Source organism: Triturus cristatus, chromosome 10, assembly GCF_964204655.1.
Source record: "Triturus cristatus chromosome 10, aTriCri1.1, whole genome shotgun sequence".
NCBI classification, from domain to species: Eukaryota; Metazoa; Chordata; class Amphibia; order Caudata; family Salamandridae; genus Triturus; species Triturus cristatus.
In genome coordinates this window covers 186,549,285-186,671,180 of record NC_140593.1, presented here as the reverse complement: position 1 = coordinate 186,671,180, position 121,896 = coordinate 186,549,285, and the positions used below count along the sequence as shown (strand labels likewise).

Here is a 121,896-nt window from a genome sequence, read left to right as displayed (position 1 = left end):
CCACTATCTTTCTGCCAGGCCCTGCGTCCGACCCCCCACAGGCAACAAACCCCTGATGTGGAGCATGGCCCCCTTCACAAGCCTTTAGGGACCCATGAACCCCATCACTGGGGCTATTTTATTTAATTATGGGGAGGGGGGCTGCAGCTCCACTCCCTGAGCCCTGGGGAGCCCATCCTCCTTGGCCTAAATTCTTAATGTTAGGGAAGGAGGGCACAAAACCCTCTGAGGCTCTTTCGGCCAGAGGACCCCATTCCCTGGGGTCTTCTTTTTTAATAAAGGATAAGGATGCACATGCACCCCTCCCCAAGCTCTATTAGCCCCGGAAACCCCATCCATAGGGCTTTTTCTCCTGAAAAAGGAAAGAGGGTAATGCACAGCTCCCCCCTCGAAGCCACTATTGGCCCCGGGCACTCCATCCCCTGGAGATTTTTCATTTTAAAAAGGGTAGGGGTGCACAGTCACCCGCCCCAAGACACTATTGGCCCTGAGGATCCCATGCCGCAGGGAATTTAGTTTTTTAAAAAGGGGAGGGAGGCATGTGGCCCCCTCTCCAAGTCATTATTGGCCTGAGGCTCTATCCACCTTAAGCCCAAAAAATATATTTTATCAGAAGGGGGATAGTTGGCCCCCCGCCTCGGACCTGTAGAAGCTCTGGGGACCCCATTCACAGAGACCAAAAACATTAATATTAGGGGTTGGGGCACTCAGTAGCCCTCCCTGAGCCCAAATGGGCACAGAACCCAGCCCCAAGGGCCATAGAGTAATTATAGGAAGGAGGGGTTTGGACCCCTCTTCCCAGAGTTTTGGGTCTAAGACATTTATTTTTCAAGGGAGAGGCTGTGTGGCTCTCCTCCTGGAACCCAAATGGGCCCTGGTCACCTCATCGCCAGAGCAAAAAGAAATTATGGGGCACGTGGCCCCCCTCCCTGAACCTTCATCCCCGGAGTCTTATCCATTATAAGTGGGTGCCCTGGTGCCCACCTGGTGCATGCACATCACTTAATGTTAGGGACCACCTGGCATAAACAGCTATATATGCCTGCTCCTGCAGGGAGGGAGTAATCACAGTTTACCTGCCTGCAAGAGCAGGGGGCAGGTAAACAGAAGTGTTCTTGAATCTGGCGGCACTCTTCTTTCCATGCCTGTGGTCCTCCCGCAGGGAAAAATACTGTGCCCCAAGGGTGGGCTCCCTGGGACACAGGGATGCAAGCCCCCTCTTCTCTAGTTAATGTTTGGTCCGGTAGAAGGGGGTCTTTGGAGCCCATTTGGGCTCAGAAAGTGGAGCTGCACACCCCCTCTACTATTATGATATATTTCAGCCCCGGGGATGGGGTTCCCTGGGCCCCTTTAGGTTTGGGGAGGAGGTTTGGCCCTGGGAGATTGGGTCCCCAGGGCCCATCTGTGACTCGGGAAGATGCCCTGTCCCCAAAATATTATAAAAATAAAGAATGCAGGTGGGTGTTACATTATTTTGTTTAAAAGAAAGTTGCAGGGCAGGGTCCCTCTGGAGGCAGGGTATCCATACCCTGCCCCCCATATTAATTTTTGAAACTACACTCGGGACATGGGACTAAGTCCCCGAGTCTGGTAATGACTGATTGCGACATTTGCAAGCAGCCAATCAGAACTGTGCTCCTGCAGGAGCAAGATGGTCCAAGGGTACAAAAAGCCACCTGAGCCAATCAGAAGGCTCTATTTTTTTAAAATTTGGTTCAAGAGATTCTCGCAAGAGTCCTTTGAACCCAATCATCCAAATATATAAATATTTTTGGAGTTTAACATCTTCAAAACTACTGATCAGATTTGACCCAAATAACAAAGAAGCACACTTTATCTGCCAAGATCTAGCTTCCTGCCAAATTTGTTGTAATTCGGTTCTGTAGTTTTGCAATATTTCTTTCCAAAAAAGTCTATTGACAAGGCATTTTCAGTTTTGGGACCCTCTTTTTTTCTCGGCCTCGGTTTGATGGATCAACCCAAAACTTTCCAGCAAGGAACTGAGGTGGATGAACTTTTTTTGGAAGGTTTTGTGAAGATTTGTGAAATGGCAGCAAAGTAAAAAGTGCTAGGTCTATAGAAAAGCAGTCCTAACTAAAACTACCCAGCGGTCACTGCCGACATCATGGAGCAGTGGTCCAGCCCACTGCAGCCATTGGCTAAATTTTCGCTGAGTGTTGGCAATTTGCACTTCTTACAAGGAGCCCATTCACACACGAAGCACATCCCTGCAGTCATAGGAACTGCTGTAACGATGTGTGCTTACTGAGACTAAACATATTTTTCCGTTTTGCTTTTAGCCAGTGTTTATTTTTTAGGTTGGTGGCAGCACCACAGATTCCCCAGCAATAATGTATCACAAATACCATGGCAAAATAAAACAAACATTGGCAAAGGGCAGAGGCTGGCTGATGAACCCAGACTTATTCAGTGTTTATGATTACAGAAACAATATTCAATCATTTTGGATAAGTCGAATGAAAAAAAAGTTGCATGCTCCGTTTAGATTTTTAAACTTAACAATACTTGCATCCAAAGGTCTGAGTTAGAGTTTGGAGGACAGGTTAATCCATCACAAATGTGACTGATAACCCGCCTGATGTTTTACAAGTGTATTATACAAAATGGTACTTCTAATATGGCAAATGGAATGTCCATTATGTTTGTGATGGAGTAACCTGCCCACCGATCTCTAAATCAGACCCCACGTCATGAAAGTCCTTTTTATTAAGTCATGCAAGTCATTTTAATTTCTATGTTTTGGTTAGTAAATGCCTGTGATATATTCTAATTCCTTATAATTAGGAAGATTTAAGAGGTCCTTTTTGACCATGTATATTTTATGTGGGTATGTAGTTTGGCAAACCTCTGTTTTTTTTATTATGTATGATCATATATTAATTTGCATTAAACTAAGCATCAACCTAATTTTTGTGAGCCTTTTTCAATCTGAGCTCTAAATTATGTTGCAAGGTAATCTCCACTGCTGGTCACAGTATCATCCAGTCAGGAACAGTGAAATACGCCATGAGGAAAATGAGCAGGTTTAATATTTGTTAAATATCATATTTTGTAATCCGTGCCACCACAACAGAACAAAAGTCTCCAAAATAATTCTCAGGTAGGTCAGCCATTGTGTGGGATAACCTACCCTACACTCCACACATACATATTTACAAAGTGGGTGTTGCGACTATGTAGTTATCATTAGGTCAGGGTTAGGAAGAGGGCTTTTTGTTTTGCTTATTAACTTTGGTGCCATTAGACAAATCTTCATGACATTTTCCCAAAAAGGTTAATCACCCTCAGCTCCTTCCAGGAAAGATTCACACAAACTGTCTTAATTTAATGATTTCCCTATTGTATACCCCGAGCATAAAATGTACAAGATGACAAAAAAAGAGTTGAAAAACAATAGTAGTTCTATCCATGAGTATTTCTATATGTAGACCATATATTCAATGTGAACTAAGTGTTGACATAAATTATTCCTTAGCATTATACATTTTACATTAGCATCACTTCTACAGCATTATCACTCACTAAGCACAGAGGTTAGGTTTTTATTCAAACACACCATTTCCCATGTGTTCGCTATAATATAAATCTGCAACATCTTGAACAATTTATTTTTTAAATGTATTTATTTATTTTATTGAGGCGGATATACTTTGAACTGGTGTATGCTTTGTTTCGCAGAGCTAAGAGTTTAGTTCTCTTTCGGTAGTATTCTAGGTCGTCTTGGGATGCAAGGTGGAGCTCTCCACCAGACAGGATAGACACTAGAATGGTGGACTACCAAAATGAGATGTATAGCCCTGTAACAGGAAAATGGACATATCGAATCACATCCCAAATTCAATACTCGCACCAGACATGGAGCTGTGGCATCAAAACTTCATATTTACCATGGAGGTAGGGGAACGCATTACCTTAGAGCATTATGATCTGATTTTCCCTACTGGGACAGATAATTATCTATACAAGTAGCAAGTATAAGTCCTTGATCAGCCTTCGAACAGCTGTGGGATAAATGTATGAGGGCTTGCAGAATGTTTCACAATATTGTGGAAACCGTATATCAGCATGTTGTATCATTAGTAGTTCAATCATATTAGTCATCTGATAGACTTGCTTTGAAATTGGCATAGTGGATTCATGAGTTTAATATGGCCATGCTTACAACTGTGGAGTGTTGGCGGGCACAAATGGCAGGCTGGGTTGTAAAAAGTGATGGAGAATATAGGTGGCCTAAGCACTTTTGAGATTAAAAACCTGGGCTCAAATTCCTTTTATACAAATTGAGAATGAACATTATAAGCCAGTACGAATAATTAATAATCCAGTGTGAAAATGCGACTTTTACAATTAAGCGAAGTATGGACGATATCAATGTATGGAATGTTTTGTGTACGTCTATGGGTTTTGGTATCTAAAAGTTCACCTCTGCTTTAAAATAGCATCAAAAATAGTAAACAAGTATGCTCAATTAGACTCTTCCAGAGATGCTTTTCAAAGTGCACACATGTGTAAGGCCATTATTGCGAGGAGCATGGCTGAGATCTTTCCATGGGAAATAATGGTCAACAGTCTTAGTAAATGTAGCAAATTAAGGTCACGTTTTAAAAGGATCTCCCAGAATATGCAATGACGCCAAAACCAGAACAATCAAAATTCAAAAATATGTTTATTGGTAAATATTTTGACATATATAGTACTCGAAAGAAGTCAAATTACTGTTGTAGAATACAAGAAAGACAGAAAAAAAGAACACCCTGGCAGGTGTACATAATTCAGAAATACGCTAGGAGGGCAGTGGAAGCCCTCTCAAGGCTTCCATTTCTTTGTGCACTGCAGACCAGAATATGGTGCTCGGCATCTACATACATCTGGAGAAATGCACTTCCCTCCATGTTGACAAGGTAATCTGCAAATAGCTGAAATAACACAAAAAAAATATTAGTTGGACTACAGGGGAAGAGTTACAGTTAAATCTTTTTAAATATTCTGTGACATACAATGCATTACTGTTTACTTAATGGCAAATAGCATCATGGCTTTTAGAGAATGGCCCTTAATTAAAATGTATATTTAATTTCCTCTTTGCAATAAATCAAACTAATCTTTTGATACAGTTTATCTTTATTAAAGATGTCACAGTGATGTGACAAGTATTTATTTTGTATTTAAAACATTTGTAAAATATCACTATTTCTGTTTTTATATTATTGTAGTTTAAATTCGAAAACACAAATGTGTGTGTTTTTTTTTTAATCAGAACCGGCAGACCCCCATTTCGGACTGCATAGCATTGCGTTACACAGTGCATTAATTTCCAGTGTTTTCCCTGATCTGTTATGTTTTACTATGTTAGGCAGTTTATAAAGCGCAACAAGTATCTGCATGAGGGGCCAATTTACTAAAATACCATGATATGGTATATGTATTTCAAAACATTTACAGCTTTGTATATGTTCTGTACCATATGGCACATATGAAAAGTTTGTGGTAAAAAAACTTACCTCCAACACCTGTCTCAAGGGGGCATATATTTATAGGCCAAAATGTATATGCAAATGTGAGTATGTAAGGCTTAGTATAAAAAACCATGCATATTCACGTAGCAACATCTATCTACCACACTTATGACACCCCCTTGACACATAGTACCATGTTCCATAAAGCTAGCAGAAAAAAAGCAACTGCACCATCTTTGTAATCTACATTTTGCTCATGGTTTCTTGAAGATCAACTAGGTGTCAGACGTATAATTATAAATCTCATTCTACGTTTCTTAAGAAAAGATGTCAACAGGGTGTAAATGCAGATTAAATAATCGAGACTAAAGTGTTGAACCTTGCAAAACTACATAACAAAACTCTAGCAAATGTACTGTATGAGACATATAAAAGAAACAATCTGAACTAGTCGAAGGCTGCTGCTGCTAGACACGTGATCACAAGGGAGTGGCCAGTGGTGTTGAAGGCTGTGTAATGTCCTATTACTTACCGGTAATGTTCATTACTCCAGGTTCCGTTGTCCTCGTCCCCTTCATCTTAACAATTGAGAGTATCCAAGCGGAAACTGGCCATCACCCCTCAACAAACCACCAGGACATGGAACAAACAGCAAACACAGTGATGTAAACACGGAACAGAAAAGAGGGAAATCAGGAGCATACAGCCTGAAGAACCCCCAAACCAAAAAAATTAGCATCATCCTCCAGAACATTCGGAATGCGATAATGCCTAACAAAGGTATTAGCAGAAGCCCAGGTGGCCGCCCGACAGATCTCAGACAGGGACACCCCACGGACCGCAGCTCAAGAGGCTGCCATCCCACGAGTAGAACGCCCCTGAACCACCGCCGGAGGAGGGGAGCCATAAAGGGAGTAGGCCAACATGATAACCTGCTTCAGCCAGCGACCAGAGGAAGAAGCCATGCACCCCTGAGAGGAAACACTAAAAGAAACAAACAGCGAGTCAGACTTCCGAAAAGGACGAGTACGGTCCACATATATCTGCAAAGACCGGCAAACATCCAACAAAGCCCAAGGAAGATCGTCACCACCCACCTGCTCTGCACACAAAGCAGGCAGGCCCAGTTCCTGGGAGCGATGGAATTGGGATGGAACTTTGGGAACAAATGAAGAAACCAACAGCAGGACCACCCCATCGTCAGAAAAGGACAGAAAATGCTCCCTAACCATCAGAGGTCCCAGCTCCCAGCGGCGCCTGGCCGCAGTAATGGCCACCAAAAAAACAACTTTGAAAGTAACAAACTTCAGATCAAAGTCCACCAAAGTCTCAAAAGGAGAAGCCACCAAAGCTCGCAACACCAAAGGGAGGTCCCAAAGAGGAAAAGAAGGTTGCACCACAGGGCAGGAAAAACTGTGCAGCAACCCAGAAACCACGTCGTCCATATCAGACAAATTCCCCCAAGGGAATCGGAAAGCCCTGATAGCAGCCCACTGAGCTCTCAAAGGGGAGCTAGACAACCCTTTTTCAAACTCCTCCCAGAGAAATTGAAGGACATCAGGCAAGGGACAAACCAGAGGAGACCATGTCAGACCCTGACAACAACGCTGGAAATTACCCCAATGACGACCGTAGGACTTGAAAGTAGAAGGTTTCCTGGACTGCTGAATGACCAAAGCTAAATGCTCAGGGATACCCCTATTCCACCACCCTTGACTCTCAACCTCCAGACCGACAGACTAAGCCGCTGGAGGGACAACGTCAGAGAAGTCCAGACGGGAGACAGAGGGAATGGGAAGAACCAAAGACCCTGAACAGCCAACAGCCGCAGAGTGGGAAATCAAGACCGCGGGCCAGAAGGGCACCAACACCACTACTTCCCGATCCTCCACCACCAGATTATACAGAAACTGGGTGATCAGTGCAAGGGGCGGAAAGGCATACAGCAGCCGAGATGGCCAAGGAATGGTCTGAGAATCCACCCCCCAAGCCCCCACCTGATTGATCCGGGAGCAGAAGCGGGGAAGCTGAGCATTGAGCCGGGAAGCAAAGAAGTCGAGATAAGGAAGACCAAACCTCTTGCACACCAGACAAAAGGCCACAGGAGTCAAAGTCAATTCCTGGGAGGCAGGGAAATGCCAACTGAGGACATCTGCCACCCCATTGTCCACCCCCAGATTATGAACAGCTGACAGAGACAAGAGGTGCCCCTTCACCCAGCAAAACAACGGGAACACCACTGCATTCAGTGACTTGGACCTGTTGCCCCCCTGGTGATTTAGGTAGGCCACCATAACACAGTGTTGTCCGAGCCAACCACCACATTGCAATTCATCAATTTATCTCGGAACCCCATGACAGCCCCGAATACGGGCGATAACTTGCGCCAATTCGAAGACCTCCGACCCTCTACAAGGAACCAATGACCTTGAAGGGAAGCTGTCCTCAACATCGCCCCCCACCCCATCCCACAGCACTGGCATCCGTAGTGAGGAAAACCGTAGGAGAGGGCTGCAGAGGCAGACCCTGGGATAATTTGTCCAACACCGACCACCAACGTAGAGCAGGGAGGACAAACAGCAACACTGGAACCAAGAAGGACAAATTGCGGGACAACGGATCCCACTGAGACAATAGGTATGACCAAAAAGTACGCAGATGAAACCGCGTCCAAGGCGCCATGTACACAGTCACAGCCATGAGACCCAAATGCTGCAACCAGAGATAGACAGGGAAGGAACACTCCTCCAGAAAATGATGCGCTAGGGAACACAAGGTCACCACCCAAGAAACAGGCAAAAAAGCTGATTCAGATTGGTGTGAAAATGAGCCCCTATGAATGTCAAGTTCTGGGAAGGCACCAGCTGACACTTCGGGAGATTCAGCAGAAACCCATGGTTCCTCAACACTGAACACACCAACTCCTGATCCCGCAACAACAGATCCCTGGAAGGGGCATGGATCAGCCAATCGTCCAAGTAAGGATAAACCAGAAAATAGAATGAAGGACCAACGGCACCACAACCTTGGTGAGCACCCTTGGGGCCAACCTCAGGCCGAAGGGTAGAACCAGAAACTGATAATGGCGGGCCTGAAGACAAAACCTCAGGAACTGCCGAGAACTCAGGTGAACAGGGACATGATAATAAGCAGCCTGAAGATCCAGGGTTCACATGAAATGACCTGGGAGAACTAGGGGAATCACCCGTTGGAGAGTCTCCATCTTGAAAGGCAGATATAAAACAAATTTGTTCAGGGCCTTCAAATCCAGGACAAGACAGAACCCACCTGTCACTTTGGCACCAGGAAAATCACGGAGTAAAACCCCCTTCCTTTCTCCAACAGAGGAATCTCCTGAACAGCCCCTTTCTCCAATAGAGCCTGTAGCCCCAGACACAGTTCCAATCTCTTGGTCAGACAAGATGGCCAGGGAGTCAGACGGACCCCTGAGTCCAGAGGAGGCTCCCAAAATTCGATGACATACCCCAATCTCACAATGTCCAGGACCCACAAATCTGAACAAGATTGCATCGAGGCAGGGAGAAAGTACGGAAGCCAAACTCCGACCAAGAATCTGGCACCGGCCGCCAGATAGTCAGGAACGAGGCTTTGCAGGCGGAGAATTGGCCTTCTTGTCCCAACCTTTACCATAGGAAAACCTTCCACGGCCACAAGAAAACTGCCTCCTAGAGGGGGGATGGAAGAAGGACTTGGGCTTAGAAGAGACTGCCACAGAGGAGGAATGCTCAAACAAGGAGGAATGTTTCTTTTACTTTAAAAAGTCTATGCAGTTTGCCCTCCAACTCCTCCCGAAACATCATGATACCTTGAAAGGGCAACCGAAGGGCCGAGGTTTTTTGGGCCGAATCTGTCTTCCAGACCTTCAGAACCAGATTGTGGCGGGCCGCCACACAAGCCCCCCCAGAAAGGGCTGACTCTCTCACCACGTCAAATGAAACATCAGGCAGGAACTCCACCTGCCTTTCAATATGCTCCAGAAGTCCCAAACAGTCTGAAGAATCATCCGTAGACCCATAAAGAGCCTTGATATCTGAGACTAGCGACTGGGCTACATGAGTCCCATAAATGCCCGCCCTGAGAGCCAAATGGGAACCAGAATAAACTTTCCAAAGGGAAGCATCCACCTTCTTATCCACTGGATCCCTGACCATAGCCTCTTCAGCCAATAACGTACGACCCACCAGAGTGGCAACAAAAGAATCAATAGGAATGGAGTCAGGCAAGTCCTTGGCCATATCCTGAAGTGGGTAGAGTTTGGCCATGAATGGGGGAAGCATAATGCAATCCCTGTCCTTCCACTCCAGTTTAAGAACCTCATTGATATAGGGATGGACCGGAACCTCAACTGCAGCAGAGCTTTGAAACTGGCGAAGCAAGGAACCCCCAGAAGTGCTGGGGGCATCATCGCAAGGAAACCCCATATTGGACTTGACATGCTTCAACAGGTCCGGCAGCATATCCTTGTCAATGTACTTGCCCTTATGTTTCTCACTCCCCATCCACTTGCCCTCCGAGTCAGAAGAATAAGAAACAGGAGCCCGACCAGTGCTCTTGGACCGTGGAGCGCCACCCATCTCCAGCAAGGTCTCCTTTATCAAACGTTGAATTCTGGCATCACCACCCTCCTTACGCACCTGGAGCACGCAGGAGAGGGTGAGGAAGAAGACACAGATGAAGAAGAGATGGAATGCTCCACATCCCTGCTCTTCCTTGGATGTTTGCCCATGTTCACAGGGCCTGGAAGCAGGAAAGACCAAGAGGACACCACACCCTTTCCAGCAATACACCAGAAAGAATCTGAAACAGTCGACAGCCAAACACAGGAGAACCTCCGCAAGGACAGCAAGGAAACAGGAAAATCCCAGCAGACGCTAGTACAGAGGAATCCCACAGGCAACTTCACTGACAAAGCACAGAATACTGATACTGCAGGCAGACCAAAGTCAATCCCCGAGTCCAGGAAAACACAATAGGAATCAGAAACCATGAGACCGATACTGAAAATGAAAAGAAAACCGCTGTGCGGTACTTACAAGCTGGCCGGCAACAACCAGTTCCACAGCCGTCAGCCGCACAGCACTGTAATGCCTGACTTCCTTCATCAACAACCCGGAAATCGGGCAACGCCATCTCCAGGAAGTGCCCGAGGGACGCCCCAGAAGCAGAGCCGGACCTGCCACACCCCACCACGTGTCCGGCAACCCGGGAGGCGCGGGGCCGACACCTTAGCCAGAGAATCAGAAAATACGAGAATCAGTCATCCAGCAGGAAAAAGATGCGCCGAACTGAGTTACCCTTTGGAAATGAGGACAAAGGAGGGCACAGGAGCCATCATGACACCCCTCAAGTCCGGCAGGGAGGGAGTCAAAGAGACTAGCGACGTACCCACCATCCAGCAGCAGGTGAGTACCAGGAGCCTCCTAGGCTCCAGAACATCCTTTACAGTGTCGATTGACAGAAAAAAGAACAGGAGGAATGCTGGGATGTGTACGGTTATGTACTCCCAGAAGGAGGGGGAGGGGTGGTACCAGCATTCCTTTGTTCTTTTTTCTGTTGGTGAGTTAGGATTAACTCCATTGTTAAGATGAAGGTGACAAGGACTGGAGGGACCTGGGTGTAATGAAGATAACCAGTAATTAATAGGACATTACACAGCCTTCAACACTATTGGCCACTCCATTCTGATCACGTGTCTAGCAGGAGCAACCTTCGATTGTCTAGTAATATCAGATCATAGACACTGGCTTCCTTTAATTTCATTATAGGGTCATAGTATATTGAATAAGTACGTACAGACTATGCTCTGCTGAAAACCCAGCTTGCTGTTTTCTAATGTCATTTGTAGCTACACTAGCACTACTTTCTCCAACAGTTTTGTTCGGAAGGACAGGTTACACACTGTTCAGCCTGAATGTTCCCAACAGGGGCTGACCAAGTCAGTCTTCCTTCTAAGGGTCGGACAGCTATTTGTAAGCTTACCCTATAGTATACTGCCTATGGTTTGCTCTAATGCTATGTAGAGTTGGTCAGTAATATGTCAGAATTACACCTAGATGTCTTGTTCACAATCCCAAATCTTCAAAATGGGATGCTGATAGAAGTTGGAAATCTATGAACTCAAGTGAGCTAGATAAAACAAATTCCAGAAAATAACAGACAGTGGGTATCCCAGCCATGAACAAAGAGTTAATTTTAATCTTACTTAAAAAAACTGAATACCCCCTAATAACACAAGCACTGGAAATAGATCTGGCTTTAAAGCGCCACAGCATGCAAACAGAGGCATTCAATAATGGTGTTTGAATGTACAAATGCTGTTTACTGGGTTAAATCCAGACCTATTGGCTTTGCAAATGAAACAAGGAAAAAAGTAGCAAAAAGGTTTGATTTCTCTGTAAAATGCATATAGGAGATAAAGGATTCAATGTGACAAACAGGTGTGAAGATTCAGTGCACTTTTCAGATATAAAATTGAGGCTTCCCGCGGCATACAGAGTGCGCCCTCCTAAAAGGGCATCGCTTTAGTGCAGTAATCAACACTAGCACCCGCGCTCCACCCTTTTGGTTCCGGTGGGAGCCCTTCCTTCCAGCCTCTCTCACGTATCTGCAGCTCCTGGGGGCCTGGTGCCTGGTATTATTTATAAAAAAAAAACACAGGCTTCATTTTGGTGCTCTGCTGGACGCGCTGTCAGGGCAGGCTGGCTCAGTGTCTGAGTTCTTCTTCTTCTTGTCTTTGTTGGGAGGTGGCAGCAAGCCCCCTTTCTTCAACAGAAGGTGAGCACATTTGTCTTGCTTTCGGTTTTCTGCCTCCCAGGGAACAGCAACATTGGTAGTTTGTCTTGGAGCAGGGAGTGGAAGGAGCAGATCCTGCATAGGGTGTTTTTGCAGAGGCAACAGCAGATCCCTTTGTTGGTGGTTCAGCATGTTTCCTTTCCAGGAGCTGTAGCACCAAGGCTAGGTTTCCTTCATTAGAGGAAAGGGTGTCACACTTGCAGAGCGGCGTGTTGTTAGTTGTTTGTACAATACAAGTGTTTGACAAACATAGTGCCTGGACTATATTTCCAGATATTTAAAGGGAACCATGTGTACAATTTTGGTTAATGTGGTGTTTAATAAATATAAGACACACCTTATCTGCCTTGTCCTCCTTTGGAGATATTAAATACATTTCCACAGTGGCAAACGTGATTACTTTGCTGTGTGTATGAGTCTGACCCCCTGCAGCTGGGAAGTGGCACCGTTATTGGAGTGCAGTGGGGTTCAACACTGCTAGTGGCATAGGGCAACAACACTGCACACGCTTTGCCTCACATCCCATAGATCCCACAATCTTAAATATAAATGGTAGGTAAACATGGGAAGAAATAACTCCTAAGGATTGCGGACAGCGTCTCCATATGTGGGGTATCATGGCGGAGTGGTTAAGTTGATGGACTAGAAATCAATTGGGGTCTCCCCTCGCAGGTTCAGGTCCTACCTCCTAAGCGGCATTTTTCATAAAAACGTTCCTTACTCATGCCAAACTGTGATGTATATAAAAACCTCAGTTCCAACCTCTTCCCAAATGTCATGAAGAAAAGACAAATTAACAGTTGGCACGAGTTGGCTAGTATTCCTTCCATACAGGGAGAAACCATTGGACAAGGTTTATGGAGCCAACAATAGCATCAGAGACCCTTCCCCACAGCATCTACTACAATTGCTCCCGTGGGCACAGTGAGGTGTAATATAGAAATAGATAAGTGGGCTTGGCTCTATTGTTAACCAACCACAGAATAACTATACTGTGGAAGGCTATCGGTTCCCCATAACGGGTCTTGAGGGCTGTGTTTTGCATTACTGCTCACCACGAGACTTTGGCTTGGAATGCGCATTTTTTCCTTCTAAATTTAGGGCAATGGCTTTGCCAGGCCTGACTGTAGCATGTAAGTTATGAGAGTAGGACACAGGAGCCAGTTGTCTGATGCGTGTGGCCTGGCTGATGGCAATCGGGTCAATTAGCACGTGCAGTGCTGGTACTGGATATACTGATTCTGAGGAATGGGCTAAGATGGAAGAGTGCGCACACGCTTTGCCTATCATGCAGTGTTGCTGGGGCCTTCATTGCAGCATAGTCATAGCAGTTCAGATCACACCACTGTGTCAACCAAGCACATTCCCCCCCTTGTGTTACAATGCTTGCGGACTGGTAAGATAGGGTTAACGAAGCAACCTGCCTTGAAGGGGGCAGTGGAGCTAATGCAACCCATGGATACACCATGCAAAAGTCCGGCAGCTAGTGCCCTAGAACCGGTCCCTGTTGCAGTACCATGTACATTCTAGAAACCAAAACAGTTGGCTTTAGGCCAAAGAAGCATAATATAGTTTGTGCTCCATTGACATGTGACATTCTCTGGCTCAGGCGAACAGTGCCACAAACAAAAGGCACATAGGTTCACGATTTTCCCCCTGCAGACGGAAGGTACAGGCTCGCCAGCCTGTCCTCATACAGAGCAGGGTGCTCCAATTTTCTGTGATAAGAGCTACTCCAGTTAAAGGTAAAACACCTGGGGCTACTAATAATTATCACTGTACAAATCGCAAACATCCCTCTAGTTCAACTTGACTTGCAACTCAGCTGTGATCTTTAAATATCTTCAATACGCAACCATTGTGTCTTTATCAGCATATCAGTTTCTGGATATTAAAATTTTCAGTCAAATACCCTGCCATTCTGTTCCACACTTTAAATGACTGTGCCCTGACCCCAGCTCTTGGGTTGACCGACAGAGTAAAGCCTCAAAACATGTGTAATCTCTTTGGGGATTCAGAGGTTCACTGTACTGGCCAGGTAGAGTTCATGCCTTAGCATGTGGGCCTTCCATTGTTTTGTTTGGCTTACACATTAAGGGTCCCTGGTATGAACGGTACTGTCACCTTTAATGTATTGAAACCCTCCGAATGATGAGCAAGGCTGAGATTCAATTGGGAGAGCCATGCCATGGGCATTCACGAACTACCAGTAGCTCACACATTACTGTTTGAGACTTGTGATCTCGAATGATATGCACTTCGCAGAAAGCAAAGGACACGAGGTAGATATGAGGGAAGTTTGAATATCTGGAACAGTAACTTGCTTGGGGTCAACTGAAGGCAAGTTATATGCAGGTTGCCTCTCCACGCATTAGGATTGATTTAAAATAATATTTACAGCCTCAATAGGTAGGTGTTAGAAATGAGGGTCTCTCGTTGGCAATGGTTTGCACCTTTGTCCAAGTAGGGACCCTTGCTTCTAGACAGGGTAAGGGAGTTATGGCCTTAGACAACCCCTGTTCACCCCCTTGTTAGCTTGGCACAAGCAGACAGGCTTATCTCAGAGGTAGTGTGTAAAGCATTTGTGCACACATCCAGTAATACAGTGAAAACACTACAAACGGACACCACACCAGTTTAGATAAATAAGTAATCTTTATCTAAACCAAACAAGACCAAAACGACAAAAGACAGTTATCAAGATATACCTTTTAAAAGGTAAAAACAGTGCTGTCTATAGCAAAATATAGATGCAACACTTTTGAAACAAAGCATATTGGATACGTCAAAATCATAAGCAAAAACAGCAGCAGGCAAGGTGATCTGTTGGTTCCTTACACTCAGGGAAGTTAATGCATCAGTTCCTTGATCCAGGGGAGGTGATGCATTGGTTCCTTACTGCCACAGAGAGAAGGTGATGCGTTGGTTCCTTACTGAAGAGGAGGTGATGCGTCAGTTTCTTACTGTGTGGGGAGTTGATGCGTCGGTTTCTTACTGAAGCCCCGGCATTGCTATAGACTTGGCGCGATGCATGGGGATTCAGGAGGCATCGGCTCTCGATGTGGCGGCAACGGCGTTGCATTGATCTCTCTAGCTGTGGCCCCCAATTAAGCTGTTCTTGCAGTTGCACAGCAGGGCCTGCGTTGGAGTCGGTGTGGTGATCTCAGACTTCAGAGATTGGTGCACGTGACTCGGCATGCAGTGGTTTCTCCAGTCGCGGGCAGCCGCTGCATCGGTTTCTTCAGCAGCACGACGGCGAGGCGTGGAAATTCTTCCCACACTGCAGTGGTGCATCAGAAACTGGTGTAGATGCATCAGACTTCTTTAGTTGCTTCTCTTTTCTCAGCTCCCAACAGCAGAAACAACCACCAAAGGCCCAACAAAGAAACAGGCACCTCTTGGCAGGTCAGAACTCCCAGCAAAGGAGTTCAGGGGAGCTGGTGGTGAATTCTTTGTGTCCCTGATACTTCAGAACAGGAGGCAAGTTCTACTTCAAGACTTTGGAGATCTTCTTCAAGCAGGATACACAGCAAAGTCTTTGTCCTCTCCTTGGCAGAAATAACCACAGACAGCACACCGCAAAGGGGCAGTACTTCTCCTTCAGCTTTCCCAGCTCTTCTCCTTGGCTGAGGTTCCCCTTGAGTTCAGAAGTGTTTTAAAGTTCTGGGGTTTGTGTCACAATATTTATACTGAAGTTATTGTTGTTCTCTTGTGGCAGAGAGGCTCTGTGCTCAGTCAAAACCAGTTCTGTTCTCTCTGGTACAGCTTCCTGGCGGGAGATGGAGACAGCATTGTGTGAGGCAGACCAGGCCTATTCAGGTGCAAGGAAATCTCCTCCCCCCTACTCTAAATGCAGCCCTGGTCTATTAAGACCAGCCCTGACTCATCCAGGAAAGGCAGGACACACCTCAAACTCCCCAGTGGATGTCTGAAGCAAATGCACATTCTCAGTCCCTGTCACTCCAAAGCCAGAGAGTCAGCCCTCGCTCCTGGTAGGTGCCGCCGACGCCACCACCTCCTTTTCGCGCCATTTTCCGCCGCTGCCCCTGGTCCGCTCCTCCTTCCCGCCGACGCTGACCCCAGGCCCGCCTCCCCCTGCAGCCCATTGGTCCCCCCGCCTCCCGCCTCCTGGCTGACCCTCCCTCCCGGCTCCTTACTTATGACGCCCCCTCAGCGACCGCGTAGCGGACGCGCGCAGCGGGCGCGCCGACTGAGCGCCGAAGGTGCGCCAAAGGTAAGCCCGTCTGCGCCCGTCCGCGCCTGGTCCGCGCCCAGCGTCAGATCCCCTGGCCCCCGCGTCCGCCACCCCCCCCGCAGAACCTACGCTGCCGCAACACTCATCGCACTCAACGCCGGCCGAACCCCCGGATGCTATCAAGCATCACCGCGACGCACCCATGGACCCTTCGTCTGCCGAGCCTGCAACTTCTCCTGCCTACGAACCCGCACCGCACCCTTCAAGACGGACATCAGCGACCACCTCAAGTGCATCCTGATCAACACCCGCTCCGTCCACCGACACGCCGTGGAACTCTGGAACCTCATCGACACCGCTGCTCCTGACGTAGCCTTCCTAACGGAAACCTGGATGAACGCCTCCTCAGCCCCCGACATCGCCATAGCCATCCCAGACGGCTACAAGATCATCAGGAGGGATCGCGTCAACCAGACCGGAGGAGGGATCGCCATCGTACACAAAGACACCATTCGCATCTCGACTGACTCCATCGACGCATTCAACGCCGCCGAGTACCTGCACTACCAGATCCACACCGACCCAAAGACCACCCTCAGAGGCACCCTCATCTACAGACCCCCGGGACCGCGCACACAGTTCTGCGATGACATCACGGACTTCATCAGCCCACACGCCCTCCCCTCCACCGACTACATCCTCCTCGGGGACCTCAACTTCCACCTGGAGAACAACAACGACCGCAACACCACCGCCCTGCTGGACAACCTCGCTAACCTCGGACTGAAGCAACTGGTCAACACCCCCACGCACTACGCCGGCCACACGCTCGACCCGATCTTCTCGTCCAGCACACACATCTCCTTCAGCCACTCCACCGGACTTCACTGGACCGACCACAGCTGTGTCCACTTCAGCTTCAGGAAGAACACGACCCACCACCACCCGAAGCAGGTCCCCCACAGAAACTGGAGCAAGATCACGGCCGACCAGCTTACCTCCTCCCTCAGCCAGAACCCACCTGTCAGCACAACGGACCCCAACACAGCAGCCCGCAACTTCTTGCAGTGGCTGACCACCTGTGCCGACGACCTCGCCCCACTCAAGAACCCACCCACCAAGCCCAGAAGCAAGAAGGCCCCCTGGTTCACCGACGACCTCAAGGTCTCCAAGAAGGCCAGCCGCACACTCTTGAAGGCCTGGCTCCTCGACAAGACCGCCGACAACATGACCGCCCTCAAAATCGCAACTCGCAGACATCACCAGCTCATCCGCATCACCAAGAAGAAATCCCTGAAGGAACGACTGGACAACAACGCCCATGACAGCAAGGAGCTCTTCAGCATCGTCAAGGAGTTCTCCAACCCCAGCACCGGAAGGAACGACATCGCCCCTTCACAGGACCTCTGCGACTCCCTCGCCTTGTACTTCCACCGCAAGATTGCCGATATCCACGAGAGCTTCGGGACTCCGCCCCCGCACCCATCGGTAGAACCTCCGCACACCACCGTCGCTCTCCAGACTTGGACCAAGGTGACTCCCGAGGACACTGCCCGCATGATGAACACCATCCACTCCGGCTCTCCAACGGACCCGTGCCCCCACCAGGTCTTCAACAAAGCAGCCTCCACCATCGCACCCCACCTCAGAGACATCATCAACATCTCCTTCGACACAGCCACCTTCCCAGAGAGCTGGAAGCACGCCGAGCTCAGCGCACTGCTGAAGAAACCAACAGCGGACGCAACCGACCTCAAGAATTTCCGCCCAATCTCGCTCCTTCCTTTCCCTGCCAAAGTCGCCGAGAAGATCGTCAACAAGCAACTGTCCACCTTCCTCGAGACGAACAGATCCCTCGACCCATCTCAATCCGGCTTCAGAGCCAACCACAGCACTGAGACCGCCCTCATCGCAGCCACCGACGACATCCGGGCTCTACTCGACAACGGGGAAACTACGGCCCTCATCCTCCTGGACCTCTCCGCAGCATTTGACACTGTCTGCCACCGCACCCTAGTCCAACGCCTCAACAACACAGGTATCCAAGGGAAGGCCCTGGAATGGATCACCTCGTACCTCGCCGGCAGAACACAGAGAGTACGCCTCCCTCCGTTCCGATCTGAGGCCACCGAAGTCATCTGCGGCGTCCCGCAAGGATCGTCACTCAGCCCCACCCTCTTCAACGTCTACATGAAACCCCTCGCGGCCATCGCACGCCAACACAACCTCAACATCATCTCCTACGCCGATGACACCCAGCTGATCCTCTCCCTCACCAGAGACCCTGACAACGCCAGGACTAACCTGCACGAAGGGATGAAAGACGTCGCCGAGTGGATGAACTTGAGCCGCCTGAAACTGAACACGGACAAGACAGAAGTCCTCATCCTTGGACCATCACCCTCCGCATGGGACGACTCCTGGTGGCCCCCAGCCCTAGGCACCGCACCAAAGCCAACGGACCACGCACGCAACCTGGGCTTCATCCTGGACTCTTCCCTATCGATGACCAGACAAGTCAACGCCGTCTCCTCATCCTGCTTCCACACCCTCCGCATGCTCCGCAAGATCTTCCGATGGATCCCGACCGAGACCAGGAAGACGGTCACCCAGGCCCTAGTCACCAGCAGACTAGACTACGGAAACACCCTCTACGCCGGAACAACAGCCAAGCTTCAGAAAAGACTTCAGCGCATCCAGAACGCCTCCGCCCGACTCATCCTAGACGTCCCCCGACGCAGCCACATCTCGAGCCACCTGAGAGACCTCCACTGGCTCCCTGTCAACAAGAGGATCACGTTCCGACTCCTCACCCACGCACACATCTCTCCACGTCCTGGGCCCAAGATACCTCAACAACCGCCTCGCCTTCTACGCGCCCACTCGCCAGCTACGATCCGCGCGCCTCGCCCTCGCCGCCGTCCCTCGCATCCAGAGAGCCACCTCCGGAGGAAGATCCTTCTCCTAGCTGGCGGCTAAGACATGGAACTCTCTGCCCATCCACCTTCGGCTGACCCAGGACCACCTCGCCTTCAGGAAACAGCTCAAGACCTGGCTGTTCGAGCAGTAGCAGACCCCCTTCCCCAAGCGCCTTGAGACCCTTCCGGGTGAGTAGTGCGCAATATAAATGCCTTGATTGATTGATTGATTGATTCCACAAACCAGCATAGGCACACAGGATGGCTAAGCAAGAAAATACCCACTTTCTAAAAGTGGTATTTTTGAACACACAATATAAAAATCATCTTTACTAAAAAATGCATTTTTATATTCTGAGTTCAAGCATTTTAAACTCCATCTTTCTATCGTGTTCCCATGGGAAGTTATGCTTGTAAGGTGTTACAAAGCATTCCCCATTCTATCCCATGGGACCATAGTGAACAATCTAATACACTGTATTTCAATATCAGGACATGTCACACACATCAGTACATGCCCTACACTGCACCCTGCACACAGGGATACCTTGGACCCACCTTAGGGGTGACTCACATGTAATAAAAGGGACGGTTAGGGTCTGGCAAGTGGGTGCACTTGCCAGTTCCACATGAGAGTAGAAACTGCATGCAGACACTGCAGTTTTAGGTCTGAGACCCTTTCAAAAGGCTGCTTGTGTGGGTGGCATAATCCGTGCTGCAGGCCCACTAAAAGCATTTGACTTATAGGCCCTGGGAACACACAGTGCACTGTACTAGGGATTTATTAGTAAGTCAAACAAGCCAATCATGGAAACGCAATCCATATTCACAATTCACAGAGGGAGCACTTGATCACCAGTGGCAAAGTGCCCAAAGCATCTAGACAAGCAAAAACGAAGTCCAGCACACAGCAAAAATATAGGAGGCAGAGGCAAAAAGATAGAGGAAACCCACACCAAGGATTCCAGGTATAACAGTAGGTTAATAAAAGGCTAGTAAACAAATAGTCGTGAATAGGCAACCTAGAGAGGTTGAGGCTCAGAGATTTGGAGATGACCTCTGACTAGCGGAAAGCAGGGCTATCTGCAACAAGTTCCAAGGGACACAAATAGAGTACTGCCAGGAATTAATTTAGCAGGGTGTGACCAGAGGGAATTGCCCACTAAACCAGTAAGGGCAGATGATACAATGCATGTCCTGGGCACACCTAAATGTTAGTGGATGCGGGGTCAACACCCCTTCTGGTAAAATGATCAGTATGGTTAGTGTAAGCTCAAGTTAAATAATGATGAATTTGACTTGTCATGTTGACTGCGCTCAAAGACAGAGGCCGAAGGGAGGGGGGGGGGGGCCTAAGTTTCATAAACATTTCTGCCTGTTGTATTTATCAATTTTAACCAGTGACTTGAGAGTCAGGTAGCAAAAACACATTTAACAGGGTATAAACGAATCAAGGCACTGTACTTGTTGATGCACAAAGACAAACATTCCTGAAACAGGAATTTCTGACGCATTATTTGGACAATTAAGGGTAGCAGTAAAATTGTATGTCTGTGAAAATTAAGTGCCCTTTTCAATAGAAATGGGTCCTCAGGAAATGAGGGTGGTTTACAGAATACGAAGGGAACCTTTACGGGGGAACCTGGGCCATGTCATCTGTGTTAGACCCACCCATGTCTTAGTTTAGTGTGACAGGCACACCTGGTACTCATTAAAGGGCTTGACGTAGCTGCAATTCTTGGAGATAGGTCATCTTTAATTCCTCCAAGAGCAGTACCAATAAAATGAGTAACGGTAACACTTGGTGTTTACAGCTATACAATTTGACAAAATCACTTGGAACTATGTTAATGCTTCGGACAATTTTATTCTTCATTCCCGCTCATGTGCCTCCCACTGAGGTAGTCATATAATTAATATTTAACTATCACTCTGTGAAGGGAGCCTGCTTTTGTAACAAGAAATAAGGTGTCCAGAAGTCCAATATAAAAACAGGATAAACCTCACACCAACTTACTGAGGGCTCTGTGGACCAGAGCGGGACTATAGAAATGCAAAATATGCAGGTTTCAGTGCCTTATTTCTAAACGGCATGCTCATTTTGAAAGCTGTTTTGTTTATTTTACTGTCAACATTAGTAAGATATGCTGCAGTATCAGAGTGCTATGCTTACAAGACCACAATGAAGGGATGGAGCCTCACTTGGTTGGGGAGGGCTGTGCCAGCTCAAGCTAGGGTCTGGTGCTAGCTGTGGTTTCCAATAGTGGCATGCCATAGAGCCAGGCTGGGGACACCATCAAACAATTCCGCAGGAGGGCAAATGACACCAGGCAGAAGCATACAGATTAGAGGGGCTTTGGTCATATGGCAGGGCCTCATCAATGTAAGTACCACTGGGTACTTCAGTAGGGATGGGGTCCACCTATCAGATGTTGAAATGGACCAAATTGTAAATTGCCCAGGGTTATCGCACTGTTATAGCAGAGCAATGTTCCCCCGGCATGCACCAATGCAGTTAGATCACAAAGCTGCAGCAGCAACTAGCGGGCGTGGGTCCCCATGGGTCCCCACCCCACAGTTTAGAAATTCACCTGGGTGGCAATGACCTTAGTTTACTTATCAAGCCAGTGAAATCTGGGAGAAACCAGCAATTCATGGGGCAAGGTATCGTGGTCCCTTAATGCTATTTGGTAAAATAATCCCGCACAGGATATGGCATGAAGCCAGGCCCAGGGAGACCATCGAACATTCCCGCAGAATGCGAATTAGAGCCATGCGCAAGCTCATCGAGCAGAGGGGATTTGGTTAAATAGGGCCTGGCCTCATTAGTGCAAACACCACAGTGTACTCCGATCGGGATGTGCACACTTTGTTTGAAGTGAACGTTTTCAGGCACTAAGGAAGAGGCATACCATTCTTGTTTTCAAGCACTGTGAACCCCTATAACTTTGTAAGTGCACTTCCATGAGGCAAAACCAAAAAACACCATAGATAAAGTTTGAAATATTTAGGATATTTAAGTGCTGGAAGTTAGAAGCACAATGGAGAGAACTACAAAGATAAAAGAAACGGGGGATTGCCTAAAATGGGGCAGCTACCAGTTGTTGAAGAAGAAGGAAGAGCAACAGAAGATAGTCATTGATTGCCCCACAATGACACTAGACATTATTCTGCAGGCTATAGCTGCTTCAAGAGAAACATTCGAGAGGAAGACAGATCAGAGTCTGTTAAGAGAAGACCACTGTCTTCTGGGGGAGAGGGTCACAAGTACAGAAAGCTCTCTAAGTGAAATAGGCGATAAGCAAAAGCAACAAAAGTTACTGGAACAGAAAGTGAAGATACTGGAAGTACGGACAGAGGATGCAGAAAATAGGACCAGAAGAAATAATATTCACATTATAGGACTGCCAGAACAGATAGAGGAGGTCGGTAGAGGCAGTGGGGGTATTACTTCTTTTATAGGGACATGGTTGAGGGAGGTTGTGGAAACAGTAGCGCATCTAGTCTAGGATGAATCTGCCACATGTCAAATCAGGCAATTCTGATGATATATTTTTTTTAACGAAATAGCCACAATGTAAATTCAAGAAGTGTTGTGAAAGGATTTTGAGAATATTGGAAAATATCATAATCTTAGAAAATGGCGTGGGCAACTATATTCTGAATATGAGGTGGCTGGTGTGAAGGGTGGTGTGGAGGTGAGTGTATTGGCGTAACCCCTTATATATAGTATGGAAAGTGGGAGTTTTTTAAATTTGGATGGGGAGTGAGTTCCTTCTTGTCCTGGGGTTGGGGAGTTGGTTGATTCGGGGTAGGTAGGTTAGGAAGCCCAATGGTCTGTTATGAAAAAGAGGGGAAAAAAGATAAGAAATCTACCATGATGTACAATTGTATTAGTTGGCATGTGTGGGGAATTAACAACATGACGAAATGCGATACAGTCCTTGCACATTTAAAAAGACGTGGAGCACATGTTGCATTACTACAGGAGACCCATATCTCTAGATCAGAAAGGGAAGCATTATGTAAGAGATTGCGGGCTAGTTGTATGCCACAGCATATTCTGCTTTCACAAGGAGGGTTTTGATATGGGTTCGGCATGGTGTGCCCTTTCAGAAAACCGGTGAATTAATTGATACAAAAGGAAGGTATGTGGTGGTGTTGGGGTGCTTGCCTGGGCGAGACTTGACTATAGTGGGGATCTATACTCCTAACTCAAATCATGATGGGTTTCTTCAGGGATTGTCAAGGATACTGGCACCATAAATGACACAGAATATCCTCATAGGACCAGATTTTAATTGTATTGCTTACCCAGATTGAGATAGATTATATCCAGCCCTGATGGGTTTATCAGTGCATTGGGTGGCTAGGCAATTTAGAAATTGGCAACAAAGATGAGGGTTAGTGGACTCGTGGAGGTGTATGAACCCAGAAAATAGAGATTATTCATACTTTTCGGGGCTGCATGATCTGCATGTGCAATTGGGTACATTTTGGTGTCATCCTGCAGTGCATTGTAAGGTCAGAAATGTGGAGTATTTATGCAGAACAATCTCTGACCATAATCCTGTTTTACTATCAGTGGGGTGGAATAGAGAATGGACATGAATACCAGACTGGCATTTGCACTTAGAGGCTTTTGAAGATCCAGTGTTCCGTGATGTTATTGAAAAGGCAATGGTGAACTATTTTAAGGAAAATGAGGTTACTATTGTGTCCCCTCTGACAGAGTGGTTTGTGTTTAATACGTGCTGTATAGCGGATATAGTGGGATTAGATGTACCCTTGTGAAAGAAATTAATAAACTTGAGAAAGAGCTGCGAGTGCTAGAGTTGGCAAGACCAGGTAAACCGGAGTTGAAACAACGTCTTTTGAATGCCAGGGAACAGGTAGCGGAAGATATAAATTGTGTTGTTTTTATTATAGAGATTATATGAAAAGGATGCATGTGGAACTTGATGAGGTGGGCACTTTGTTGGCCTGGCCCACAAACCCTAAGAGTAAAGGCGCACAGATATTGGAAATAGATTCTGAGGAGGGTACACGCATCTATACTCAGAAAGCAATCAATAGAATATTTTGTAAATTTTATGCAGGATTTTATATGCTATGCCATTGGAGCTTCCACAACGTTTTGTTAATAAGTTTTTGAAGCCAGTTGAATTGCCTAAGATTACAGTGGAGGAGAAAAAAAGGCCTGGGAAAGGAAGTAACAATTCAAGAGGTGAAGGCTGCCATAAAGCATGTGGAAAGAGGGAAAGTCCCTGGAAAGGATGGGTTCCCTATGGAATTTTATTTGACATATATGGAAGAATTGGCACCAAGTCTAGTTAAACTTTACTTGGCAGCCTGTAAGGTGGGTTGATTGCCCCACACAACTGCAGAAGCAATAGTGATCCCATTGTTATAACCAGGAAGGGCCTCTAAGGATATGCGGCTTATAGTCCAATTACTAAACTAAATCTGGATTACAAGATATTGAGTAGAGTATTGGCAATGCACCTATCTCCATTATTGTCTAAGGTAATACATATAGAACAGTCTGGGTTTATTCAAGGAAGGAATATGGATCATAATATAAGGAGGATATTGGCAATCATGGAATCTGATTTTGCAGAGAAGGAAAAAGGGGTGACTGCAGCAATTGTGCCCGCTCTCACCATTAATATTTGCAATTGCTTTGAAGCAACCTGCTAGTTGAGTGAGGACAGGAGGGATTTACAGGGGTCTGGAGGTATGGGGTGTACAAAATTATTCAGCATTATATGCAGATATTATGTTGGTATTTTGCAAAGATGCTAAGGCTGTTTGCCGCATGCCATTAACCTATTAGATCGGTTTTGGGCAAGCCTCAGTGTTATGCAGCAACTGAAATAAATCATATGTGTTACCATTACAGAAGCATGTGCCAAAGCCAGTGGATCTGAGGGTGCTTAATTGGGAGGGAACGTATCTAAAATATCTGAGGGTAAGATTATACCATGATCCCATTCATTTATTGGAGGGTAACAGTGGTGTGGCGATTAGAAGTTTACAGAAAAGTGAATATCTTTGGAGAATGCTGCAGCTTTCAGTTTCAGGATGAATAGCAGTAGCAAAAATGGGGGCGTTGCTCTGATTACTTTACATCTTCAAAACATTGCCCATTGTGATACCATGTTGAGTATTTAGGGAAATGTGTTCTTTGTTGGTTTCTCTTATATGGATAACAGGTAGGCGCAGAGTGGCATTGGCAAAGTTGCAATTTCCCACTAGTAAGGGAAGACTAGCTGCTGCAGATATGGAAAGCTTTCACCTAGCTGTACAGTTGCAATGGTTTACATAATGGATTCATTCACAAAGATTTCAAGGGGAGGTGAATTTGGAGAGAAAACCACATTTGGATGTTTTGTATAGACTATTCATGGCCCCTGTCAGAAGACCAGTGTGGGGAATGCCCACTACATTGAAGGATGTGTGGCACTGTTGGCGTTCTGCACTTCAATGAACTCATACTTGAGGCCCTATGCCCCAGGCATTTAGTTGAGCAGATTGGAAAAAATTATTCAGGTGAGAAGATTATGGGGCTTAGAAGAGTGGGCAAACCATCGAATGGATACATTAGATTTGTATAGTGACGGCGATATTATCATTTGATGTATTCTCAGCCACTTCTTAGATCCAGAGAGGGCAATTTCTGTTGCAACAAGCAGTGATCGCTAGATTGTGCAGCCATTGGGGTATGGGTTTAGTAGAGCAGCAAGTACATAGTGCTTGTCATATATTGTGCACCATGACGGGTCGCATGAAGGCGGTGATGTGTATCAGGCAATAAGAAGTGATATGATAACGCCTCTTGTTGGTCTAAGAGAAAAGTGGGAGGAGGATTTGGCAAATCCTTATTTTAATTGCGGGGTCAATCCTACCTGTTTGCACATTGCTTTTCACTTTGTGGCTGTTACGAGCGGGTGGCCATCTTGGGTGTCAGCAGGGTTAGCGGTCCAGTCTTCACACGTTACCTATGTAAGTGGCACACAGAGGCGCGCAGCGAGTGTGCCTAAGGCAAGCCCGTCTGCACCCGTCCGTGCTTGGACGGGGCTCAGGGCCAGTCACCCTGGCTGTATGACTCCAGAAACTACAACTTATACAAATCAGGAGCTTCTGGGACTAAGGCCAGGAGGGGGATCATTAAGATGCCCAAGTCTCGCCTTGGAGTCAGTGCGTAAATGCTCCCCAGGGGTCTGTTCTAACTGTGGCTCTCAGCTGCCCATTATACTTGATCAACCTGCATGTGGCTCTCACAAAAAGTCTGACAGAGGAAAAATAAAAGATGACAGACCTCCACTTAAGTGTATACTTATGAATGCCAGGTGTTTAATCAAACACAGCACAAAATGTGCGCCACTCATAGAGCAACAAAACATTAAAGTAGCCTTCATAACGGAGTCCTGGGCAGACCAAGCCTCAGGACATGATTTGGTGAAAGCCACTCCCCAGGATTCTTCTGCCATACTTTGGACAGACCTCTTAGAAGAGGAGGTGGATTAGTGGTCATTTATCATGACTTACTGAAGCCTATTTTTCACTCCGCCTCCAATGCTTCCTACGAGACTCTCTCCTTTAGCATCAACATGGAGCATTACAATATCTTCAAAGGGATACTACTCTATTGCCCTCCAGGTCCTAGATGTGGCTCCTTAGAGTCGTTAGGTACCCTGCTTGAAGATGGACTTTGCTCAGAATCATTTACGGTACTGGGGGACTTTAACTTTTATCTTGAGGCCCCCGCTGATCCAGATACTATTACTCTGGATAGAATAATGGAGGCTGGGAACTCAAGCAGTTGGTGGCAGGTCCAACTCATCTCAAAGAGCATACTCTAGATGGGATATACTCTAACAATCCCAATCTGTCCTGTATGGCTATACTCCCCTTGGTTTGGTTAGATCATAGCGCCATTATATTTGAGTTGAAGGAGTCAACAGCCCTCAAATCCAAACCTGAGCCCATAAGGATATTGGAAAAATGAGCCTGGAAGGACTTAGATGGTTTAAAACTAGATGAGGAACTGAAGAGAACCCTACACCCTCTCTCCCTTGGGGTGGACGAGGCCGCTATGGCCTATACAGACTGGATGGATGCAACCTGTAAGAAATTGGTTCCGATAAATAAATGGACCCCCAAGCATGCCAAACCCTCAGCCCCTTGGTATTCAGACAAGCTAAAAATCAGAAACTGGCTTCTAAAAGATTAGAACGGGCATGGAGGAAAGGGCATAAAAGCAATGATGGAGAAAGCTATAAGTCTTAGACTCTATAAGGAACTATTGCTGGAAACTAAAAAGAATTTTTTCTCAAAAACTTGCCTCACCAATGACTCCCGAGAGTGCAAGTAGCCCAGAATTGTGTGAAAATGTGGCGATTTTCTTCCAACAAAAAGTGGAATGCATCTTTTCTACATTTACCTCAGTTCAGAAGGGTGAAGGGATACAGCCACAGAAAAATGTTCCGTTCGGATCCAACCCTGCACCAGTCCTAGACAAATTTGCACTGTTAGAAACATCAGAAACAACAAAACGTTTGAATTCCATGCGATCAGAATCCCCTACAGATCCAAGTCCAGTTTAGGTTCTGAAATCCATTCTGGAAGTCTTAGGATCCATCTTAAACCCCCTGATTAAGAAAATGTTCACCACTGGGATATTTCCCAAGGATTGGAAGAAGGGCACTATCCTCCCCCTATTAAAAAATAAACTTTGGATCCCACAGACCCTAGTAGCTATCGGCCAATCTTGCGGCTTCCCTGGACCGGAATCAAGCATCCTAGGACCGGTTTCGGGGTTTCACCCCTCTTCAGCCAGTTTAGCTTGACTCCCGTGGCGTAGTGAGCACGGAACCCACGTCTGGGCATACATTTCCCACATAGGGTGAACAGCAAAACACACAAGATGATCGACGGAATGTTGCACATTGGCAAAACATTCACCCCCAGTCACAGATCTGGGTTTAATCCATCGTTATTTTGTTCACCACGCCACCCCAGTTCAGACATGGCCATATGCAAATCAGTCTTGACCCTGTGCATCATGGGAACAGGCCAGCCCGAACTGCCAAGCCATTTCTTCCCTGGATCGGAATCAAGCATCCTAGGACCGGTTTCAGGGTTTCATCCATCTTCAGGCAGGATAGCTTGACTCCAGTGGCGTAGTGAGCACGGGACCCACGTCTGGGCATACCCTTCCCACATAGGGTGAACAGCAAAACACAAGATGATGAACGAAATGTTGCAAATTGGCAAAACATTCACCCCCAGTCACAGATCTGGGTTTAATCCATTGTTATTTTGCTCACCATTCCACCCCAGTTCAGACATGGCCATATGCAAATCAATCTTGACCCTGTGCCTCATGGGAACAGTCCAGCCCGAACTGCCAAGAAATGTCTTCCCTGGACCGGAATCAAGCATCCTAGTACCGGTTTCGGGGTTTCATCCCTCTTCAGCCAGGATAGCTTGACTCCAGTGGTGTAGTGAGCACGGGACCCACATCTGGGCATACCCTTCCCACATAGGGTGAACAGCAAAACACACAAGATGATGCACGGAATGTTGCACATTGGCAAAACATTCACCCCCAGTCACAGATCTGAGTTTAATCCATCGTTATTTTGCTCACCATGCCACCATGCCACCCCAGTTCAGACATGCAAATCAGTCTTGACCCTGTGCCTCATGGGAACAGTCCAGCCTGAACTGCCAAGCCATGTCTTCCCTGGACGGGAATCAAGCATCCTAGGACCGGTTTCGGGGTTTCACCCATCTTCAGCCAGGATAGCTTGACTCCAGTGGCGTAGTGAGCACGGGACCCACATCTGGACATACCCTTCCCACATAGGGCGAACAGCAAAACACACAAGATGATGGACGGAATGTTGCACATTGGCAAAACATACACCCCAGTCACAGATCTGGGTTTAATCCATTGTTATTTTGCTCACCACGCCACCCCAGTTCAGACATGGCCATATGCAAATCAGTCTTGACCCTGTGCCTCATGGGAACAGTCCAGCCCGAACTGCCAAGCCATGTCTTCCCTGGACAGGAATCAAGCATCCAAGGACCGGTTTTGGGGTTTCATCCCTCTTCAGCCAGGATAGCTTGACTCCAGTGGCGTAGTGAGCACGGGACCCACGTCTGGGCATACCCTTCCCACATAGGGCGAACAGCAAAACACTCAAGATGATGGACGGAATGTTGCACATTGGCAAAACATTTACCCCCAGTCACAGATCTGGGTATAATCCATCATTATTTTGCTCACCACGCCACCCCAGTTCAGACATGGCCATATGCAAATCAGTCTTGACCTTGTGCCTCATGGGAACAGTCCCGCCCGAACTGCCAAGCCATGTCTTCCCTGGACCGGAATCAAGCATCCTAGGACCGGTTTCGGGGTTTCATCCCTCTTCAGCCAGGTTAGCTTGACTCCAGTGGCGTAGTGAGCACGGGACCCACGTCTGGGCATACCCTTCCCACATAGGGCGAACAGCAAAACACACAAGATGATGGACAGAATGTTGCACATTGGCAAAACATTCACCCCCAGTCACAGATCTGGGTTTAATCCATTGTTATTTTGCTCACCAGGCCACCCCAGTTCAGACATGGCCATATGCAAATCAGTCTTGACCCTGTGCCTCATGGGAACAGTCCAGCCCGAACTGCCAAGCCATGTCTTCCCTGGACCGGAATCAAGCATCCTAGGACCGATTTCGGGGTTTCACCCCTCTTCAGCCAGGATAGCTTGACTCCCGTGGCGTAGTGAGCACGGGACCCATGTCTGGGCATACCCTTCCCACATAGGGCGAACAGCAAAACACACAAGATGATGGACGGAATGTTGCACATTGGCAAAACATTCACGCCCAGTCACAGATCTGAGTTTAATCCATCGTTATTTTGCTCACCACGCCACCCCAGTTCAGACATGGCCATATGCAAATCAGTCTTGACCCTGTGCCTCATGGGAACAGTCCAGCCCGAACTGCCAAGCCATGTCTTCCCTGGACCGGAATCAAGCATCCTAGGACCGGTTTTGGGGTTTCACCCCTCTTCAGCCAGGATAGCTAGATTTTGCATTTGTCACCCCGAGTGGGACGGGTATGCTCAGACGTGAGTCCCGTGCTCTCCATGCCACTGGAATCAAGCTATCCTGGCTGATGAGGGGTGAAACCCCGAAACCGGTCCTAGGATGCTTGGTTCCAGTCCAGGGAGGACCTGGCTTGGCTGGACTGTTAACATGAGGCACAGGGTCAAGACTGATTTGCAAATGGCTGGGTTCAAACTGGAATGGCATGGTGAGCAAAAAAACGATGGATTTAGGCCCAGATCTCTGTACTGGGGTGAATGTATGACATTGTTCTGCATTCTGTCCATCAACTGTTGTGTTTGTAGAAGGAAATCTCAGGACTGTGGTCACGGTTCTTGTCGTGGAACGTCTGGACTACTGCAACAGTCTCTATCTTGAATGCCCAAAAACAGTACATCCATAGGCTTCAGATAGCACAAAATGCAGCAGCGAGGCTGTTGTCAGGGACACCTAAATTTGTCTCTGTTAAAAAAGAATTCAGCTACACTGGCGTCCTGTGAAACAAAGGGAATGTTTTAAGGCCCTTTGCACGGCCTTCAAAGCCCTTAACGGAATAGGCCCTGACCATTTGAGGCAAAGGTTAAAATGGTATGTTCCTTGTAGGACTCTTCGGTCCACAGGAGCTAAAAATGTCCAAATCCCTACATTTAAAAAAGCCAGTTGGGGAGGTAGGAGTTTCATCATATGCACATCCAAGGCCTGGAACGACTTGCCGTTCCACCTGAGGAATGCTGCAGATCTTCTTTCCTTTCGAAAGGGACTGAAGACTTGGCTGTTCACTCAATGACCATATCTCTCCGCTAACTTACAGGCAGTGCATAGCGCAAGGACACCTCAGGGTAACAGCTGCGCTCTATAAATTCAAATAACATAACATAACATCCAATACCAGAGGAGGAATGGTCTAAAATTTTGGGAAATTCATACATTGTATCTAGAAATGTGAGATTTAAAATGATAAATGTTTTCTTCTTGAACAGAGCATATCTAACTCTGAGAAAAATAGCTTGAATTCATCAGACAAATGTGGCATCTCGGAGATGTGCTGAACATGGTGGAGATATGTTGCACATGGTATGGTCATGTGCATTATTTGTGGAATACTGGAGGGAAGTAATATTCTGTATAAATGAGGCAACAAAGAGATCAATTGAGTGTACTCCTATGGTCTGTCTGCTGGGGGGGATTTCCAAGATGTACAAAGTGTCATAATGCTACAAGATTTATTGATTTAGCTTTGGTGCTTGCAAGACGTGAAATAACTATGAACCGAAAGTGCCCAGGGCCCCTAGGGTAGCAAATTGGAAAGTGGAGTTGGCTTGTTGGGTGCGTTATGAGAGTGCAGGATAGTATAGTGATGTGAGGAAAGGAAGAGGATCAATTGAAAGAGTTTGTGCATGGGATCATTTATCAGATTCCCTTAAAGATTAAGAAATAGTGATGATTCTGGGGAAGAAAATGGGTAAAAAATATAATTTGGAAAATAAATATGTGTTTAATACATACTGTAATGGGGACTGGACTTGATGGAGGGTGGTGGTAGTGGGGTAAGTTGTTTAATATTGTTATGCATGTCTTATTATAAATGCTAATAAAAATGTGTTTACAAAAAATAGGGGACCATCTGATGGAGCACAGTAGGGGTGCTTGATGCAAAACCCCATGAGTCTTTACGGCACGACACTGGGATGTAAGCGACGGCACCCCGTTAGTCGTTCGGGTGGTTGCAAGCATGGACAAACAGGGGCTTACCCTAAAAAGGTGTGAGTATTAATCTGGGACTTGCGGTCACATATTTTAAAATGGTACCGCCGAATGGAATGGCCCGTGGCGCTGTTTGGCTCCTCCGGCGGGTGGGCAGCTTAAGTTACTCACCGCTGCAAGCCCTTGGATCGCCCGTAAGTTATTCCACCACACTGGCATATTTCACTTATGAAAAAAACCTGCAGCAAGCTGTTTTCCACCAAATAATGTGTGGTATGAGTTATGCCATTTCTTGTGTGCTAAGTAGATATTAACCAGGTGTGCGTGGGAGGGTTGCCGATATTGGCGCTAAGTTCCTTGTCCATTAATTGAAAGCACTTGAAACAGCTATCAGCATGAGGTAAGAGAAACATACTGTCCTGGATAGACCCAAAACCCATTCTGTGTTAACAATAGGTCTTGCAGCCTCTTCTTCCTTTCTTACAGCTGACTCCCAGCCCCCCTATTTGTGGCGTGCCTTTACAGTTTGGCATGCCTGAATCCACCTGCCCTGGAGCCTGATGAATGCAAACATCCAAGGTCAATCAGAATCCTTCTTTTCACATTGACTGTAATTACCAGAGTCAGACCATCACCTTCCAAAGACACCAAAATGTCACTGCAGAGGATCAAACTGAGTACCACTACTGTAAACACAAAACTATTCAAAAGACGGCCTCAGCTAAATTGTACACATGTTAAGCAAGGTTTGTGAATGTAGGTGATTACTTGCAGAAAAAACCTTTCAGATTGTTCCCCACATCTTACTCATTTAAAAGTGAACTGATGGTACCTTAAGTCTAACACTACTGTGAAATTAAACTTACCTTTAAAAAAAGCCTTTTCTACCAAACATATAACACTGACTCAGCACTATATTTATTGTACATTATTCCAGTGCTAACTGCACCCAGTGTCCTGCCAACATCGCCTACCAACAGTAAACCTTGACTGCTTGACCTCAATACCTATTAATGGCAAACACCTGGAAAAGGAGGTGCTCCTCATATTAGTGATCTCAGAGTAATGTCTGTTTCTGTGGAGAACGTACAATACTTGCAACAAATATTGTCAAGTTGTTCCTCATTCTCATAGTCCTCAGAGCACTGACCTGATATTCATGCAGAATCTAATAGTACTGAACCTACCTTCGAGCCATACCAACCTCATTAGCCAATCACGGTGTGCAATCACCCAGCTCATCAATCCCAAACACAGATGTTTTGACAAAATCGGTTTCATTTACTTTTGTCTTCTTCCTTTGGAATCCCAGATTCATTAATCTTTTTTCTTTAATGCAAGTACACCATTTTTCTATTTTCGACTTTTCTGTAATATGTTATGTTAAATCCTGCTGGGCATTATGCTAAATACATTTTTTTATTTGATTTCACTTTTGGCAGGATGTGATACCCTCTTCCGTACATCCATATGTTTTGATAATTGTCTACCACCGTAAGTATTCTGCTGTTACTACCAGTGGTCCAGGAGTTTCCAGTATGTAATTTGTGCTTTTATGCATAATTATGCTAAAATGCATTAAAATAAAAAGGTACTAAGCAAAAAGTAACAATTGAATAACTAGTGAACTAAACATACACCAGTTCTCCTCGTTAATTGCATGTAGTGTTCAGACTGCCTCAGCCAATGCGAATGGTTCTAATACTGGGGCTTCTTGCTGTTGTTTGCCTGTTTTCTAGGTTCATGGTATGTGAAGCAGACATTTGTCTATGCAGATTGAGAGGTGGAATACGCTAAAAGCCTGAATTCCCACTTGCTGGTTGTCTTTAGCATCTGTTCATTGACCTTCCGCTAATAATGCACCTTTGCATTCATCTCAAGTCCACAATTCTGGGGTGAGTGAAATGAAATGAAAATAGAATTTCTAAAGCGCTACAATCACCCGGGGGTATCGAGGCGCTAAGCAGGCACAGACAGTTAAGAAAGATCTATGAGATGCCAAAGTTCTTTGCTAAAAAGTCAGGTTTTTAGATTGTTTCTGAATTCCAGTAGATTTGTCCTCCATTTTAGTTCTGTTGGGAGTGAGTTCCACACCCTCAATGTACATGAAATACATCCTCTCCCACCACAGTTAGATTTCTTAAATATGGGGAATACTAGATTTCCACTAGTGGATGAGCGCGGGGAGCGGGCTGGGATGTAGCGTTAAAAGCGTTGTATCAAATATTCAGGGCCAACACCTTGGTGTGCTCTGAAGGCAATGCAGAGTGCCTTATACTGAATGTTTAGGGAGCCAGTGTAATTGAATCAGTGCTTGAGATGTGGATTCATATTTCGGAATACTTAGTAACTGTGCTGCAGCATTCTGAAGTGTTTGTAACTTATGTAAAAAACGTTTTTGAATATTAACAAAAATCGCGTTATAGTAGTCTACTTTGGATGACATGAGAGTCGTAACTACCATTTCTGCAGGCTTGGTGGAATAAAAGGCAACACTTTCGTTAGAGTTTTCAAAATAAAATAACATGATGACATGATGCGATTTATTTGTCCTTCAAAAGATAACTTGGTATCAATAATTACTCCAAGGTGAGTGGTATTAACAGTGCTTAACAACCTCTGTAGAGGACATTAAAGGTTTCTAATTCCCTCAGCAGAGAGCAATAAAGCTCAATAAAAAAAACATAACATGAAAAATGTCCTTCTAGATAGCCCCATATTGAGCTTGAGCGCACACATAGTTTGATGACATAAGTAACACTCAGTGGCGGCCACCACAAACAAAGGGTGGTTGGCAGGGAGGGGGAACCCACGGGGGAGTGAGGGGGGGTGTTAGAATATATGAAAGTAAACTGACCTTACCTGAAGCCGCTGGCTGCCTCCCGCATCACACTTCTTCTACTCTTCCTGGTCCCGGCATCCCCTGGAACAGACTCCCATCCAATCCCGGCGCCCCCTCCTGGTAGGAGAGCAGTGCTGGGATTGGCCTGAGCATGCTTAAGAGACGCTCCGCTCAGGCCAGGGAGTCTGCGGGGGTTGAAACCTAAGTGCGCATGTGTATTTTGGTCTGCCTGGGACGGCTGGCCAAACACATATCAGCGAGTAAGCATCGCACTCCTCCTCCCGTGCCCCGGCCCTCTCTGCAGAAGCTGGCTCAGAGCCGGCAAATGAAAAATTAAAGGATGTTAGAACATTGTTTTATTTTTCATTTGCTGGCTCTTAGCCAAGCAGTGGGGTGACGCTCCTCCACCATTGCTGAGGAGCCGCCACTGGTAACACTGTCGGATTACCTTAAAGTTTAAAATAGTGTGTTTGATTCGCCAACAAAAACATAAATAGACTGTCAGACTTGTACATACAAAAAAAAGCAAAGAAATTCTACAGCGAGAAACGTTTGCATTTTACCTAAATGGCATGCTCCTCCGACCCATCCTGCTGGGCAACTGCAGACACCAGGGGCCACACAAACCCCTTCATTTCGACACACCTGAGGACAGATTGCTAGAAGAAAATAATATATTATAGGGACTGTTCACAGATTTGATAAAATATGCAGTACACATAGAACCAGTTTTGCTATTTGTTCTTCATATAAGAGTATCCTTACACCTTTCTTCATGTTTTGACTGTTTTGCATTGGCTACTCATTCCGAGAGGAGCAACTAAATTTAAGCTTCTCTGAGTTGTTACAAGCCGCCAGCCATCAACACCTCTTTGCAGCTTTGCTTTTAGTCTTATGTCCTAGATACATGATTCTGCAACCATCCATCTCAGTTTAGCTCTCATTCTAACTCTGAGAGAACCTTCGCCCACAAAGCATATTATATTTGATTAATACCTACTTGAGTCATTGAAATCATCATCATAAGAACTTTATTTTGGCACGTTTGGCCATTAAAGGACAGTTTAAAATAGCAATGTTAAATACAATATAATACAAGGAGTTAAAAAAGAGAATAAAAAGATCTACATTCCACACTCTGGAGCAACATTTCCAGGGATCAGCCATCTTGAAAAACGGGACATAAACTGCTTATGCAATGTACATTTGAAGGCTATTTCCAAGCAATATTTTTGTTCCATTATGTGTTACAATTTAAAATTGCGATACACATAGAGCTGATGGTAAAAAAACAGAATAGCAATGCATTTACTCAGCCTGCATATTTGCCCCCAGTTATCAACATGGTGGTTAGGTAAAACCAAAAACATTGGGGGGCAATGATCTATATACATTCAGTGCCAGCGAGTATTGGTCATTAAGAATAATTCAATCATCTCTACAATAACCAAATAAATACAGTATGTGCGAAAATCATCAATTAGAACATATGTCATAGGCAATTATCATTCCTATTTGCAGACTTATTTAAGATGACTCTGCATGTGCACCACATGGTAAATAAAAAGCGTGAAATAGAAAAGACAATGGGAATGCGCGTGTCAGATTTTAGTATCATATACACGTCGCGACAATGTCCAGACCCCAAATTCCTACAGAGTTGAAGTAGCCATCGTGACCTTGGCTTCCTGTACCCCTGACAGAAAAATACCACCTGGAGTTCGGTCTCATCTGTGTTGTTACACGCAGGGCACTCTGCGTTTGTGTTGCCCTCCCATTTTTTTTATAAATGAACGCAGCGGAATGACTCCATATTTAAATTGCAAATAGAGCTTCTTAGCCAAAAGCGGCTGTATGTCGTCCAACACTGGTTCTAAGATATGTGTTTTTTACTTCCAGAAACTCAGCAGTCAGTCGCCCCACTGAGGGTCTCCTCTCAAGTTGGGTCAAATCAAAAAGTTACTCTACGCATTCATCTTAGTCATAATGTATTTGTGAGAAGTCTCCTGACACCAGTCTTTGCTGCTCATCTTAGCATGAGCTTCCCCTTGTGTCATTGTTTCTTTTCTGTGTTATAGCAAAGATGTTGTTGTATATTTACTTAGTTGGTCTTGTGGTTTTTTTCTCTTCTCCATATTTTCGTTTTTCACATATTCTTGTGTTTTTTCCTTTTTCCAGAACTAGAAACTTTTTTTAATGTAATAGCCTTGAAAAAGCTGCTTTCAGCGATCTAAACAATTATTAGCCATTTCGCTGAACACACAAATTGATTATGTGAAAAAGATCAACTATTGCACTGAGACAAAGGAGAAATCCAACACAGATCCCAAAGTGTCGTTTAGTTAAATTTGACATCCTGATAGACTATTTGTTTATGACTCAGCATCAGCTGTCCAAATAATTTTAAAAAAAGTGGGTCTGCCATTTTCGGTAGGGGAGGCTGTATCCGCATAGCAGGTATGCCAAAAAAACACCAACCTCAACCTTGTCGTTCCAAGCTGCCTATTTTATTGGACTCTTATTCAACTGAGTTATCAACTGCAGGGTACAAACAGTCTCATCTTAATGACCATTGTGTGAAAGTATGGGGACTAATATAGCCTGAACCTAGCTACAAAGCAACAGAGATCGTGAGAGCAAAAGTTTAGCTAGAGGGTGCATGTTTGTTTTCGTGCATGTGAGTGCGCATTTGTGGGCATAATGAGGGTCGAAGTATCCAAGATGCTGATCACAAGGCTATAAGTGGTAGTATTAGGTTTTGTTTGAAGCTGGTGGCATGCAGGTCATGGTTGCATTTTGATCCACCTTTGTCTTTCATGGCCATTGAAGCTCTTGGGACTGACTTGGAGTGACCAGTCTCTGTGTGTTGGTGGTGTTGGCTTTGTCTGAATAAAGATACGTTGAGTTGGGTACAGTGTCAGTCTAATGATGATGGCTGAGGAAGAGCGTGAGGATGGCTGTTGAGTGTCGGGTAGTGAGATGGGGCTAATAGTCTGAGACAAGTGACTTGCGCTAAAAAATAAGAAGTTGGTTAAAGCCTGAGATGGTCTTTGAAGAGGGTGGTCTTTTCTGTCGCTCGCTGTGTTGAGGCGAGGTGCTGTGTGAGCAGAGTGTCTGATGTCAGATTAAGTGTATTCTGAGGGAAGGTATTCACCATGTCATTGAGGTACCTTGGTACTTTCTCTGTAGAAGTCGGCCGCATGCTAGTAATGGGCAGGGCGAATATACCTCATTAAATGTTAAGGTATTTTTGTCCACTTTACTGTAGGATGTAGTATTGTATATAGGTGCTTTTTATTCGATAAGGGCTTTAGGAATTTTGCAGTATGGAATCTGATAGGCAGAACTTTAATCCTATCTTTATGTGGTAATACCAAGCTTCCCTTGACTAGCCAATGTCCGAGGTGAAAGAAACATCATTGGCCATTTCACTGCACTCCAAACGAGAGGCTTCATAAAAAAGTTTTGAATTAGGCAGAATCGACAGGGATTAGGCAAAGCGGAGTAACATTTAATGAATCATTTTCAAATGACTGTGTCTTCATCTGGAAAACTTTGGAACTTCATTCGATGATGAAATTATGCAGAAAGATAATATTGAAAGGAAACGCGTAATGAAGGGCAAGCTACACAACCAGGGCACATAAGCAAAGAGATCAGTGCATACAGAGACTGATTTAGCAGACATATTACCCCTTATGACCTTAACAATCAAGAATATATTTGACATCTACCTGATTTCAGTACAAAATGCTTTGAACTGATGGACACACATTTGAGGGAAGCCTAATGCTCTGATTACTACCAAAAATAACATAAACCAATACATTTGCATGCTAGAAAACAAAGAATTTGGAATCTTCTGTTGTGCACACATATGCCTGTGCATTGCATCAATTTGCCGATTCACAGAACTATCCCAGATACCTGTAAACTCTTTTGGAGTTTTGAAATTTAACACTGATAGATGCTGTACGCGTACACGCCTGTCAAGTTTCCAAAGCCCACATGGGAATATTCTCCACATTGTACAATGTTTGCTGCAGAAGGTTTGAAAATGATGGAAATTTGAAAGCATTTCGGCCCAGGTCACAAAGTCATGAATCTCCGGATTCATAAGTGGAGGTCTGCACACTAAACAGATTTACAGCTGTTCACTTGGCTCACAGAATTCCCTGCTCAGAGGTTTTTGCTTTTAGCTTAAGTCCTTCATATTGCATTTCATGGAAAGTGATTTACCGTGAAATGGCTTTGCTTTCTTCAAAGCCCACTAATAAATGGGGGGCATTGTTGTGCACGGTAATCAGTTTTGCATGCAGATATTAAGACCTTTTCCATGACCCTAAAACTAATACAGTTATGTATTTTACTATGATAAAACTGGAGCCATCAATTTTCTATTAGAGGCAAACACATCATAATAATAAAGTATGAAGGGTACTCAGAATATATTAGGGCTAAACAAAACCCACCTCAAACAAATCTCCAAACATCTGCAAGTAGTGGCTCCCAGAATATAAAACAAACAATCCTCAAGTGGCCTCGGTAAACTCCCTCCAAGAATAGAAGACAGGCAAACACATACACTGGCATGTTGAAGACCGAGGATGACACCTAATAACTAAAAGTGTGGTGCATTCCCAAAGGAACTCCTTAATGGAGACATGCTCTCCTCCCAACATCAACCATACGTGTCCATTCACCAATAGGAATGCCATAAGCAACCCTGATAATCTGGACAGGACTCAAGGAATAATAAGAGAACAAATACACACACCTTTCACCACCCTTTGCAAATGTTTATTAGCTATCACTGACTGTGAAGAGAGAGATGTAATGAATCACTCAACAATCAAAGAAACTGATAGTGGCCTAGAAAATTATCAAGACAGAGGAGCCATCATTCATATGATGCTTACCCAGTGTTGGACCTGGCCCTTGCTGCAGTGTGACCCCCAAAGTTTTGCCTTCCTCCGCCTACTTTTTGCCAAAAAAATGTTGTTGGCCACAGGACTCTGTCCAATTTACCACTGCTAACAAGTCCAGTGCCAAAGCAAAATTTCGAGTAATAACTAAAGCCTACCATCAGTCAATTTGGAAGGAAAAAAAAGCATACTTTGAGCGACGAATTGATGAGGCTGAAAATGGCTGTAAGGAAATTTTTAAAGTTGTTTTGGATTGTATGTCCCCTGCTATTTGCACTCCATCTCATACTCCTTCTGAAGAATGGTTAAAACAGCTTGCAACTTTCTTTACGACCAAAATTACAACTATTCAAGCCTCTCTTCTCTACCCTAGCTCACACTTGGCCGCAGGTTTTTCATCCCTCCCTGTATTTAGGGAGAGTACAGGCCCTTCTCTTTCACTTTTTCCTCATCTTTGTCTTGACACCTCCCTGGAGCTTCTGTCTGGTTTGAAATCAGGTTCTCCACTTGATCCGTGCCCAGCTAAACATCTGGGGAAGGTGGCACCTGCTTTAAATGCTTTACTGAATCCACTCTTGAATTCTTCATTGCTAACAGGAGTGGTCCCACAAGCATGGAAACATGCCTTGATCCTGCCATTGATCAAGAAGCCTACCTTGGACCCCCTCATCCATGCCAACTATAGACCTATCTCCCTTCTCCCCGCCCTAGCGAAAGTGGCCGAGAAATTTGTACATCGGACGATTTCTAATTTCATTGAGGAGCACGATCTGTTGCACGACACGCAATCTGGGTTCCGTGCAAATTTCAGCACAGAGTCGGCCCTCTTAGAGGTCACGGATGCCATCAGGGAAGTACTCGACTCTGGAAGAAGGGCTATGTTGGTAATGTTAGATCTATCGGCGGCGTTCGACACCGTCCCTCATGATCGCCTCCTTGAAAGACTCTGGGAGTGCGGTATTCAGGGAACGGTGTGGAGTTGGCTTAAATCTTTTCTAGCCGGCCGCCGACAAACGATCTGGGCGCCTCCTTTCTCCGTGGATATGTCTCCATTAGAGGTAGGGGTACCGCAGGGTTCCATCCTTAGCCCCACGCTATTTAATATCTTTATGGCCCCTCTGGCGGCAGTCGCGGAGTCTTTTGGCGCCCAGGTCATATCTTACGCCGATGATACCCAGCTCCTGTTCACTTGTGACAGGGGCGGGACTTTCGATGGCGTACAGATCAAGGACTGTTTGGGGGCGGTTTTCGAGTGGTTTAGGTGTAATGGGTTAAAGTGTAAGGCCACTCGCAAAGAGATTCTGTTTATTCTGAGCCCGACCGGAGCAGCTCTTAGCTACAGGAGTAGCTCTACAAGACTTACCAGCACCGCTGCCCGGCTAGGAAGCCCCAGCACACCCCGTGGCCGCAGAGGAGGGAGAGGCGCTGGCCCCGGGACTGCGAGGACCAGCACACAACAGCTCCAGCTGGTCCTCTTCCCGTGCGAGCCGCGCCCCCTCCCAGTGCCACGCCCCCAACTGAGCGCAATAACTTCTCGCGGCACCCGCTTCGCGGGTGCCACTCGCAAAGAGATTCTGTTTATTCTGAGCCCGACCGGAGCAGCTCTTAGCTACAGGAGTAGCTCTACAAGACTTACCAGCACCGCTGCCCGGCTAGGAAGCCCCAGCACACCCCGTGGCCGCAGAGGAGGGAGAGGCGCTGGCCCCGGGACTGCGAGGACCAGCACACAACAGCTCCAGCTGGTCCTCTTCCCGTGCGAGCCGCGCCCCCTCCCAGTACCACGCCCCTACAACCAATCACAGCGTAAAGACGGCCCCCGTAACGCGCATCGCGGGACGCGCGCGGGGCGTATTCCGGGGCGAAGACCGGGCAAAGAGCGGGCCGTTTGAGGCCCGGAGAGACCGAGCGACTGGACTGGGCCCCACCCTCTGTAAGTTATTACTCGCCCTTTTTATATACTTATTGTCCAACTAATACTTATTCCAGTTACAGGAAATATCACGTACTACATCGCCTTATAACATCACAAGATGGTAGTCACAAGAGGGACAAAAACACTAGCTCCAGGAAGCGTTAGAAAGTTACTGGGCCCTATGGACGACTTCCTTGTAAAAGCAAATTCCCTCATTGACCAAAGTATTACCCTTATGGAAAAAAGAGTTTCATTGGACTTAGACTTTGCCAAACGATCCTCCCTGGGTAACCTCGCAGAAGCTAGAACCCCCGTCCTGGCAAATAAAAAAGCACCAGGAGCTGCGAACGAAGGTAGAAGCAGCCTCCCAAATAATGTAGATCTATCCGTATCTGACCTTGCAGATTCGCCCTCATCTTCAGAACTAGAAAAAACCCCTGAGCTACCCCCCCGATCCCCCACCCAGATATCACCCTCGGAAGATACCCAAGTTAGAGGAAGGAGAGAAGGAGCAATTAGCAAAAATAAGCTTACCCGAAAAATTCCAACCATACCTAGAACTGCTCCCCCTCCGAATACTTCCGTGGCTTCACCAATTCTTCTACCAGTTTCTTCACCACCACTACACCCAGAACTTGCTACTGCAACTGTCCTTCACGGTCAACTGGAAGGTACCACTCCTATTCTACTGGACTCACCAACCCAACTACCCACGAAAAAGCCCCCGGAAGATCACGAAAATTTAATTTCCATAAATAAGATAACAGAAATCTTCAAACAACTCCTAAGACCTGTAGAACAAAAGCTCACAAAGATAGAAATACAGATCTCAAAGCTTATTTCGCCCCCACAACACATCCAGGGCCTTCCCCCAAAGAAGAAAGCGAGCGCAAATTCTCCCCATAACGCCCTCTTAAATCCTTTGGGTGTTAGCGCAAAATTTTCCATTCCCCCAACAGTCACACATCAGACAGTAGTACCCACCGTACCGCTTCTTATCCCAACTTCCCCAGTTACCACGACCCAAAACACATTAAACACTACGACTGTAGGTTCAACCATCTCAAAACAAAGCAAAAATAGACCACCCACAACCACTCGGCCACAATCAGCCCCAAGAAAAACTGTTCCCTTAACGACCTCGGCACATAACCTCTCTCCTCAACCAACCCAAAGAAATACCCAAAGAGGGAGGGGAGAAGATAGAGCCCATACTGACCTTCCTCCTGAGGCCGCCCCTTACGTAGCGGTTATGATTGGAGTAACTGAACTACCTCCTAACACGACGGAACCGCCATGGTCCCTAAAAAATAAAGTACATCATTGGTTGCAGACAAATCGCCCCATGCCACCAAACTGCCATGGTAGGATTTCCTCTCTTTGCAGGACCCCGTGGGTGGGGAAAGGCACCAAACAATATCTAGGGGACTGCATCATCATCACCTTTGAGGACCCATGGGTGGCAGACTATGTCACCTCTTGGGAACAACTGAATTTACACGGAACCATTAGAATTTAACCCCTCTCATTTTTTAATCCTTTCATTCGAACCTCAAATAATAACTTCTTTGAGGACCCCGCTTTCCCTTGGGTGGAACCATCCCAGCGCCAACCAACTTTCCGCGACAACAGACGATATGGCGCCTCCCGCTTCCGGGAGCAGGAAAACCCTTGGCAAACAGTCAATCCTCGTGAGATAATGCAAGTAAAGGACTCTTGCTACGGAGCAACCTTCCCTGGGTGCAAATGCTAGTTTTAAATCAGTTTACCCTAATATATTCAATCTTTTTTGTTGTAACTAATAATTTTCAAAAACAGTTTCATTTCACAAACAGTGTTTTTAGCAACAAGATAAGTTTTCAAAACGACATTTAATTATTGTTCAAATCACAATAATGCTTTGTTCGTTACATTTTATACATGAGTCAAAACTTTGATAATATTCATGCTCGCCCAATGCATTTCGGGCCGTATGGTGGCCCTTCTTCAGGGGAAAATCTAAAAACAAGATAAAATTTAAACAATAAATCCAGTCATTTCGAATTCATAAGTGCAGACAACAGCTACAACATATCAGAAAAAGCGTGCTAGATACAACAGTCCATGACATCTCTTCGTAATTTCGAATTAAGACTGATTTTACAAATAAATGATTACATTCAGAACAAACTGATTCTTAAAGAATACCCTTATAGAGCCCAGTCACCCAAGTGATAGAATAATACACGCAACCGTGTATGAGTGTGAGAAAAAAAAAAAACCTGAGACTAAGCGTACCTGATGACCATGTATTAGACGCACTCTGTGAGCAGGAGAGAAATAGACACACCAATCCTTATTTTAAAAAAAACAACTCTATGGATTCTAAACAAGCTAAACTTAAAATGAACAAAACTTCTTGTGCACTGACCTTGGTTCCTGACAACCTTTTGAAAAAAATACCCCCACTCGGTCAATCGAGCTCAGACGGGATTTCTAAAAGAAAGATCCAATAAACCCATTACCATCCGCGGATTACATATCAATACCGCTATGCTTTCTCCATATGACAAAGAGAGCGTCCGCTCACCTTTACAAAACTTCTCCAACGTAGACGTTACCAATAACCAGACGGAAACCCTGCTCATCTACCGATACAGTTCTTAACATCCGCGTCTACCATATATGGAACGGCAATCACTAACAACGAAAGAGGACTAAACCTATCTACTTCATGAGTCTTAGCGCGCGCCATCTTAGAATGGCATTTCATGCCTAGCGCTTGTAAAAACGATGTCAACCTTGTATAATCTAAATCGCTATCGTAAATAGCCCACTTGCTCGTACCTATCAAAATAAATACATCCTATAACCGAAAGCCTAATTCAATATGGAAACACCTAGGTAATGAACTACAAGGGGAAAGAAGTGAATGATAGGACAGTGAGGAATAGTTAAGAAGGACGTTCTGATGTCAACAACAATTATAAGCATAAAATCAGTCTGCATGTCTCCAATGGTGTACAATACATATGTTTTAAAGAAAACATCCTAGATCTACTTTCTCGTTGATCCCATGGGGATCTTGAGTATTCAACTTTTTGATCCAAAAAATCTCCCTTTGTAAAAGTGTTTTTGTGAGATTTTTACCCGGGGTTGGGACCATTCTCTCTATCACTTGGAATTTGAGTTGTGATATGGAGTGTTTACACAAGTTCCAATGAATTGCGAGACTACTTTTAGGGTTGGCGTTTCTGATTGTGCTTTTGTGCTCTGAGATTCTTGTCTTAATTTTTCTCTCAGCGCCGGTGTCACATAAAATCTTAGATGCCTTTGAGAACTTGGTAAAAAATGATCTTTCCAAGATAAACGTCAAACGTAACACCAAAACCAATCTCACAAAACACGAACGATTCACCCTGAAAACTCTTGCCAATGATGTAAGCATTAACATAAAAAAAGCTGACAAGGGAGGAGCCATTGTCATCATGGACCAATCGTTTTACAGTAAAAAAGTATTGGAACATGTTTCGGAGACCTCGACATATCTTCTTCTAGATGGTGACCCCATCAACGAATTGACCGCTACCTTGAACATCATTCTTACTAAAGCCACAGATATGGGATGGATCACTGAAAACACGAGTTTATTTCTAACTAAAGAAAATCCCAACAAACCTGGATTATACATGCTACCCAAGATCCATAAAGATCTTTTAGATCCACCTTTTAGACCTATTGTTACGGGGTGTGGAACCATTTTCGAACCTATTGGACAGTATATTGACCATTTTTTGCAACCAATCGTCCAGGAATGGACATCCTACATAAAAGACACTACTCATTTTTTGCAGAAACTACAGAAAGTACAGATGACCAACAATATTGTACTTTGCACGCTGGATGTAAAATCTTTATACACTTCCATCCCCTACTTTGGAGGGATGCAAGCAGTAGAATGGGCCTTGTTGAGACAAACAATTTTGAAGACGGACAAAGTTTTTTTGTTGGAAATGTTACACTTTTGTTTGCACCATAGTTATTTTGAGTGGAACAACCAGTATTACTTACAACTCAAAGGTACATCTATGGGTTTTGCAGGAGCACCTGCATATGCTAATACCTACATGGCCTATTTTGAAGATCAATACATTTACAGTGATCCGGAATGGATGGACAATCTCTTGTTGTATGTAAGATACATAGATGATATTTTCATTATGTGGAAAAACAACACAGAACAACTGGAGACAAAGATATCGCAATTGAATACTAAGGATGACCACATACAATTCACAAGTAACATCAGCAAGAATTCACTCCCATTCCTGGACGTATTGGTCAAGATAACGGATGATGTCATTCATACGGAAATTTTCCATAAACCAACAGATAAAAACAATGCGCTGTTATACTCGAGTTTTCATCCACAAAATCTGATGTACAATCTCCCCTACTCACAATTCTTGAGAGCCAAAAGGATTTGCTCTACAGAACAAACGCTCCAAAAAAACATTGAATGCATGAAGAAAAGGTATTCATCTAAAAGGTACCCGGAAAACATTCTACGAGAAGCCATCACCAAAACTGAGCTTAAGACCAGAGAAAATTTATTGCAGACCAAACCCAGAGCACAATTAACTCGACAAGTTTTTGTGTCTACATATTCCACAGTATCCAGACAAATCAAAAAAAATGTAATGAATCGTTGGGATGTGTTACAAAATGAGGAAGATTTCAAAGATCTCTTTCGTGAAAAACCTTTATTTGCCTTCAGAAGGTCGAGAAACATCAAAGAAATTCTTTCAACTACACCCAATACTGATGGAATTGAATATAAAGGGACGCAACGATGTTTGAACTGTGTGCACTGTAATAACGTCATCATAGGAGATGAAGTACATCATCCCTTCACAGGGGAAACCATTAAATTGCGACATAACTCTACTTGTGACTCGATGAACTTGATCTACGCCATAAAATGTCCCTGTGGACTGTTATACATTGGCAAAACTGAGAGAAAAATTAAGACAAGAATCTCAGAGCACAAAAGCACAATCAGAAACGCCAACCCTAAAAGTAGTCTCGCAATTCATTGGAACTTGTGTAAACACTCCATATCACAACTCAAATTCCAAGTGATAGAGAGAATGGTCCCAACCCCGGGTAAAAATCTCACAAAAACACTTTTACAAAGGGAGATTTTTTGGATCAAAAAGTTGAATACTCAAGATCCCCATGGGATCAACGAGAAAGTAGATCTAGGATGTTTTCTTTAAAACATATGTATTGTACACCATTGGAGACATGCAGACTGATTTTATGCTTATAATTGTTGTTGACATCAGAACGTCCTTCTTAACTATTCCTCACTGTCCTATCATTCACTTCTTTCCCCTTGTAGTTCATTACCTAGGTGTTTCCATATTGAATTAGGCTTTCGGTTATAGGATGTATTTATTTTGATAGGTACGAGCAAGTGGGCTATTTACGATAGCGATTTAGATTATACAAGGTTGACATCGTTTTTACAAGCGCTAGGCATGAAATGCCATTCTAAGATGGCGCGCGCTAAGACTCATGAAGTAGATAGGTTTAGTCCTCTTTCGTTGTTAGTGATTGCCGTTCCATATATGGTAGACGCGGATGTTAAGAACTGTATCGGTAGATGAGCAGGGTTTCCGTCTGGTTATTGGTAACGTCTACGTTGGAGAAGTTTTGTAAAGGTGAGCGGAGGCTCTCTTTGTCATATGGAGAAAGCATATCGGTATTGATATGTAATCCGCGGATGGTAATGGGTTTATTGGATCTTTCTTTTAGAAATCCCGTCTGAGCTCGATTGACCGAGTGGGGGTATTTTTTTCAAAAGGTTGTCAGGAACCAAGGTCAGTGCACAAGAAGTTTTGTTCATTTTAAGTTTAGCTTGTTTAGAATCCATAGAGTTGTTTTTTTTTAAATAAGGATTGGTGTGTCTTTTTCTCTCCTGCTCACAGAGTGCGTCTAATACATGGTCATCAGGTACGCTTAGTCTCAGGTTTTTTTTCTCACACTCATACACGGTTGCGTGTATTATTCTATCACTTGGGTGACTGGGCTCTATAAGGGTATTCTTTAAGAATCAGTTCGTTCTGAATGTAATCATTTATTTGTAAAATCAGTCTTAATTCGAAATTACGAAGAGATGTCATGGACTGTTGTATCTAGCACGCTTTTTCTGATATGTTGTAGCTGTTGTCTGCACTTATGAATTCGAAATGACTGGATTTATTGTTTAAATTTTATCTTGTTTTTAGATTTTCCCCTGAAGAAGGGCCACCATACGGCCCGAAATGCATTGGGCGAGCATGAATATTATCAAAGTTTTGACTCATGTATAAAATGTAACGAACAAAGCATTATTGTGATTTGAACAATAATTAAATGTCGTTTTGAAAACTTATCTTGTTGCTAAAAACACTGTTTGTGAAATGAAACTGTTTTTGAAAATTATTAGTTACAACAAAAAAGATTGAATATATTAGGGTAAACTGATTTAAAACTAGCATTTGCACCCAGGGAAGGTTGCTCCGTAGCAAGAGTCCTTTACTTGCATTATCTCACATTTATCTCAGGGTCTGTTGAGACAGTCAGCCCCTTCACGGAAGCACCCCTAAAAAATTGCACGGAATTTTTTTTTTATCGTATTGAGTGCCTTTCATACATTTACATTAATAAACAGTCAATCCTCGCCATCAGGGGGTAAACTGGGGAGATTGGGGATACCAACAGCAGAGGATGACCCGTAGAGAACCGCCCAGATGGGTTCCTTGGCACAACATTTTAACAACAAATAGATATAGTCCTCTAGAAATGGTGGATTGACCACCAAGGGACCTAGAACATATCACCCAAAACTTGCCATACTCCCCTTCCTTAAGCAACAATATTGTCACGACCCCACCAATTCTAGCCCCGAAAGCGAACTCCCACATAATACCTTTTTTATTTTGGAACGTGGCGGGCCTACGAACAAAGATCGAAGACCCCGTTGCCATTAAATTCTTAGAGCAAGGCAAAATAATTTGCCTTCAAGAGACCTGGGCAACCTCAGAGCTTCACCTATTGGGGTACAAAACTTACTCCTCATTTGCTACTCAAAGAGAAACAGGTAGACCCAAAGGAGGTTTAATAACCTATATCGCTAACACTCTATCACATCTAAAAGTGTCCAATCTTTTCACCGACTCTAGCTGCCAGATACTCTCCCTCTCCTTTGCAAACAAAGACACTATTATCCTTGTCAATTCATATAACAACTTAATGGAAAACGATTTCATGACTTTTGTCCAAGATATGCAGGAGAGACTAAGATCCTTCCAACACAAGGAGGACAACTCTAAAATGATCCATCTTATCTGGGGAGGTGATTTCAATATTCATCCCTGCCCAATGGCAGCTACCCAATGCTGTGGATTTGTCGACGACAATGACGTTCCCTTAGCCCACTTTGTCCACAATAAATCTGGCAACGCCCTGAACAACACCCTGTCAGAGTTTGACTTATTTATCGCTAATTCTCTGAAGGCGGAGAAAAACCAGTTTAATCCAACTTACGTGGCTAGAGGTCACCAGACAACAGTGGACTACATCCTGCTGTCCCATGGTCTCGCTACAAAAGTCAAAGACCATCAAGTAATTGGCAACACACTAAGTGATCACTACGCACGGAAGATTGAATTCCATCCATCTGAACATAAATCCAAGGTCATTGATATAGCAACTGCCCTCGCTCAAGACAGCCTGCAATTGCGTAAACATAACGGTTATTCCATAAAATGGGAAAAGATCGACCCCCAAAACCTCATAAAGAAATTAGTCACCCATGCGTACTCACATATTTTTATTGTTTGGACCCAGCCCTAAACCATACGGAAGTCTTACTGAACTTTGCAGAAATTCTGACAGTAGCCAAGAGACTACTCACGGGGAATACAACTAATAAACTTACAGAAAGGAAAGGCTGGTTTCACCACAACTGTACGAGAGCCCTAACTGATCTAAAATCTGCCCTCCACAAAAAACCAAGAGACGTGGGCCTTATCCAATCTCTAAGAAGAAAATACAAACTGGAACGCAAACTAAAATTACAACAAATGAAAGAGAAACTCTGGAATGACCTAGACAAGAGCTCCCAATCAAAAAACAGCAAGGATTTCTAGAGAACGATTAGATCCCCATTCCTCTCAGACAACAACTCTCCCAAAATAGAGGTCGCTATAGACGAGGGAACTTGGATTGCCCACTTTGAAAATATATTCAAAGACCAAGGAACCACACACCATCCACTTCATCTACAAAATGAAGTACAATATCCAATCCCAATATCCTTTGACATCTCCGAAGTCCTTGCGGCTCTGGAAAAAAGTAAATCAGGGAAAGCCCCGGGGCCTGATGGCGTCCCTGTGGACCTTTTTAAATTTAACCAGGAGCTCTGGGCACCTATCCTGACGAGAGTATGCACAGCAGCAGCCAGTGAGGGTATTTTGGATTCCTGGACCAGATCAATCATGGTCCCCATCTTTAAGAAAGGGGACCGACAGGATCCAAAATGTTATCGTCCCATATCCCTTCTGGACTCCCTTGGCAAAGTGATGGGGCGGGTCATTTTGGAGAGACTACATCAGTGGAGCGAGGAAAAGGGTATCATCTCGGACCTACAATTCGGCTTTAGAGAAGGCCTTGGGACAGTAGAGCAGGCACTCAACCTTAGCCTTATAATGGCCAAATACATGCATGCAAAGAAATCGACGGTATACATGGTCTATGTGGACCTGTCTGCCGCTTTTGACTGCGTTGCACACTCCAAACTATGGTCAGTCCTAAGAGAAATGAAAGTGGACCCCTCACTGCTGGACCTTCTTAGAGAGCTCTACTCTGGGGCCTCGGCTAGAGTTCGGTTTGGAAAGAACGGTGTGCTGACGGCATCATTTGGCGTGGAGCGAGGAGTTAGGCAGGGTTGCGTCCTGGCCCCCATCCTTTTCTCGCTCTACACAAATGGCCTGGAGGAGGAGATGCTGAGGGGGGCTCAGGACCTCCCAAAAATGAAACAGAGATCGATTCCAGCGCTCCTCTACGCGGATGACGCTGTCATCCTGGCCCGAACGCCACGCGAACTCCAGCTCTCACTAGACAGATATACTACCTTTATGAACGCCTTGGATCTAAAGGTTAACGTTAAAAAAACGTTCGTCATGATCACGGGGGGGGTGAAGAAAGGAAAAAAAAAAGTATCTTTCTCGATAGCCAACCATTGGAGGTCGCCACACAATACCCTTACCTCGGGATCATGATTGACGATAAGCTAACCTGGAAACCAGCAGTGGAAGCGAGATGCCACCTTTTTAAGCGCTCAATAGCAGCCCTGCAGTCCTTCTCGAGGAAATTGGGAAGGAGGCGGCCAGCAGAACTCCTAAAAATCTACAACGCAAAATGCCAAGCGATTGCTCTCTATGGAGCAGGGGTCTGGGGCCATAGAGATGTTGGAGCCTTACAAAAAATCGAAAATCAATTTATAAGATTCCTTCTTGCTACCCCAAAAGGCTCATCAACCTACGCCTCCCATATGGAACTGGGAATTCCGTACCTCCAGGATCTCCTTAAAATCCAGCCATTGCTTCTATGGAGGCGTATATGGACTTCGGATGCTAACACACTATCACAGTCGATAGTGGCGGACACAATGTCACTCGATCACGCCTTTAGATTAAAATGGCTCCGCTACATCAGAAACTTTTTTACAGACATGGGCCTTGAAAAATATTATCTCCACCCAGAATAGCTTGCTGCCCTCCCAAAAAAGGAGCTCAAGGAACTTACACTACGGCACCTGGAAACACTAAGGTTGTCAACCGATGCCGCAAAACCCTCAGTGGTTCAGGCGAACATAGTCCAGCTAACTTTTGGCATTCAACCATACCTCACTCTACATACTAAATCTTACGAGAGGATGCTGCTTACTAGGCTCAGACTGAACCTCTTTTTCAGACTGGTTGCTTTTCCTTTAAATAAGGCCTGGGATACAAACCTGCCTCCATGCCCCTGTGATGCGATATCAACTCAATCAAATATTCACGTCATTATCTTCTGTAAATTTTATCAACCCCACAGAAAACTATGGATACTCCCGCTATGCAGGCGATGGGGCCTAAGACAATGTCGACCGGCCTTCCTTAGACTGCAAACCTTAGAGTCTGAAGAAGTCTGTTACCTGGTCCTAAACTTTTTAAAATGTATTATGAACCATAGAAAAAACCTCTAACAAACTGCATTAGGAACAAACATTGACTGCTAGAAACAAAAAAAGTTCCTTTTTTTCTTAAACAAAATGACAGCTGTTTTTTCTTTTTTATTGTACCTGATTGTTCTCTTTTATGGTTTTCTCTGTGATAAACCGAATAAAGAATTATTATTATTATTATTAAAGTGTAATCCCGACAAGTCGGAGTTGCTCTTTTTTGGTTGCACCTCTGAACCAGACTGGAAAGCCTGGTGGCCTCAAGATTTGTTTCCACCTGACAGTGTGTCACTCAAGGCAAAAAACCTGGGAGTGATTGTGGACAGTGAACTGTCTTTTGGGCCACATATTTCGTGCCTCTCAGGTAAATGCTTCGGCATTTTACGGATGCTGAGAAAGTTCCTTCCTCTTTTGTCTGTTCAGCATAGGAAGACTATTGTTCAGGCTTTTAATTGGATCGCGACTGGACTACGCAAACGCCCTTTTTTTGGGCCTACCAAAATATCTTCTGACCCGTCTGCAAGTGGTCCAGAATTCGGCAGCCCGTGCTATTTACGGGCTCCCAAGAAGAGCCGGCGCCACGGCCCTTTTGAGAGACTTACACTGGCTGCCGATCACTAAAAGAATTCTTTTTAAGTGCCTGACTTTTGCCTTTAAGGCTCTACAAGGCTCCGGCCCCAAGTACATAAGGAAACGTCTTTCCCGATATGTACCGGGCAGGGCCCTGAGATCATCTTTGCTATCTAAAATGACAGTCCCGGTCATTAAGCGTGCAAGGATGGGTGGTCGATCCTTCCGCTACCTAGTCCCGAAGGAGTGGAATGAATTACCACTCTCTCTTAAACAGGCCGCGAGTCTCCTTGCCTTTAGAAAGGAGCTTAAAACGTGGCTTTTCACTAATTAAGTTTTTCTAGATAACTTGAGTCTCTTTTCTGTCTCTTTTTTGCAGTCGCTATGTTCTGTTTTGTCTGCCAATGTTCTTCAGCAAAGCGCCGGGACGCTCCTGGGAGTAGCCGTGCGCTATAGAAGAAATAAATTAACATAACATAACATAACAAAGTGCTTGTGCGCTCTACTCTTAACATGGTGGAATTGTCTTATATCATATTGGCATATTTAATTTACTTGTAAGTTCCTAGTAAAGTAGCACTGCATGTGCCCAGGGCCTGTAAATTTAATGCCACTGGTGGGCCTGCAGCACTGATTGTGCCACCCACTTAGGAAGCCCTTTAAGCATGTCTCAGGCCTGTCTGCAGAGCCTGTGTGCGCAGTTTAGACTGCCACTTTGACCTGGCAGAGTAAATCTTTTGCCAGGCCCAAACCTTCACCAAGGGCAGGGTGCCGTATGTTTAACAAGTTGGACAAGTACTTTTAAGTTTGACATGTGCTGGTAATGAAATACTCTTACATTTGTTTTCCACTACTGCAAGGCTTATCTATCCTAGGATAAAATTGAAGTCACCTTATTAAATTTTCAAATGGGAAGCGATAACTGGTTCATGTTTGGTGTCTCTAGAATCCTAATTCACATTCCTAATTTATGGTGAAGTGGGATTTTAAATTACAATTTTGAATATGCCACTTTTAGAAAGTATGCATTTTCTTGCCTTAGCCATTTGGTGCCTGTAGTCTGTCTCTGGTCATATGACTGGGTGTACTTCAAAGAAGGGCTTTGTGTATTCATCCCAGAAAGCCACATAGTATGGCTGTGCAGGTGTGACTGGATGGAACATCACTGGCAGAAAGGGAGGGAGGAGCTGGGCCCAACCTCTCTTGCACCTGAATAGGCTTTGTCCTGTCTGGAACCAGGGCTTGGAAGGCAGGGCATCCATGCATTTAAAAGGCATGCCTCTAAAAGCTTCTCCCCACTTCAAAGGCACAACTGTATATAAAAGAAGAACCTCAGAGATCAACTCTTCAGTACACTTCTGGACTTGTTGATACTCTTCCAGGAAGAAGCACTGCTGTGCTTGTACAAGGATTGCCAGTCTGCTGGACTGCTGCTGCCCTGCTGTGCGGACCTGGTGCCTGCTGCCCTCATGCCTGGGGAAGAAGAACTGAACCTGCAACTCTATCTTGAACCTAGGACCTCAGAGTGACTCAAAGGGCTAGTCTGCTGGCTTCATGATCTGTGTCTCAAGGACATAAAAGGCTCCCAAAAAGCTCCTGGGCCCGTCTTCAGTTAGTTCCTGACCCACAAGGGGAGCCTTTCAGGTCCTGGACCCTTGGTGTGGCTCAGTGGGCCCTTAAATGAAGCTTTTGGGCTCTTTAAGAACAGGCCTGTTCGCAGCGGTACTGCGGCCCTCGCAACGAAAACCAACGTGAGCTGTTCCAGCCCGCCACGTTGCACAGCAAGCATCGATCACCACGGAGGACCTCCAACACAAGACTCCCGCCCACCCATCCACGATGCCCGGCCTGCTCCTCATGTCCCACCAACAACGCTTTCCTTGCTTTCCATGTCCCTCTCCAACACGAGTGGGATTCGTGGCACAAAACCTGAGAAAGTAAAACTTTAGTGGGACTAATCTGGGACTGTATCTGACCGGCGTGCCATTGCAGTCGGCCTGATCTTATGATTTTGACCTGGTTCAGCATGATCAACTATCCCTGGTTGGCGCTTTCTGCTTTGAGGTGCTATATTGCAGTCCATTGTTACAGCTCTATTTCTTCTAACCTGATGCAGAATCTTTGTATGTGGTGTTTTCACTTTTTTACTCTTTGCAGTATTGCAAAAATAATTTACACATTGCATCTAGGTTAAGCTTGAGAGCTCTGTGCCACGCTACCAGGAGGTTGAGCATAGGTCAATTTGGGGTTTGCTTGTGCCTTACCCTGACTATGGTTTGGGATTGTTGCTTAACCAGGGCTCACACCCAAATCAACACGTAACCCAATTTTTAACACTTAGGAATACTAATCGACACAACTAGCCTTCTTCAAGGCTAAAAAAATAAAGATCTAATTGTACTAGGAATCTGATTATGGTTAGCTAAACTTGCACAGCCTTTGAAGTAACCACTTCGCTGTTCATTATTTTGTACTTTTACTTCCCTTATTGACCAAGTTGAAAATGCAAAAGGTCTTATAATCAGAACATGACAGCTGCTTCTCCTGAAACAATGAAATACACTGTTACCAAATTGCATTACCCCATTGTTATGGATTTGAAAACATCAATTCAATCATTCATGAAATGCAATGAATGCATAATACATACTTGGAATTCGTTTTGAAGGTATATTGTGATAACAACAAAAAATGTCAATATAGCATTCACAATACTCTGCTGACGTTTGAATATGTGTGAAGTGACACAACTGAAGACTGACTTCCATTGTGCAACAAATACATTCCAGTTCAAGGGAGCTTCACTGCGCAGTCTTGTACCACCCCTCCCCCTCCAATTGCTGAGACTATATGAACCTACCCATCCACAAGAGACTCATCAGGATGATCCCACAAGACATCTGACATTGAAAACAACCCTATCAATGCCACCGCCCGATAACAATTAATAAATGGTAGTGTAATAAGTTTCATTTAGGGCCATGAACACACACTTGATACCCAAAAATCTTATTGCTAATAAGCATTGGCAATGCCAATAGGTCTGGCTTATGAATGCACTGTCAAGCCAGGCCTAAAAATCATTTTACGCTAATGCCTGTCCTCCCCCAATCTGTGCTCCTGAAAGAGAGAAACACCATACATTATCTAATTATCTAAGACATTCTAATAGCATTGCAATAGCATGTGTGTGCCCTTAAAAGTTCAAGCTCGGGCAACTGAATAAATAAACAAAATGACCACAGCTGTGTGCAGGGCAAGCACTTTTTTGTGGAAGACCACAACTTCTTCCCAATCAAAACATGTACCCCTGGCTCGCAACTTGTGGGCTGAACCAAAGCCCCTCTTCTGGTGGTACTCACATAATTGTCTGGCCATAGGTGACAGTCAAGCAGACAATAGAAATGGACCCCTGGAAACATGGTTTACTGATAATTTAGGCTTTGTTCTCAGTGAGATGCCTCAATATAACTGCAAAAATAATCATAAAATAGAGAATCCAGCTGCAACCTGTGTCCAAGAAAATTCAGTAAAAGGAAGACTTCAACTTATGATTGTGGAAAAGAGACCATAAACCACAAGCGAAGCTAGCGGAGAACAAGAATACCCTGAACCTATGTCAAGTACTACAGTCAGCCCCTTCACATCTGTCCCGCACTCATCATAGCTGTCATTCATGTTACATACTCAATACTGTTAATGGAAGTGTCAATAGGTCCAGGTGAAATTTAAATTAGGCAGGATTTTTCGCATTATTTCGGGAATTTTCCATTAAACTTGTTTGGCAAAATTCAAGTAATCTCGCCATTTCACCATATCGCACAATTAGGCTTCTGTTTGTGGCTAAATTATATTGCAAGAGCACAGGAGTAAGGTGTACAACCAGAACGCGAATGGCTGGTGTCCACAGCACGTGTGGTTTCTGGAGCTTTTTTTTGGCCCAAAATGTGTCTTTGCATTAAATATTGCTGAAAGAACGAATCTCACTCCATGATATAGCTCTAAATGTTGGTGTTACATTTGTGTGATTACATGCCATTTCTCATAATTGTCTCAGTTATTTGAAAGCACAAATTATGCAGAGCCCTATAAATTGGCCACCCTTAAAGTGAGGAAAATTAAACCTTTAAACAAAACCTTTAACAAATTGTAAAACTCAGAGTTTACCAGGCTGTAATCTGAAACAGCAGTGTATACTTCACATTGAGACCATGTACAGGTGTTGAGGAATATATACATCATAAGAGAATAATATAAATACGTTAAAAGGGCAAAAAGGTTAATCTATTCTAATAATTTCCCAAAAATACACCAATCAGTGACCGATAACATTCAGACATGCATGAAATTGACTAATCTAGAAGCTCAACTGCACTACGTGGACCTACCGTGATCTTTCTTTGCTAAAACAATGAAAGTCTTTATAGCTGTTGCGTATGCACCTCGCCTATCTCGGCCCTTGTTTGCTCCATTTCCATAGAGTCATAATTATTATTATAAAATGCCAAGGATGAGTACAAAGTAGAGAGTCCAGTGTGCAGGAACAACGCATCTGTCTTGCTGGTTGAGTGTGGACATTTCATGCATTAGAGATGTTCTCCTGGTATCCGCCCTACATCATGATGCATGCAAATGTGTTCATTCTCAAGGACTTGGGGCCGAATTTAGATCAGGGTAGATGGAGGTTATAGACATCCTTTGCCAAAGTATTGCCACCACTCTCAGCCTCCAATTACAAGAGGGGTCTGAAACAAATATCAGCAAATCAGAAGTAATATCCTGACCTCTGTCCCCACCAGTGGTCAGCCTAGCATCCAGCTAGGGTTTGGGTGGTGTTACTCGCCACCATATTTCACGTAGCTTTGTAAGGAGGAAGAACAGCAGTGGAGACGGATAGAATCTATTAACTCAGAGCTGACAGCAAATCCCATGCCCCCACTCCCCAGGTTTCAGGCCCTGCCATGGAATAGGACGCTGCTTGCCCACAGACAAGTGCTGTAACAGTGAGGGAACTCCTTTTTTGGGGTTTGCTTGTACAGCACAGGGATGGCAATCCAAGCGATTCGTTTGGCGCCTTGGTAGTGCCATGCCCAATGCTTAAAACAGAACAGGACCATCAGCATGGTCGTACTTGCATGATAGTGCATCCATGACTAAATTGATATCGACTACGCTCAACAAAGGTTTTACCCAGAACCTGCTCACTGCTGTAATGAAGGGAAATTATTGCTGGTGGCTGCTGTATGGGAATAGTGAGGTAGTGGGGGAATCAAATCTATAAATGCTTACCTTTGTGTATATTAAAACAGTGCAATCACCTGTCCTCCACAGACACTCAATCTCACAGGATTCAATCCCACCGAAACATGTCAACAAAGTATTGAGACATGATCTACTAACACTGGACCTTTCCGAATGATATTAGTTAAAATGCACGGATGTTCAGTGATATATGCAGTAGATGTGTATATGCTGAAAGCCAGTTTGATTTGTATTAGGGTTTTAGGAAACCTTCCTTTTTCTTTGTGATGATGTGTATGTTTGTGATATTTATATGAATGCGTGTGATATTATTTTCGAAAAATAAAGATATTATTTTTATCAGATTAAATTCATATATATTGTTCTAGTACTTTGGGTTTCAAGTTTGCTATTTATAGTTAGGGGGTTATGTCTTTGAGTTCTAATACTTTGCTTCTCTGTGGAGTACAGGTGATTGATACACCAGAATGTCCAGGCCCACTTCAGGCTCATAACAGGAAGAATAAATGCAGTTGTAAATATCAGTGGGGACTTCCTCTCTTCACTTCCCACAAGAAGCCTACTTGAGCCTCAATACTCTGCAGAGTATTACCTGGTGGCCAATGCAAGTAAAAGGCAGAGAGACCACATGGGAATTTCAGAAACTGCCCATGAGTGGATACAATCATTCCTCCACAGCTGCGGTTAGAAAATACGAATTATTTTGTTTAAAACCTTCAGAGTTTTTACATAAGCGCTTCAATTGGCTCAAAGATTCACTATCATTGATGTCAGATTATCAGACAGTAGCAGCACAATTCCAGATGCATGCTGGGTATACCAAAATCCACCACTGCATAAAAATGAATCAGGGAAACAAACCAACATTAGTAATTAACTGAATTGTATACACTACTGAAAGACAAATCTTACCGGCCCACACTACTAAAAAGTTAAGGAAATGCAAAGGAGTTCAAAGTAGTCAGCCGAGGGAATACTACTGCAGTGAGGGTCCAGAGCTTGCTTGATGCTGGCACAAGGCCACTTACAAACTATTTGAATGAAAGATGATCTTACAGGTGGTTTATAACTTGAATATGTTTTAAGAGATAATCAGAGATATAAAATTCAACTCTGTTCAATTTAATGTCTCCTCTGGTGGGCACTGCCCATACATCAGCATTAAAAATCATCTTACTGCTACATAAAGTACTTTCTGATTCATAAAGCTAAAATGTGACAGTGCTGAAGTGAAATAGAATTCTGCTCCACATACAATGCACCACTACATACTGTATTTTGTGAACATTGTTCTTTTAAAGACAATTATTGTTTCCTTTCTAGTTCTCAACTGGAAGGTGTTTATTATGAGACCCTGACAGACATACTCTGAGGAAGGCCCACGCGGGCCCGCAGTGACAGACGGTGAGTCTCAGCCTCTATGGATGTGTCATTGCAGAGCAGCATGGGCTGTTACCAGGGGGCCCTCTAAAAGTAAAGTGTTTCCACTGAACTATCCACAATCTCTAAACTCCAAAGACAGGGACTTTAAATATGGAGTTTGATGCCCCTAGTGTGATACATGCTCTGAGATTCCGGATTCGTGGAGAAACCACTGCGGCTGCTATGGGAACGCTCCAGGACATTTGGATGGGGGCCAGGAAAGGATTTGGTTTTAAATCTTATGAATTACACTGCCATCGATTATTCTGAGCTCCAGATCCACATTGACAAAGAAGGGGTTATGTGGGGTTTAGTTGTGTGAGCAGCTGCTTCCTGAAATTCTCCATCTAAGCCCATAATGAAGGAATGCTTGGGGCTCTGCTGTATTTGGGATTATGGCTGTACATCCTTTGTAATGCTGTGGTGCATTTTACGGCAGCCACTTGCATTACAACATTCCCTTAGAGCTCATAAAGCAAAGGAATGAACATACATTTATATCCACAACCGATCTTTACCCCATACATTGAATACTAGACTGCGGCCCATAAAAATAGATATTCCTGTTTTAGGAGCTCAATCTACAAAGGGCAGGGCGAAAACCAATCAGGGCCAGACTTAACACTTATTCATGCAGCGCAGTGCAGCAGTCGCAAATGCTGTGCTGCATGAAAAGGAGAGAGGAGGAGAGCGATCTATTTACAGAAATATGGCTCTCTCCTCCCCTTTCTCTAGCGCCCGCGCTGAAATCGGCCATAGTGCAAGGTGTCTCCATGAGTCTAGCACAGGTTTTGTACTGGAAGGCTATCCTAGCATGCTTAGACTAACGTTACACCTTTTCCCTCTTTGTATGTGTGCTGTAAAGTGCAGCACTCGTACAAAGTCGGAAAAAGAAGGAGAAATGAAATAGATTCTCCTTCTTTGCGCCTACTTCAAAAGGGCACACTTTTCTGACGTTAAACCCTGTCTACTTTATTTAGTAAATAGGTTTTACCGTTGGAAACTTTGGGTGGTTGCATGGGAACGCCCATGCACCACCCATGGTACGCCTCCTTGGCACTAAGTAAGCAGGCGCTTGAAAGTAAATGGGAAAAAAAGATTTTGCGCCGAATTGCGTTACTTTTGTGATGCAAACACAGAGTCAAATCTTAGTAAATTCCCCCTCAGTGTTTTCTTTTTTTGCACACAGACCAGTTTGCAACTTGCATTCATTTTGCGATATAACTGATGTACTGGCCAGTTGCATTAGTAAATACACATTCTAAACTGCTTGCAAATGTTTGTGACTAATTTTTATTTATGAGGGGGATGGAATTTTGTAACCCTGTGAGAATAGCTGTAAATCTTGGGTTGGACGTGGGTACCTCCATCTCTGTATTTGCATTTCCTGTGTGTCACCATTGTAAAGGCAGCCCGTGGCCCAAGGGACAGGGATACTTTGAAAAACAAATGTCGGCATGCAGAAAATTACATCGAGGGACCAGGCTTCCTCCTCTCTGCAATTTGTAATGAGCCACAAAATGCCCTGTGCAAGATGAAAAATCACCAAGTACCTTTTGTTCATTGCGAATTAAGCTTTAACATTTGCAAGGCCTGCGACTTTGCATGCCGCATACTTTGTGAACAAAAAAGCACTTTGTACATCGGACATATATTCTTAGAATTTTGGAGGAAGGGGTTTAGGATTTACGCAGAGGTCGTCTATGCAAACTGCGATTCCCATTTGTAAAAGTTCTTTAACAAACCGAGATTATGGTTCGAAGGCCCTCCTTAAGAATTGGGGCATTTTATCTGGATCCCTAATGACCATTTCGAGTGTATCGGGGCCTGGAATTATTCGGTCTGAAAGTGAAAACCACACCAGATAATTCCTATCATGGAAGCATAAGGCCTGTCATTAATGCTGCAGCACAGGGTCTCTGGATAATAGTAAGTCCGAGCAGTGAACTCAACTACGTTCGCGGAGTTTACAGAGTTTTTCGGACTATGCGTTCTGCAGAGCACATGGAGTTCCCAAAAACTTCGATCCCCATAGCGGAGCTGAGGTTTTTTTTCCTCGCTCTTGCACCCCAACGTCAAGTTGGCGAGCGCAAGTGAGGAAAATCCACCTCCCGGGGAGATTTTTCTTCGCTTGCGCACCCCAAAGTCAAGTTGGCAAGCAAGAAAGATTCACTTCCTGGTGAGATTTCTCAACACGGATGGTTGGATTTCTCAATGCGGGTGGTCGCGACCACTCGCATTGAGAATCCTTCCGTTAACGTTGCGAAAGTTGCCGCTCGAGTAGAAAATCTACTCGAGTGGCAGAAAAGAAGCAGCGCACTCTTGAGCAGCTCATGGTGCAGTTCGTGTTGATTTTCCAGCACAGGACAAACACCTAGTGCTGAAAACCAAAGCGAACAGGTGTGACCAAGCGCACTCCGCTGTTTGCAGAACTCCTCATAGCACGGTGGAGTTTTTTGATCACTTTGCGGAGGTCTGCATAGCGGATCTCCACGAACTCCGCCCAGGCTTAGACAATAGCACTGCCTGGCCAAGGCTCCACCGTTCAGCAGTCCAAGGGAACAGAGAATGCTCCCCTAGACAGGCACAGACTCCCATGGACCTCTACCGCTTCATCTCACCGGCATTCGTGCAATTTTCATCAGCTCACAATAGGCAGAAAGTCACAGCAGCTTGTCACCAAAATTGGGAAAAACTTCCGGCAAAGCACCAGGCAACTTCTGGTGGAAAAAGTCATAATGGCTGGAGTTTGGTTTAGAAATACCGGCTGGTAATTTAAGGTTCGACTCACCCGGTATCTCCGAACCAAAGTCTGACCAACTTTTAATGATGACCTAAAAGAAAGTAAGGTAACATGTCCTTTTAATGAGCGTGCGCCTCTCCTTTTGTTAAAATAGTGCAGGTCCAGTGAACGAAAGATCTAAACGACGACCATCTGGTTGTATTTACACTCAGAAATGTCTCACATTTGACTTTCTGCAGGTGCCACTGAAATGTAAGCAGTTTTCCTCACCTTCTTGGCATCTTGATCCAGTCCAGCCAGAGGCACAGATGCACTTCACCACGCCATTGACAGAGATGCATTCCCCGCCGTTCTGACAGCCGCCCTCACAGCTCACTGTAAAAGGGAGGCACAAGTGCTCAGCATTGCCGGACGACCGTGTCATGTATTTGTCATCAGGTCGTTAGCGTGAACTCTTACAGATGTAGGCATTATTGTTTTAGCAGTCAGAGCAAATACTTAGGTGGAAATGAGTGCAGCACATTTATTTATTGATTGCTGAAACAGCTGACTGATGAATTATTCCTTTTCGCAACCACATGGGCAAAAAAACAACCTAGATTAGGGCCAGACATGTTCAATCATTTGTAATGCAGCAAAGAGCTTTGCAGAGAACATTTTTACTAAAACAAGCATCTCAAACAAAGTACTGTACATGGTCAAATGGTCATAAAATCTCGGATGTGATGGCAGTGAGGCCGACTCTCCCTCTCTTGGAACTCGACTACACAGTATCACGTACATTTAATTAATACATTACTTTATGATTGTTAACCTTGCCTTACGGAATTACATTTTGAGGCAGAGGAAAAAAAGTAGTTTGCACAAAATTGCTCATTACCTTGTTGTAGTGGGGGATTGGAACCCTTAATGTCCTAATACATACAGCATTAGCACATTAGCACGAGGCACATAGGAGGGAGCCATCGGGAGCAGGTACAGAGCGCTATAGTGATGGGTGAACCTACTTTGCTTTCTTCTATTGACCATCAGTATCCTATTCCACAGACTTGGTCCATGCATTGAAAGTAAGTTTCACCAGAAACACTAATGACCCTATATTGTTGCCCTTCTATTTAGACCATACAAAATCATAGTCTATACAATAAGAAATGGATGAGTAGTTGGCAATGAAGGCACACTGTAGTTGTAATAATCTTATTATAATGTTTAGTTAAATGCAGTTTGGAAAACTTGTGCCTATTTGGTACAGCATCATCCCACTGCCCAGCTTTACAATCCTGGATTAGTATTTTGATAAACTGCACATCCAGGATTTAAGAATCCTGCCCTCTAGAAGGCAACCCATTAAGAAGACCGATTTTTTACTGTATCATCCCTTGTTAATTTTGAAAAGAACTTTAATGGACAGACTCTGTTACCGCAGTGCCTGGTCACCCACTTTACTGGATTCTACGTGTAGCAGAGTAATATAAATGGATTACAAGCACATGTCTTTGATTATGCCTCTTCTTCGTCAAAGAACGCTCAATCTATTGATGTGAAGCATGCGGGTGTTGTCTAAATTCCTCTTTGCTGAATAAGCCAAAAGGGGCAGACAGAAAATGGAACTTTGTCAAATAAGTTTCCTGAAGAGCAAAGTTATGATGGCGCACTTGGTGTTCCATAAAAGGGCTCCAACAAGCTCTGTGGCTCTACTATAAATTGTATTTGCCTAAAATTATAAGGCTTGTGAACTTGTTACATTGCCGTAGAAGAGAACTATAGTCATAACTGACAAATGTTTTAGATCGTAACTCTTATGTTAAAGCCCTTTCCACCTTCTCCTGTACAAATGATGCACACATATGTATTTTCCATAAACTTAGATAAATAGACATTTAACTGGCTTTGCATGCAGAGGGCTTTCTCAAAAGTATATCTACCTTTCTTTTTGACGCTTTACCGTCTGTCATTCCCATGCTCTAATGGGCTTGGAAAAGGGCCCTGATGCTCTATCAGTCAGTGACATTGTTGTATTATTATCCTTCCATATTTAACATGCATTTGGTCAAGAAGAACTATGATTTTTAGCCCATGCATTGGGTTTAGGTGTTACCCTCGTTTCACACAGCCTGTTCTGCGCTGTTAGAAGTTCCTTATAAATTAGCTATCTACTAAGAGCGTGGTTTCAATTTGTCCAGTGGCAATGTCCTTTTTGGATGCAATGTCAACTGGAAAAAATGTTTGTGAGTTGGCACTATTTGGAATTCTTTCTTCTGTTTGATGGCATTGGTATTATTACAACAAAAGGGAGTAAGCTCAGAAGCATGGTCAGATGTACCATGTCCCCACTCTCTTCCTTGGAAGAATAACCTCCATCATATCTATCCTTTTCCCCACACACATGTTGTGCACTTTAATAAACTAGTTTTCCTTTCATTTGTGTTAAAATCACCTGAACTAACCTTTGCTAACGTCATATTTGGTGACGTTTGATGACCGCAGACCACAGAAGTCAAAGGCAGGAACATGAAGGACAAAACCGTGGTCCTCGCCTTTTGTGGTCCCGGTGCAGACATCTCATCTCTCAGTAATTAGAAATCTCCATTTTGAAAGCATTCTCTCCCACCTCCTCCATAAAATGTGTCTGAAAAACTATATTTTTAACTTATGACTAGAGTGGAATTAGTGATGATTTTTATCCAAAGCCTGGTGGTACTGTGTACTGTGATCTTCATTGGTTATACAAATGTTCATCTCCCAAGGCAAAGCTACATGGAGAAGAGATGTGGTATTCAGGCTAGATGGCTTATTTTAGAAGTTGGAAATCTGGATTTTAATCCCAGGCTTGGCTCTTGAGGGAAGAATTGTAAACTTCTGGGCTAATCACTTTCGACTGATTCGGAGAAGTTTACAGGATTATACTGTGAAAGACAATGGTAACTGATTAACGTCATAGGAGTAGTTAACATGCATGTGTCGGAAAGTTCTTTACCATTGTTTTACAGAAGTTTAGATGCAGGGCTATTGTTATTACTTGATTCTAAGGTTGTGCTTTTATCTATGTCAGTATGGATGTGCTTCGTTTGCCATTTAGTACAGCATCAGCTGCACCATTTGAACATTTTAAATATGTTGTAGATGGGGTGCAACATCATGTATTACAGCTGGTGTTGACTTCCGTACTTAGACTCTTTTTGGCAGTGATGTAAGAAATTTTAAAATATGATTTCTCACCATTGTTTCTAAAGTTCATCTTTTTCTTGCCGATATGTTTCAATATTTTCAGATATTTGGGGTGCTTCTGGCTATGTCCTAAAATCTCTATAGCAATGAAATAGTGGCATTCAAGGGCAGGAGATTCTAATACTTTATGTACCAGCTAAAACAATGAATCCTGAGCTTTGATACTCAAACAGCAATTAATGCGTGGATTAACTCTGTGCTATTGAACTCAGCACCAACTAGCGGTCCCTGCTGTCCTCTGGTTATCTCTGTGGCATAAAAACGAAGAGGAGCTCATGATTGAAGGTAACGCTGAGACATTGCATCTAGGCCAGTGCTGGAATGGCATGGGAGCCCACCAGATTCCTGTTCCGGCAGGTATTATTGACCCTCACCAATCTGAGCTGCTTCTCCCGCCTTTCTACCGGCACAGTGACACAGACTGTCCTGGACCAAGGCAGCAGTCTCTCACACACACTGAGTGGATCTTTTTAGAGCAGCTGCCTGCAGGATGTTGATGGGGCCTTTTTCCTCCTCTTGATTGCTGTGTGCACCATTCAGGCCTTGATCCAGTGTTGGCCAATATTTTTTTTTTAGTAAAGAACTTAATCAACTTGATCGGCCATCTTGAGAGATAATAACTTTTTTTTCAGAGTCCTACATTGCTAAAGTATGGACTAGGTCATTCGCGGGCTCCCCAAATTTGCCTATTTTACAAACTATATTAGTTCTCTTTTTAATAGGTTGTCCTTGAGAATGGTGCAGGAGCCAAATTTCACATCACACATCCCGATGGAGCAGATAATTAGAGGAACAATGAGGCAGTTTATCAGTTAATCTGCAAAGGGTAAACTTGTATTAAAATATGTGTTCACTGAAAAAAAACAAAGGTTACAAGGACCTTTTAGTTTGGTTCAGATTTTACACACACAAAACCATAGAAATTCAGCAGGTATAGTTATTACAAGTAACTATAACTCGTGACCCAAGGTAACTATAACTCACACCCCCACCATGCACAGTTTTCTCATCAATAATTTCACTGCAAATGTTGCAGTGATATTATCAATGATGTCATAGAAGATGTCATGAGTAATGTAATATGTGGGGTAATTAGCAGTGCATGGTGAGGGTGTGAGTTATAGTTACCTTAGGGCACAAGATATAGTTAGTTGAGATAACTATAACTGTTGAATTTCTATGGCTTTATGTGTGTGAAATCTGAACCTTTCTATAACATCCCTGTAACCTTTGATTTTTTCAGTGAATTTATATGGTTTTTAAAAATGTATTTCCTACATATAATGTCCCTTAAACCTGGGTGTGTGAGTGGTTGTGTGAGTGTGTGGTGGATGTGTGAGTGCATGAGTGACAGGCTGTGTGGGTGTGTGAGTGGCTGTGTGGGTGAAGAGGTGTGTGAGTGGCTGTGCGGGTGTGTGCATTGTTTTGAGTGTCTGTGAGTGGGTGTGTGAGTGGCTGCATGGATGGGTAAGTGGGTGTGGGAGTGGTTGTGTGGGTGTGTGAGTTGCTGCATGAGGGTGAGAGTGGTTGTGTGGGTGTGTAAGTGGTTGTGTGAGTGCGTGAGTGAGTGTTTGAGTAGGTGTGAGGCTCTATGTTTTTTTTAAATTTGCGTCTGGATCCGATTTCAATATTCCCATTAGTCTCATGGGATCAGGGTACCTCTACTCTGACCCCTTCTATCACTTTTTAACTTTATTTTACCCGCTAGGAACCAAGTCCCGATGAAGATAATGGTGGCTGCAACTTTCCTCGCAAGTTGCTGCCAGCCAATCACGGCATAGCTGTTGGCACGTGGATTCAGGAATCCAAGGAGGATTCGCTGAATGGATGTACATCAAATCACAAAAAGGTCACTTTCTGGCCCAAGACCTACCTTTCTACCAAATTTGGTGTAATTCCGTTCAGGGGTTCAGGCTGTTCTCGTGTCTAAAATCCCCATGGAAAATTGCATAGGGAAAATGCGTTTTGGGACACCCTGTATTACTCAGCCCCCACTTGACGAATCACTCCAAAACTTTCACGAGAGCATCTGAACTGAGCGCTGTACTAATTTTGAAGATTCGTCAAACAGAGCCAAAAACATTGGCAAAAAAATGCTTTTCCTATGGAAACTTATTCCTAACTATAACTACCTACTGGCGACCGCCAGTAGGTAATATATAAATTAGTTTCATTGTTTGTATCTGTATTTACATGTATTTATCTTCTGTGTGAGAGTCAGGTGTCAGTGTAATCTGAATGGTAGCTGCAATAGTAACCATTTCTGCAGCACATGACAGTACAGTAATGAAGGTTTTACTAAAGATTTTAGGTTAAGTATTGTAATCTAGCATAATGTAATTTATTTTATTTAGAAATCTGTTTATTGAGTTTTAAATTTTGCAGCAAAAAAATCATACAATGTAGTTCAAAATGGCAAAGAGCATAATTACAACTAATGCACAGTGGAGAAGTGTGGCTCAATGATTAGAGCGGCAGACCCTGATGCAGAGGTCTAGCCCGGGACCAGGGTTCAATTCCCTGCCTCGGCGGGTCTTGGGCTCAAAAATTCCACGGACCTGATAATTCTCACCTTGGTGCCATTCCAATCATGGAGTCCCACTCTGCAACTCTGGGCAATAGCTTGCTTAATCTCCTCAACGGCCCCCACAATGCTAAGGATGCCTGGCCTCCACCTTGGGGGTGCCCAGGAGTGGACGCCTCACAGGGAAAGCCAGGATGGGTTCCACAGCGGTATTCGTACCTTGAGACCCTTGCGGGTGAGTAGTGCGCTATACAAGTATCAATTTACATTTAAGGACTCAGAGCATATCACATATAAGCATAACACTTTACACCAATTAAGGGGCATTCAGTATGGACTAAAGTTGTAACCCGTGAGTCTGTAAGGACAACTACCATCACGCGTGATGTTGCAGTCACTGTGTGAGCTGAGAGTAGCAAGTCACCGTCTTATTCGCCAAAGACGTATGTTGCCCAGTGTACCCCCTGATCAATAATCAAACAGCTTTGTGCACCCGCACTGCAACTGGGGAACTGTCCTTCTTGCCACAGAACAACGAAAACAACATCTAACAGCAGCTCTCCTGTTTTAATTCTAGGCGCCCTTCTCCCTCACACCCCCCTCCTGTCGAGTCCCTCCTCCGGCCCCCACCCCAGGAATGTCATGTGTATTAACATCCGGGCTGCGACACTAGCATAATGTAATTTATATAGTGTTTTTACTATGCCCTACCTGATTTCGCCCCCTTACTGCCTTGCTCCCTTGACCACCCCCTTTGACCGCATCTTCCAGTTCAGTTTCCCTACTAAAGGGTTACCGGAGTTGTTGTTTTCCAATTCCAGCACTGATCTTGGCAAAGTAGTTTATTGAGACAGAGAAAGTGACCATAAGATAGGTACAAATAATGATGAAGATATTTAAATGAATTTTAACCGCTACTAATTCTTTATAAAACGTAAACGATTTTACTACTTGTTTGCTCTGTGGACATTTTTCTATGAATAATGAACACATGTATATGCTGAATAATAAACCCGATATTACGTACCTACAAAATACTTATTTAAGAAAGAATTCATTTTTGGTGAGAGTTCCGCATATGCGTCATAGCCAACCACCACACCTTCACTCTTTTCTGTTTAAAGAAAAACTTAAGATAAACATTTAAAAAACACACAAGAAACTTTCTTTTGTAATTCCGCCCTCATACGATTCTGCATTGCCTTCCAACATCTCTGGCTGCTACCTATGTGACCAGGACACTCAAGTGGGGCACAGCTCCATATCTCTCCTACACGCCAACCCCTGATTTACATGAATTTACCTTTGTGGCAGTATCTCCCTCCATAGCCAGGGGGGCATCGGCATTTGCCTGGTCGTAGGCACTCCCCGCCGTTTTTGCATTTTGGATAACAGGTTGCTGTGAAGCAAATGAGAAAAAAGAATACGTTAAAAAAGACTCATGATCCTGTAGGCACAGATTTTGTCTCAATACCACATCTTTTGATACTCATCCAAAGAAAGATTGAATTCAAGTCAGGAGCCACACAATGACAAAAAGAGCATATTTTTCTTTGATATTTTGTATTGTTTGCAAAATGTTTTGCTTTGTGGACCACAGAAGCTATGGAGCTCTGTTTCGCTGCACATTGCTGTCAGATTTATGTAATTTAATTATTGTGGTTTTATATAGAGCAATCTAGACGCATACGGGTAGCAGAATGCTTTACAGAGAATACCAAATGCACCATGTAGGACAAGTTTAGAATGACAAGAACACCAGGCTACACGATAACCATGACCATACATATTTACAGGGGAATATATGCAGGAGGAGCATAATGAAAAATGAAACAAAGGATAACATACTATGCACACCTGCACCTATGTAGCACTCTGTGGTGGATAGATACTGGCCAAATACAGATATGATCAGTTTGGAGGAGTAACAATGTAGTGGTAAACAAACATAAATTCATTATTTAGGAGGATAGACGTCTGACAGACTTGAGTGTATCAAATTTTAATGGATGTGACCATGAAGTAGAAGACATACAAGACCTGTCGAGGTGGATGCACGAATAGTAACAGTTGTTTTTTGCCAATGGCACCTTGTGATGTATATGGATGTTGTCTAAACATTGATGGAGAGGGATATTTTGTTTTGTAGCAGTGAACCTATGTGTTTCATGACGGGACCGTACAGTACAGGAGCATAGTAGACCTGTGGAAGAGCCTGGAGGTGATCAGGCTGGAAGGGCTCTCTATATGTAAGGGTAGCTGAGGTCTGGAGAAGAATGACAAATTAAGTACAATCTGGAAAATGCCCATATAGTCAAAAGGGTATTCTGTCTTGCCTATCCAAAAGGACAAGCATACAAAAGTCCCCAAAATCATATATTCACAGGATTTAGTTTGGAATAGCATTGCAGATAAGAGACAGTTGGGGCATATGTGCAAGCCCCTATCTCCACCGGAGCATCACTTGTTTTAACACTCAGGTGGCGGAGTGCCTTTTCCCATATTTACAAGGTGGGGCTAAGCCACTTAACCTGTCTTCACGTCACCTTGTAAATATCCCCCTTTCCGTCGCAGTCCTCTGCGGCAAATGGGCCTTCAATTGGTGTTTCAGTGGATTTTCAACCACAACACCTTTGCTTTTTGACGCAGCTCCAGATTTTCAAGGCTAAGATAGCATCGAAAACTGATGCTAGGGAATACCTACGATACGAGGAGGAATCATTAATTTTTCCTCATTTTTGCTCTTTCCATGTGTGCTGCACTCTGCAGCACACATAGAAAGAGCAGATCACCATTTTTGATTGATTATGTGGAGGAAGGTGTCCTTTCCTGCACATAAAAAAATTGCCCCTGCAGTGCAGGCACCCTTGATACATGGCGGCAGTGTGCCTGCACTGCTGCTTAGCTTTTTTTGCGCTAGAGGAAACACAAGGGTGTGCCGTATACTTGTGAATACGGCTCATCCTAGCATTAAAAAAAATTCTGAGCGCGGCAATGCCAAATTTGGCATAGCACCGCGCTCCATGGCTATTGGCCCCTTTACTCCTGACACTATTTTCTTTTAGGTCTCGCCTAGCAGTGCAGCGCGAATGCGCTGCCATCGTTTTGTTTGGCATGCAGTATATACTGTAGTGTGGAAGTTTCATGGAAGCTCCGTCCACTCTCTGCCCATTGGCTTTTGTCTTAAATGCTGCCTTCCAAATGGATTGAGGAATGCTAGTCCCTCCTCATTCATCATTTGTATCCTTCCACGGCTATTGGCCCCTCTACTCCTAACACTATTTTCTTCCCTGTCACCCCACCGCCCCCTCCCACAGTCTGTGACTTCTCACCCTTCCCCACCCCCGTTCGTGTTTTCTTGCCTGCCGGCACTTCCGTTTTCATCTTTATTATTGCCACCTTGAAATATGCGAGTTCGAGATGCGTGCTGTACAAAAACCTCTCGTGTTTAATTAACTAGATTTTAATGTTACTCTAAATATAATAAGACTCTAGGCAACATTTGGGGTATGCATGGTAACTGACGCCTCTTAGTTCACAAATGGCTTTGTTGTCAGGCGGGAGGATTGGCAGTGTTTTAACTCATCCTTAAAACAAGCACTTTTAATAATTTCCTCTAAATTCAGTTCTATAATCTTGTGTACTGAGGTAACGCGCTAAAGAAATGCACTTTTTTGAATTCTGAAGAGACATTATCACACATTTACATCATGTTTACTGTATGATTAACATGTCGATCGTTTTCATGGCTCGCCTATTGGCTCGTATACGCTTGGCTCGTCTCCTGCTGGCTCTACCTGTTAATTAATATATTTGCTCGCGCACCTCTAATAAAGAGAGATGAATGGATACATGACAGTGAGCACAGGTAGATGGTAGAGAAATAGACTGGTGCAGACAAACAGACAAAGTCAGTCTCCGTTGCCTCACATCAGAATCAACACTTTCAATAACCTGGAAATCTGCTGGCAACTCCCTCATGCCCCAACCTCATCCCCTCACCTGTTCTTAGCACAAGCGGCAGATTCTTAGCTGTGCCCTGTTGGTGCATAGGAGCACGGCAGAGTCTGTAGAAGCGCTGGGATCCCTAGCCTCTCCGGGCGGGCACCTAGGCCTCCGGGTGCCTTCACACTCAGGATAAATGAATACATTTTGTTCTGTGCTTTAGTCTCCCCTCTGTGAGCACTGTCTAGTAGATGAAGCTCTGTGTTAATAAATACATTCAGAGAGGTGGTTGTGTACAAACAAACAACAGCCACAATACAGTACGTTTTGAGCCTGTAGTTAAATACCTGTTCATCGAGTACGCCATTGGCCGATCATTCCATGGCACTACCAAAATTACATTTGGACACATATGCTCAACTGTAAAACACTCCCTTCTATGGGTCATTTAACAACTCACGGCTTTGGGGTTAGGTAACCTACTTTGGATGCTGTGTAAAAGAGTAAATACAAAAATTAATGCAATGAAACTAAGCAACCAGTACTGTTTAAAACACTGTGAAAACTGACACGCATTCTGCCATTTTGTTTAGTTAATGTCGATTTTCTCATAGATGCGAGGAAAGTACTCTTAATATCTTAATGAAATCTGCACACTTTTAACTAATAGCACCGGGTGGCCTTTGACAACTAGGCAATGATTTCATTTTCATGTACTCCCGATGCCCCCACCCCTTGGCAAACTTCATTGCCTCCCAGTGTTTGAGGGATAACCAAGTGCAGGAGAGTGAGTCAAATAGTCTAGAAAATGAAAGAGAAGCCGGGATTCGGATTCACATGCTCTGATCCCAATTGCGTTGGTTAGTCTGTAAGCACTACTTTTATTAATGAGTTTTGCATTTGTAAAGCACCATGGTGTGCATGTGTGGCGACACTTCACCCATGAGGTACGTGCCAAGCAATTGTTGACACAATCCACACTTTGCATCTTTTTCAATATATTTATTACGAAGTGCAGGACCTTTCCAAGGGATTTTGCACACTACATACATTCACTCCAAAAATAAAAGGTGTAGGTAAAAAACATTGCCATTTACAATGTCAATAGCTCTAACTCACAAATGCGAGACCTATTTGCATTGCAAATGCTTGTTTGCTTTTGTCTCCTCTGTGTTTGCCGGTGTTAGATGCTCTGGGCGCTGTGCCACTGCCATTCAGTGCCAAAGCGCGAATGCTCCCTAATGTAAATTGACTGTATGGATTGGTATAATCCTAATTGACCCAAGGAACATGATAGGAACGTCGAATTTAGTATGCCTGAGCTCCAAATATTAAAGTGCATCTTTTAGTGACGATTATTTCTATATTCTGTGTTTAAAATTACCACTTTTGGGAAGTAGGTATTTTATTGCCTAAACCTTCCAGTGTGCTCTGCTGTTATGTGTATTGGCTGTCTGGTTTTGGAGGGTCAGGGCAGACTGAGACCGACCTGGATTAAATAGAGAGATCTGCAGTTGGAGTATGGGGAGGGGTGACCCTTTGATCTGAGTAGGGCTGTGCCTGGCAAGGTGAATGATGGCTCCATCTCCCACTGTGCGTCTGATGGCAGACCCCCTCTTCCTGAAAGGCAGGATGTAGCCTTGTAAATAAAGTGCTCCAGGACGACACAAAACTGGTTCTGGCTGGGTTCAGTGATTTATGACTTTTTGAGAACAAAGACTTTTGGGGTATAAACATCTGTGCTAAAACCCCTTCAGGGTGTCTTACTTCTGGATGTCAAGACGAACCTCTGTCTGTGTAACGAGAGGGAAAGGACTTTGAAACTGTTATCCATCTTGCTGAAGCAACTACCCAAGGGCCTGATTTGAGCTTGCCACCTGCTGAAGTCTCAGGGACATTAGACTTCACCCATCAGCCGTCCGGATTCCTATTTGAGAGGGATTCTACTCGCAGGTGAGGCCTCTGTTGAGAATTCCAGAGCCTCAGGTTCTACTGCAGGGAACGCATGCTGAAAGTCATCGCATTGCTATTGTGGGCCACCGCAGCTGAGGAGCTGTCGCCGCTGAGAGCTCGCATTTGTCTGTGTTACCAAAGTCATCGTGATCGCTATTGTGGGTCGCCGCAGCTGAAGAGCTGTTGCCGCTGAGAGCCCGCATTTGCCTGTGTTACCAAAGTCATTGTGATCGCTATTGTGGGCCGCTGTAGCTGAGGAGCTGTTGCTGCTGAGAGCCCGCATTTGCCTGTGTTTCCAAAGTCATTGTGATCGCTATTGTGGGCCACCGCAGCTGAGGAGCTGTTGCCGCTGAGAGCCCGCATTTGCCTGTGTTACCAAAGTTATCGTGATCGCTATTGTGGGCCGCTGCAGCTGAGGAGCTGTGCCGCTGAGTACCTGCATTTGCCGTCCTACGGGAATCATCGCTATCGCTGTTGTGGGCTGCTGCAGCTGAGGAGCTGTGCTGCTGAGTGCCTGCATTTGCCGTCCTACAAGAATAATCGCTATCGCTATTGTGGGCCGCTGCAGCTAAGGAGCTGTGCCGCTGAGTGCCCGCACTAGTCACCACTTCGAGGAACTTGCTATCATCTGTGGGTGCAGCTGGGTGCCCGCCTTTAAGCCCCGTCCCAGGATTATCGTGAGTGCACGCTGCGGACCGCTACAGCGGGGAGCTGTGGCCGCTGCGACTCCGCCTGTCATCACCGCGGCTTCCTTGTGAGGCTGCGTGCCGTGCCCCTTTAACTCTCAGGTACATTGTGCATCACCTGGTCGCGTGAACCCCGGCCTCGAACTAAGTTCGTTCCACACGCTTTTCGAGTGCCTCTATTGCTTTGAAGTGAATCTGTAATTATGTGCATTGTGGTTTCTTGATCGCTTTTGAGCCTTGTGTTAAGCCTATATAAAGATACTTATTTTTCTATAGCTACTTGTGTGGTGCCCCTTTGTAGTGCCTTTACTGTGTTGTTGTGTATGGTCATAAATGCTTCACACACTGCCTCTGAGATAGGCCTGTCTGCTCGTGCTATGTTACCACAGGGTTGAGCAGGGGTTGTCAAAGGGTGTAGCCCCTTACACTGACTTAGGAAGAAGGATCCCTATTTTGACATCGGCGCCAGCCGCTGCCAACTAGAGATCCCCATTTCTAACATGGCCCAGTGTCTACAAACAGTAAGACGTGTGTCTTGTTACAATCTCTATTCTGTGTTACTGCTTATTTGATTGAAGCTTGCACCTTTTTAAACCTGCATCAGCTGGAATCTGGTTCTAGGAACCTTAGTGAACGTATTTAGGTCACATTATCTCTGGTAAAACTCAAGTGATGATTTCAACAATCACTTTACTCCTTGGTCTGATTGTGGCCTTATCTCTTTCCATCTTATGGTTAGGCCTACTTTTAAATGTGGTTGTGCAAGCTTTCTCCTCTCCTCACTAGCAAGAAAACCAAAATGAGAAGGAAGAGGAAAGAATAGTGTTTAGATACTGTAGTCAATGAGACAGGGAAACAAAATGTTATAATGTGACCACCTAGCTATGATACACATGGCCCTCTGTTTCCTGGCTGTTTGTGACTGAAAAGCTGGATAACTGAACAGATGGAAGTACAAGTTGTGAAGTTTCCATCAACAAAATCAGATTTGAAAGTCTCTGAACCCAAAAGGCACCCACCCTCTCAACATGATTCAACCAATGAATGCAATGGTAACATTCAATGTTCCTTCAGAGTTTCACTGAGCAAGGCAATAGTTATCAGGAAATCCAGTGGCAGTGTCTGGGTAGTGTACTTTGCATATTTTTGGAGACTAGTTAGGGCTGAATCAGGCATTTGGTGGATAGATATATTAGTGAATCAGCATCTACAAAGAAACCTCCCAGGCATACCTACTGTAGAACCCTGAATGTCAGAAACTACTGGTTACAGCTGAAATTTTCTGATAGTGGAGGAAACCCCAAGGCTTTATTAGTAAACATTGGAAACTGGGTCAAAGGACTAGGGATCAACTGTAGCCATAAATGTTATTATCTCCACAACTGTAAGGTCTGGTGAAATGGTTCAACTGGTCCTGCAAAAAGGACGGCCTCCCCATTTAATTTAACTGGCCTTCTTGAGAGTGGTGTGAAGGCTTAACCTCATGGTCCCTCAGGACTGGAGCAGAGGTTGTTAGGAGCACTCTAAGAGAAGGCAGAATAATTTTCGTTCTGAAGATAAGACGTTCAATTTCCAATACTCAAAAATTATTTGCCCTTGTCTTTACTTCAACTGATCAGTCAGGCTGTTTAGATCGCCTGGCGTTGTGGTGGTATCATTTTCTTAATGTATCCTACATGGAAATTCTCCAGTAGGCTGGGCCTTCTGCACATCTCCATACTATCGGGCCAGCTGGACTCCTTACAGGGACAAGGGCAAGTCTGGTCCGTTCCTTTTTTCTCCATAGGTCACAACAGCATGACTTCTTCAAATAGTATATATGTCCTCAGTCTAAATATAACTCTGCAATGGTAACAGCAGAAGTGAAGCACAGAGTCTCATGGTGTTCCAAATGAGGTTTAGCACATAAAGCCTAAGGGGCCAGTAGGCATTCCATTTGGGGGTCATAGGCTGAAATCTCTGTTTGAAGTTTGAGCACTTTGGCCAGTCCAGAGGAAATGTATCTTATTTTCTTCTCATCTTGCTTCTGTGGGCATCCAAATCCGAGTGCCCCAGATCAGATCAGTTTGGATTAGACAGATTGTGATGTGAAGTGGCTACAGAGTCCAACAGACATCCTGTAGTGTAGTTCCTATTTCCCTTAAAGGCTCTGCGCATTGGAATAACATACACTAAAGTTGTGGCATAGGACTGAGGTCAGTATGCCTCTATCGAGTACATTAAACTTAATTACTTTGTGTGCCAGCTAACTCAGAGGCCACTGGAAACTCCTTGAATAAACTAGAAGGGAGTAGTTTCTGGCAACTGCATAAACATGACAACTTTGTTTCCCTTAGAATCGGAACATGTCTCAGAATCGTGGAAACAACAGATAACTGTTTCACTCGGTCAATCCTGCATGCTTAGTTTCTTCAGAGTTACAAAGAAATAGATAGACAGGCGTTTCAATAAAAGGATTTATTGAACAGTCTTGTTTCTCGTGTAAGAGATATGAGATGTTACAATCGCAAGACAGTATGCGAGATATAATACATACAGTGTAAGCAGTAAGAAGAAATAATACTGGAACAGCATTGTCTTCTAGCTATGACATATATTCATATACACATATATAAATAACATAGGCTAAAAAGTGGATACTCGTTTAATGCTTCTAAATAGTTCTACCCCAGTGTACCTAACCTAAGTGTAGCACAAGGTAAAAAGTAGGTGCCGTATTCTATAGTATGGTAAGCTATAGTTTTGCATATGCCAAGAGTCCCTCTAGGTTCTAGTCAGCTCCATACGTTAGAATGAGAGAGGTGGGAATCTCTTTCCGGGTCTCAAACTCTAACAACCCGCGAAGGGAGTCAGAACACTGGAAGCTGGATTCTCTGCAGGCAGGGATGACAGCGTCTGGTCAGTGCCTCAGGCGGGGACTCAAATTCTTCCGAACTTGCCGCGGCGAGCCGTATCAAGCTATTTATACCTGGAAGGTGCTTAGGAATGTTAGCATTGACATAAAGTCGGGCAGAGGAGGACGTCATGAATGAACCCCTAATGAATAGTAGTTCATGCATAATAGATGAGTTCTTGCAGAAATCAATAATCCTAGCTAGGGAAAGTCCCAATGTCTTAAGGGTCTGGTTTCTAAGAACTCGTTGTGATGTGAGGATGGACAGATGTAGGTGACCATGCCTGTATTTGAGTAGCATGGCTAATGCCTAAATGAGGACTGGGATTCTATGCCTAAATAAGCGCAAAGCGAATTGTGCCTATATAAGGACTTGATTTAGGAAAACCTATGTACGGACATCTAAATTGAAACACAACAATCCTCCATTGCTAGGTGACAGCCAGCAGCAAACAAAAGGTAAAATGGTAGGAGAGGGATTGACTAGAGCATGGGAAACCTACTCTTGGCAAAGGAAGAAGATCAGCAGTCTTCCCCAGCAGCAGATATGAGTAATTCCTAGGAGGAAGCCTGTGCACAGGATCATGCAGTCTGTCTTATCCATTATGGACAAAGGGCAGCCTGGAAGGTGACAAATCTTTCTTCTGCACTTCTGCATTCCTGCATAGAGATGCCAATGAGCAGAGTGCAGTTAAATATATATATATATATATATATATATATATATATATATATATATATATATATATATATATATATATATATATATATATATATATATATATAAATATATACACACACACACACACACACACACACACCACACACCACACACCACACACACCACACACACATTCCACACACAAAGATAGGTGATGGACCCATAATACAGATGAAAAGTTGGACATTTAAAGGAGAGATCTTGTAGACAGCCTCCTTTTTGGAATAAAATGATTCTGCTACCACTGCCAGTCTCAACATAGGCTGTGGTTACTGTGAGAGTAGTAACCGTCACACAGGTTGTGGTTTCACTTTGGGTAACCCATTCACACCTGAGTTAAGCACTACTGACAAAGAGTACAGCAATGGGAAAGCACTGACAGAAATATGAACATTCATGGAACTCTGGCGTAGAGGAAGGTTGAAAGTGGGAAGGCCCTTTTGCAGCCATCAATTGCTGAGTTCAGATACTTCCAGGTCAAGAGCTTTAGTGGGCAGGATTAAGTGTAGTGCTTCAAGGTTAGACAGGAAGACCATGTTAGGCAACAGCTATTCTTAGTATGTCCTACTTCATCTTAGTTTACCTTGAATTGCATCCATGCACAGTTATAGGTTGATTCCTTCCTCGGTTCCTTAGAGACCCGGCTTACCACTTTCCTCGGTTACACTTGGGGGAAAAGAGAGTGCTGAATAATATCCTAGTCTGAGTTATCTCACAGAAGCTTCCGGTGCACTTTCAACAGATACCAAGCTGCATATTCCTTATCCAGGATTAGGATATTGAACCTACTATAGTCCATAGCACAGGGTATTAATAGGATCTAGGAAGAAATATCTACTAAGAGTTAAGAATGGGCTTACATCTACGCCTGGAGAGACCGCACTCAGCACAAAATAGAGGCATTCCCGGGGTAGGTGCCAGTCTCTGTCTTGTATAAAGTGAACAGGGCTGCTCTAGAAGCAGACTTGTCAATAGACAAGATAAGAGAGGCACTGACTAGCATGTAATTGGGAAAGACTCTGGTTGTCAATGGTCTCCCAATGGAGTTCCACAAACTGCTGCCCCCCCTTCAACCCCCTCTCCCCACTGAACCTGTTCTGTGCAGTCAGAGATAGAGGGGACCTGCAGCAAGACCTCAACCAGTCCGTCATTGTTGTAATCCTGAAAAAAGTAAAACCAGGGAACTACTGTTCCTCACATAGGCCTATCTCATTGCTAAAAACTAAGAGCAAGATCCTAGCCTAGGTCCTAGTGAAGAGGGTGGCCAAGATGATAAACTCTGTGATCCACGATGACCAAATAAGACTCATGCCAGGTAGAACGATGTGATACAACCTTAGAAGACTGCACCTATGGCTGGCTGACCTCAAGACTGAGAGAGACCTTAGAGCCAAAATGCCACTTGATGCCAAAAGAGATTTCTACTCCATAGACTTGGGGCCCGAGATGGTTTGACATTGGGCCCATGTTTTGCGCATTGATAATCCTTCTATATAAGGCACCCACAGCAGCGGTGAGGGTTAATGGAGAAACCACTGAGACATTTGCTTTGAGGAGAGGCACGAGATAGAGATGCAGACTGTCACCCCTCTTATTAGCACTGTACCTGGAACCATTGGCATATTGGGTGTGCAACAGAACTAACATAGTGGGCTTCTCAGAGATAAAAAATGACCAAGATATCGCTATCTGCAGACAATGCACTTGTATACCGTACAAACCCAGAGATGTCAATCCCGGAGGTGCTGTTTGGGTTCCATAGCATTGAAACCTTCTTGGGCTAACGTATCAATTGGGAGGAATCTGTTGTCTACCAGATGGGAGACTGGGAGGGCCTGGATGGGTTGAAGGGTGACTTCAGTGTAGCAAGAGTCTGCTTTAAGCATCTCCCGAATCGAGATAACGACTGACAAGGAACGGTTCCTAGAGCAGAACCTGGGTCGGGTCCTGGGCGACTTCCGTGAGGATGCAGAGAGATGGTGCAAATTCCCACTATTGCTCCCGGGCAGGGCCACCCTCTTTAAAATGATTGACCTACCTAAAATGCTCTATATAACGCAAAACACACCATTCCTAATATGTACTTTGATAGACTAGAAAAAATACTATGAACACTATTCCGGGAGAGTGGTACTCTGAGAATAGCCTTATGTACATTATACAGGTTGGTCTATTGTGGGTGCCTGGCACTCCCAGACATGAAAGCATACTACAGAGCCACATAACTACAGGACTTTAATGAATGGGTACACATGCCACAAAAGAGTGGGCGACCAGGATTGAGAGGGCCGCAATTATGGTAGTAACTCTCATACTCTGAATATAGGGGAATTGAGATAGGAGACATTTGCCCATGCTGAACCAGGCTACCTTGAAAGCATGGGATGACACAACAAAAGCCATGGGTTGGCAAGGGAGACTCACTCAGGCCACATCCTTATGGAAGGGATCAATATTGAAAGAAGATAGAAAACTCACCGTCTTTCACCACTGGGAGCAGATTGAGATATAAGCACTGGGTGCTGTAGTAGATTGGGGATGGTTAAATCATGTGAGGCACTACTGCAGGAATATATGTAGGCATTGACCCAGAGGTTTAAACACCTATAATTGACACAAGGTCAGCATGTTAAACAGTTCAGATTATGGACACTTTTACTACAGCTCCTATTCTCAGACATTCCAAGCCACCGTGCTATTCATAGTAGAGACTGACACTTTAGTCCTTCTTGCTGAAACATGCTCTCAGTAATGAACCACATCAATTGGCTTATCTGTTCCATACTCTAAATCCTGATAAAAGAAATTATACAATTTGTGACCAAGAGTTGCTTGTTATACATGACACATTTGGTCACTGGAGACATTGTTCGGAGGGAGTCTCTTTTCCCATTATGATCTATATGAGTCATAAGAACCTAGGACACTTCAAATCTATGGAATGGATGAAACCATTGACATGTCCATGGGTCTATGGTTTCTCTCACTTTCAGTATAATAAGACCTATCTTAAAGGGAATATGCATGGAAGGAAAAGACCTTTGGTAGAACCATCTGCCATTCTAGATCAGTCCATAAAGCGAGATGAAGTTACATCTCTGTCATAGCTGAATCAAAGTCAACAACAAACTATTACCATAGCATAAAACCCCAAGCTGAAAGAGAATAATTCTTGTTTTATAAGAACTAAATATTCGTAGGTGTGCACACAGCTTTTGCAATTTGCTTTCACATAATTATGTGAAGTTTTAGCACAATTATGCCAAAAGTATGTGTAATTATGCAAAATGCAACTCCATCATTTCACACTATATTTTTGCGCTAAATGCATCCTCACGGCACATTTAAACAAAGCACTGTGAACAACAGCTCAAGTTATGTTGTTTTCATGCATGCACGGTCAATTTTTTCTGTGCATCGCGCTGTTCACTCTAACTTTTTCTAATGAATAGCACATAGGTATGCAAAGTGGAATAATGGCGTCATTTTGGGAATTTACCATAATAAGGCTAATGCGCAATTACACAAATTATGCCAGCTTAATTTAAATTTCAACCAGGCCCAACCCAAAAATTTATACCTGAGAATACATCTTAACAACTTATTATACAAGATGCTAGGATACCCCAACTACAGGCCATGCAGCTGTGTTACAGCATTACTTTTGGTGGCCTTGCATGTCTCAGCATATTAAGAAGTGTATCACTCAATGTGCAAAAGTAAAAGACTTTCATACACAGCCAGGAGGGATTGCCGCAAACTTTATCACCTCTTCAACAACCATAGTATCACATTCTGATTCACCTCAAAGTGAAACTTCCAAAAACCCAAGCAAACACTGTGATCCTTTTCTTGGTGGACTGTCTAACAAAGGGAGCCTATTTTCGACCACGTCCATCTGTACCAATGGCTCCCAAATTAGGTCAGATCTTTCTCATTTGAAAAAAACACAGATTACTGGAAGTAATCACATCAGTTGAAGATGAGCAGATAGAAAGACTCAACCAAGTTCTTGAACAGTATCTTCATTGCTTCTTTGTGGAACATCAAGAGAAATGGGATCTATGATAACCTCTAGCAGAATTTGAAAACAAAAATGTAATAGGCGTTGCCGTGAGTTGTTAACCTTTCTTTTATTCCTCTGCATATTATCCTGTACTATGGCCCAAAACCATAGATTCGTCCAGAGTTCTTACAATCCATTCCCTTTTACAAAGCCTTAAAAAATACAATTCTCTGCTATTCTCATCTCTTCTCACCTGGAAGACTGTACATAGTCATTAAACCTGCTACATGCAGGCTGCCTGGATGGGGGAGTATCAGTGGAATAATTATTTATGGAACCTTCCCTGGTGATGCTCTTCTCGCTGCTGTTCTAGTGCCTTTCTTATTTCATTGAAGGGTTGTGATGTGGCCCCAATTTCCTGGTATCCAAGCATTCTGTGAGCCAAGTTATTTTTATCATCCCAATCCAAGATGGTGGAGAATTAATGGATCATGAATACTTCCTGTATAGTTCGTATTTAAGGAGGAGTCTTAGAACACTTCCTTAAGTCCTTAAGCTGCAACACATTCAGAAGTGTTGATTTTTCATTGCGTTCATCACTCTCTGGTCCAATTTTTGCCCCAGGTTTATTTTTCTTCTTTGCCTTTGGACATTCTTGAAGGATTTGCCTTCATAGTTTTTATCAGTGACTGCATGCTCTTCACCAGCGCCATCATGGCTACTGGAAGGAGTAAACTTTATCTCTAGCAGACAAAGACAAGGAAACTAAGAAAAACTTGACGCCCAGCCACCAACAGCTTGAGAAACACACAAATCACGCAAGAGAAGGAAATTAATCCTTTACAGGGGCTTTCACTAAGGAAATGAACCACTTATGGTGGCCTCACTGGATCCCTCTCAGGCCCTTGCGGATACACTATAAAACAGTCTTTAGGAGATCCAGCAACAGCAAAATGAAATCCAGCCCTTATTACAGGCCTTGTTTTCCCGAGATTCAGATCATCATGTGACATTACCTTCTGGTCCACATTTTTCTGGAGACTCAAATATATTGAAAAAGTTTTTGGATGCCTTGACTGTACACTTCACCTTTTGTCCAATGCAGTTCGCTGAAGATAAGGCTAATGTTGGCTATCTAATAGGAGCTCAGACCAGACCAGCATTGGATTAGGCTATACTGGTGGTTACCTGTGGAGATTCCAGCATTTCCAATTACTCAAACCTCTTATCAAGCTCTAAGATAATGTTTAAGAGCGCTGGCCTGGAATTTTCTACCAAGAAAGTCTAGTGTTATATTCAACCTGATAACGTATATCTCCAGAATATGAAGAGTAGCAGCAGAAAAACTTTGGCCGAGGGAACTTTAAAGACCCTGTTTTGGAGTGGATGCTAAGAGAAGATAAAGGACAAGCTCATTCATTCTCATCACCAATCCGCCTTCCCCAAATTAATGGGCCTGACACTTCTAAGTGAACATCATCTAGGGGAATGTAGGGCAGAAAAGTGCAAATCTCACACTTTCCCGGCCACTGGGAGAACAAGAGTTTTCACCAAGAGCGCTTTAATTGGCTGATAGAGAACACTGATGGGAAAACAGACTCTACATGTACTGTAGATAATCAGAACACTTAGTCTGAGCTTGTCCTTTACAGAGGGCTTATGGAAACTCCAATACTTGTCCTTTGTAAAACCGGAAATGATGAGAGAGCATCAAATTCACTTTGTTGGATCTTCAAGAGATTCACGTTCCTCTCTTTTTCTGCTTCATGTCTAGTCTTCCAGAAGGGACATTTTTTTAGGTATCTGGTGTGCTGGATTGTGGAGCTAGTGGACTATAATTCAATGATGAATGGCTAGTGGAGAGAAATATTCCACAAGTCTGTAAAGATTATTCAGAAGAGGTCTAAATTATGAATGGTTCTCCACTGGTCTCCAATCCAGTTAAACCGATGTTGGCTCCAATGATGCTGATTTTTGGTGATTATAAAGAGTTGGTGTCATTTGATATTATACCTTCACCCAGTTAACTTCTAATCGTGGGGGTTCCCTAGCTTACTTAACACAATCCTTATATCAATTGGGTAATAAGAACTGCCTGTCAATTGTCTCAGTTCTGTCACAACCATTGCTATGTTTCCGAACTGAAGGTCTCCCAAATATTGCCTCAGTATCAACCTTTTCTTGAGAAACCTAAGGATTTTTTATTGCTGCCCACAGGAAGTTTGATTGTGTGATCCCTTTAGATTAAGGAGTCAATGTTCCTTTTGGTAAAAGCTGTTCTTTTTTGAAGCCAGAGAAAGAGGTATTGAGATGATAGTTACATGAGAATCTACAAAATACTCTCAATGCACAGTCCACCCCTGTAATGGGAGCCTCCCAAACAGTCAAATGAGTTACGGACTTTTTTCAGACTACTGAGGGCTGAACAAAGTCACCATTTAAGATCATTACCCTCTTCCATCAATCAAGGATCTTGTATAGTCTGTGGGCGGGGGGGTTATATCTACACTAAGCAAGTCCTCAGAGAATCCAATCATCTTTTATGGATTAAGACTGGAGATGAGTGGAAGACAGCTTTTCAGAACCTGTTGGGTCCTTTCCAGTACAGAGTCATGCCTTTCAGTTTGTGCAATGCCCCTACCATTTTTCAGAGATTATTTTCTGACATTCTTAATCAATTTGTCTAAATTTAATTGGAGGATTCGTTGTCTAATCAAGAATGTCAACACACACCATCAGTATGTAATTCAGCTCCTATTCCTGTATACATGTATAACATAACATAACAAATCCAGACTAAGACAAATCTGTCTGAGCTGTGGAAAATAATGTGAATTCAACAAGGCTTAGTTGAAATATACAGGTGTTTGACTCAATGCACAAGGCTTTCCAATGGATCCTCAAACGATTGCTGCAGTTGTCAGCGGTTCCACTTTTATTAGTGTGAAAGAGATGCAATCATTTTTAGACCAAGCAAGTTGCTACAGAAATGTATTAGAAACTTCATACACTTGACTGGTGAAATAACTGTATAATTTAAAGGAGGTTCTTCAACAAGAGTTTCATGGACCACAAAACAGATCTAGCCTTCAATAACGTGAAGTCAGCCTTTACCCAGGCACCAATTTTTTGTCAAGGCTGTACTTCTAAAAAAGCAATAAGGGCTGTTATTTTCCAACTTCAAGATGATGATGGTTGGAACTTCCCATCTTTTACCTGTATCATATTCTTACTGAATGTGAAAGAAATTATAAGGGTTTAAAAAGAGAGCTCCTAGCAATGAAGTTGAATTGCTCCAAATGGAGGCATTTTGTTGATGGGGCACAGGAGTCTTTGAGATTCACGTTGAAACCCCCGAATTAGCAATTTCTCAGAATCATGCAATGTAAGATCAGTGACAGGCCAGTTGGGCATATATCCGGAACCAGGAATATTTGTCTGATGCCTAATTTTAGAGATAACCAGAGTCGCCTCTCACTTTCGTCAAAGGTTTAATCAAACTGCAATGAATCTTGTGAGCTATGCAATCTTTTTTGGAGAGGGTGAAAACAAGCAGCACCAAAGTACCAAGTGAGTAGTTGAAGGGGCTAAAGATTAAGAAGACCGTGGCTCAACATGATGAACTCTATTTGAAATGCCAAGCATTATTATCTCTACTCAGGCACTGAGACTGGATATCCTGCAGATGTGACATGACTCTCCTATTTATGGTCATGGAGAAAAGAAGACAACTTTGGAATTGCTTCACAGATCCTTCTGGTGGCCATCTGTCCATGAGAGCAATTACTTATATGTGATATTCTGCATAGTTAGTGCTTGGGGAAAGGGGTCCCATTCAGCACCTTCAGAGTTGTTGCTGTATCTGCCAGTTCCATCTGAGACATGTCACACAATTCCCAGTGATTTTGTAGTCAATCTACCTCTCTCAGCCTGAAATTGAGTACTTATGGTGACTGTTGACTCATTCCCAAAATTGGCTTATTTCACTGCATGAAGCCACTGCCTACAGCCAAGATGATAGATCAGGTCCTCCTACGCAATATATATCAGCTCTATCGGCTTTTACAAATCCTGAGGTCTTACCGGAAGGCTTCTTAAAATCCAACACATCAAAGTGACCTTATCGTATGGCTTTTATCCCCAGATTAATGGGAATACCCAACGAGTCAATTGAGACATAGTTCAGAACCCACAGTGTTTTTCTAATTCCACTCATAGTTATTGATTCTCCTAAATTGCTTTGGTTGACTTTTCTTACAATAACTCAGTACTTGGCTCAATACGAATCTCACTTTCTTTCTATCTACATATCTTCTACCCAGTATATTTTCTACTGTTCCTCCCAGGAGACAAAGGATACCCACAAATGTGGAACTAGTAGAACATCATCAGATGCTGAGCCAGAAGAGCCATGAGAATCTTCAAGATTCCATGCCCGAAATGAAGAAGTACAATGACACTCATCATGAGCCTAATGCGCCATACAGTACTGGAGATAAAGTGCGGCTATCTTCTTGGTTCCTACTTTATCACCTTTCTGTCAAGCAATTCCCACTACTCTTTTGTAGACAGTCCAAGATAACCTAGCACATTAATCTCATAACCTTGAAGATTCACCTTTCTTCAACTTGAAAAATTCATCCAGTTTTTCATTCTTTTCAGCTAAAGCCTTACCCTTTGGATCCTGTAGGAAATTGGGATACTGGTTGAGGGGGGTAAACCCCTTCCAAAGCAGCATCCACAATTCTTGTTAGGGTCAAATACAAGCAAACCCCAAATTTACCTGTGCTTAACCCTCTGATGGATTGGCACAAATGCAGGCAGGCATAACTTAGAGGTCATATTTAAAGTATTTATGTAGCATTTGAAACAGTAATAGAGGGAAAACACAACACAAGAAACTTCCAACACCAATTTTGAAAAATAGAGTAAAATGTATTCAATTATTTGACGTCCAAACAAAAAATTCCAATTTATGGAACCGGAACTGTACAATTTTAAATATTTAGGTCAAAATAGTGCTAAAAAGCACACAGTGCTAACTGTGGTAATCTGGTTGCACCGGACTGGGGCAAAGTCACAAGTTCAGGCTGACTGTGATGGAATACAGGCCAGATGCAGGGACCAAGTTAGTCCTGCTGAACAAGTATTTTATGTCTTCAGTACGTGATCTACGTGGCAAGGCTTTGCGTTGTCTTGCATCGGTTCTGATGAAGCTGTGCGGTGAGGATTTGAGAAGCTTAGCATAGCTCTGCTTCAGTTCAGGTGACCTGTGCGGCAAAGCTTGGTGACCCGTTGCAATGCTCTGTGCCGGTTCCGATTAAGCTGGCATCTTGCAGGGCTTTGCGTTACTCACCATCAATCCCGATGAGGCTGGCAGCAGTTCGGCAAGGATCTGAGGGCTTTGCATCATTTAGCATTGATTCACATCAGTCCGATGGAGACCATAGCTGAGCTGGTAGAGCACCTTCAGGCCCACTTCCAATGTTCCAGGACTGGGGTGACACCAATTGTAGGTCAGGACTTACAGCAGGCAGGTTCAGGTGCAGGGTTCAAGATGGTTGGAGCCTTTTATATCCCAGAGGCTCTGATCAGGAATCCAGTTAACTAGCCCTTGGAGTCACATTGGTCGTCCTGGGCAGGTCCACTCCTTTGCACTCAGGGTAACAAGGCAGCAGAGTAGCAGTACTTTTTGCAGCAGATTAGCACAGCAGTGCTTCTGAGTCTTCCAAGGATCCAGACGTGTACTGAAGAGTTGGGTCTGAGGGGCCACTATTTATCCTTGGTGTTAGCTTTGAAGTAGAGGAGTTTCTAGAGTGTTCCACCCCCAGAGGTGTTTGGTATTTCCTTCCTCCCAACTCTGGCCCCAGTTTGTCTGGAAGCACTGAAGACTAGTGTGAAAACCTTTGTGATTGAACTGACGCAGAGTCTTTGGGATATGCAAGTGTGGTAGGTGACAGCTCTGCCCCCCCTCTCAAGTAAGAGATGACCCATCCTGCCAACTATTCCCCCTTTGTCTCACTGTCTGAGAGCAATACACAAAGACCAACAGCCCTCTACACCTAGTCATGTGACCCAGGATACAGGCTGCAGGCACCAAATAGTAAAGAAAAATGCCAACTTTCTAAAAGTGGCATTTTCAGCACTGTGATTTAAAAATTCGACTTGATCATTAAAGAGAGTTTTAAATTACAATTCGTTAGACACCAAACTCGACATTCCAATTTCCTTCCAATTGAAAGTTATTGCTTATTAAATATGTTATAAGATAACCTAATGTTTTCCTATGGGAGAGGTAGGCCTTTTAGAAGTGAAAAAGAAATTAAGAGTTTCTCATAACTAGGACGCGTCAAAGTTAAAAGTGCATATCCAGCTTTTTAAATATATTTCACCCTGCCCTCTAGGCACTGTTGGGCTTACCCTCAGGGTGATTTAGATGTGTTTAAAAGGAAGGTGGGGCCTGGCAAAAGGTTTATTTTGCCAGGTCGAAACAACAGTTTACAAACTGCACACACAGGTTGCAATGGCAGGCCAGAGACATGTTTAAAAGTCTACTTAAGTGGGTGTAACAATGAGTGTGGCAGTCCCACTACTAACACTAAATGTACTGGCCCTAGGTACATGTAGTACCATTTTACTAGGGACTTATAAGTAAATTAAATGGACCAATTGGGTGGAAGCCTATGTTACCAGGTTTAAGGGAGGGAACACAAGCATGTTAGCACTGGTTTGCAGTGGTAAAGTGCACAGAGTCCTAAGGCCAGCAAAAACAAAGTCAGCAATATCAGGAGGATGGAAGGCAAATAATTGGGGGAAATCCCAACCCAAGGATGCCAGGTACAACAGATCCCTTCTGACACACTTATTCTCTTCCACCATTCATCTTGCTTGATGAAGTTCCAGAGTTGGAAGTCTAAGCAATTTGTGATTCCTGAATATGTAGAGGGCAGGTACAGTTTCTTATTGATTGGAAGGACTGGTCCATAGTTTAGACACTTCTAGGTGAAGTGATTTAATGAGCATGGGCAGGAGTTCTAGGGTAAGAGTGATAACACTGGTAAAAGAAACTACAGAAAATGCAGCATGACAGTGCTTAGGCTTTCATCCGGGATGTTCTGAAGCCCACAGGATTGCCCCTGCAATTTGCGATTGAAAAATCTCACTGTGCTTTGACGCCACCACCGTCCACCCCCCACCCCAGGCCGATGGCCCCACCTCGCACTATCATAGCACGCATCCTGAATTATAGAGAAAAGAACTGTCTCCTGTTAGTTGGAAGGGGGGATTTGATGCTGTGAGTCCTGACAGTGAGACAAAAAATGAGGGAACACACAGTTAAGTTGTGTTGTGGTTTGTCCGGGTTGGTGGTGTTATACAGTTAGTTTCTATTGTATGGTCTCAGGTTCCTATTGGAGTTTGTTTGTTGACTCCAATGCATGCGCTTTTACTACTTTGGGTGCGTCTGCCCACTGCTATGGGTACACTAGTTCCTATCTGGGAGACTGCTGGGTGGGATTGGGGGAGAGGAGACATCTATACCCCATGGCTGACTGCACTAATATCATTACCTGGAATGTCAGAGATCTGAGGAGTTACACAAAACGATACAGAGTTCATTCATTCCTTTGGCCCAACAGGTCTAGGCACCCTATTTACAGGAGACACATTTAATGGGAGATGAGGTCCACAAATTAAAAAAGAAATGGAAAGGTCAACTCTTTACGGCAATGTACTCATCCTATGCGAGGGGGGTGGTGATCTAGGTGGCTCCTGGGATCCCCTTCAGACATGTGTACAGTGAAGTGGACGTGGAGGGGCGTTATCTGCTCCTTCAGGGTATGCTGGATGACGAGGACATCACCATTCTAAACACTTTTGGCCCAAACACTGATGATGGGCAGTTTTATGGTGCCATGCAGACACTGCTAGAGGACAGCATGGGCTCCCCCATAATCTGGGTGGGAGATTTTAAATGCATACTAGATGAGGACAGTGACCGGCACCCACCGCGACCGGGTACAAAGTCCCAGTTGATGGAGTCCCTCTCCCGGGTCATGTTTAACTTTGGCCTAGTTGATAGCTCGTGTACACTTCACCCACGATCAGCAGAATTCACATGTCATTCACTGATACACAACACAAACAGCCGCTTAGACCGACTGTTGGTGGCGGGAATGGAATCAGAGTTGATTCAGGCAGTGGAGCACTTGTGGAGATTCCTATCAGACCATGTACCTATGTTTCCATTGGGGTAGAAGGACAAGGACAACCAGGAAATGGTGCATGCCCTCGGAGCTCCTGACCGACCCAGCTAGTCGCGAAACATTAGCAACTGCCATTCTGGAGTATCTGGAAGGCAACTGGGGCACTACTACTTCCAGGGCTAATGAATTGGATTCCCTTTAAGCGGTGGTCTGGGTGTTTGTATAGGAACCACATGCAGCCTGCACCGGCAACTGATGGCAGACATTTGCACTGATGAGTGACAATTGGCTGAGCTTCAGGGGGAGGCAGACTCGACAGAGACGCGAGGTCAAGTTTTAGATGTCCCATGATCCTTAGATGAGAAATGGGAGACCTTGGAATGCCACACACTTGCTGCCTACCACAGGCATCTGTACCAGGAAGGTGACAAGTCCGGGCAGTTATTGGCCTGGATACTGAAGCGCAAATGTTAGATCCCACCTATATTGTACTTACAAGCACCAGACGAACGATGCGTGGCAAAGCGTTGGGAGGTTCTTATGGTCTTAGTAGACAATTTTCAGGGTGTATATCTGCCGGGGTCGAGGATCAGCCGGAGCTGGCAGAGGCATTACTTGCAGGAATGGATCTACCTCATCTCTCACAGGATGAGGTGAACGACTTATAGGAGGCTATTACCCTAGAGGAGCTCAGGCTCGCCTTGTGGGCGTTGAATACATCAAAGGCCCCTTGAGGCGATGGCTTCCCAGGCGAGTTCCTTCAGGTTTAATCTACGTCCCTGAAGGAGAAACTACTATAGGTATGCTTGGAGATTCAGAGGGTTGGGATCCTGACTCCTACTATACTATAACGGCACTTTATCGCAGCCAAACTCACGATAACGTTACCGTCCCATTCATCATTCCGGTGCTAACAGCCCATATCACCAGTTTTCCGGCGATAGCATCCTCAAAAAACATTGCCACAGATGACCCTGGCAACTATCGCTAATGAAATGCAGAGTAGGCGTTCCCGTGCAGAAAGCCGCAACAACACCACTCCAAAACATTCTTAACGACCAGCCAGATAGGCGATAAGATCACAAAACATGCGATAAGGCGCGTTAGCAGCAGGAAATTAACACCTGCTCTGACCTGGTTCAAAGTCGGACAACAACCGGCACCAGACAAGGGAGCACAGCCCATAGCCAAACATGAAGAAAAACAGATGCCCCCCGGCAACTGAACATGCAGCCCGGAGCCCCAATAGGGCAACGACACCCACCACCACCACCCCCAGGACCCCCCACACCCCTCTCCCCCCACTCCCCACCCGGACCAACACTGAGGCAACACAGACAAAGACATCGACCTGCTGAAAACGCACCAACCTCACAGACCCAACAGCAAGGAATGTTATTGCCCAACACCGGCTCAAAAGGACAACCATCCTAGGCACCCTGACCACCATTGCCCACAGGCCGATGGTACCAACACAGTGGACAACCAACATCCCTCCGCAGACAAAGATGCTGGCTGTGCTGCACCTGTTGGCCTCTGGGACCTGCCAACCAACAACCGCCAGAGTCGGAGGAGTCTCACAACCAGCCTAATCCAAGCCCTCCACAACTGTCTTGGATGCCATCATCTGCCTGATACCCTGCTAGGCACTCCAGAGGCCCCAACCTCAGTGCAATGCAATTCACGGGCACCACTGTTTGCATGGTGACCTCTGTACTTGCTCCGGCTACCTCCATGATGCTCCGCAGTTGTCTCTGATATGATTGTGTTTTCTGTTTCTGTTTTACTGGTGTTCACTGTTCAAGTTTTTGCCCGCACCAACCACTCCTTGCGGGCTGACTTACACTCACCCCACACACATCCAGCACAGGCATCACTGTACAAGTGGTCCTGGCCAGTTCCACAAACTATCTGCGTGTGTCTGTGTGGTCATGATGTATGCATGAGGGCCCCAGGCCCGACAACATTACATTGTGTTGTGTACAGCGGATGGCAACATGTCACAGCAGGCAGCGTGTTAGACCTTGGACATGTAGCTTTATCGTTACCCACTCAATACGTAAGGGGAGTGTACTGGGCCATCGTACACAGGTCCAGTGTGGGTGTGTGGATGATAATTGTGAGCCTCTGGGAGTGGTTCAGTACTGGAAATGTGCAAATGCATGTGTCTCTGTCGCAGTGTGGGTCACCTTTGTGTGGTGTAGGTAGTCCCTGAGGGGAATTAGACACCCACGCAAGTGATCTAGTTCGTATTCCATGGGTTCGGACCCCACACGCACCTGTTCGGCAACCTCCATTTGGCATCCTGTCCCGTGGCATTGGAATGCCATGTGTAGCTTGGTGAGGTGTTGGGAGCCAGCTGTGGTGGTGGGTGCTTCCTGCTGTGTGGTCTGTGCAGGGGCTGGGTTTTCCTCTATGTAGCTTGGCTGCTGTGGTCCTGGTGGTGGCTTGCCTGGGATGTCCATGAGCTGTTGTGGTGCGGCGGGGTCGAAGGTGTGGTGTTCCCTCCAGCATCACTGTAGAGTTGTCTGGTCTGCTCTGCTGGAGGTGTTGTTTGTCCATCTGCAATGTGAAGGGGAGATGTGTGATGACATTGTGTTGACATATATGTTGGAACATTGTTCTAGTTCACATGCAGACTGCATGACTGTGTACATTGTGACTGTTTGTGAGGTGCTGGATATTTGTTGCTGGACAGTGTACATTTGGTCTACATGACGGATGTGTGGTTGTACACGTGCATTTCCATCTTACATTTTCCTGCTATGTTAGATGTGATTAGCCTGTTTCTGCGCATGAGCGGACCCAGTTGTGTCATCTGTTCTGCAGTGTCGGTGTTGCACTTTGTGCCACATTGTCTTGGGATGTGTTGTTATTGCTATGTGTGTGTGCTGCGGTGTGCCACGGGATTCAGGGACATGGTCCAGGGTCATTGTGGGTGTGCAGTGTGCTCTACTTACTTGTGCATGTGTGCCATTGTACCCATCTCCCCCCATCCCTCGGTCCCTGATCGTTACTCACCCTGTTGATGTTGTGTCAGGTCCTCTCGGGCTGTGTCCTGACTCCCACCTCCTTGCACCGTCTCCACACTGATGACTGTGGCCTCAGTTTTCTCCAGCTCCTCCTGTGGCGCAGGACTCCCACCTCCTGCTGCCATTGCTGCCTTCCTGTTGGCAGCGGGTTTGTTCTTGGTTTCGCTTTTAACATCAAGCCAGCCCCTCTTGTCCTCCTCCATTGACCTCCTCGACACTCCGACTGCATTCACGGTGGTCTAATTGTGTGTCAGTTGAAGTAGTGTTCTGTCACCTCTGTGACGCTGATCTGCTTTTCCTGCGGACTGCACCCCATCTTCCTCTCACTCTTCTCCTTGGCCTTCCCCCACCCCGTTGTTCCTTGCTGGTGGCTTGTGGGGCTTGTGAGGTTCGTGTTGGCCTCTGCACTCGGTCTGGGTGCATCCATGGTGCTACGCAGTTGCTTTTTATCTCCCTTTTGTTTCCGTGGCTCTTATGGTGCATTTTCCCACATGACGTATGGGAATTGCAGGCCTGTGGCTGGTTTTCGCTGGTTTTTGGGTCACGATTGGCCTCATTGCAACTTTTTGGGTGTTGGTTTTTCGCGTTTTTGCGGCATCTTGTTGACTTTATCACGGCCATTTGACGCGTTATCATGGGCCTATCGCATGGTGCCACAGTGTTGAGAATACCACGGTGACAAGGTGTTATTTTCCCGCCATAGACTGTGATGTGAGTAGTTGCGTTAAGCTACTCTTGCGGTAGTTATCACACGTTCTTGAGACTATACCCCTGTGTCTTGTAATAGGATAGTTATTTTGCATTTAATATTGTTAAAAATTAAAAATATTTGTTTATACAAGTCTGAACGCGGTTTTGCATATAGGGATCGAGGACTCAATAAGAAGGGCCTATGTATATATTGTTTCTATTTTCACACAATTGCCAGAAAAATGGATTGGCCTTAATTACAGTAGAGGAATAATAGTACAAATAGAAAAATATATATTGGGAAATTAATATACATTGTTTTCCTGATCTATGCTCTCCTTTTTGTTTGGATCATCTGCACAGCCAAGTATTTAACTGTGTGTTTTGAGACAGTTCATTGTACCAAAATCATTTACTTATTTTTCCATAGCATTCCAGGGAATTTGAGAGATTACTCCCGCAGTGCATTTTAATCAAAACAATGCTGCTCTCAGTGCGCCACCTAGAAATTTGAGATCTATATTTTGCTTAAGTCTAACAATTGTGGAATGTATCCATGCAGGGGTTTTGTTCCTTTGCACATCTTTGTTTTCCTTTATTGCCTATTTCTTTATATTGAGCGAGAAAGATTTGATTCCTTCATGATTCGATCTCTTTTGTGTACAGTACATTTCCTTGAGTTGTAGATTTCCTTGAGTTAGGGGGTAATGGCTCTTCTCGACTTTCTATGTCCTCCCTTGAAGGTTTTCACACTTATCCAGTCCCTTCCCTCCTTCTGCTGTTTGAGTAGTGGTTTTATTGCATTATCTGAATTAAAGGTGTTCTCTTGTGCTGATGTTGCCGATTTCTCCAAGCCAAGCCCAGATTTTTTCTTTGGCAGCTGTCAGACTGGCCTGTTCTTCAGCCTTTGTATATTAAGGGGCTTATTTATAAAAATTGTCACATCGCTGTGTGAAAAAAACGATACGACAGTTTTCACTGCGCCCTCCTTGTGACACAATGGACGTGCCGTATTTCATGTACGGTGCTCCATGTCGTAAGGAGTTACAGATATCTCAGTATGTCTGACATATCTGTAGACGCAGTAATGACGCATTGCTGGAGTGTGTCACAAGGTGACGCAGCTCCAGCAATGGGTCATTACACATGGGCAAGTCCCATGTTAAATTTGCCTGCGTCAGTCTTACCCCTGTTGTGAGCCAGGTATAAGATTCTGACGCAGTGACGTCCTAGAAGTGGTGCAGTGAAATATGATAGATTTCACTGTGCCACTTCTACAAGGCTTTTTGCGGGGGAAAGCCCACCCTGCATACATTATACCTGACACAGGTATAATGTAGCCCAGGGCTGTACAAAGTGATGCATCTGCTTAGATGTGTCACTTTGTAAATAGGGTGCAACATGGTGCATTTTTTACGCTGCAACAGCTGCAACAGCTGCGCAAAAGTGTTACAAGGTCTCATAAAGAAGGCCCTGAGTTTCAGTAAACATTTATCAATTTTGCATCATCAAGCAAAGTGTCTTGATTTGTTTAGATCCTATTCAAATCGTTGTTTTCACCATACTTCAGAATTACAAAAAAGTGTGTCATTTTTGCCTTAATAACTGCTGAATGTGTGCAGTTTATTTACAGGTATTTACATTTTGTTGTGTGTTACAAAAAATTACATCCTATAACCTTTCCTTTCACACTCCATGTACCCCAGCAAGATTGTCATATCATTTACTCTAATTTTCTTTCTCTGACTGCAAAGTGAGAGGAGTTTAAAAAAACAAACAATTTCCATGTTAAAAAACAAGCAGTACTTTGTCAGAAGACATAACATGACTATTGACCTCTGTCTTCGAAGCATAGCAAATGTGGCAAGATAAATACAGAGTTTAAAGGCATCTTTCTGTATTACTTGGACTTTTGTGACCCACCAAAGCTCGGGTCGTGGCCGACCCACAGTTTGCAAAACACCGCTGTACAACACTTTTTTTTACCCTCATCCATACCGAGGAGATCGAATCAAATGAAATAGTGATGCTTGGGTACTATCCATTAGGCTTCAGCAAAGGTGAGCCACAATGTGCCTCACTGAGTATGGCACGTTTTCTAGTGTGGTACTGTACACCTCGATCAGCCGTGACCCTTACTGTGAGGGCAGCATTGTGGGAAACTGCCAGGGAACCAGGATGCAGTGACATAGACCAGACAAAACACCAGAGGCCTTACATCACACATAAAGGTTCAGGAGTGAGAACATGCATAGATCTGCGTCTACCGCAGACTCCTTTCCCTTTCCCAAAATTTGTTAGTGCTGTTCTGGTGTCAAACCTTATTGATGCATGAATAAATATATGGTCATACATATTATTACCCCTCACCTAAGCATAATATGTTGAGCCAGGACTCCAAAGGTGACTTACAAATGTGTGGTTCACACTACATAGAATAGCCATGCCTACATGAGGATCACCATAGTCGGTTGTACGAGCACAAACAACCTTTGCCACTCAAGTGTAATGGAGGGACTTTGTAATACATGCGTGTAAGTGAACAGTATGTGCATACAATGTTGAGTTCCTTCAGTGTGAGTGAAGTTAGGATAGGCTGTTATCATTTTTTTAGGTCTCGCTGAGTCAGCGCGCATGCGCTGCGCGGAGAGACATTTAGTATGTGAGTTTTGAAAGTGCTGCTGGCTGGCGACAAGCTGGCGTTCCCGCGAGCGTGCACGCGCGCAGTCAGCACTCACTTTCGCACGCACAGCCTACTTTCACTTTTCGTGCACGCACACCACTCGCGTTTCTTGTTTCAAGTCGGTAGTAATTCAGTAGGTCCGACTCAGAGAGAGATAGAAAATATATTTCAACAAAATGTCGCCCACTTCACAGTAGCGGCACAATCTTGAGCTGTTTTTGCCACTTACACTGCAGTGCCTACGCCACTGGTTTTAAAAAGAGGGGATACCAATTGAAACGTTTCTAGGCTCTGAATGTGGGTGTTTTTGACATCCAATTTAACATTTTATCGACCTAGGAAGGATGACAGGTGAGCTGGCCCTGCATAATCCCAAGCTGTGAGCTTTCCATGCACAGTTCCGCAATGGATCATTTGCTGGTGGTTTGCACCTGATATATTTGATGGCATATGGGTTTTAGGCAAATGTTGAAATGCTGTGGGTAAAATCCCAGCAGATTCCAGTTGCACCCTGGAAGTGTCTCCTGGTTTCTCATGGTGTCTACGTTCATTGCACTAAATGGTGCGGTCAATATTCGTGTACTATATAAACAGTTCACCTGGGACAATACTATTGCAACAACTATATATGTTTCCTTGCTTAAATAATTTGTCAACCTTTATTAACCGTACCAAAAATTGATTGTTGTCAAATTGCGATTGGAAATTATTATTTATGTATAATTATGTATCTTTCAAGAACAAAAGGGAGAGCTAGGGACAACTAGGGGGGTTGTGTCCGTATCCCCTGGATTTAGATAAGCTTTGTCAAAGGTGGACACACCCAATGTAGTGTGGTACGGTCAAATGAAGCAATGTTTGGGAACCCACCAAGTGGGTTAAAAGACCCCTCACACACCAACCTGGTTGGTGTCATGCTTCATCATTGGGGCCCCAACCGGGTGGCCGAATGCCTCCCGGTTGTGCTGCGACGCCTGACTACAGCGGAGCTGGTGTAGTGCAAAAATGTGATGTGGTGATAATTAAAAAATACCGCTGAGAATCCTTGCCATTGGAAGATTTATTATTGGCGGCTCAGGGTATTGGTTAAAAAGATATGTGATGCAACTAAATGGAGAAATAATTATCTGTTAGTTGGCTATGTGGTGGGTCTACATGTTTCAGCTCACGAATAAAAGTAGTAAGGAGCTTTCGTCAGGACCAGTGTGAAGTGAGTGGCAAAAGGTGAAGTGCCACGTGGTGAAAAAAATTGAAAATATGAGTTACCTACACACTCGCTAAGGTGTGTGGAACGTGGTGTCAACACAATAGCGGACACTGCGGCGCAAACCTGTGAAAGAAAACAAGACAGCACACAATACACATGAGAAATCAACATTGGTGCACTGGATGGCAGGCAACATACAAATAGGTTTAATGTGCTGTGAATAATCAAACCTGTCTTCAATGAACGTACCGTGGGTGACACACATACATATGAAGTGTATCATGCTGCTATGCAAAAGAGCGGAGGCAAGACCATTAGGAATGCTAGGTGGTACGCAAAGCGCTCTGTGAACTAGGGGTGCCAAGTGGTAGGTACCGCGGCACTACAAAGGACTTTAGGTGAAAATCACACGAACAGCGCCAAGTGATTATGCTGGCAATGGTTGCGGAACCTCGGAATGAGGTGTGTATAAAGTGAGAGGCCCAGAATGCGCTGAAGGAGAGGGGCTGAATGTAGCCTCCTAGCGCTAAAAGTAAGTGATGGGCACAGGCTCGATAAAACAATGCGCGAAATAGCAGGGGGAAAGGATAATTACACTATGGCTGAGTGAAGGCGCTATGCAGGAAGCGGGAGGGGGGCGCTTCTTACAACAGATCTGTTGGCAAAAGAAATAACAAGATTAGAGAGCGAGGCAGGCAGGAAGGAGACGGTATCCTGCTAGAGCGAATATGAGACACCTTACTTGGTTGTGAAGCTACCATCGCCTTGCACCTACTGTGGCCTCCCGAAGTCCCGGATGCTGACGGACCCCGGGGGGAGAGGAGATTAAATAGGGAGGAGCGCCATTGTTTACGTGCGTTCGTGCTGGCAAGCTAGGGCGTTACTGAGTTAAACGCGCATGCGTGTAGGAGTAGCGTGATGCTGGCGCGCATGCGCGAAAAGGGACGCCAGAGGGTAGGGCCGCCTGCTCGGAAGAGTAGACAGCGTTTAGCGAGCATGCGTGATGGAATCAGACGCGGATGGTGTTAAAGGAGCCCAGGATTACTGGGAAGTGCAGGAAGTTGACACCGGAACCAAGTGCCCACACAAGGGTGCGAGCCTGGTTGGAAATGGGAAAAGGCAATTCAGTGCCCGGGAATGGGGGCGCGGGAGGTGGCAGAGGCATCCACGGACAGCTGTGGAGTAGGAGCCAGGGCCTATGCGAAAATAGGGGGTGTAAGATGGCCAGATGAGCCAAAATGGGAACAAACCGTGGGGAAGCCTATGGATAAAGGCATAATGGAGTGGTCTCAGGTTGTCAGGACTTTCTTAGGCAGTTCCAAGGGATATTATCGTTCAAGCCAGTGATGTGGCTCGAAAGACGATATATCCATCTTTGTTCCTGTTCTAGGAGGCGAGTCTGGATGTTGGGAATGTTGTTGTCCAAGGCTTCAAGTATCACCCATCTCATGTCGTTAGTCGTGTGGCCTTTTTCCAAGAAGTGGTTTGTCATTTTAGTGGTGTTTTTCTTGCAGCGTATGGTGCTGCGATGCTCACAGATACGGGTTTTAACTTTACGGGTGGTCATCCCATTGTAGGTCAGATTACACGGACATATGATGCGGTATACAACATTCTCTGTGTTGCAGTTGGTGTGTTTTCGTAACTCCCATGTCTTCCCAGGTTCCAAATTCAGGTGCTTGGTTGTCTCTGTGATGTGGCATACGCTGCAGTTACCACAGGGGTAGTGCCCCTTGATGTTGGGGAGGCCCCAGGCATTAAGTACCGTGTTGGGAGGTCTGACTGGGACCCCTGGTCTAGTAGACACAATAGTGTCCTTGATGGATCTTGCCCTTTTAGTAGAAAGAAGGGGAGGTTCCCATTTCAGGTGGCCTGTGTTGAGGATCTTCCAGTTCTTTTTAACGATCTGCGCAACCTTGTTGGACACTGTGTTGTACGTGGTGACACATGTGAGTGGAGGGGGGGTTGGTTCTTTAGGGTACGCTGTTAGTAGACCGTCTCGGTTTTGATTTCTGGCCCTTTTACTTGCGGTCTTGGTTATGTGCCTTGGGTAGCCGCGTTGGTGCAGTTTCTGGCAGAGGTCTTGGGCTTGTATTTTGTAGTCTTTGGGATCGCTACAGTTTCTGCGGAGTCGCAGAAATTGGCCATACGGGAGGTTTTCCCGGAGGGCCCGTGGGTGGAAGCTGGAAAAGTGGAGGAGGGAGTTGCGTGCAGTAGGTTTGAAATGTGTTTTGCTCATGAGTCCTCCTGCCACTGCATGGATGTCGAGATCCAGAAAGGTGGTATGGTATCTGTCAAAACTGTGTGTGAAGCGCAAGTTAGGGTCACGTGTTTAGCCAGTCACAGAAGGTGATGAGTGTTTCGCTCGAACCTTCCCAGATGAGGAGGATGTCATCAATGTAGCGCTTGTAGAACTTGATATGTGGGATACGTGGCTGATTGTTGCTGAGCAGGTGTTTGGTCTCGAAGCTGAAAACATACAGGCCCGCTATGCTGGGAGCGAAAACGCTCCCCATTGATGTACCATACTTCTGTAGGTAGAGCTTACCCTCATATTCGAAGTAATTCTCCTTGAGTGCGAGGGTGGCGCACTTCAGAACAAATGAGGGGGGCGTGTGGTATTGCCAATCACTCTCATTGAGGGCCTCTTCAAGAACACGTAGGGTGTCATCTTGGGGGAGGCTGGTGTACAGACTTTCCACATCCAGCGACACCAAAAAAGAGCTATCGGGATCGTAGTGAATGTTAGCTAGGAGTCCTAGCAGATCTTTGGTGTCTTTAAGATACGTGCTTGTGGACTGGACCAGGGGTTGTAAGAAGTGGTCACAGAAGCGTGAGAGGGGTTCCAAGAGGGACCCAATGCCTGAAACAATCGGGCGACCTGGGGGGGGAAACTTGTTCTTATGGATTTTGGGAACAGTATAAAAGTATGGTATTTTCCCTTGGGTGGTGGTGAGGAATTTGGCCTCACTTTTAGAAATGTGCCCACTTTGTTCAGCTTCTCCTACTAGGGTTTGGATGTTCGCTTTGAGTGAGATGCTGGGATCATGAGTGAGCAGTTCGTAGTTCTTAGTATCATTGAGTAGACGTTGGCACTCGTGATGGTAGTCCTTTCTGTTGAGGATTACTGTGCCACCCCCTTTGTCGGCGGGTTTGATGATTATATCAGGGTTGTTCTTCAGTGTTTGTAGGGCCAGCCGTTCTTGTTTACTAGTGTTTTGAAATATGTGGGGTTCTTCGAGGGCTTCGATTTCCTTAAACACTGCTTGCCCTGGCTCCTACTCCACAGCTGTCCGTGGATGCCTCTGCCACCTCCCGCGCCCCCATTCCCGGGCACTGAATTGCCTTTTCCCATTTCCAACCAGGCTCGCACCCTTGTGTGGGCACTTGGTTCCGGTGTCAACTTCCTGCACTTCCCAGTAATCCTGGGCTCCTTTAACACCATCCGCGTCTGATTCCATCACGCATGCTCGCTAAACGCTGTCTACTCTTCCGAGCAGGCGGCCCTAACCTCTGGCGTCCTTTCGCGCATGCGCGCCAGCATCACGCTACTCCTAAACGCATGCGCGTTTAACTCAGTAACGCCCTAGCTTGCCAGCACGAACGCACGTAAACAATGGCGCTCCTCCCTATTTAATCTCCTCTCCCCCCGGGGTCCGTCAGCATCCGGGACTTCGGGAGGCCACAGTAGGTGCAAGGCGATGGTAGCTTCACAACCAAGTAAGGTGTCTCATTTTCGCTCTAGCAGGATACCGTCTCCTTCCTGCCTGCCTCGCTCTCTAATCTTGTTATTTCTTTTGCCAACAGATCTGTTGTAAGAAGCGCCCCCCTCCCGCTTCCTGCATAGCGCCTTCACTCAGCCATAGTGCAATTATCCTTTCCCCCTGCTATTTCGCGCATTGTTTTATCGAGCCTGTGCCCATCACTTACCTTTAGCGCTAGGAGGCTACATTCAGCCCCTCTCCTTCAGCGCATTCTGGGCCTCTTACTTTATACACACCTCATTCCGAGGTTCCGCAACCATTGCCAGCATAATCACTTGGTGCTGTTCGTGTGATTTTCACCTAAAGTCCTTTGTAGTGCCGCGGTACCTACCACTTGGCACCCCTAGTTCACAGAGCGCTTTGCGTACCACCTAGCATTCCTAATGGTCTTGCCTCCGCTCTTTTGCATAGCAGCATGATACACTTCATATGTATGTGTGTCACCCACGGTACGTTCATTGAAGACAGGTTTGATTATTCACAGCACATTAAACCTATTTGTATGTTGCCTGCCATCCAGTGCACCAATGTTGATTTCTCATGTGTATTGTGTGCTGTCTTGTTTTCTTCCACAGGTTTGCGCCGCAGTGTCCGCTATTGTGTTGACACCGCGTTCCACACACCTTAGCGAGTGTGTAGGTAACTCATATTTTCAATTTTTTTCACCACGTGGCACTTCACCTTTTGCCACTCACTTCACACTGGTCCTGACGAAAGCTCCTTACTACTTTTATTCGTGAGCTGAAACATGTAGACCCACCACATAGCCAACTAACAGATAATTATTTCTCCATTTAGTTGCATCACATATCTTTTTAACCAATACCCTGAGCCGCCAATAATAAATCTTCCAATGGCAAGGATTCTCAGCGGTATTTTTTAATTATCACCACATCACATTTTTGCACTACACCAGCTCCGCTGTAGTCAGGCGTCGCAGCACAACCGGGAGGCATTCGGCCACCCGGTTGGAGCCCCAATGATGAAGCATGACACCAACCAGGTTGGTGTGTGAGGGGTCTTTTAACCCACTTGGTGGGTTCCCAAACATTGCTTCATTTGACCGTACCACACTACATTGGGTGTGTCCACCTTTGACAAAGCTTAATTATGTATCTTGACATCGCATATATGTTGACTGATATTTTGCTCTGCCTTGGTGAATTTATGATGAACTGTGAACTTTGACATCTGACCTCGTTACATATCTGGTTCTGCTCTCCCTATTTGATACTTGTATTGCTATGACCTCATATGCATTTTGAATGAACCTGTGTTATGATAACTCATGTATGACTAATGACATTGGTGCCTCATGTGAAATATCCCTTGATCCTTACAGTGCGCTTCACGAACCTTGCTCCCCTTGGGTTGGGTTCTGACATCACCATGCCATTGGTGCTCTTTCCTTTGTTCTTTCTGGTTTTCCTCTTTTCAATTATTTGATTATTTGTCTTTTGATACTATGATTTACGTATGTTATGGTATGTGGGTCACAAATGCTTTTTATATAATCAGCCTTCAGAAGGCCCCAGGCATGGGAGCCGAGAAGGGGCGAAACACGTGTTGTCTGTCTTTTCTACTAGCAGAACTCTCTTGGATCACGAGAGAAATAAACTTATTACAAGAAAGACGTTTTGACCACTCTGGACTCATCTGGACCTTTCTATCCATTTTGGATTCAGAATAAACAAGCTGATTTAGCTGTCCAGCTCTGTCCTTCCTACAGTCCATGTCTGGTAATTTCAGTCTGTTTTTCTCTTTAATCAGTAGGGTTTACCTTTCATTCTTTCACAAGACATTTATAGCCTAAATTTCAAAACCATACAGCATCTCTGCATCCACTGCAAACCACTTGTAGCTGGTTACTTTTGAATCTCAAGAGCGCGCCTGCTAAGCGACATCACTGGCAGCCCCTGTTAAACAAGAGAGCAGGTCACCAGCGCTAGCCTGGCACCGGCTGCTGGGCTGCGGTTTCCTTAGTAGTCCTGGGAGCTGTTTTTCGTCTGCCAATCACCTTTCTGCTTTCAATTTCAGGGGACAATAGCAGCAGGACAGTCCACAAAGTAAAGGAGGAATAATGTCAGACAAGGTTTTATGTAGGTTGGCCTGTTACAGAATGTGTGGATTATGTAGGACAGAGGGACATGCACTAGACTGTATGGATGGTGTTTCACTGTGGAACGTTTTTCTTCCATGTTTAAATGTCTGCAGAAAAGCTCTGACAAAATCTTCAACTCCGAGTCTTTTATGAATTTAAAATATTGTATTGAGAATTATGAAAATTATATCAGTATCACAAAGAGGAATGCACATAAGGACAAAGGAAACCAAAATCAGATTATCTAACACACACACCTCTGAATCTTTAAAAAAAAAAAAACATCTGAAGCGCCAGTTGCAGCAGTGATGGAGAGATTGCATTGTTGAGGGTTCCATAACACATATGTAACCATTAACCATACCTGTGCGCATTTTAGCAGCGAAAAAAAAACCCATCACAGGTGTTAAATTTCACCTTTACCTTTTATTTTTCAGTCACGTGAAAGTAACTTTAATTGTGATGGCTTGCCATATTACCCTTAAAAATGGGGGTATTACATATGCGCATACTTGAGTTTAGAGGTGTACGCGATGTGGGAAAGGCATTGCAAATGTTGGCAAATACCCAAAAACACTCTTGCTTCTAAGTCCGGGAAAGGGGATTACACTACCCTGATCATCCCCTTGGTAGCTTGGCACGAGGCAGAGTGTAAAGCATTTGTGAACACATACAGTAATACAGTGAAAACACTACAGATGGACACCACACAGGTTGTATTATAAAAATAAGTATTCTTTTATATAGACTTATCACAAGACCACAAATGACAAGAATCCACAATACTGTAATCGCAAATAATACTTCAAGATGGTAGAAATGGTTTCAAAAATAGGTGATTCACTTAAAAGCAGTCTTTAGCAACAGATAACCCCAAAAGGAGTTATCACAACGTCGAGGTCAAAGAAATACCAAAGTACGCCGCAGATTGCGAGGTGCGTGGCGTCGGGCCTGGAGTCAAAACAGATCCATGAAGAACAGCACCTTGGAAAAGCAAAAACAAAGACAGCTCACAGCATCGGGGAGGTGCAGCGTCGTTGGCGCGTTGCGGCGTCGGTTCCTTGCTTCGGGGGAGTTGATGCGTCTGTGTCCTGGATGCTTGTGCAGGCAGGGGAGGCATTGGTTCCTGACCTGGAGGAGGTGACGTCACGATGGCGCCGAAACCACGGTTCCGTATGATATCACGATGTTGATGGATTCTTGACCACCCACGTCGACGATCGGCGATGTCGGCTTCGGAGTCAATGCGGCACAGCAGCAGTCAGCGGGCTGGTGTCCCAAGACGGAGCAGCGCTCAGGGCTATGGCAGGCTTACGATGTCGTTCGTTGGTGTCGGTGTGGCACGGCGGCCGGCAGCGAGTCTACATTGCAAGTCGGAGCAGCGCTCACGGCTTCGATGCAGAATACGCCGTCGCTCGCCGGCGTCGATGTTGCAGAATTCCTTCTGTAGCAGCTAGAACAGCAAGTTCCAGATGCAGGCAAACAGAACGGATGAAGTCTGGTATCCCTGAGACTTCGGTCAGGAGGCAAGCTCAAATTTCATGCCCTTGGAGTAATATTCTGCAAGATGATGAAAGTTCGTTGAAAGTTCCTTCTCCTCTCATTGGCACTGAAGACACCACTGTAGGCCAACCCAGCAACACAACACACTGGCAGGGGGGGCAGACCAACTCTTACAGTTTCCTTTGTTCTTCTCCTTGGCAGAGGTTTGTCTTGTTGTTCCAGAAGTGATCTAAAGTCTTGGGGTCTGGGTCCCCATATTATTTATACTACTAAATCCTTTGTCCTCTGAAGGCAGAGGGACCTGTACCTAGTCCAAACCAGTTCTGTGCAGTCCTGGAACACTTTGTTTACAGGACTCCTTATTTCCTTTGGCAGGGTGGGCCAGGGTCCTCAGACACACCACAGGGGTGAGCCAGCATTGTGAAAGGCAGGCACAGCCCTATTCAGACCCAGGTGCTACTCCTCCCAGCACTCTACATGCAGATAGGTCTATTCAGCCCTGTGCTGACTCGTCCTGTCTCCTGGAATCCCCCAGCCCCTGTCCCTCACAAAGCCAGACAAACAATACACAAGCTAGCAGAGGCAGGCTGGATGGTTAGGTAAGAAAATACCTACTTTCTAAAAGTGGTATTTTCAAACACAGAATGTTAAAACCAACTTTACTAAAAGATGTATTTTATCATTCTGAGTTCAGGCATACTAAACTTGAATTTCTACCATGTTCCCTGGGTCAGTTAGGATTATAAGATGTTATAATCAAACTGCCCATTCTGGCCTATGGGGACTGGTAGCCTTGCAATAGTGAAAAACGAAAATGGCTGTAATTCACTATTAGGAAATGCCACACACACCTGGGCATGTCCTACCTTATACTTACAATGCACCCTGCCCGTGGGTCTACCTTAGGGGTGTCTGATATGAAGAAAAGGGAAGGTTGAGGGACTGGCAAGTGGGTGCACTTACCAAGTCTACATGGCAGTACTAGACTGCACACAGGCTCTGCAATGGCAGGCCTGAGACACACTGTACAGGCTGCTTCTGTGGGTGGCACAACCAGTGCTGCAAGCGCACCAGCAGCATTTGATTTACAGGCCCTGGGGAGACAAGGTGCACTATACTAAGGTCTGCCAAGTAAATCAAATAACCCAATCATAGAGTAACTAATCAATACACCAATTCAGCATAGGGAGCACTTGCACTGTGGCACTGAATAGCAGTGGCACAGTGCCCAAAGCATCTAAACCAGCAAAATATATCAAAAACAGAGGAGGCAATCAGTAAAAAAAGGGAAGGGAGACTCACGCCAATGGTACCAGGTCTAACACGGACACATTCATTTTTTGTTGGGCATGGAGAGATTAAGTGATTTGCGCAGAATCACAGGATGTTGAGCGTCGTTGGCGAGACTCAAACCCCGTTCCTCAGTTTCAAAGTCAACCGCTCTAGCCCTTAGGCTACATCCTCTCCCTACATCTTACTCTCCTTTTATCCACATTAATACAATTTCTAGGTCTACATAACCCAGCTCTAAAAACTGGGAAGCTGATTAAAATGTATCTTTCAATATCTTGATTACATAAGGCAATACACTTTGATGTTGAAATGGGTACGGAATTAAGAGTGGAAAGTATATTAAAAGATGTTTGTGACCAACTAACATAGAACTTTGTTGTTATTATCTTAAATGTCATGTCCTTGCCTTCTACTCTGCTAACATAGGCACTGGACACCCGCCTCTAGCAACCCCATAGTATTCCTTCCCGCATAGTGTTTTGTTCCCATGTCATAACCACATATAGGCACTATGTCTTTCTGAAGATGTTTTTTTTTTAGAATACCATCACAGAAGAGTATACAATATAGCATATCATGATTTGAAGTGGCCCTTATGGCCTTCTACTCTGCTAATATATGCACTGGACACCCGCTTCTAGCAACCCCATACTATTCCTTCCTGCATAGTGTTCTGTCCACATGTTATGCCTTCGTGTAGGCACTAGGTCTTTCTGACGATCTTTCTTTTTGGAATAAAATCACAGAAGGATATACAAGATAGCATACCATTATTTGAAATTTGCCCTTATGTCAATGAGAAATAACTCAGTTATTGTCATGTAGAAAGGTGTCAAGATGCTGCATGTCATATAGGACGAGGTCAATCATTCTTGTATTTTTAACTGACACCACTGGTAAATGTATTTTCGCTTTCACCACATCCTTCTCCCAAACACCCCCTCTGCCAGTTTGACTCTATACATTCCAATGTGCAAAAAGATGCTAAACAAAAAAGCAAGACAGGCTTGAAAGATATGCACGTAGACTTTGATTCGTTGAACTTACAGGCCTATTGATGCGCATGCAAAATCTAATTATTTTTTTTTTTTTAGAAACATCGGGATTTTTAACCAATAGGTTAGAATGGCCTTCTTGTTACTTAGGGCCATATGTATCAAAAAAGAGTTTTGCGATTCTCAAATTGCGATTTTTAGCAAATTGCAATTAGAGAATCGCAAAATGCAATGTATATAGGATTTGCTAAAAATGTTGTGAATCCTACATATTCCTTATTTGAGATCGCAAATTAAGATTTGCAAATAAGGAATACCTTCCCATTCATTCCTATGGGCTAGGAGGCCCATAGGAATGAATGGGAAGACATTCTCAATTTGCGATTACCAATTAGAGAATCGCAAATTGAGAATGCAATTTCAAGGTTGCAAGGGTGCCAAAAGGACACCCTGTTGCACCCCTGAAATATGCATGTGTGCACAGTTTTTTATTATTTATTATTATTATTATTAACGAGCTTATAAAGCGCCTGGTTACACTAAGACAGTGTGTCCCCACGCTACGGTGAGAGCAGCAAGAGCAGGCTACTGAGAGCTATCCAGGAGGGAACAGGAGAGTCTTCAGTTTCTTCCTAAAAATGCCCTCAGAGGGCTCCAGCCGGAGGCTCACTGGAAGTTTGTTCCAGAGTTGGGCCGCCAAAAATCGGAAAGAGCGGCCCCCCATCCTGGCTTTCTTAACCGCAGGGATACAGACCAATCCCCTCCCCTCAGACCTAAGGCGGCGGGTAGGAGTATAGGGGGTGAGGAGGTTCCGCAAATAGTCCGGTGAGGTCCCATGCATAATGCGGTGGCACACACATAGCGCCTTAAAACGGACTCGTTCCCAAATTGGAAGCCAGTGTAGGGAGGTAAGAGCCGGTTTAGAGGGGGCTCTCCTCAGTCGCATCAAGACTAATCGGGCCGCTGCGTTCTGCACGCATTGGAGTCTCTGCATACACCTCTCTGTAGCACCCAAATAGAGGACATTCCCATAGTCGAGGCGGGAAGTCACGAGTGCGTGAACTAAGGTCTTCCTGGCTGCAGCAGGCAATATGTCCAATGTCTTCCTGAGTCCCTTTAGTACTCCGAAACAGGCTCCCGCAACCCGTCTGGTGTGATATTCAAAGGAGAGGTGAGAATCCATCCAAACCCCCAGGTTTTTTGCCTGGGCACAGGGAGCAGGAGTGGGGCCCAAATTCTGCGGCCACCAAGCAGATGACCATACAGAAGGTGCTTTTCCCACCACCAGTACCTCGGTCTTATCGCCGTTAAGTTTTAGACAGTTTTTGTCCATCCAGGATGCAAGTCCTTGAAGGCATGCCACCAAATTGGGAGCAGCCGATTGTTGTTCCTGAGTCAGGGACACAACCAACTGGGTATCATCGGCGTAGGATACCACTCTGATCCCAAAGCCTTCAGCAATCTCAGCTAAGGGAGCCACATACAGGTTAAAAAGGGTCGGGCTCAAAATTGAGCCCTGAGGGACCCCCTGCTGCAATCCCATGACCTTAGAGTAGAACTTACCCTGCCTCACCTGGAAGCTGCGATTAGCCAAAAAAGAGGTGAGCCAGCCTAAGGCCCTCCCTGACACACCTCCCTTCTTCAAACGGTAAACTAAGATTTGGTGGGCCACCGTATCAAAGGCCGCACTGAGATCAAGCAGGATCAGGGTCGCTGTTTGACCCGCATCCACGAATTGCCGAATGGTCTCAGTAGCCAGAAGAAGGGCCGACTCAGTCGAATGACATTCACGGAAGCCCGATTGAGTGGGGTGTAGGAGATGGTATTTCCCAATGTGTGCCGTGAGTTGCTGGTTAACCACTTTCTCTGCGATCTTGGCAAATAAGGAAGAAGAGAGATGGGTCGCAAGTTATCTAAGCATTCAAGGTCTAGGTGCGGTTTTTAGGGAGGGGGAGTACAACTGCCTCCTTCCAACAGCTAGGGACTGTACTGGTCCTAAATGAGACCTCCAGGAGATGTCTGATAAAGGGTTCCAAGGCTTCTAAACACCCTCCAAGTCTTCTCGGGGAGGCCTGATCTTTAGGGGAACCTGACTTTACACTCCGGCAGCTATTAATCAGGATTTCAGGGGGGGGAGTAAGAAAGCTGTCAAGCCTCTCGTCCTCAGCTACAGTTACATGGCGTGACCTAACCCATGTGTCCTGGTCTGCTAGGGCCACGTCAGGGAAAGAGGAGTAAATCGTCAGCACCTTATCAGAGAAGAAGTCAGCTATTTGGTTGCAGCGTTCAGCTGAGCCTTCAGTAGGCGCTGCTATAGAGTCCAGAGAAGAGATCTCTTTATAAACCCTAAATAATTCTCTAGTCGAGTTTTCAGCGGACCCGATTCTTTCTAGATAGTATTCAGCCTTAGTTTTCCTAATAAGCCGGTGGTAGGCCTTCAGTGCTGCTTTATAACCATTCCTCCCTTGCGCAGAGAAGTCCTTCCTCCATTGCCTTTCGGCTCGTTTGCAATCTGCCTTGGCCATTCTCAGCATATTATTGAACAATGGGGCAGATTTTTTGGCTCTAGTTAATGTTTTCCACGACCGTTTGCGCACATACATGCCCTAATGGTATGTATGTGCGTCATATGGCACTCTTAAAAAATAAAAAAAAAGTGCTTTTTTTAAAGAAAATCGCAAATTACCACCAACTTGAAGTTGGTGGTAATTTGCAATTCCTTAAGGCTTAATAGCAAATTTCTGGTGCTTCCAGAATTACATTTAAGGAATCGCAATTTGCAATTCCTTAATTGCATTCGCAAAATAGAGAATCGCAAATTTAGCAATTCTCTATTTTGCGATGGCCTTTTGAGATGATACATCCCAAAAGGCTTTTTCCAATTCGCAAACGGGCCGATTCTGAGAATCTGCCCATTTGCAAACGGAAAAAAGGCTTGATACATATGACCCTTAGTTCTTACTTTGATAGGTTTTAATTGTGTCGTTTCTAAGTTGCTATTTATGTTTAGCACCAAGATGTTCTGCAAATGTGTGTTCTATATATAAAATACCATAATACAACTTAGAGGGTCAGGTAGTAGACTTTTCTGAAAACTCAGACTGAGCTAGCTGGGATCAGGAAACGCATTGAAAGTGACATGAGGGTTTTTCCAACATCCCGCTTGGATTGTGTGATGAGGGATGCGCCTACCGGGTGTGTTTCCAGGGAGATCCCACACACCCTCAGAACATGACGGAGGGCCCTAGAGGCGATTTTGGAACTGTACAAGAGCCACACATTAGTCGAGGGCGCTAGAATCGAGCTATGGGGCAGGATCAGTGTACAGGATCAAAATCAGGGCGCGGAAGGACACCCCTGCTGAAGTGTCTGCTTGTGGGAAAAGGACCTGAACCTGATCAGAGGCTCAAGGAACTGCTGCCATCCCTCACCAACTCCACCTTGGAGCACCAGAATAAGCCGCTAAGGAAGCTGGGAATCCGCGTTGGAGACCCCAGTTACGGAGGATGATGGGGGTAGGCAATTCCTGTATTTAAGTACTTAAAGTGAGACCTACATCTAATTTTCAAGAAAGCACCGAAGGTTGTCTGTGCTCATGAACAATTAGATTAGCAGTGACGGCTCTGGCTCTGACATCCTCAGTGCGGAAAGCAAAACTCAGTCTGACTATAGCCAGGAAAGGCCCTGGCTAGCCAATAAATAAGAGTAAAATGACTAAATCATCACTATTCACTCTAGAAAGTAGCGTTCTCTGAAATAGATATTGGGTTTGGCAATACACTAAATGCGCACAACCTTCTCAAGCCTACAGGGGCTGATAATAGAACACAAATGCAGACAGCTGGGATCAGTCTACAACATAAATCCGACGAAAACGGAAGCAGTGTCCAGCTCTGGTGTCCAGAGACCATGGCCGGCCCAGCGCATATGGCAAAGGGAGATTCAGGCACACTAGTATCCTGACCATTGAGCATAAATACGAGCTTGAGGAGCTTATAACTGATATCTGGTCAATCAAATTGGACAAGAGCTGGAAGTAGTCCAGGCATAGCCGAAATCCAAATGGAGGGGAAAGCGATGACTGGGAAAGTACTAAAGAGCCAGGGAAAGGCCAGAGAAGCTTCACAAACCCTCATGACTGATAATATAACAGATCCTTCAGGTATAGGCATCAAGAGTTGCTCTATGTTTACAAATAAGTATGCCATGCCGGAGGCAAACAGAAAGAAATGGATGGGGCACATTTGTCAAAGGGTTCATCCAAGGGTGGCTCCACCGCTAAGGTGGATGAGCGTTACCCCACAACTCGCAGAGCAGAAAAAATAAAAATAAACTGATAATAACCTGGTTATTATCATTTTATTTTTCTTTGCTAAGGGGCTTGGTTGGGGCTGGGCAGGGCTGGGGTCACAGGGGGAGGAGTGGTTTGCACTCTCCAAGTGTGCAGAACTGCTTGGCCAGCCGTCTTGGCCCGGCCAAACAGTTATGCGCACTTTGAATGTTCCCCACCAGGCTGTAATGCACAGCCTAGTGAGGAACAGGCAAAGGCCCCCAGTCCCTGTCTGAGCACCGAACCACGGTGCTCAGACCGATTATTAGGCTGCATTTCTGCATCATGATTGGCTATGAGGAGCTAATCACAACACTGCATTGGAGCGTAAGGGTTGGCTATGGGGAGCCTGGCTGCTTCCTGGTTTGAACGTCGCCTAGAAAAGAAGCAGCGAGACGGCGGCCATTTTAAAAGTAAGATACGTTTTTTTAAATGTATATTTCCCCTCACACCCTGTCTCGCCACCCCCGTTCCCTGCCAGCCGCCACTGGGTTCACCAGGTAAATTATTGGGCTGCATATGTAATTTACCTGGTGAACACCTGGATGAATGTCTGATTACAGGGGTCATCACCTACTAGCCAGACCATGGAGTTAGTAATTGCCCAAATATAGTGTTAACTCAGTGACAGGCTAAATGTAGGGAAATTCCTCTGCTTATCCTGAATGAGTGAATGAGTGAATATAGAATAGCTTTCCTCCTTTTTACAGCCGTGATGAAAGCCCCAGACCTGGCTTCAAATGCAAAAAGAACAAATGATGAACAATGGAAAACACTCACCTCTAGTACAGAGATCTGGGCCTAAATCGATTGTTTTTTTTCTCACCACGCTATTCCAGTTTTGGCCCGCCATATGAAAATCAGTCTTGACCCTTCTCCCATGGGAACAGTCCAGCCCAAACTACCAGACCAGGTCCTCACCAGACTGGAAACAAGCATCCTAGGACCGGTTTCGGAGTATCAACCCTCATCATCCAGGGTAGCTTGACTCCGGTGGCATTGTGAGCACTGGACCTACATCTGGGCATGCCCGTCTCACTTAGGGTGACAAATGCAAAAAGAACAAATTATGGATGGAATGCTGAACAGTGTCAAACACTCACCCCCAATACAGAGATCTGGGCCTAAATCCTGGCCTGACCTGGCTTCAGGCACAAGTGAGGGCAGAAACATGTTGGCTAATTTAGGTATGTTTAGGGCATTGTACCCAAAAACGTTCCCTCATCTATTCATTTTAACCATACCTGATGTACTTTTTAATAAAGGTATTTTCATTAGGTTTACACAAAGGTATTTTAGGAACATCTGGATTACAGTTTATCCAGTCTTACACTCTATTAGGAACTCCCTTACAACTGGGGTTGAGTTCGACCTTATAGTACCATTTTACCAGGGTGAGATGAGATTGCCAATGATGAAGCATTCCAAAGATTGCGGGTGAGGATTCCTCATCCAAATAAGCTTTTTTATAGGCTTGCCCTAGGATGTAGATACAATGACCAAATTGTTCATTTTCTGAAATTCCCAACGTACCTATTTTGTGTATCCGAGTAAATGGAAGGTAACACAATCTCACCTAAGGGACAAGACACAGTCCCACCTGAGAGACCTGCACTGGCTCCCGGTCAACAAGAGGATCACCTTCAAGCTCCTCACCCATGCTCATAAAGCACTCCACGACGCCGGACCAGCATACCTAAATGAACGACTCACCTTCTACACCCCGAACCGCCAGCTTCGCTCCGCGGACCTCGCCCTCGCCACGGTCTCATGCATCCGCCGAACGACCACCGGCGGCAGATCATTCTCCTATCTCACCACCAAGACATGGAACACCCTTCCCACCCACCTGCAACAAACCCAAGACCTGCTGACCTTCAGGAAACTAATCAAGACCTGTCTGTTCGATCAGTAGCTGCTCTTCCCCCCCCCCCCCCCCCCCCCAGCACCTTGAGACCCTCACGGGTGAGTAACGCGCTTTACAAATGTTGTGATTGATTGATTGATTGATTGATAGATAAACAATTACTCCAGTATCTAAAGATACCCAGTATACATGCTGAATCACCCTTGACATATATATACATGGAAATAGCCAGTAAAATAAATACATGTGAAGCGGTCAGGTGAAAAGGTTTCATGTACCATATGGTGGTGTCACTTTGCATATAGACATATACATGGCCAAATATCTGCGTTATCTATTATTGCTAACATAGAAAGCCCCAAATAACTAGTGGTACATATCTTTAGGAAACATATATACCCAACAGGAATAGTATAATGGGCTGAGTACACTTGAACGTAAAAGAATATCTGAATAGACCTACAAGAACAAATCTTTAAAAGTCATGGTCAGCCCAGCCGTTTCAAGGGAGGCACTGAGGCATAACATAACAGCTTTAAGAAGGGAGAACTATAAAAGAATGCAAATATGCACTTAGTGATTGGCATACTATTCCCCAAAGTCATTGCATAAGAGAAATCCATACATATGTAAAGATTGTCTAAGATGCTCAGGAGCTGATGATTGGATGTATATGTTTTGGTTATGTCCAAATTTAAAGGATTTCTTGGATAAGATATGCCACTGAAATGTTTAAATATTCAAATATTTCCAGATGCCATTCTCATTTAGTTGGGATCTACTTCACATCTAGGATTAAGACCCAAGCCAAAAAAAGATGGTGCATCACATGTTTATTAGCAAGGACAGTCATTACCACTTTTTGGAAAAACAAAGAGCTATATACCTTCACTATATGGGTAAATAAAATAAGGAAAGTTTATAAAAGGGAAAAGATACATGCAAAAACACAAGTACCACCATAAAGTATAATCAGATGTGGAAGTATTTATGAGGAACACTTCTTGGTAAAAAGTTAATTTACAATTGAGTGGACTGAATATAAACTGTTTATAAAATGATTATATCTAAAGGCCTTATTACGACTTTGGTGGTCCTCCAGCAGCACCAACACCGCTCTGTCCACAGGAGGACCACCAAGGCCGTATTGTGCCCTCCCGCCAGATTCAGAATTGAATCCAGGTTGGGCAGGCAGTGCTGCATCAGTCTCACGGCAGTCGACTGTTAGGCTCATAGGAAGGCCTAACATGCAGCTCACAGCTGTGATAGCGTCAACTGCACATTCGTGTAGCATGCTTGGCACACCGTGCATGAATTGGGGTGCAATAACAGGGGGACAAAATATGTGCCCCTGCACATGCAACCCCAGGCCCAGATCCGTCAGGGAGCCCCCTTACTTGCCTCTCCGCCACCTTTTTCATGGCGGGCTCACCACCATGAAAAGGGCTGTGAAAAGGCAACTTGTAATATGCTCACCAGTGCCGGCAGACCGCCAGCCCATCCTTGATCCCGGCGGAACCAGCGGTCTCGTGGCGGTCCGACCGCTACACTCAGAATACTGCAGGCTCACCCGCCGTACTCATGATGAGGCGCTAATGATTGATGATTTAGAGGGTGGGCTGCAGACAAGCCTGTCAGATTAGTTTGATTTTGATGATAGATGAAAGGTTTTCATCTCGTGGGTGGATCACTGTTTTTAAATAGAAACCTAAGTAAATAATACTTTAAAAAAAGAACGTGACATGGCGTTTGATATGATGTTGGTCACTGAAGCTTCCCTCCTTCTTCATAGGTCATAAAACATTTACAGGTATGTTTTTGGAGGGCTAAAAAAAATGTATTATCTTTAGCAGCAGTAGTAGCACTAGCAGTGATAGAATTGTGTACATAGCGCAGCAACATCAGTGGCGCTATAAATAGTATTGTCCATTTTCAGTAGATTGTAACCCAAGCTATTCTCCCAAAGGTCTGTTGCCTAAAAAAATAAAAATCTACTTTGGTTAGACTCCATCGAAGAGATGCAATGCTCTTCATACATTGGCTGCGGCTACCATAAAATGTTCATGCTGTTAAACTTTCAGAGCTGTTTCGATTTACTCTGGAAAATTAAATCAAACAGCTTTAAAGTTGTGGCAGGCGTTAAAAGATCGCTGTTACTGTGAACTGGATATTTCCAGTCCTGTGTATTCTTTTAACAGACAATGCATGCAGGGAATTGACGTTTTTAACTCCAATTGAACTTCAAAGGACTAGGTTACAAAGGAATGTACAAGGAAAGTCTAGGAATGGAAAGTAGCTTTCCCCACTCATATGGAGCCATGTGGAAAGGAACGAGCGAGTTTCTTACAATAACTAACCCCTTCCATGATGAGGATGAAAGTTTTTTTTCTTTTTTTTTAAACCCATGCTTTTATCCGCCTCATGAATTGCAAAAATGTTGAAATGTGCACACAAACCTTTGGTGCTAATGCGCCCTCCCCCTCAACCCAACACTGCTCAGTGACTCACTTTCAAACAAGTTTGTTCTTTGTCTCCGACGCGCACTCGCCCGTGAAAGTGTCTTTGTATTTGGAAGCAGCCCCTGGTCAACAAATCCAACACTTTTAGATCCCTCCTTTAACAGGACATCCCTTTTCGACAGCTGCAAGAATATCGTGCATTCCAGCTCGTTTTAGCGCTCGCCCCCACCTTCCACCAATGCCCCTCGCCACCCACACACTTTAGTTAAAAAGGTCCATTTCCCTCACACTCACTCACGTGTAAATTCAATTCTACACATATTTTAATAATTTCACGTACATCATTTACACAACAATTCTATTTACCATAGCTTGAGCGTAAACGTGCACTCGTATATTTTACTCTGGCTTGCAAATATTCTAAATAAGGCATCTCCAGGTCCAAAATTAGCCCGGCAAAACCTGTCTAAATTCTTCATCGTTGTTGTGTCATTAAACTATCTTTATTCCGTTTCTGAAATATGTGTTGAAAATATTCTCCAACCAAGCAGAATAGCACAATGCTAAGAAATAATACACAAACTTCTGTAGAGAATGGGACGTGCTAAGTGTATAAAAGTTAGCGGCACTGACAGTTTATTCAGCATTGCGCGTGCGCCTGGAAGAATCGTTATTAGCAGCCTGCATATATTAACGCGCTACAGAAGCGGTAACAGGTTTTCGCTGCTATGACTATTAGCGGGTAGTAGTTAGTCTGAGCAGATTTAATTCGAATTACCATACTGGCAGAGCTCGCCCTCGTATCCCTTGGAGCAGAAGCAGGTGTTGTTCCTGATGCACAGCCCCACGTGCTGGCACGGGGGGCTACACACGGCCTCGGGGTCAAAGACGAAGGGGACGGCGACCCCTCGGGATGCCTTGGACCGGGCCCAGCAGACCCCGCTGCACAGCGCCCCGATCAGCAGCAGCGCCACGCTCGCTGTCCACGCGGACTGTCCCAGGGGTGACATGCTCTCCTCCGGTCCGGCTGCTCCGTCCGCCTGCCCTGTCACCTCTTCACTTGAGGACGGGAAGTGCCGCGGTCTCTCTCTCTGCCCCGCTTCCTCCCCTGCCTCCCAGTGACTCGCAGAACGGGCTTCCCTTCTCACTCAAGCACCAATCGGCAGCAACAGGGATTGCCCATTGTGCGCTGTAGTTTGCATAGGGAAAAATGCATTGTTTCCTTCCGTTCCTCGGAACAAAGACAACAGCATCGTGGTTTAGAAAATAAAATCACAGAAGTATATTAACCGACCCACTGTGGCAAAAGCAGCATCTAACACAAAAGATTGTCATAAGATAGTTATGTCCTATTGATAGTCATGTGAACAAAATTGTAATGACGAGAGAGGGAATCCCATCGCTGGTTAGGATGCCTTATTGTTACTGTTATCCACCACTTATATAGCGCCCACTAAGCCATAAGCATGGTTTCTCACAGCTTTCGACAGAGATTTATCAATACAATACGTTCGAAGTCAGGTAATTGTTTATACAAACCACGCATTATTCCCCAGTAGTGTTTTTTAAATGAAAGTGTAAGTTATGTACACTCCAGTGCCTTTTAAAAGTCTTGTAACCAAGGGGCTGATTTAGCAAATAACTTCATCGGGGCGAGGGAGTAAAGTACTCCATTGCCCAGAGGGAGCACCAATTAGAGAAGCCTGCCGGCCCAGTCAACATCTCTTGCATTTGCACGAACTGCTGTCACAGCAGGCTGAGGGATGGCTCCATCAACAAGGGGCAAAAGTTCGTCAAAGGTTCAACTTTTTAGGTCTCGCTGAGACAGCGAAAGCTGTCTCTTTTTAGGTCTCGCTGAGACAGCGAAAGCTGTCTCTTTGAGACATTTTGTAGTGGGTTTTTGAAAGTGCTTCCCCTGGCATAGAGCTACAGTGCACGAGGCGTGCACGCGCGCAAAGCAGCCATATGGCTTTACTTCGCTCTCCCTCGTAGCCCCTCTCCGCCCCCTTCCCTGCTGCTATTTCACACCAGCTTATCTCTACTCGCGCTTCTCTCCCCCACACCCCCACCATCGCGTCTCGCGCGTTCAATGCCTGTTCATTATCCCCCACCATCGCGTTTTGCGCGGCCAATGCTTGTTAAAATGTTTGCTTGTTAAAATGTTTACTTTTCCTCGCTGCTGCTCATCACTTTCCCGGTGCGGCCGCTTGTTTCATTTTTGGTTAAGCATGCCAATAGAGTGCATGTGTTTTCTAGCGTCTCCGTTTTGTACTTCTGTTCTGTCCATCCGCTGCGCTCCGTGTCGCGCTCTCTTGCCTGCGTGCTTCTTCCAGCCACTCTGTGATGCGATCACCCTTGTCTGCTTTCCGCCCCTGTGTAGCTTTCTCCCCTGTCTGCTTCTTTACCCAGCTCCTCCTCTCTCTCTTCCCCCATTTGCTTTTCTGCGCAAGGCACTCCGCGTTGCTCTCACTCGGTGTTGTTGGCTTTCCCTTGCACCCTTTGTGTTGCATCTCACTGCTGTGTCCTGCTTCTACAATCTATGCCGTTTCTTTAAAAAACACACATAACACTTTCACATGTTTTTCCCTTTTTATTAGGTCGAGGACTACCGGTCTGCCGAAGGCAGAACCGGAAGTCGAGATTTAATGTTTCCTAGAGTGGCTATTTAGCCCGCCTCTCTTTTTGCTTCTCCTCCATTGGCTGGCTTCCTAAACGGAGGCCAGCCATTGGAGGAGAGAGCCGTCCCTCCAAATAGGCTCCGTCTTTTTCAGATTCGGGGGCGTGTTTCTTGCTGTTCTTTCCACTTTTTAGCCACGCCCTTTTAGAACAGCAGGAACACGCCCCCGAATCCGAAAAAGTTTCGGAGCTTCCATCCGCCATTTTTTCCCTATTGTCTTGCCGTGAGGATCCATCCGTCCGGCGCCGTGTTCATGCCCCATGCAAGCAAGTGTGGGATGATGCTCACTGCCGGGAGATGGCGAAGGCTGCTTCTGTGCAAGTCCCAGGATCTAGTGCCCGGGGCCGTTGGAGACCTGACTCCAGCCCTGGTCACAGCAGGTACGACAGTCCTCCTTCAGACCAAAGACGCTCGAAACCGCCCCTGATGCCGGCTCCTCGCCTCGTGCCTTCATTTAAATTTGGGGTTGGCAACTGTGAGCACCATTAAAAGGTTTTAACATGACAACAGCTTAGAGCATTGCATTGTAATTGTCGTGGGAGGGGATGGGTCAAGTGGGTGACCTTGAATGAACCCATGCGTCCCTGTTGTCTGTCTGGAGTGAGTTTCAGGGGCTCTGCCGTGACTGAGATAGATGGGTGTACCAGCCAGCCCCTCCACCCCCAGCCCCTCCACCCCCCAGTCCAGCTTGGAATGCACAACAATGCACGTCAGAGGATGCTCTGAATGCCGATCAGTTGGGGGCGGGGCCTGCTCGTGGAATGCCAGAGCTGAATCCCACCGGGGCGCGCGCGAGCGCCAGAGATGGGTGGAGGGCCCTTTGGAGCGGGTGGCATGGGGGTAAAGAAGTGTCATGCCGCCTCGCCACGGTCCCTTTCATCCCCACTCCCCAGGAGACCTTGGGTGACAGCCAGCGGCAGGACACGGCTTTATTCCGAATTGTTCCTTTTCTTCGCAGAGACATCCTCGGAGGGCAGCTGGCTCCCAGCTTTTCCTTTCCACGTGATTTAACCTTTTAGTGGTCACCGTGAGTGATTGGTGGTAGTTTTACAGCCATCTACAAAGCCCACAGCCACGTCAGGCGTAATTTCCACTTTTACATCCAGACAGGACTGCACTGCATTGTTCGGCGCAGATACCCTTGGAATAAGCAATGAATTGTTTGTTTTCCTACACCTTGGGCAAGTGTACAATATCTATTTGTTTGAGGACTGTCCACCAGGGTGCATCATGTGTAAAGCCTTAAGTCTCTTCAGCAGGTGTAGACCGCCCCTGATGCCGGCTCCTCGCCTCGTGCCTTCATTTAAATTTGGGGTTGGCAACTGTGAGCACCATTAAAAGGTTTTAACATGACAACAGCTTAGAGCATTGCATTGTAATTGTCGTGGGAGGGGATGGGTCAAGTGGGTGACCTTGAATGAACCCATGCGTCCCTGTTGTCTGTCTGGAGTGAGTTTCAGGGGCTCTGCCGTGACTGAGATAGATGGGTGTACCAGCCAGCCCCTCCACCCCCAGCCCCTCCACCCCCCAGTCCAGCTTGGAATGCACAACAATGCACGTCAGAGGATGCTCTGAATGCCGATCAGTTGGGGGCGGGGCCTGCTCGTGGAATGCCAGAGCTGAATCCCACCGGGGCGCGCGCGAGCGCCAGAGATGGGTGGAGGGCCCTTTGGAGCGGGTGGCATGGGGGTAAAGAAGTGTCATGCCGCCTCGCCACGGTCCCTTTCATCCCCACTCCCCAGGAGACCTTGGGTGACAGCCAGCGACAGGACACGGCTTTATTCCGAATTGTTCCTTTTCTTCGCAGAGACATCCTCGGAGGGCAGCTGGCTCCCAGCTTTTCCTTTCCACGTGATTTAACCTTTTAGTGGTCACCGTGAGTGATTGGTGGTAGTTTTACAGCCATCTACAAAGCCCACAGCCACGTCGGGCGTAATTTCCACTTTTACATCCAGACAGGACTGCACTGCATTGTTCGGCGCAGATACCCTTGGAATAAGCAATGAATTGTTTGTTTTCCTACACCTTGGGCAAGTGTACAATATCTATTTGTTTGAGGAGTGTCCACCAGGGTGCATCATGTGTAAAGCCTTAAGTCTCTTCAGCAGGTGTAGCAGACACCTGCCCCTAAACAAAGGCCACGCGTGTGTCTGCACTTTGAGCACATGCTGATGGTGGCAGAACACAGACACGCTGCCAGGCGTCCAGAGGACAGGGGTTGGCTGGGTGGAAGGACCTCGACTTGGCAGGGATTCAAAATTCAGACAGAATTCAGGGTCCTAGACTCTTGAGCGCACTGAAACAAAGCCGGAGTGCTAGTCCCAACCACACCTGAGCAGACAGACTGCCGGTCCCACCTATCTCTGAGCAGACAGACTGCTGGTCCCACCTATCTCTGAGCAGACAGACTGCGGGTCCCACCTACATCTGAGCAGACTGACTGCTTGTCCCACCTCTCTCTGAGCAGACAGACTGCTGGTCCCATCTATCTCTGAGCAGACAAACTGCTGGTCCCATCTACATCTGAGCAGACTGACTGCTGGTCCCACCTATCTCTGAGCAGACAGACTGCTGGTCCCACCTATATCTGAGCAGACAGACTGCTGCCCCCTTCTAACTCTGAGCAGAGTGCTGACCCTTTCTAATTCTGAGCAGACAGACTGGTGGCCCCTTCTCACTCTGAGCAGAGTGCTGACCTTTTCTAATTCTGAGCAGATAGACTGCTGGCCCCTTCTAACTCTGAGCAGAGTGCTGACCTTTTCTAATTCTGAGCAGACATTCTGCTGGCCCCTTCTAACTCTGAGCAGAGTGCTGACCCTTTCTAATTCTGAGCAGACAGACTGCTGGCCCCTTCTAACTCTGAGCAGGGTGCTGACGCTTTCTAATTCTGAGCAGACAGACTGCTGTCCCCTTCTATCTCTGAGCAGACAGACTGCTGGCAGGGCCAGATTGGGAACCAAAACCGGCCCTGG

The 121,896-nt window shown here is 45.0% G+C and overlaps 1 protein-coding gene across 1 annotated transcript; it reads right to left on the bottom strand.

The window, feature by feature from the left end:
• Nucleotides 1-4,668: 4,668 nt before the first annotated feature.
• On the bottom strand, nucleotides 4,669-117,376 carry LOC146789186 (uncharacterized). The gene is made up of 5 exons (XM_085630021.1): nucleotides 117,026-117,376; nucleotides 69,219-69,314; nucleotides 62,434-62,538; nucleotides 35,641-35,736; nucleotides 4,669-4,937 (listed from the first exon to the last, which is right to left on the bottom strand). Exons 1-5 carry the CDS (start codon nucleotides 117,255-117,257, stop codon nucleotides 4,828-4,830), a joined length of 639 nt encoding a protein of 212 aa, XP_085486147.1. The 5' UTR covers nucleotides 117,258-117,376; the 3' UTR covers nucleotides 4,669-4,827.
• Between the last annotated feature and the right edge of the window lie 4,520 nt (nucleotides 117,377-121,896).

Excerpts from the sequence above, each read along its gene's own strand:
- LOC146789186 (XM_085630021.1), bottom strand. The coding sequence starts at position 117,257 with ATGTCACCCCTGGGACAGTCCGCGTGGACAGCGAGCGTGGCGCTGCTG. Across the intron at positions 62,539-69,218 it reads AGGGAGATACTGCCACAAAG|TGAGCTGTGAGGGCGGCTGT; the intron begins GTAAATTCATGT and ends TCCCTTTTACAG. Across the intron at positions 35,737-62,433 it reads TGGATCAAGATGCCAAGAAG|CAATCTGTCCTCAGGTGTGT; the intron begins GTGAGGAAAACT and ends ATTTTCTTCTAG.